The sequence below is a fragment of the Macaca fascicularis genome, chromosome 15 (genome assembly GCF_037993035.2).
Source record: "Macaca fascicularis isolate 582-1 chromosome 15, T2T-MFA8v1.1".
NCBI classification, from domain to species: Eukaryota; Metazoa; Chordata; class Mammalia; order Primates; family Cercopithecidae; genus Macaca; species Macaca fascicularis.
This window is the reverse complement of record NC_088389.1, coordinates 8845470-8989648: the sequence shown is the minus strand read 5'-3', so window position 1 is coordinate 8989648 and position 144179 is coordinate 8845470. Positions and strand designations below refer to the sequence as shown.

Here is a 144179-nt window from a genome sequence, read left to right as displayed (position 1 = left end):
ATATGACTTTGCTCTCTATGATGCAATGAAAGTACTCTAATGAAAACCTCTGCAGTTGGGTCAGCAGGCGATTGGCCAAAACAAATTCTGGTTTTTGGGTTTCTTTAACCAAACAAGGGAGTAGAGTGTAGGCCGAAGTGGCAAATTCATTTCAGAGCACGCCAGAGCCCTCAGTGATTGAGCAGCCTTCTCAGGTGAACGTGTAATGTGCCGTGAGTCTTGGCAAGCCTGGCTACTGATGTGTGCACGTGACATCACAGAGCCACACCTAGGAAGATGTGGTTTCTGTAACAAGCTTTGGAAAACCAAAGTTCAACTTAATTATCCAACTTTGTTATAGAAAAAGCTTAGATCAGATGGCCAAAGACCTGATTGTTTCATGGTTGAGACATGGTTATAAAATTGCCCTTACTTGGTGCCAATCGGTGTTGGTCCACAGTGATACTCCTCCAACCTCACTGAATAGTTTGGAGACTGATATGAGACTGTGAAAATCTCCTTAAGGTGAAAAGGGCTCTGGGGCACCCAGGAATATCCGCACACCTGTGGCCATTCCCCTATAAGGTGGAAAGGACGGCTGGGTCACGCGGGAGCATCCGCACACCCATGGCCGTCCTCTTTAAGGTGGAAAGGGCTGCTGGGGTGCCCCGCAATATCTGCTCACCCGCGGCCATTGTTCCTGTCCCCCTTTCTGCTCAATCAGCTCTGTGTTCCCGCATTCAGGCTTTGGGACAGCTCATCCCCTGGGCTGGTGAGGAAGGAGTGGGAGGTTGTTCTGAGGCTCTGTCACTGTCTGCCCTGTCATGAGCTGGGGAATGCAGTGGCAGTGACCCTGGAGGAGTCTGGTCAGTGAGGGCTCCGGCAGGAAATGCTGAGGCTTGAGGTGGCTCTGCCAGTTGTAACCAAATGTCTTCCCTCTTATTTCCATGATTCCTTCTAGTTCTGCACCTTGCACTGCAGAGTCTCTGTGTGTGTATAAATATACATGAGTTACGATACAGGTGTCTCTTTCCCCTCTGTCTGGGGCTGGGCCCAGGGAGTGAAGTGCAAGACCCCCTTACTGCTGGATGCCCACCAGCACGAGGCACTGCCTACCCTGCTAACGAATGCCTACAGCGAGTCCTGGAAGCCTCCTTCTGAGCACCTGGCCTGTTGACGGTGTATACGGGAGACAACTGAGCTCCCCTTGCCCCACCCTGAGCAGAGACTGGGGAGGCGGCGGTAGCACTGCCCCCATGGTGCATCCTTGGTGCATGGAGGAAAGTGTGTTCATGCTTAAAACACAGCTCATCCTCTCAAAAGCAGGGTGACAACCACATTTACTTCTGGAATCTTAAAAAAGGGCCCGTCTCTTTGAGAGAAGAACGTGGTATGTATATGTGTACCTCCATTGTTTTCTTTGAGACAGTTTCCCTCTGTCACCCAGGCTGGAGTGCGGTGGTGCGATCTCACTGCAAGCTCCGCCTCCCGGGTTCATGCAATTCTCCAACCTCAGCCTCCCAAGTAGCTGGGACTACAGGCACCCGCCACCACGCCTGGCTAATTGTTTGTATTTTTAGTAGAGACGGGGTTTCACCGTGTTAGCCAGGATGGTCTCGGTTTCCTGACCTCGTGATCTGCCCACCTCGGCCTCCCAAAGTGCTGGGATTATAGGTGTGAGCCACCGCGCCGGGCCGTATGTGTGTACCTATTTACAAGTCTTGCCCGACCTTTGCATTGAAAAATTATTGAAAAACTTAAGGATGTAACTGACAAGAACTTTATAGGTTTCTCCAAGGAAAAATTTGGAAAAGTTAAGTGATCCCATAGTGTGTTTTACTTCTATGAGTCCCATACTTGGATTTTTAAATGTGGGCAAAACATCTGTATGTTCTTCAGCCTGATTTCCGTGGAATCGTGCATGAAACGTGCTGAAGTTGCCGTGCGGATTTTGTTATGTGGCGGTGACAAGTGGGGCTGGTCATTAAACAACTGGAGGGATCCCTGTCCTTTCTGTGCTCCTGTTGGACACTAGGCACGTGCTTGGGTGTTTTCTGTGCGTGTGGACAAGATGAGGACAATTTCCAGATTCACATGGTGGTATCTTCTCCCTTTTCTGTTAAAACGTGTCTTCTGCTGCTTCTACATAGACCAAGTGTTTCTTTCTCTTGCCTGTCTATATAAACGCTGTTTAACAAAAACTGTATTGTAGACATGTGAAGCTGAATTCCACATGATACAGCAGATAGAGATGACTGAGTATACTGTTTTGTGGAAGGAAGGTTTAAAATGATTTTTAGCTTTTTTCCCTGAAATAGGGAATAATTTTAACTTTTTCCCTGAGATAGGGAATAATGAAATGGGAAAATAATTAAATTTTCCCATTTAATTGTTAGATTATATTTAATTATTAGATTATTCATGTATTGCAAGGGAAAAAGGAACTAGATCACCCCATGTACCCAAATGAAAATTTAAAGGGTATGGGCGAGTTCATTTGAACTCCTTTAATTTGTTTTAGTTTGTTTGTTTTTGAGAGTCTCACTCTGTTTCTCAGGCTGGGTGCAGTAGTGCAATGACAGCTCACTGCAACCCCAACCTTCTAGGCTGCAGGTTCAGGAGTGGTCAGAGGAGGCCAGAGGAGGCCCTTGTGATGCGAAGCTAAACGTTTAATGATGGCGCTGCTGAGTGCATGAGCCGCGTCAGCCCAAGAGTCTGGGTAGGAGGGAACGGCGGGGTGGAGAGAATACTGGACAGATAGGTGCTTTCCTCGGCCCCTGGGAGCACGGTCAGGTCCATGCTCAGACGTCCTGGTTTCTCCCACATTGCCATAAATAGCAAGGGAAGGACTCGGGGCACCCAGGGACCTCAGGGGTATAAGCTGTGTCCTCGCGTGGCCCCAGCTGTGGCCAGTGATGTTGTTCTCTTTAACCTCATGTTTATTTTCTATAAAAACACAAAGGGACAGAAGTAGTTCAAGGGCCTCTAAACACTTATGTAATTGTTAATTGGCCTACTTTTATGCTTTCTTATGTATTAAGAGCAAATCATGAAACAAACTCATTTCTGTTTGAAGAAATCTTTACGGTTCTCATTTTTGTGGCAAGCAACATTGATTCTTTGCTTAGTGAGCGTTAGTGCCCTCCTGCCCAGTGCGGTTGCCTGGCGTGTCCTCGCACACACCTCTGTCCATTGGTCTCCGTTCACCTTTCCGCCTAGAATTGTAGGAGGGGCACTGGGATCTTAGGGCTAGAAAGAAACTCTGAAGACCACTTTTAGGGGAGGCTTTTAGTCAGGGCTCTCCAGAGAGACAGCCAGCCCGGTGTGCGTGTGTCTCCAGGGGGAGGGCTGCTGCAGGGGCTACAGAGTCCAAGAAGCCCCAGGACCCACAGCCTGCAAGCTAGAGTCCTGGGAGGGTGTGGCTTGAAGACTTGAGAAGCGGAGGGTGCAGATCCCACCCGGGTCTGAGGAGCCTAGACCCAGTAGCACAGGCTGCAGAAGACAGATGTCACTGGCCTATCAGCCAGACAGGTGGAGTGAACCCAGTTTTCCCCACCTTGCTGTTTTACTCGGGCCCTGGGTGGACAGGGTGGTGTCCCCCACACCGGCGAGGATGGGTCTCCACTCAGTCCAGAGGCAGACATGCATCTCACCCAGAAATAATACAGAACCAGCCATCTGGGCACCCCGGGCACGCTCAGGTTGATGCACAAAACCAACGCCACGCGTGGCCCTGACGTCTGCGTGTTCACATCACTCCACGCACATTGCTCGGTCATCGTCTCGGTGAGTTTGTAAGCTCGTTGTGTGGTTCTGGGGCTCTTTGTCCCGGATGGTGGTGGTGGTGATGACAGGCTCCCCATTGCCCCAGCTCAGGTATGGAAGGTGATGGCACCAACGGCTCCTTGTTTCTCAGACACTGGAGCGGGTGCTCTGTGCAGCCAGTTCCATCTGCAGCAGCATCTGTTTCCTATGCCGATTCCATTCGGAGTGTGCGCCTCCCTTCTGTTGAGGGTGTAGACTTCTTTCAGGGAAGAACTGTGTCCTGTTCGCCTATATCTCCTGTGGTGTATCTCATGGCTGAATAAGTAGCTATAGTACACCTAGGTGGCTGAATGATAGGTTCATTGGAAGGAAAACTTGATACTTTTTTTTTTTCTTTTTGGGATGGAGTTTTACACTCAACGCCCAGGCTGAAGTGCAATGGCACGATCTTGGCTCATTGTAAACTCTCCCTCCCGGGTTCGTGATTCTCCTCCCTCAGCCTCCCAAGTAACTGGGGTTACAGGCGTCTGCCACCATGCCTGGCTAATTTTCATATTTTCGTTAGAGACGGGGTTTCACCATGTTGGCCAGGCTGGTCTTAAACTCTCGACCTCAGGGGATGCACCCACCTCGGCTCCCCAAAGTTCTGGGATTACGGCCATGAGCCACCACACCCAAGAACTTAATACCATTTTTTTTTAAATCATAATGGGCTTGTTAAATGCTTACGTTAATGTTTATTTATAAAAATGTTATCTGTGACCTTTCAGCTTTTCATAGCACTTCTCGTGTGAATATTTAAAAAAGGCCCTTTAGTCGTGGGGGAGAAGCGGTTATCCCTTTCAGCAGAGGGAGATGGAGGAACAGGCCCTGGTGGGTCTGAGCACAGGCAGTCACCCCAGCCTTGGTGCTTGCTTAGGTGTGTTCTCCGTTCACCGTAGCCGCATCCACTCTCATTGTCAGCTTAAAAATAAGCTTTTTCCTCTTTCTAATCAGAACAGTTAGTTTGTTAACCATCACATTAAGGTATCGAGAATGATGGCTTTCAGGCCTCAGATATGGCACAAGTAATAAATGCAGCTGACCCTGAACAATATAGGTTTTGAGCTTCGAAGGATCACTTGTGTTAATTATTTTCCAACCAAACCCTTACTGAAAAAACCTGGCTTTGTGGAGGGCTGACGTTTCCTACATGCGGTTCCATAGGGTGGCCGCGGAGTCCTGTGGATACGTAGATTTGGGTAAACTCGGGGGGTGTTCTGGAATCCATGTCCCTGTGTATACAGAGGGACAACTGCAGCTTTTTAAAAGTTTGTGTCCTGCCTTGTCCTAAAAAGGCTCCAAGGTGGATGCAAATTTATTTCATTTTTTTGGTTTTCTTGGTGGGATATTGATGTTTATTCTTCAGTGTCTAAAATCCTGAGTGAACAGAGTTGGTGCTTCAGGAACAAAGCCAGTCTGGAAACATATATTGAGATATCCACCTTTTCTTCATGGTTTCACAAAAGGCCATGATCATATTTTATTCAGTTGAACTGTTGGAAACTGCCAATATTTGCTGTTTTTGGCCTACAAAATGGCAAGTTCGTACAATATTAAAAACAAAGGCTCCCTGGATGGGGAAAATAGGAATCGGTAAGAACCTGAAGTTGTCTGTCATGGCCTCTGAGTCACAGGTAAATAAACATGCGTGAGGGGAAGTTGGCTGTACAGTATTTTCCTTCTGTTTTGAGACTGTCAGAAAAAGGTCAGTTTCATTGCGTTGGGTCCCTTTGCCTCACCTTTGCTGCATAGATGACTTGCCATTGTACCTCTTGTTTCCAGTGCCCAGGAGGCTGATGCCACATAGAAGACCTGCAGGTCAGTGGAGGTGAAACAGGCAACGGACACGCTGTGCACCTTGGGACGCATCTGAGAAGTGCGTGCTTGCAGCAGGTCTGAGGTGAGGGCGTGTTCCATCTCCTCTCCCTTCTCTGGCTTTGCAGGCCTTTGAAGTTGGTCCTGGAAAGTGAAATTAGTTAATGCTGATTTAAGCTCCAGGTCAAAGCCGGGGGTCTGAAGAGACCCGCCCTTCACTAGGGGTGTGAAGCATTGGGCCTTCCCATCAGGAGGCAGCAGGGACTCAAGAAAGCCCCACATGCCCTCCAGTTCCCTTATGTTGAAATTTTTTATACTCGGCCATGCCGGGTCATTTTGGGAGGTGAGTAGGCGGTTCACATGGGGATGTGCAGTATTCTTAGGTGTCAGGTGCGAGAGTTGAGTTTGTAGAAGCTGTGCAGATAGGAAAGGGCCTGGTAGGGAGTGCGGTTCACATGGAGCAGATTTAACGCAAGGTCTGTGCTCTGCCTGGGTCCGTGTCTGACCGGTGTCTTCCAGTCTGCAACAGGACGTTCACGTGACTTGGCGCCATCGTCCCACTCTGTGTAGATGTCTGAGGATCTGTGCGCGGATGCTCTGTGAGAGAGTTGTGATAATGAACTGAGAAACAGTGAACAAACCCTGAATTGGTTAGCACTGGTTCCACGGCCACTTCTGCCGTGGTTGGAGTCAGTCATAATAAAGTATGCTGGACTCCTATGCAGAGCTCTGAGTTTCAGAGGCTCTTTAACTTGGCAGCTAACCAGCCGCTTCCTTCAGAAGACATTTGAGTCCCCTTTACCTACCAGGGTGACCCTGGGAGTTTGAAGATGAGTGAGACAAGCCCTCCGTGTCTTGTGGATTTTACTGTCCAGAGGGGAGACAGATGTGGATGGTGAAGGAGGCCCTATCAGAGGTCAGCGCACGTCAGTTTTGTTTCTTCAGCACTTGCTGTGTTCAGGCGGTGCCCCGGGCCATGCGCAGAGCATCTGGGGACACTGCCCATGGCATCCCAGGCACAGCTAGCATCTGCGCCATCTTCATACTTGGCCTGAGTTTTGGGGAAGTACCGAGGATGGCTTCTGCCTTTGCTGGAGAGAGTTGGAAGTCAGGGCAGCCCCCCAGAAGGAGATGATCGCCAGCTGATTCCTCAAGAAAAAGAGGTGGTGCCCACATGGGCAGAGCAGGGCAGCATGCACAGACCTGGGTGTGGGGTCTGGGGCAAGTGCATCTGAGTGGGGTCTTCTGGGAGACAGCAAGGGTGAGGTGTGAAGGCAGTTGGAATTTACAGGATAAATGATCACTAAGGCGATGCTGGGAAAACATAAAATTGGGACTCTCTGGGGTAAATGTGGACTTAGGGTGACCCTGGGCGTGGGTGTTTTCAGGCTCTGAAGGCAGAGATTTAGGAAATTGGGGCAAAGCTGAGCCCCAGACAAGGATGAAGACCACCCTTGGGATGTTAAATGAGACAGGGGTGGAAACCCAGTGAATATCCTGGGGTCAGTCCAGCAGGAAGGCAGTAGAGGAGACCGGTGTCCTCAAAGGCCCCTTGGGCCTGCCTCTCAAAGTGCTGGGATTACAGGCATGAGCCACTGCTCCCTGCTGATACTTTTAAAATTTCTAAGCTACTCTCTCTCATACCCACTCCCGTATTTTTTTTTTAGACCAGGTTTATGGCTATATTTTTTCCAAGAGAATCAAAAACTTACCTGTTTGAAGTACAAATAACACCGAGTTTAAAAACCCAAAATGCCAATTTGCATAGAAGTTTCCAAATACCCAGTTGGTTTGAGCCTTGCATTGCAGTGTCACTACCTGCTCTTAAATTTCTACACGATGTATAGATAGTGAGGCAGGGACGGCTCGTACATCTTCAGGTTTCGATTCTACTAACTTGGGCTATATTTTCATTCATTTTGGCACACCTGTGGGTGTGGCAAGCAATGCCAGGGTATTTATTTTGAAGCTTGTCCAACAACAGTTGGGAAGATTTTCACATTTTTAGAATTTTCATAGTAATAGTTATAATTTACAAAGAATTTAAAATTGTGTAGTCATTATTTTGTTTTTTTTCTAGATGTGCCCCGAAACAGGGTTGTTAACTATCATTCTACATCACAGGATTCAGAACAGTACCCTTTTGGAGCAGATGCCTGTAATCGAGGAATTCCGCCTAGTCAGTTCACTTTAAACATGTTTAAAAGGTTTTCTTTATCCTAGTTGGCACCTGTGGCTATAGTTTGTTTTCACTGCTGAGGAATATTCCATGATGGAAAGCGTAATTCATCTGTTTTTCATATCGGTGGACATTTGGATTATTTTGGGAGGGTGTGTATGTCTATTCAGCCTTCGTTTTTTCAGGATTTTTTGTAGAAGAGAATGTAACACTGTAACATCCTCTGGTACGGAGCCAAAACGAACCCTGATTACAGCCACACAGACTCACAGACGCTCAGGCCTTGTTACCAATGCACAGAACCATTTTCTTAAGTTGAAACACAGTAGCAGAACCTGAAGCCATGTGAACGGGTCCTCCGATCTTACACTTGGAATTCACTTTTTATTACTGTGTCTGCTAATTAGGAAGCCTATCAATTATACAGAAAGCTGAGAATGTAAAATTATGTTTATAACAGAAAAAACCTTATTTAATACCCCAGAACACATGGCTATGTTTTTCCCTCAGGCCCCACCACTGTTTTCTTTGCTTGAAATGGGAAATGACACTTGAAGGCGGTTTTCTAGCGACTGTTAGACTGGCATAGTTCTTCAGAGACAGAGGATGTAAAGCACATGGAGAATTTCTGTTTGTGGAATGTGATTTCCCGGTCACCTCATTCAGTCTGCTTCCGCCTTCCCCTGTGGCCGCCTGCGCGTTGGGACATCTGAGGAGGTCCCTGTTTCATCCTCTGGAAATTCTGAAAAGGAAGGAGAGGAGGGTGTGCAGGGTGTGGTGCATTTGTGTTGGTCCTTTGAGGTTTTATTTGGAGTCTCGGCTGCCTTGGTGGTTCCTGTCTTTATGTCCCTAGCTGGTGCTTCCTCCTTGTGTCTAATTCACAGGCAGAGGGATGGAAAAAGAAGTTGTATTCAGCCAACAGCTTGATGTTTTTCTCAAGGCTCAAATCGACTGGGTAGTTGGAGACTTCTGTGCAAATTGGCATTTTTGGTTTTTAAATACGGTGTCTTATTTGTACTTGAAATGGGTAACTGGTTCTCTTGGAAAAAATATAGCCATAAAGCTGGTTCTTTAAAAAAAAAAAAAATGGGAGTGGGTGTGAGAGAGTGGCTTAGAAATTACACCAGTAATGGTTGGGCGTGATGGCTTATGCCTGTAATTCCAGTACTTTGAGAGGAGGAGGCAGGTGGATCCCCTGAGGTTAGGAGTTCCAGACCAGCCTGGTCAACATGGTGAAACCCCGTCTGTACTGAAAAGATGAAAATTAGCCAGTCATGGTGACAGGCACCTGTAATCCCAGCTACTTGGGAGGCTGAGGCAGGAGAATCACTTGTACCCGGGAGGCAGAGGTTGCAGTGAGCCGAGATTGCGCCACTGCACTCCACCCTGGACGACAGAGCAGAAACTCCATCTCAAAATAGAGAAAAAAAAAAAAAAAAAAAACACCCCGGTAATGGAAACCTGGTTGCGTCATTTGTGATGGAGATGGCGGATTATTTCATTTTTAGTGACAGGATGAATTGGATATGTTTGCAGTATTGATCTTGACAAGGGAAATGGTGAGAACCAAACGTGCCGCCCAGCTTGGGCCTTGCCGTTGGCAGAAGACCCTGGCGGGCAACAGACTGGAGACTCGGAGACCGAGGGGAGAATTCTCACGCCTTGACGCTGGTGCAGTGTGTGCTTCTGGACTCCTGCTGGAGGGAGCTGCCCCTTTGCCTTGCAGGCTTTGGTGCAGTGGAGATCTTAGGACCTGCCCCTCCTGGCACACCTGTGGGTGTGGCGAGCAGTGCCAGGGCTGAGGCACAGGTGCTGAGTCCGGAATGTGGGACGGGAGAGGCTGCACACGCCGGCAGACGTCTGCTCCAGCAGCCGGGGGTGTCCGCAAGGGGGCGGGGCGTTGGTTTTCCTCCTTGAATTTGGGTGGGGAGGGTGTGCTGGGGTGCTGTGTCTGCACTTGTGTTGCTCTGAGGTCAAGTTGTGGCCCCGAGTCCCTGTCCCTCTGCCAAAGTGAGGGTTTGCCCATTTTCAGGTCAGATTTCCCTTGGGTCCGGGTCTCTAGGAGTGGGGCGCATTCCAAGGGGACGTGAGCACGGTGGACACGCCTGGGCCTCTTCCTCTCCCCTCAGCTCCTGGGTTGTGTGTGAAGAGCTGCCCAGCGGAATCACCTTCCTGCCTGGTGTTTCATTCACCAGAAATCGTTCTCACTGTGGACTCTTGAGTCAAATGTAATCCAGGAATGGAACGTGCTGTTGCTGGATGCCACACACAGCATCAGGAGCTTAGTTGGGGATTATATGATCTGACCCCACACCTTAAAAGTAAAGACTATAGTTGTCAGGCCTCTGAGCCCAAGCCAAGCCATCGCATCCCCTGTGACTTGCACGTATATACGCCCAGATGACCTGAAGTAACTGAAGAATCACAAAAGTGCAAATGCCCTGCCTGGACTTAACTGATAACATTCTACGAGAAATAAGTGAAAATGGCCGGTCCTTGCCTTAAGCGATGATTTTTTTTTTTTTTTTTTTTTTTTTTTTTTTTGTGAAATTCCTTTTCTTGGCTCCTCCTGGCTCAAAAAGCTCCCCGACTGAGCACCTTGTGACCCCCACTTCTGCCTGCCAGAGAACAAGCCCCTTTTGACTGTAATTTTCCTTTACCTATCCAAATCCTATAAAATGGCCCCACACTTACCTCCCTTAGCTCACTCTTTTTGGACTCAGCCCGCCTGCACCCAGGAAATAAACAGACATGTTGCGCTCACAAAGCCTGTTTGGTGGTCTCTTCACACGGGCGTGCATGACAGTAGTTAAGGGGATACTGAAGTCTTTGGCAGCTCCAAGAGCTTTTTCAGTTTGTGTCAGGACATTTTAGGCAGAAGGAAAAGCTTGCTAAGAGAATCTTACAGAAATGTTTGGTGCAGTGCCATTAACTCGTGGAATAAATGTGTAACTTTCCGTGGAGGCCCTCTGGAAAGAGATGCACTTTGAGTGCACCCTGGTCTGCTCACTACAAGAATCGGCCGTGTCACCCCGCTTTCCGTGGGTCTGCAGGTGTGCGTGGTCCATTGCCCTGCACTGTGGCCATGGAAGGGAAGATGATCTGGAATGCTGGCGACAGTTATCGGTGTGTGTTGATGTGTACTGCTTTCTACAGGGGAGAACATTTCTGTTTAATAAACATCTCATCACGATGATGACTGCAAGATATTTGAGTCTCATTCAATAGTGTCTCTGGGTTCCTTCTGTTTTTAATCTGCTTTCTAGCACTAGGCAAGTGAAGACATGGAAAGTAAAAACTCATCGAACTTGTAGAGACATGGTGTTGTGTAGGAGCAGACTGTAGCCTCTGGCTCTGTTTAAAGATTGTAGTAAACCTCTTACCTGGCATGGTCAGGGTGTAAATTATCTTGTTTAATCGAAATGTGTATGAGTCAAAGCTGGCGCCTGCATTGTTGATGAAATACCAGATTTTAAGGGAATATGTCAATGTGCTGTAAGATACCAACAAAGTTCCTCACTGAGGTTCGGCGCGGGTTCGGAGGAGCTGGGCCTTAGGTCACCAAGATCATCTCCGGGAACAGATGCTCAGTGTGGGCATTGGTCACTTAGCCTTTCCAGAGCCGAGGAACAGCTCTCTGTGGTGGTTTTTGGAACCTGTATTTTGAGTCAGTTTGTCCCACTTGACTCGAAGTTGCCGCGCAGTTTCAGACCTTTGCCTCCACCGTGCGCTCGTTTTCTTGTCCCCTGATAACTGCCTCGGTTGCCCCGGCCTGACATTTGAGCCTCGTCGCTCATGGACACAGGCTCCGTGGTGGGGCAAAGGCCGCGACTCCGGCTTGCACAGTTCCGTGCCTCTCACCATGGTTTATCACATCACTCCCAGGATCTCCCGTTTAGAGGAAGAGTGTCCCTTTCCTGCAGGCCCTGTGTGGTGTGGAAACCACCCCTACCTACCTTTCTTCCGTTTGAACTGTACCGTGAAGCTATTTCTGTCCTAGCCAACCGTCAGAATTTAAGGAACAGTGATTTATGTAACTTACCACATGTTTCTCAGCAGTTCTTTATGAATTTCATTCTGTTGTGAAATTATTGCAGTTTTCATGGCTATGCTGGTCTCACGTTGTGGCCCTTGAAATGAATTCCCTTCCCCATTGTGTGTTAAGGTTGTGCCTGGGAGCTGTTGAGGCCTCACCTCTGCTTAGGGCAGTGGCTTTGCTCTCCTGACAAAAGGAAGAATCTTATTTAGAGCATTCCTAAAGTGGGTTTTGCTTCCAGACAGAATTACTTTTTTTCACAGAGACAGCCACTCAAGTCATAAATTATGCTCAGGATGGACACACGGGTCAGCTGACAGAGTGGAGTCCAGAACAGATCCAAAGAGGCAAAAGCAGTTCAGTGGAATTTGAGTCTTTTCCACAAATAGTGCTGGAATTATGGGACAGCCGTATGCAAAAGAGTGAAAACAGGGAGAAATTTCTGTATGAAAATTAAGGTGGACCATAGCCCTGAATGTAAAACACCAAACTACAAAACCTGTAGAAGAAAAGGAAATTGTTGAGACCTAGGGTGAGAGCTCTTAGCCATACCATGATCCATAATCAAGGAAGAAAACAGGTAAGACACATCAAAATTAAACTTCTAATATAAAAGACACCCTTAGGAAATTGAAGAGACACATTTTCGATAGATGGGGAGAAGATGTCTATGAACCATGCGTCCGGCAAAGGACTCATATCCAGAATGCACAGGACTCCCACGGCTCATGACAGAGTATAAACCACCTGTCTTAAAAGCGGAAGGGACCTGAACAGATGCTTCGCTGAGAAGGACGGGAGGATGGCCCGAAAGCAGGTGAAATGACCTTCCGCGTGACTGGTTGCACCGAGATGTGCACCGAAGCCGCAGTGAATTTGTTCACACCACTCCCGGAGCGCCTGACTAAGGTCTTCCAACAGCCCCAGGTGCTGGTGAGGACAGGCAGTCGGGACTCCTGTGCGATGCTGGGGTTCAGCATGGTGCAGACAGCTTCGCGGTTTCTTACAAAACTGAACTCACACAAACGTCGGGCCCGGTGATCCCAATCCTGGGTATTTACCCTAGAGAAACAGAATCTGATGTTTAAGAAAAACTGTGCCCAGATGTTAATAGCGCTGTCTATAGTTGCCCAAAACAGGTTACAATGTGCCACAGCCATACGTGGAATAATAAATACCCAGCAGCCCTGAGGCCTGGCTGTTGATCACAGGACACCCTGGGTGCACCTCCAAGCGCGATGCCCAGGAAATCGTGATTTTGCGAGTGTTTTGCGACAACACTCGCAAAAGACAGACCCCTGGGGTATGGGAGAACACAGAGAGGGTGGTTGCTGGGAATGGGAGGGTATGCTTATGAGGCCCCGTGAGTGTGTTTGGGGCTGTTGGACTGTTCTGTTTGTGTGATGATGATTATGGGAATATTTGTGCCGAAATTCACAGAACTGAACACTGTCCACTTTACAGTAATTTTTAAAAAGTGGTAATATGCTCATTTTCAGGACTGTTTTTAATGGAAGATGGAGTTTGCAGATGAGTTTTCAGGGCAAGCCTGTCTCAAGAGTTTGTAGACGATTCGTTAGGGGCCTGTCTCAGGGCCCTTGGGTTGGAAAAGCCTTCCCTGTTGCGGGCAGTAGTATGGGGCATGGAAAGGATATTGCCAAGGAAACACGTAGAATCCTTTGAGGAAACATGTATTTCTAACTTGCTGTAAGATAGAGTTGGAAATTATAATGGTTTTGTTTTCTAGAGTCTTGGTAGAATAGGGAAGACAGTGTAATAAAAGCTAATTTTGAAATGAATAATTTTAAAGATTTTCAACAGCAATAGCTCTAGGAAGTCACCCTGGAAATGTTTTTAAAGATGTTCAATAGCAATAGCTCTAGGAAGAGTCACCCTGGAGTTGCTTCTTGAGCATTGGTTTCCTGGCTGTATCTTCCAACATTCATTTTTAAGTTTTGCTGTGAGTTGGGGATGTGTGGGAATAGCCATCCCCAGGTGTTGGGTAGGAGTGGCCCTGCAGGGGGGTGCATGTGCCCCGAGGCCTGAGGCACTGTTTCAACCTAGCTTGGAACATGGGGACTCTTGTCAGTGGCTGGAGTAAGTGTACCAGCCTGGCCGGCTGGGGGAGCCCCGGAGTGGTCTGGGCACTGTCCTCCCTGCCTGCAGGAATGCAGCTGGAGGAGCTTGAAGGCTGCCTGCCTCGTGGCTGTCAGCGCAGCAGCCCCTCCTGGCCCTGGAGCAATCTTTGGGTCCATGAGTCTCTGCGCTGGGACTTGCCTCCTGGGACCTCCGCCACTGTCCTGTGGGCCCTGGTGCCACTTTCCCGGTGGGACCCAAGCCTCTGGCAGCTGCGACCACAGATTCGGTTGCTTTCCCTGCCGTCTCATTCCAGCACAAGTGCTCATCTCACTCAATGTAGAGCCTCAGGTTCCCTCAAGATCCCCAGAGATGGAATCTCCCAATTTAACAAGATAGTTGGTGACAAGATTTGAGCGGCACTGATTTACCCAGTTTCCAGAGTTTAAGTTCCCAAGACACAGTCCTGCTCCTTCCCTGGCCTCATCCTGTGTGGCTGGTGTGGATGCGGGGTTTCCAGAGGGTAGGGCTGAGGCAGGTCAGCAGCAGGGGAATGGCTCATTATTGATAGCTCAATGCCTTGAGGGTAACTAAGATTAATTACCTTTATATGGCTGTAGTTTTGGAGTATATATATGTGCGCGCGTGTGTGTGTGTGTGTATATATATATATATATACATATATTTAAACGAGGTGGACACGGTTATCGCTGCATTTTTCTGACATGAAACTTGGAGAGCCAGAGGGTTTAGGAAACTCCTGAAGCCACACTGTCAGCGGGACCCGGGCGGTCTGGCCTTAGAGCCTGCACTCTTTGCCCCTCGCCACGCTGTCAGCAGACCCGGGTGGTCTGGCCTTAGAACTCACGCTGGTCGCCCCTCCCTGCCACGTTGTGGGGTTTTTCCTGCTTCTGGGCAGCATTTGATAGCTTGTGAAACAAGAGCAAGACTTACTATGAGTGGATATGCCATTATCTGAGATCCAGAACGTTTCCTGGACCTGGCGTTGCCAATGTCACATAAGGAAAGGTAAAAACATTTTCACTGTGGTCACTGGGGCTCCTGAAATGGTATTTTTCCCAGTGAAAGTTTACTTATAGAAATCTTTCACAAGGCCTCTTTTATTTTGGGCTTGTCGGGTATATAATTCTTATTCCCTTTGGTTTTTTTGAGACAGGCAAAAAAAAAAAAAACAAAAACAAAAAAACAAAAAAAAAACACACACACACATTTTTGTGGCCCAGGCAGTGGTGTGAGCACGGCTTACTACAGCCTCAACCTCCCAGGCTCAAGCGATCCTCCTGCCTCAGTCTCCTGAGTAGCCAGGACCCACAGGCACATGTTCCACGTGTCCCTATGCCTGACTTGTTTTTGTATTTTTTTGTAGAGATGGAGTTTTGCAATGCTGCCCAGGCTGGACTCAAACTCCTGGACTTAAGCAGTCCAGCTGCCTCAACCTCAGAAAGTACTGAGATCACAGGCATGAGCCACCGTGCCTGGCCAAGTGTGTTTCTAATTTCAAAATTAAGAGGACCCAGAGTCAGTTAATGACGTCTCTACTTGAACATGCTGCTTATAGTACATTAGGAAAAATCATCCAGAACTTGGAAAATGCGCTGGACAGACACAGCCCTTCGAGGTTGTCTGATGAACCCCTGGGGTCTTGAACCATCTGGAGGGATGTACCATGTCAGACTCACTGTTGTCGACCGGCTGAAGCCCAGGTTTCATGAGGTTATGTGTCGGCTTGTAGTACTTTCTCTGGCAGAGATGCGAGTGACTTTGCTCAGTGAGAGGCCAATCTCAGGGACTTCAGGGCCTGAGGGACGGCAGCCTGTTTGAGCTGATCGAGCAATCTCGCGCTACCCTTATTTTCTGAAATGCCTATGAGTGACTTCTCACACGGTCTTTGAAGCGGCTTCATGCCCGCGCTCCTTGGTAATGATCGAATGCTTTTTTTTGACCCCTTGTCCCCTTTCTTTGGGGTGTTCCAGTCTCAGTTCTCATGTGTTCTGCTTCTGCAGGAATTTCTGAAGCTGCTGAGTGTAGAAAGCACTGAGGAGGCTGTGCTCCCACCCCTGTGAGTCTTCCAGACATCATCCTCTCCCCTTGGCGAGGCGGCGTCCATGGCACACCGAGGGGGCTGTGCTTCTGTCCCTCGTGAGCTTTCCAGGTGTCCTCGTCTCCCCTCCAGGGAGACAGGAGGAATCTTTCAAACCCTTCTTAAACTTGTTTTCATGTCTTTGTTTTAACAGATTTCTTTGCATCTTCTCCCTTATCCAGAAGTGAGTGTGAATGCTGAGTTATTCACGGGAGTCAAGAAACCACACGCAGCCCAAAGTGACGTTTGTTACCCTGAAATGATTTGTGTGTGTTGACCTTAAAATGCAACTCAGTAACACAGGTGTGTTTTGAGGAATGACTTTAAATTACCCAGGTAAATATGTGACAGTTAAATTTCATGGTCTGTGCGGGTGTCCACAACCCCCTTCTGTGATTGCGTGTGAGTTTGTGACTTGTGGTTATTTTTGAAGAAAGAAAATCTGTTGCTGAGGACTTCAGAGGGTGTGCAGGGATTGTGTAGGGTGGACGTCGGGGGCTTCAGTGTGTGGCTTCCTTGAAGAGGTTCAAATTAAGGCTGAGAGTCCCTACTCCAAAATGCTCCGAAACCTGAAACATTCCGAGCTTCCTCATGACACTCGAAGGAAATGCTCTTCGGAGCACTTTGGATTTCAGGCTGGGGATGCTCAACTGGAAAGTGAAATATTACAAGACCCTTCTGGCCCCAGGAGCTTGGATAAGGTCACGGAGGGGGCCTGTGCCGGGTGTCCCTGGAGTGTGAGGCAGCCTGGGCTGGCTGAACTGGTTTTTGTAGGAGCCACAGAAGGGAAAGAGGGTCAAAGTGGCCACGCCTGGCTCCTGAGAAGGCTGGACCAGAAGGAGGTGGGCGCAGAGGGCAGCAGTTGAGTCCCCAGCGTCCGGGGCTCCTGTCCCTGGTGGAGTTGAGAGCCTCCTCTAGTTGTAGCCTCTCCCCTGTCAGCAACCACTGAGGCCTGAAGGGAGAGGGGGCTGAGGAGAGGAGGAAGGATAGGCCTACTTCTGGAGAGGGCCAGCATCAGCCTGTGCTAGCCTCGTGTGTTACTCGTGCATCCAGGGTGCCCGGCCGTGCCTCGTGGTGTAGCGGTTCCCGGGATGCACAGCGCTTTTGCCTGCAGTAACGGCTTTGTCTCCGACCCTTGGAGGCCAGTTACATTTTCCCCAGTGAAAAGAGGTAGAAAATCTTACAGAAATGCATTTGTTCTAATGTCTATTTTCCGATAAGACATGGTCGCTTAGGCTAAATCTTTGGGAGGTCAAGGTAGGAGGATCACTTGAGGCCAAGGGGTTCAAGACCAGCCTGGACAACAGAGCAAGACCCCATCTGTATAACAGAAAAGTTAGCCGAGTATGGTGGTGCATGCCTGTGGTCCCTGCGACTCTGGAGGCTGAGGTGGGAAGATCACTTAAGGCTACAGTGAACTGCGATTGCTCCACTGTACTCGAATCTTGGCGACAGAACCAAGACCCACTCTCAGAAAGAAAAGTAAAAAAAAAAATCCATAAATGTCATTTTCTTTTTAAATTATCCCAAAAGAAAAATCGGTTTTTTCTAAGAATGTAAAGGGAAACTGATACGATTCTGTCCTTGCATTGTTTCTCCTTTTCAAATATTTACAGTAGCCCATCCACATCATCTCTCATCTCATTACAAAGCCGCAAGTGTCTTCGAGGTTAGTGGTGTTTCTCTGTGTCGCACCTTGGAGAACAGCCAGCATGAAACCTCTTACCACGATCGTGTGCATTGTTTGTAGTCCCAATTAAAATCCTCTCCAGAGACGCCTGTGCTGCTTATTATAGCAGAACTTTGGTTTCGCTGAAATGTGCATTCAGCTAATGGTTTTAAGTTCATATCTGAGATGATGCTGTATAATTCATGAAGCATATGGGATCAGTAATGATTGAAGATAATTCTGGCTGATGTCATTTAGAGGATATTTTTCACTTCAAGTTAAAGCTTCCTTCGCGATAGTCATTTTGGGATTCATTTAACTATGTGCTTTATTTCATAGCTCAATTTTTCATTAGTCATTTCATACCATAGGATTTTGAAAGCACGTTTGGCAAAATCTTTCTAACGAAATGTTTGCTTATGACGTCCCAAGGAACAGCACTCAGAATTGCTGGTAACTGTGGTACATTTTAAGGCTGATGATAGAAGTCACTTGAACGGTAAGGGCTGCTTTGTGAGGCAGATGGGGTTTGAACCCCGACCCTCCTGATACACCAGTCCTGACCCTGGCCTTGTCTCCTCTCCACTGGGAGATGAGAAGGGTGCCAGCATCCACCTCGCAGGCTGTCCTGAGAGCCTGGGACTAAGGGCTTGTGTTCCTCTTGCAGGTGGCGCAGATGTGGGGGCTTGACGATATACGCACTGCAGGCTGCCAGTGTCGGAGTAATCCAGTTTTATTCATAAAGGTGGGATTTGCTTTGCTCCCCTGCAGACCAGGTGCGGTGCTGCTGTTGTAGCAGGTGTGTGGATCCTCTTGGGTGGTCCTCAGGTGGACAAGGAGTCACCGATTCGGATTCCCAGTGTTAGATGTGAGGGGACCATGGACCTCATGTGTTCAGAGGGGAGGAGTAAAAAGTTTTGTTTGTAATTCCAGGACTGTCTATCCCAGGAATGCCAAACCACTGGCTTTCACCTGACGCTGTCGTAGGTGACACTGTATGGAAATGAGGACTCATGTTCCGCATATCTGAGCCCAGTACCCATCTCCTTCCAGGGCCGTGGCCGAGCCCTCTTGATTTCGCTGGGTTGCCAGCCTGGGGATCTGTAAGCCCAGTGACGTCTCCGGTCTCGGCCCCCACTCCCCGTGGGGACAGGAGGTGGCTTCAGGAGGCTGGTGATGAATGCCTGAATGAAGCCGAATTGTGACTGCAGTTCTGTCTAAGGGCCTCCCCGGGTGTTAGATGTCAGTAAATGACACCTATGTGTGGCTCTCATGTGATGAGAGAAACAGTGGGGGAAATCAAAGCTTGCGGAGTCTGCAGGTTCTGGACTTGGGGGCGTGTGTACCTGTGTACTTGGTGAGGGGTGTGATGTCTGGATGAGTGTACAGGTGTGTCACGTTTGTGTGTGTGTGTGGTGAGTGTATTTAGTAGGTGTGGCTGCAGTGAGCATGTTCATGTGTGTTGTCTGTATTTGAGTGTGTGTGTGGAGTGTGTACATGCATCATATTTGGTGAGTGTATTTGAGGGTGTGTATGGAGTGCATACATGCGTTTACGTGTATAGTATTGGGTGAAGGGGTGGCATGGGTGGAGTAAGCATGCACACGTGTATGCTGTGTGTGGGGTTTCTACGTGTTCCTCCCCTGAGCCTGCTCCTGGGCCCTGCTGTCCTGGCAGCTTTACAGTTTGGTGCGTCTTTGATTCCGGAAGATTCTGGAACCAAATTCTGAAGCTGTGATCGCAAACTTGCAGCCCTGGAGGACGCTGGCTCGTGGAGCCGGCATGAGAGTCTCTGTGCTGGCCTCTCCCTGGGCTGGGCACTGTCCACAGAAGAGCATGTCTGATGATTGAGCTGTGTGGGTCTGTGGCTCCCCAGCCCCAAGTCAGCCCTCGGTTCTGCCCCGCCTCTGTTTTTCTTGTTGAGGGGCTCCGGGAAGTGGTGCCTGGGATGGCGTTTTCACCCTGAGGTTGCTTCGCCAGCTGCCCAGGTGCTGGCTGTCTGAGGCCTGCTGCCGTCCTGGGTGGACGGGGCTGTCACGGAGCCATGCCTGAGCACCTGCGGGAAGGCAAGGTTAGGAAGTGCCAGAAGTGTGTGGCTTCATCCCACACTTGAATTTTTGGAAAGTTCTGGGTCTCCTATTTTTCCCTAAGGGAAGTTAGAAACTGAGTTTCTCTTTAGGGGAACGTCTTTGCAGCTTCTATTGTTTGAATGTTCTCCAGGTGTGGAATACTCGGGGCCGTGTGTGTTTGGGAACATCCGTGTCCTGAGCGAATTCAGTAGGGAATGGAGAGATGCGTCCTGTTGGCTTGGCCTCTGTTTCCAGCTTGTTGAGAGTTGACGGCTCCTGGTATTCCAGGGAGAGTAAAACACTGGGCGGTGTGGGACGGGAACGTTCCCTCTGACAAGGTCAGTGAGAAAGCATCTGAACAAACGTCGCTGTTCTCCAGGCTCCTAGGGGTCGAGCTTGTTTTGTGGTGGTGAGGGAAAGCTACCCTCGTTCCTGTTCCTCACCATTTGCAAGGTGTCCAGGGCTCGTTCCTCTGGAGAGGTGATGCGTGTGAGTGGGCGTCAGGTCGCAGGTTCCGAGGTTATTTGGAATCTGTCAACTGATTTCCTGAACACACAGGTGTTTGGTAAAGATGTTCCTGGTTAGCTAAAACATTTCAACAGGACGTGATAGCTGGTGGTTGTTTAAAGACTATCACAATTTTCCTGTTACTTTTTAAATGCCTGTTGAATAAGGGAGGATTCACATATTTTTCTTTTCCTGTCTGCGTACTTGATATATTTTTTCTGTTTTTTTAATGTGGGTGTGCAGTTAACAGGATTTAGAAGCAGTCTCAGCCCTGGGGAGACTTCAGGGCCGCCTCAGTCAGTGCTGAAGGGAGGCAGGGATTTGGGGGCTATCTCCTCCATAGGACAGACACCAAGGGCTAGAGGTCAGCAATCTCAGTGAGGTCACAAAGATGGGCACACCCAGCACCCTGGCCCATGTGTCTCTCCTTCACGTTTGTCTCTGCTCAAACTGCTCTCCTGGGTCATCACGGGTGATCTCTAGGTGCGTGCTTGCTTCTTGCAGAAGTGGTGTCTGGCTGTGGTCAGTGTGGGCCCTCAGGACTTCCATGTTTTTGGCTCACATCAATATTGGACAGTGGTGTATGTTTGTTTTGGAGTGGTAGATCGGGTGGATTTTGGCTTTACCAACTCATTTCATACCTGTTCTCCTAGATATAATACGTGTTCGTAAGCCGCATGTTTTCCTAGGTGCTGGGGTCCTATCATAAGCCGCGTGTTCTCCTAGGCGCTGGGACCCTATCGTAAACTGCATGTGAGGGATCTCAGAGGTGCTCCTTATGAGGATCCGATACGTGACCTGAGGTGGAACAGTTGCAATTCAAAAATCAGCCCCCAGAATAATTGTCTTGAACGAAACCCATCCCTGGTGCCAAAAAGGCTGGGGGACAGCTGGTCTAACGTGGGCTAAGATGTCAGTAGATTTTTGGACTCGGGCCTCAGTTGAAGAGGATTAGATTTTGAAAGGTGGGGTTTGAAGGCTTCTAAAGGGCAGGTTTTCATCTCCAGTGGGGCCTGGGCACAACTGGGTAGAACTGACCCAGAAGCTGACCACTAGTCAGGCTGGCTCACTGCCTGCGTCCTGTGTGTGCAGCCTTGCTGTTTATTCAATTGTCTGGTGGTGGTGTGGATTCCATCCACAGCCTCAGAGTAGTGGAACCCATTACTTCAAGGCTGATCTTATTTAACTTTATCAAAAAGACATGAAAATCATTTACAGCTATCTGGAAGACTTATACTATCCTTTCTTTTCCCAGAGGCTTTTAAGTATTGCAACTTAAAAATCTTCAAAAATAACTTTAAAGGAAAACCTCTAAGTACATTTTTGATGAGCACCCTTGACAGCTTTAGTATGTGAAGTAAATTCCCTTGACTTTTGTATTCCTAGAAACTCGTTCATGTTTGCAGAAGACTTTGCATTTTGTCAACAGTGGCCACTGTTCGGTGACCATCACACCTGCCGTGTCTCATTTAGAAAGTGGGATGTGGATGTATTAACTTTTCAGACACAAAAACACATGGGCTGTTTGTTTTTGCTTTTGATTTTTTGGTTTTTTTTCCCCCCAGCTGAATTCAAGAAAGGGAAACAAGCAGACAGAGTAAGTACCAGAAAGCGTCTAAGTGGTTGGGTCGGGGATCCTACTATGGTGTTGGACTGTGTTCTGCCAGACATCACTCCTCAAAAAGCTGACCCTGAAAGGGCTGGCATTGCCCTCACCCTGCGACATTCCTCTATCTCACCAGAAAATGAAGAATCTGCCAGAGTACTGTGAGTCAAATTCAGTCAGAACTCGATTAAATAAGAGGCTTTGTCTCAAAGGCCAAAACATGAGGACACATTTTTAATTTTTTTTTTTTTTTTGAGACGGAGTCTCGCTCTGTCACCCAGGCTGGAGTGCAGTGGTGTGATCTCGGCTCACTGCAAACTCTGCCTCCCAGCTTCACTCCTTTCTCCTGCCTCAGCCTCCCGAGTAGCTGGGACTACAGGTACCCGCTACCACGTCTGGTTAATTTTTTGTATTTTTGGTAGAGACGGGGGTTTAACCATGTTAGCCAGGATGGTCTCGATCGCCTGACCTTGTGATCCGCCTGCCTTCTCCTCCCAAAGTGCTGGGATTACAAGCGTGAGCCGCCGCACCCGGCCAAAAACATGTTTCTTTACTGCCTCAGTCCTCAGTTGGGTAGTCTGTTCTTTGTCTTGAAAGGCGCGGTCTGCGAGATGGGAATCTTCCGGCTGCTTATTTAGGGAATCCTGCCGGCTGTCATTGACTGGAGAGCGCAGTTTCCTGGCTGCCCTGGTCTTTCAGGGGAGGGAGACTGAGGGGTCATGTTCCTACCTGGACCAACGTGTTTATTAAACCTGGCTTGTGGATCATTTGGATCTTTTTATGAAGGAAAAGCCACATCTGTGACTTTCAGATGAGTGGAAGTCATGTTAAAAAAATATATATATATATTTTTGGCTACTATGGAGAAGTTTTGTCCTTGTGACCTGTGAATACAGTCACAGGAGAGCAGAATGTTCACGGTGTGGGTGCTTACAGTGTACATGCAGAGTCACATTCTTCACTAGTATAACGTTAAAAAGTGACAAATAAGAGAAAAATATTTTGCTCATTACAACGTCGGTAAGAAGCTGGCAGCACTCTTGTTTTTGGAGGGGTGTGAAGGGAATATTGAGAAAGTATCATCAACGTTAGACTCGCCCACTCTGCAAATTCTGGGGTGGCTCGCGTGAAGACCCCGTGATGGAAAGATGCACCCCTCTGCCCGGAAGGAGTTGAATCTTTGTAGCGCTCAGGACGCATGGTTCATCTCTATATAAAGGCAGAGTGTGAAACGCCGTGGAGGATGAGAGAAGCGATGTGGTTAGCAAGTATGAGTGAGACGTTTGGGGCTTGTTAGCACCTGGCGTGTGTGCAGCAAGCTTTGCTATCTGCACACGTGTGATCCTTAGAACGCTGGCGTGTGGAGCCTTGAGGCTGTCGAGGGCCCCAGCTCCCAGCAGGCTGAGGAGTTCCCTGTTACTACCAGGAGAACTGTGATTGAAGGCTGTCACTCAATCCCAAGTCCCAGAAGGGGCTCCTTTCAGAGAGGAAAACGCCCCTAGAGCCTTAGGCAGAATTCAGTGATTTTTCTTATAATGTTGCCTAGATTTCACAAACATGAAACCAAGAACATATTTCAGAATGCTTATGGTTCTTTTGTAACCATGGAAACAAAGTAATTTGCAGTCGATGGACAGTTTGCAGAAGCTGAACTACCTACAGCATGAGCACAGCGGTCTCCCTACCGCCCTGGGCCTTGCTCCAGTTTGCTGGGGGGGCTTTGCAGGGCCTCTTGGCTGGGATACCTCTCCCATGTCCCATGTTGCTACCCCTGGTCACAGCCATACCACTGGGCAGCTGTGCCATGAGGACACTGAGGGGACACGGAGCCGTGGGGCAGCAGTTGGTCATGAGGTGGCATCCACATGGTCCGAAACAGGTTTCTGTTCACTAAGAATGATCGTTGCAATAAAAACATAGAGTGAAAGAAAATCCTCTACTGACCTGAGAATGTGTCAGCTGAGTTGCATGGGGAAGTGCAGTGAGGAAGGTGAGGACTGAAAGGAAATGAGGGAGGGAGAGGAAAGGAGACAAGGGAAGTGAAAGGGGGAGAAAGGATGGGAATAAAGAGGGAGATAGCGGAGGAAGAAGAGAGGGCAGTGGGCAGGAGCCTGGGAAATGAGTCCCAGAGCCGGTTCCTGACCGTCGTGGGTGCGTCAGAGCTGATCTTCCAGGAGAGGTGGCCTGGGAGGGCTGACCCTTAGGAAGTGAGGGCCAGGGGGAGCTGATTTTTTGGCCCTCAGCGGGGCTGTTGCTGACCTGAGATGTAGTCGATGGTTATCCCGAAGAGGTCGTCTGCACAGCCACCGTTTGCTGCCAGGTTGGAAAGAGAAGTGCTCTCCATGGGTTCTTTCTATTTTGTGGATTTTTCCCAGTTTACCTGAGCAGCCTGTCAGTGGAAATGTTGGGGATTACTAACATGTCTCCATTCTACAGAACAGTCGGCTAGCTTCCGATCCTGTAGTTCTTGGGGGCACCACTCCCATCGTGTCAGTGCTGGCCCAGCAGGGAAGCCGCAGCCCGAGGCACTGGGAAACCTTCGTGGCTCTTGCTGCCGGGGTTCTGATGGGAGTCGTGTGCTGGAAGAAAGATGTCCTTTAGGCAGAGCCTGGTGAGGAGGGGGTGCTGCTGTTGCAGCAGTACATGGAATTTCAAATGACGAATGAAACAAGCTTTTAATTATGACCAGAGCTCTATGCCCTGCTTTTCTTCAAATGGAAATGTTGTGCTGAAATGAATTTGCTGTTAATCGGTTGCCTCATGCAAGACGGAATGCTGGGAGTAAAGTAGAATGTGGACTTCTCTACAAAGCTTCCTCCTCTCAGACTATAATCAGTTGGATGGTGCTACACAGGAATATGTGAGAATTCGTGTGAGAAAGGTGATGGGTGCAGACCTGTGTGACCGGCAGGTATAGGGGGAGGTTTGAGAGAAGCTTTTGGCTGAAGTGGTGTCAGGTGCAGGTGCTGAAGTGTGATGTCTGGCTGGATAGAAGAGCACACCCCTCTGGGCTGTGGGAAACAGATAAAGGAGGAGGTGGGCAGACGTGAGTCATGTCTTAGGAATGGTAGCAATTCAGACAGACCCAGGATCAGGTTCCCACGGGGGAGGAGTGGACATCAGGACCCAGGGAGCGTGGTGTGGGGGTCATGCCCAGGCCTCTGTGGAGCTTGCTGCTGTGTTAGCAGGGCCTTGTGCTTGCCCTCCTTAAAGCTTTCCCGATCCATAAAACGGGCACGACACAATCCACCTTGTGACACTGAAGCTTAAATGAGATGATATACATGATGTCTTCCTTCCCTTCCTGACACATCCTAGACTCACAGCTATGGTAGCAGTGACAGACTGGATGGAATGCTCGAGCCACTTTGCGCCTGGTGAAGCCACATGGATTTGTGCAGTGCTGGTGACTGTCTCTGAAAGCCTTTGATCATGGCAGTGGCAGCCTCGAGTGGCTCTTGGTGTACTTCAGTCTGTGGAGTGCAAGGTTGACTGGATCTCCAAGGCCATTGATACTATCCAGGGGTGAGCTGATGGGGCCCTAAAACCTGGGGGAAGGCCGAGAGGACTTGGCTGCCAGAAGCATTGTAGATTTCTGGCTTTGAGAACTTGCTGACATATGGACATAGGAAGGTAAACCCAGATGGCTCCAAAATTTTAAGTCCAGAAGAAAGGTGGGAGGGTACAATTGCTGAGTAGGTCATCGTTGCCCTTTCCCTTTCTTTCTGGCCATCGTTTCTGCTCCCTCCCCCTGCCTTTGTGGGCTGGAGGGCCTGAGCCTGCACAGTGGTCTATTTCATGGTGATGATAGCCGATTATTGCCCTGCAGTAAGAAGTCTCTCCACTTTATTTTGCAGCAGTAGTTAAATAAATTTAAGGAGTGATGGTTTAGTGGTATTTGTTTTGGTTTTCCTTTTTTTTTTTAAGTATCATTTAACTGAATGTTATTCCCAATTTCACTGATCATTTTGGGAGGCCAAAATACGCTTTGATTTGTTATTTTGTGTTTGAGCTAGTTTATTGTGTCACAGGAATGCCAATTATTCTGTTGTCACACATCATTAAGTATCTCAAATTGTGTTACTATAATACTTAGCTGAATTACCTCCCTTAGTTTGACTTTTAAAAAACAAAAATCTGTGTGAAACTCACAGGATGGTGCATCTCCATTGAGGGTTGTTCAGAAGTGTGACTTTTCCTGACATGCTTGAGAATCAGTGACATGATTTTATAGAAACACTTTGTAACTGTCACCAAAGCTAGAAGTTCCTGTAAAGGGCAGGGTAGGTAATGTGTTATGCTTTGTGGGTCACAGAAGTCTCTGCATATATTTCTTTTGTGAAAACTTCAAAGTGTAAAATTCACTTCTGGTTCCCTGGCCAAGGCTCAGTCGGGGATCATGGTTTGCAGACCCTTGACAGCAGCTGAGCTGAAAGCTGGTCTCCCATACGGTGAGCAGGAGCCCACCTCATTGCTTCAGCCAGGAAGATGCTGCCCTCATGCTGGAATTTACTTCAAACAAACTTGAAAGCTCTGGCACTGCTGCTCATTTCCATACTGTTGCAGGCTATCTAAAATACAGAGGATGCCTTGGCGTTTTGATTTTGTTACTCCTCTTGAAGGGCTCTGAGATGGCTCATCACGAGTTAGACATTTGCAGAAATGATCAAGCAGAGCTGCAGTCATCTGGCAGATCAAGTGAAGTTTTTTCTGAAAGCTTGTTACAGGCTTAAATTTCTCCCATCCAAGTACTAACCAGGCCCGACCATGCTTAGCTTCCGAGATCAGACGAGATTGGGCGCGTTCAGGGTGGTATGGCTGTAGACTACAGGCTTAAATTTCTAATCACTTTCCATCCACTGATCTTGTATGATTGGTTTCTTTTTGCACTCATTTGGGTCTGTGAAGCGTGTCCCCACCGTGGTAGAACTTTAACTCTGATTTCATGCATGAGTCGGTATCCTCACTCCTCTTCTGCGAGGAGAAAGTGCTGCAGGTCCTGCGCGGTTTCCGTCCCCTCCCTGCATGCGGATGGATTGGGAGGTATTTGTGGTGTGTGAACTTGATACCCCTAGAGGCTCCTTGCTCACTCCCCTGGACCGTACTCCTCCCTACTCCCATGGACTGCACTCCTCCCTCATGGTTCACTCCCCGGACAGCATTCCTCCCTCCTCCTTCCTGGCTCACTCCCCTGGACCACACTCCTCCCTCCTGGTTAACTCCCTGGACCACACTCCTCCCTCCTGGTTCACTCCTTGGACCACACTCCTCCCTCCTGGTTCACTCCCTGGACCACACTCCTCCCTCCTGGTTCACTCCCTTGCTCGAACTCCACCCTCCTCCCTCCTGTTTCATTCTCCTGTGTCCCCACGCCTCCCTCCTGGTTCACTGCTCTGGGCCCCCACACCTCCCTCCTGGTTCACTACCCTGGGCCCCCACGCCTCCCTCCTGGTTCAATACCCTGGGCCCCCACGCCTCCCTCCTTGTTCACTCCGATGGGCCCCCACTCCTCCCTCATAGTTCACTCCCCAGGGCCCCCACTCCTCTCTACTCTCCTGGGCCGCATTCCTCCCTCCTGGTTCACTCCCCTGGGGTCCCCACTCCTCCCTCTTGGGGGCTTGGTAGTTTCTGCTGTGCTTGTGCCAGCACGATAAGGCTGAGTGGCAGATCCAGGGCTGTGGCTGCTCACGCAGCTGTGGCATTAGTGCAGAAAACTGCGGGGATGCAGCTGCCCTTGCTGTGATGCTTCGAGTGTCATAGTCAATATGGGAAACTGGGTGGGATGTGGATGTCCCAGGAAGGGACAGGAACCTCCCATCAGCTTCTGTGAAACACTTCTCAGCCAGGCGTGGTGGCTCACGCCTGTAATCCCAGCGCTTTGGGAGGCTGGGGCAGGCCGATCTCCTGAGGTCAGGAGTTGGAGACCAGCTTGGCCAATGTGGTAATTTTTGACGGATTAAGGAATATGACTCACACTAGTTTTCCTTGCTTTTTAATTGATGATTTGTGTAGCCCAGTAGTGTGAACTTGTTAAGCAACCATTCTTACTGAAAGACTAATGTTTAAAAGTCTCTTCCTCTGGACACGTCTTTCGCTGCTGTAATCAAATGCAATGTAATCAGCATTGGTTAATGGCTTTCCTTGCTTGGCTAACAAGTGCTCCTCAGAAACGTTGGTATCTTGTTATTTTCATTTATAATTATGTTTTAAGCATTCTAATTTTTCTAGCTTTCCTGTGAGTTGGGAATAACTGTGATGGGTTCTTAGTTTGGGATGTTGACGTACACTGTATGCCCAGCTACTATGCCATTGTGTGAACACTGATTTGTCACTTTCTCATGAAGACTGATTTCACCTAGTTTGGTAAATTCTATTAATTTTAAGGAAGGGAGTGGAATGTAACAGCTGTTAGGAGGCTTTTTTAAGGATCAAGGAAATGTTGCCATGATTATTACCATTACAGAAGGAACATAAAACCACGTGCTGCCTTCAGTCATGATGAATATGTAAGTCCGCATCTGTGACTGCAGAAAACGGCAGCCCCAAATCTTAAAATCGTGTGGCTGCACCAAGCCCATGTGCAGGGCACTGTGGAGCAGACTGCATTAGCCGAAGTTGGCCCACAAGCCCTGAGGGATAGTGTCTGAGTTATGATAAGGCTCTGACTTGGGATTAAACAGGCCTCCAAATACTGTGATATTCTAAACAAAGACACGATACAGCCCAGGGAGCCCAGTGGGCACCTGTAGGCAGTGTAGGTGGGAAAAGGCTCCAAGGAAGATTCCTGCAGCTCAGCTAGGAGGATTCTGTAAGGCAGTAGACACATCAATGTTCACATAGGAGTGTTGAGCTATATTCATTCCTTTTAAGCAGCCAGGCTTGTGTGTGTTTTTAGGGGCACTCACATGGCGCCCCTTCCACCCTCACTGCTGGTTGTGCCTGTTTGATGTTCTGGATTTCTGTGTCAAGTGTGTCCACTATCCAAATGTATCTCTGTGTCTAGAATTTTTTAGAGTAGACCATTTATTTTTTAAACGCTTGTTTTTAGTGAGGAAGAAATCTTTAAAACGGGCCATACAGACCCTGCTATAAATGTTTAACAATGGAATGTGTACTGTTTAACACATAGTGTTTAAAGTCGAAGCCAGTTTAATTTAGAAATCCTGTTGGAATGCCAACTTAAATTACGACCATCCGTATGCATATGGAAAAGCATGAGAGTGAATGTGCAGAATTGGAATTTTGCCTATTTTGTAGAGATTCTGTAATGTATCAGGTACAAGCCTCACTTCATGATTTAAATGCATGAAGCTGAAATTACAAAACTTGACAAAAACATGCCTTTGAATAGTGAGCCTTTATCCTCCCTGAAATAGTGATTCATTCACTAAAACGTCCACCTGCAACTTTGTCAAACACGTTTGTTGCATTAGTTCTCAAGCGAGCTCAGTTTTCCAGACAGGCAGATTATTACTGTTTAAAATTTGTCCCGATGATGTTGGTGAACAGGGAAAATGCTTTGACGTGGATCCTCTGTGTGTGTTAAACATCAGACGCAGCCTGCCCAACCCTCTGCCTGTAACTGGGAACCTTGACTGTCGGGATCATTGTAGAGAACCTTGAGGAAAGCAAAACAAAAAGCCTCTGGAGTAGCAAAAGATGTAGCTGATTTCATGCAGTAAAACTCACACATGTTTCTTTAAAATACATCCTTCGGAACGTCAGCTTGCTGATTATCTTAGAATCACTGTAGTCTGCTGACAGCAGTCGTGGGAACAGGTGCATGGTCCGGCTGATGTAGGAGGGTCTCAGAGCGGAGCCACACTGCTGACACCGAAGCAGGGGCTGGAGCCTTCACGTTCGTGACTCATGCAGATGGCCTTGGCTGATGTCTAGAAGAGGAAACGTCAGTATCCAAGGAGGAAAAAGTGTATTAATTTCATGAGCGTTTGCCTTTGCAATGACTAAAACCCTGAGTTTGTGGCACCTGCTGTCTCTGGAATGAGAAGTCTTCCCTTCCTGGCAGACAAGCTCTAGATGGGAACAGGAGCTGTGATTGCTGGATTGAAGAGGTTTCCTTCTTGAGGAGGTGGCCTTCGAGCCTGACTCAAGGAAGCTGTGGCTGGCGGGAAAGGGCCTTGGAGACAGTGTATTTACCAGGAGGGTCAGTGACTGAGAACCATCCTGTTCCGAGTGTTGCCATTCTGGTTCTAGAGTAAACTTGGGGAGAAGCAACAGCCAAAAGCCTCGAGGAATCTTCTGTGATGTTGATGACATTTGGTAGATTTGTTGCTGAGACTCTGAAATAAGAAGCCCTGGAAGTGCAGGTCTATCAGGCCATGCGACGTGGGACAGCTGCTGCTTCAGGGGTTGGAGTCCCCGTGCCAGAGGTTCAGTCCTGCAGAGACTTTTGCACAGTGGCAACTGATGCCTCCGGTTGATTGTGAGTCCCTCAGATGAATACCCATGAAAGGTACCGTGTCAGTAAAGAGTCAAACTCCGTGAAGCATTTGGAGATTTATTCTGAGCCAAATGAGTTACCATGGCCCTTGATACTGCCCTCAGGAGATTCTAAGAATGTATTCCCAAGGTGGTCAGAGCACATCATGGCTTTATAGCTTTTAGGGAGACGTATTCAAATCAAATAAATGTAAGATGTACATTGGTTTGGTCTGGAAAGGTGGGACAACTAGAAGCAGGGGTGTCTAGGTCATAGGTAGATTGGAAAATTTCCTGATTGACAGTTGGTTGAGAGGGTTGTCAGATAAGGGGTTGTGGAGACCAAGTCTTTGTCATGTGGAAGGAGTACTCCAGGTAACTTCGGAGAGAATAGATTGTAAATGTTTCCCATCAGACTAAGAGTCTAAGTTCTGTCTAATTCCAGAAGGGAGGTGGGGTGATGGGGCAAGTCCGACCCCCCACAGATCATGGCCTGGACTAGTTTTTCAGATTAGCTTTGGAATGCCCTTGTCAAAAGCAGGGGCTGTTCAGATGGCCAAAGGGGCTTCGAATTCTAATGTTTTTACAACCAGAAAGTGATTGTGTTTCTTCTGTGGATGACAGCCAGTGTGGTAATTAATATTTTATTAGCAGATTAATTTGGAAGTCAATGTGTTTTCAAGTATGTTAATTATTAAGTCATCAACAAACAGAGAAGGGCTTGCTTTGAAACCAGCCTGAGACTCAAGAGGCTCATCAAAGAAAATGATGGACTTGGGAGAACTGATTCATGTGTTTACTGCCCCAAGTTTCAGGCATTATGAGAAGTCTGTGCTGATACATTGTGACTTGAGAACTTAAATCTTGACGGACTCTTAAGAGTGAGGCTTTTTTTTTTTTTCTTTTTAAACGATCAACTCCTGTGTTTTGTCTTCCAGCCGCTGAGCAGTTTAGCTTTGTGTTCACGTGGCCTTGTTCTCCGAACCATCCGCTTTGGGGGCTCCTCCGTCCTGCCCGCCTTCATCGCGTCTTCCTCGCCCCGTGAATTTTATCCCTAGGACTGTTCTCTGCTGTGTGGAGTGGAGGATCAGTGGACACTGGCTTTACCGACTCATTTTCTGTGTAGCTCCCAGTTTCTCAAAATCATAATTGTCTTGGATTCACTGTGAAACCTGGGAGTCAGGCCTTGGGCGCAGTCCTGGGTGGCCTTGGGCGCAGTACTGGGGCAGGAGGGAGAGATGAGAACAGGAAGGACGGGTTTGTCAGGGGAACGAATCCCTTGCCGAATTCCTGTGTCTGTTTTAGGTTAAAGACGAATGGCTGGGTGGTGGATGTCTCACCTGCTGTGACTGGACCTCCCTGTGCTGAACCCTGAGCAGGGGCCCCCCAGCAGCTGCCTCCTGCCAGGCCGGGGCCACAGGACTGGGCTTCTGCCTCTGGGAGGGCTCGTTCCAAGGTGCAAGGGTCTACAACACTGCTGTGTGACCTGAGGGGCATGGGGGAAGCTGGTCTGTGCTCCTTACCTGGGAGAAGCTGAGCTCACCTGGACCAGAGCCTCTGGGGAGGTAGGAAGGCAGAGGCCTGGAATTCCTTCTTTTCCCAGACAGCAAGAAAGCTCAGTGTTGCACCTTCTCTGAGATGCCCTCAGCAGCCATATATAGTTGATTTTAACATGAGGGAAGGTGCCACATAACCCGGCTCTGTGGGGAGCTTTGAGGAGTCCAGGCCCTGGGCCCCGGGCTTTTTAATATGTTCCTTCCTGAACAAAAAACAACAAAAGATCCCTGTGGCTGATGCCGACTGCGTGGGGTAGGACATGCCGAGCTTGCGTGGGGCTTGCCCCTGAGTTTTCTTGGTGCTCCTCCCAGCCCCCACAGACACCAGCCTTTGCAGGCCGAGGCTTGTCCTGTTTAGACCCTCATTGGTGGGGTCTGTGGTCCTGGATCGAGGGCCCAAGCACTGTTTTCATTGTTATAAATGATTCACCGGAGATGCACGGTTGCCCCCAAACATCTCGTGAGCATGAGATACAGCCAGTGTCGCCGCCCCAAGCTCATAATTCTAGTGGAAAGAGGAAATTTTAATTTTAATGTGCTCGTGTGACTCAGATGCAAATATTCAATTCCCGTTAAACTTTCAAGACCTTGAGAACCTCTGAGGTTCCTTGGAAGCCATTCCTTGGCCCCACGACTAACTCTCCTGTGGAAGGAGGCTGGGGTGGTCCACGGGGTCTGGGGTCCTGCTGCGTTCTCCAGGATTCCTTAGGTTTCATCATTAGTCCTAGCTCTTCAGCAGGTGGAGCTGATAGACTCTGACATTTCCATTATTTTGTTCTTATGTTGCCTCAGTTAACTTAGAATAATGAGTATTTACCAGAAATAATTGATGGCGAGATGGGAATTATTGGTGATTCCTTGACATAGGCAGCCTGTATAGATGAGCGTGTTACACGGTGTCTGATTTCTGAGATGTTGGTCCAAACCTTCTCAGCGAGACACTTTCAGGGGTACATTCCTGTGAAGGAGAAGCTGCTTTTCCCCGAGAAGCGGTGCCGGCCCCTGCACTGGCATGGTAGGGTGGCTGTGTGACTGGCCAGGGCTGGATGTGTTCCTTCCCACCCCTGCGCTGGGCGCCTGCCTCCGCCCCACATCTGTGTATGAGTTTGCACCCAGCTCGAACTCATAGAATTGTATAGCTTCCTTGACACATTCCTGCACAGAGATGATTAGATCTGGGGGCTGAATCTCAATCTGACATGCATGTAGGTAAATATTCATGTGAATGACTTGGGACCTCCACGTTCAGGGTCAGGAGGCGCGAGGTGGGTTTGGAGACAGCTGCCTCGCCTCAGGAAGTTTCTCTCAGAGTCTGTTTCTTTCTCTAGCAAAGTAAATGATGCCTACCTCACGGGGCTTGACACACGCTCAGTACTCACATGCTGTCTGGTCTTTATTATAGTTGTTATTTGGGGAACAGCGTGGCTGGTAAGAAAATGTGTTATCTTTACAATTTATAGAATGTCATACAAGGCAAGCATGAAACTAAGAATCTACCCTAATCTGAAGATGCTGGTGCTTACTCTTCTCCTTAAGCATTTTGTTGTCATGCTGGCGTGTGTCAGCCAAGTCATCTGATGGCACCATATGCGTGATGTCAGCTCGGTTACCTTGGAACGGGGAGCCTGAGGCTGCCAGGGAGCATCTCTCCTGCCTCCAGCCCTCGGCAGTTTGTCTCTCTCTATCCTTCCTTCCTTCCCTCCCTATCCCCTACTCCTCCTCACCACTCCTGCTCCCCTCCCTACCCCCCTCCCTACCCCCCTCACTTACTCTACAACAGAGGCCCAGACTTTGAAAAATCCCAGCTGGGCCTATTTATCGCTTGGCTGGGAAACCAGAGGGAAAGGGACCCAGTTACTACAAAAATAGAGAATTGAAATAGAATGTGAGCCACTTTTGCGTCTTGTTTTTTATTTTAGTCTGAATATAAAAGGCAAGTGTCAACACAAAATCGGTGCTAACTGAGCCACACAGCTCCAAGTCTGCCTTGTTGGGACTCCGTGGGTTCCCACGCCCTGGCCTTCTCCATGAGCGTCTGGACACGCCGTGGCTGCGAAAGGAGCATTCAGTTATGGTTCTTTGAATGTTCCAGAGTCATGTTTAATAAAAATCTTCACGTTTACCCACAGCCAAGTCTTGATTTAATAACAGGTACTGCAGGTTTCTGGTTGGGTCTGAGCCTCTGTTTTAGAAGCAGCCGCACCATCTGAGAGGCAGGTCCGTGTGGGCTGGCAGGCGGCTTGGTCCTTGGAGCACAGGGTGGACCTGACCCAGTCCTGGCAGTGTGGGGTCTTGCAGTTCTAGAATGTAGTGATGCAACCTGTGACATAAATAAAAAGCCTCATGTGCCCCTATGAGAAGCTGGGGCTTCCCCTCAGTACTGTGGTGTGCTGTGTTTGTGGTCCTGCAGGTGTAAAAGGGTGAAGGAGATACCTAAAACCAAGATAAAGACAGCCCTTCATGTCTGGTGTTTTCATGTGTGTATGAACACCTTTTTGACGCGTGTACACCTTCACGCGTGCACCTGTTTCATGCATGTACACCTGTTCGCGTGTGCATGCACCTGTTTCATGCGTGTGCCTGTTTCGCGTGTGTATGTGCCTGGGCATTCATCCTGTATTGCGTCATACGTTGTATTTTACAGATTGGTTTTTTTCAGTTTGTATCGTGAGCTTGTAACGACTTTGTGAAGAACAGAAGGGGCCCTGGCAGCCTTTGGCTCTGAGAAACATGATGTCACGGGGACAGATGAGACAGCCTGGGTGAGGCCGGCAGAGGCCATCGTGGCCTGGGAGTCCGTGCACATCCACTGTCTGTCACTGTGTGACAAGTGACCCCCAAACCTAGGGGCTTAAGTCAACATTCACGTACGACTGTACAGCTTCTTGAGGTTGCAAATTAGGGCAGCCCTGCTGAGCGGCTCTGGCCCAGTCCCCCGGGTCACCGTGAAGATGCTGTCCAGGGCTGCAGCCATCTGTAGGCTCAGCTGGGCTGGAGGTTCTGCTCCAGGATGCTGTGCTGACGTGTCTGCAGGCAGAGGCCTGGTCCTCCACACCTGGCCCCTCCCTGGGGCTGCCAAGTGCATTCCTGCCCAGGACCGCCCCTTTCCCCAGAGACGTAGCAGTGCTGGTCTTATGCCCAGCGTCAAGGTGGCCGGCTCAGGAGCAAAGACTTGTTTCCCCTACTCAGCGGCCACTCCTGCAGGGCTGGGCGACAGTGGAGGTCACGCAGGAAGGTGTTCGCTGAAGACCGTGTTCTGTGATTTGGCGGGTGTTCCTCCCAGGAGGGTGAAATGGAGACTGGACGCCGGGAGCAGCGTCCTGCCTGACCTCATGTGTAGTGGGCTCACAGCAGAGCTAAGTCCTTCCTTTACAGATACTTTTCAGAGTCTGCCCGCCTTTGGATTCTCTAACATGTCTGAGGAGGGTCACAGGAGTCTGCCACCTGCCAGGCCAAGGAGGTTCCCAGCATGTGGCTGTCCCCTCACACCCTGAGAAACGTGACTCGAGGGGATCACCCGAGTTTCCTAAATGAGTCACCTGCCTTCTTTTTGCTTTCATGCCTCCCCCAGGGTGGGTCAGTCCTGTCAGCCGCAGCGATACCTGCATGCTGGGGTTACAAGGAGATTGGGGGTGTGTGTGGTCCCCCAGGGAGATTCGGTGACTGAGGATGCTGTCATAGCAGCCAACATGTCCTTATAGTTTTCACTTTTAATGAAGTTCAGTTACTAGGTTTTCTGAGGCACAATGACGTCCTTGTGAAAAATTGGTGATCAGGGAAGCAAGCAAGTGTGGGAAAATGATCCGGCCCTTAAACCTAAAAAACGATGAAACAGGAAAGAGCCCTGAAGAGCCCATGAACCTCCTCATCGGGCAGTGAGGAGACACCTCAGTAATGGCTTAGAATAAAAGAGATAATATTGAAGAAAAGGTAAACTAAATTTTGGGTCTGCTATGGGTATAGAGATTGTGGTTTACATTTTGGAGGCATGCGTTTATATACTTATTTATTTTTCTTTGTTGGATTTAGAATTAGTTGAAATAATTGTGTTTTTTTAATTAAAAAAATTAGGCTATACGAAGTCTAATCCCATTGTGATATTTCTGTACTGTGAGACTCCACATACAAAAGTGAAGCCCAGACTGTCTATCTCTAATGAACCAAAGAGAAGTGGTCATCTCCTGCAGGTCGGTCTGGTCTCCAGGCATCTGTCCATCCTCCCAGTCTTGGGCACACCTGCATCACTGGTGCTTCCTGCCAGGCTGTGACTCTACCTAGGTTTCAGGAGCACCTGGAACAGTTTTCCTGGGGCCTCCTGCTTTGTCCTGGCTCCTGGAAGCACAGGCTATTGATGAAGGACTCTCCCCACTGCCAGGTAAATTGGTGATTGCCCCCCAGGCTATATTTCTTGCATGGGGTGCAGAGAGTCCGGGTGTGGTGTCCTGGCCCTGGAGCCAGCTCTAGGACTGCACGGCGGCCTTGCCTCTGCCCATCATCTGGGAACAGGGCGGTGGGGAGGAGAAGGGAAGAAGGGTGTTGCCCCTTCTGCGTCTTGAGAACACAGGAACACATTGTCCCATTGCCTCGTACCATTCACAGTCTAAGCTTGTCTGCAGTGTTATTTTATAACCTCCCCTGACAATGATGTATTTTATATAAGCAGCACAAAAAGTGGTAATTTAATACCCTATCGAGCAAGATTAAACAATAAGGAGCAGATATAGCTGTAGAAAAATTACTTTATCCAGGAAACATTTATCTACTGCAGTTGGAAATGAATCATGGCTTCCTCCTCAGCGGCTCCTGATGAGCCTTTGAAATTCTGTCCTGTTCGCCACTGTTAGTTATAAGCTACACCTTTCCTTCTATGATGTTAGTTAGAAGCTCTACCTTTCCTTCTATGATGTTTCTTTCTTGCCTGTTCACCGCTGTTACAGTTACAAGCTGTACCTTTCCTTCTGCGATGTGTATTTCTTGCCTCTTCACCACTGTTAGTTACAAGCTATACCTTTTCTTCTGTGATGTATATTTCTTGAAGGCATGGACTAAATTCTAATTCCACGGTATTGGATGCACATACTCAAGAGATACTTGTTTGAATGAATGGATTAATGGAAAATAGAAGTGGTGACTTCACTTTTAATTCATTATGTCAAACTTTGTTTACAAGGAAACTTTTATGGTCCTTTGGATAAACAGGGCCTCTGTGCAGAGTTGTTAGAGATTGTGAGAGTGCCGCAAATGGCTCTGTGGCTCTAGGCTCACAAAGGGCTTGAGGGACTTGGTGGCGGCACCTGTGTTGAAAATTGAGTTCTGCAAATCCATTCGAGTGACCTGCCAGCACACAAAGTCCTGCTTCCCAGTTGATTTCTGCACAGAAGCTTCTCCTGAATGCCCCAGGTAAACGTGGGTTTAGCCCGCACTGATGGGCTTCCACAGCAAGGATGAGAGAGAAGAGGGGCAGGATCAGGATCTTCCTGGGCCCCAGTGCCCGTGTGGGGATGCTGCCTGGCCTGGCTCTTCTGGGGGAGGTCACAGAAATGATGGCATGGAGGGACTGTTGGCACGAGCTGCTTGCTCAAACATAGATCCCAGTTCTGTGTGGGAGGCAAAATAGAAATTTATGTGGCTATCATCAGTAACATAGCAAATATGGGCTTCTTCCCTAGGGTGGCTGACCCTCTTGCACATCTGCTGAGCAAAGGCCAGGCCCGGCCTTCTCGGCCTCCAGAGTGAGCTTTTCCCAAGCTCTGTCCACTCCGTGGAGATGGCTGGAGCCAGGGCAGACATGGTGTGTTTGCTACTTTTTTTTTTTTTTTTTTTTCTTTTTCGAGACGGAGTCTTGCTCTGTTGCCCAGGCTGGAGTGCAGTGGTGTGATCTCGGCTCAGTGCAAGCTCCGCCTCCAGGTCATGCCATTCTCCTGCCTCAACCTCTCGAGTAGCTGGGACCACAGGTGTCCACCGTCACAACAGGCTAGTTTTTTGCATTTTTAGTTGAGACAGGGCTTCACCGTGTTAGCCAAGATGGTCTCCATCTCCTGACCTCGTGATCCACCCGCCTCGGCCTCCCAAAGTGCTGGGATTACAGGCGTGAGTCACCGCACCCGGCCAGGTATTTGCCAGTTTTTGAAAGCTACATTTAAAGAATGAAATGGATGGAACAGAATTACTTCCTTTTGAATATTTAATACTTAGTCTACCAGAACACTTAAATATAGTTAATGTATTCAAATAATAAGAAAGAACTTTCCCTCTGTTTCCAAAGCAAAAGTATAAACAACCTTTTACTTGGCAGGGATTTCACTGTGTTTCTGAAAAGCCAGGAAGCACTTTTCCTGAAATAGACCCGTCTCTTCCTCTGCATAGACCCTATGAACATTTTAGCTACATTTCTGCTGTATGTGGATGTGATAGATTATAGAAAATTCCTTGCTACTGGAACTTCACGATGCTTTCCTTTTAAACATCAAATAGAACGTATGGATAGTAAATCTCAGACTAGTTGCGATTATCAGTCTTGATAGAGCTCCCACCAAGAGCCTCTGTCAGTTACAACAGACTGTGTCTCCCCAGCAACCCGGCTTAGATTGCAGACCGAGCCAGGATCACCCAGGATTCAGTGCAACGTCTTCCAAAGCTGTAGCCACTGCTCTTGGAGGAGACTTGAGAAGACGTCCCTTTGATGCCTGTGCATGGCTGTTTTCAGATCACAGCAGCTGCAGCAGCATCTCGGAGGATGCCGGCAGGGGTGTCCTGGGTATTGACACCACGGCAGGGTCCTGCAGTGTCTGAATGAAATGGGCCGTGACACTGAGCAGCCTAGAGGAGTCCACAGCCACGTTTCAAAGGTGCAGTGGCCCGAGGTGAACCCCAGAGCACTGAGGAGCCTGGAGTAGACCTGTCACGATTCCATTGAGAGAGCTGGCTGAATTCTGTACCTGTGCGGGCAAAAGATGGCTATTTGAGCTTGGCCCCTTCGCAGGCCAGGGCTAGGGAGGTTGTCTGCATAGCTAGTGGGAGCTTAACTCTGTGCACACTCGGGTCCGAGTCCCGCTCCTTTCTGTGAGCCCAGGGAAGATAGACATGCCGAGCTGTCCTGGAAGAGGGCCCTGATGAGTCAAGCTGAGCTTCAAGCTGGTCGGCATTGTGGTGTGCCTGGCGGGATCGGCGTCGGTGCATGCTGAGTGGGGCCCCGGCTGCTGCTGTCGCTATTGGGCTCAGCAGACGCTGAGGGGGACGTGGCTCCTGTTGTACTTGGTGTTTTTCTCCTCACAGGAGTGGGTTTCCCTGCGGTGACGGTGTCGGTGCTGTGACAGGCAGCCTGGCAGGAGGAAGGCGCTCGTGGGGTTGTGCCCCGAGGTCCCCTTCCTCTTGAGGAGCAGGAAGGGGGTTTGGGATCCTGCTTCCGGCTGCGCTCCCTTGCTAGGTTCTTGGCCTCCGGGGCCGGGAGAAGCTGAGTGCAGGCCTGAAGCCTGGACCCCTTCCATAGCCTCCGTGGCGCTTGTGGTGCTATGCGGGACGTGGCCCTTGGAACTCCAAGCCCTACCCTGGCATGCCCGCCCATTGGGGCGTCTCGGGCACCTGCTGTGTGCTAGGCTCCGTGGTGGGGTGGGCGGTAGCAAGGGCTGTGGGGTAGAGGCGACACGGTACGCAGATGATGATGAGAAGCATCAGGGAGGCAGTGAGAGCAGAGCTGCGACCTCCAAGGAGGGGACTGGCTGTGGGTGTTGGGGCTCAGGGAGCAGCCTCTACCCAGAGCCACAGCGGCCATCGAGGGCAGAGCAGGGGACCGAGGCCCAGGGAAGCCGTGTGTATGGTTCGCATCAGGTGTGCAGGTCTGCTGGGCTGTGAGGCCCTTCTCAGTCCTGGCTGGGCCTGGGGTCCCAGAGGGAATGGAGGGTCCTCGCATCTCCCTCCTCTTGCTTCCCTGATGCTTCCTGGTCAAGGGATGTGCGTTCTCAGGCTGTACTCGGTGCTTAGGTGACAAGAACGTCTTAGAGCAACGGACTGTGTACTCCAAAGGACGCTGTGCATGAATTGAGACACAGTTTACTTGTGGGGTTTAAATTTCCTGGGTGTTGGAGGCAGTTACGGGGAGACAAGGTCTAAAAAAGCCCTTGGGGATGAGGAAGGCAATAATGAAAAAGATTACTTTATACACATTTAGCAGTTGATTTAATTTGTAGGTGAATTTCGCATTTTGGGAACTACTAAAGCTACTGTTTGTGGGGATTCCTTGATGAGCTTGTTTTCTGTCAAGTAGAAAGTAAAGTGGATTGGTTTTGCTTTTAATTCTGACTGACTAGAATCTACTTCCTTTTTCACCCCATTCACGTTAGGGTGGGGATTGGACTAGAAGAGCTGTAGGATCTCTTTATTTCTGATCTTAAATGAATTTTTTCTTTGCTCACTGTTTTTGTTGTTGTTGTTGTTGTTTTTGGTGAGCTACTGTTTTTTCCTTCAATACACTGTTCTACGGGTTGGGAAATGTGCTCAATTTGTACCGTGCTTTAAATGTACACAGTGGTTCTAAATTGCTACTTTTCTTTAAAGTTAGATATAACACCTTAATTAAAATGTCATCTATAAATCAGGCACAGTCTGAGGCCTGGAGACCCCTCTTGTCACTTCCTTCCCACCGTGTCTCCTTCCCTGGCCACGTTGCCCCTGGCCACATCTCCTCCCCACACCACGCCGTGTCATCCCCCCACCATGTCACCTCTGGTCACATCACCTCCCTCCCCCGCATCACCTGTGGCCTCACTGTCTGCTTCCCTCCCTCCTTGGTGGCCTCCATGGCTCCTGCTGTCTCCCCTCCTGAGAGTCTGTTCGAGGCTCCTTCCCCGTTTTCTGCTCCTAAGTGGGTCTTGGGGCCTGGATGTTTCACAGGATGCAAGTTTCTTCCCTTCCAGCCACGGGTCTCTGAGCGCCAAGTCCAGAGAGTGCACTAAACTCTCCTTACCCACCTGGGGGCCCCGAGCCCTGACCGCCGACCACCAGGGCTTTTCTGCAGGGTGTGGGGCAGACTCATGCGTGAATTGGACTCAAAAGGTGCTTCCAGGAATCCTTGTTTTAAGAGCACTGGGGCAGAGATGTGGAGAGGGGACCTCCGGGTTTGCTCAGAATTTGGCCCTGATCACAGCCAATGAGGCAACATAAGCTCCTCCTAAATGAAGCATTCCATAGACTGATTTTACACATGACAGTTGTGATGGCTGGGAAACCTTCCCACAATGAGTGAGTTTGAGCTGCATTGGAAGGAAGAACAGGTCTCTGCAGGTGGAAATGAAAGATAAGGGTGACCCAAGTCATCAGCTGTAGCGGGGGGTGGGGTGGTGCGGACTCCGAATGCATGGTGGGCATCGCTGTAATTCAGGAGAAGGCAGGGGTGCGAAGCAACAGCACAGAAGCATTAAAATTCCCCTGCAGAGAGGGGACTGAGATATTATCACATGCATACAACTGAGAGATGATTTGAGGATGATTTCTGGGAGCCTATGGGAAGATCACGTGCTCATCATCAGTTCTCGGGATCTCTTTATGAAGTGAAAACAGTCATGCCTCTGCCTATCTTGTGAGCTGTTAAGATCAAATCGGATAATCTTCAGCGAGCCTTGTAAATGCTAAAGGTTATGACAGACTGTTCTAGCTCCCTTGTCTCTACCCTCCTTTCCTCCTCGGTAACGTGAACCCTGCTGGGTACCTCACTATCTGCCTGGCTTCCTCCTCCATAACGTGAGCCCTGAGTACTTGCTGGGTACCTCGCTGCCTGCCGTACAGCTGGCTGTAGCCTTGTCAAACGCACTTGGCTGGCACATAAGCAGAAGTGTTCGCCGGGCCTTGGGAGGGCTTTCTGACATGTGGGTGCCTGCTTTTCCCTGTTAGCCTGGAGCTGCAGGAGCCCTCCTAGACCAGACAGAGGACCAAGGCTGTGGCCTCGGGGTGGGGGTTGGGGGAGCTCCCTGGGTTTATTGTGTGGGTGAGAGCAAACTTCAGTCCCGCTGCGGCATCGGGATTCAGGGTTCCTTCTGGAATGTTCTGAGTGAGAAACAGGAAGAGTGCACAGGTGCGTCTTTTGCGGATTTTACGGTTATCTTGAGAGAGCACTGGTGCCTCTGAGCTATGAACCTCCAGAACCACTTCTTCCACTAACGGCCGCCTTTATAGAATGAATGACTTACAAACGATGCCACTTCAGATGGAGGTATTTGCAGGTGTGGCCTGAAAAATGAACACAATGACTTTCATCTCAAGGAAAGTACCTTACATTATTCCCAAGGATAGACATTTGAGCTTTCCAATGAGTATTAAAATATAAAAATCTTGTGTCCACCACTTTCTCATGTGACCAATGGTGATATTGATGTGTTTTTGTTTGTTTGTTTTTTGATATAGAACGAAATGTGGAAGTTGCTCATAATTCTGAACCAGTGTTTTCTAACCAATGTGTGATTACAAAATCGTGTGCTGGTAAAAGTCATTCAAGTGCAGGACGGACCAGTTGACTCAGAAGGAATTGGGGCAGAAAGGCCCGTCGACCAGAGCGCAGACTCTGCGTTGCAGACAGCCTGTGCGGAAGTGCCACTTGTTACATTTGGCAGCAGAGAATACCTAAAATGATCTGAAAACACAATGAAAATACTGCTTCTTACTTGTATATCAGCATGGGGTCAGACTTCCTTCATAAACTTTAGCCACGGCTCTGCAGCCCACTGAATGCAGATGCAGGCATGAGAACCCTGCTGTCTGAGGTGCAGAGATGTTAGGTGTTTTCACAGCAGCACAAACTGTTGCCACGCTGCTACTTATTTGGGAAAATGGTTTCTTCTTGAAGACTGTGTTAAGATGTAATGACTTTATCGTTGTAAAATAAACTAAATTGTTACCTTTTTTTTTTTTTTGAGACAGATTCTTACTCTGCCACCCAGACTGGAGTGCAGTGGTGTGACCTCATCTCACTTCAACCTCTGCCTCCTGAGTTCAAGCGGTTCTCCTGCCTCAGCCTCCCTAGTAGCTGGTACTACAGGTGTTCAGCACCATGCCAGGCTAATTTTTGTATTTTAGTAGAGACGGGGTTTCACCATGTTGGCCAGGCCGGTCTCGAACTCCTGACCTCAAATGATCCGCCTGCCTCTGCCTCCCAAAGTGCTGGGATTACAGGCATGAGCAGCCTGGGATCAAGGTGCAGGCAGGGTTGGATCCTCTGGGGCCTTACTCCATGCTGTGTAGATGGCGTCCTCTCTGTGTCCTCACAGGTTTCTCTTATGTGCGTGCAGCACTGAGGACTGTGTCTAAATTCTCTCAAAAGAATACCAGTCATACTGGATCAGGGCCTACTCTTAAGATCTTAGGTGACCTAAATTTCCAAGTTAAAGGCCCTGTATCTAAATACAGTGACATTTTGAGTTTCCGGGGTTGTGACTTTAACATGGGAATCTTGAGAGGGGGGACAGTTCAGCCCATGACACCTTTAGGGAAGAATCGTGGTGAAACTGCTACGTTGGATCAGGCAATGTTTCCTTGGCTGAGACGTTTAAAGCTATAACAAGCAACTGAAGGGAAAAAGACGGTATCAAAATTAAAAATGTTCATTTCAGAGGATACTATTAAAGTAAAAAGACAACCCACAGAACAGGATAGATTATCACGATAAGTACCTGATATCATGAATATATTTAAAAGCTCTTAGTAAAAATCCAATTTAAAAATAGACAAAGGATTTGAATAGACATTCTTCAAAGAAAGACATATAAATGCGTTAAAAAGCACGTGAGATGTTTAGCAGAATTCATCATCTTAGAAATGGAAATCAAAACCACCGTGAAATACCACTTCCACAACCACCGGAATGGGTAAAACCCCAGTATTGGACAGTGACATGGTGGTGAATTTGGGAAAAGTGAAATCTTGATATATTGCTAGTGGGAGGGGAAGTAAAATGGTACAGTTGATTTGGAAAAGTCTGGCAGTTCCTCAGAAAAGTTGAGCATAAAATCACCGTACAACCCAGCAATTTCACTCCTAGGCATATGCCCAAAAAAATTGAAAATATTTTGCAAGAATCTTCATAGCAGCATTATTCGTAGTAGTAGAAACAGTCCAGGTATCTGTCAACAGGTCACTCACTGTGAGATTCCACTCACCTTGGACGTGAAAGATGTCAGCACCGAAGGTCACGCACTGTACGATTCTCCTCACAACAGGTGCCCAGAATGGGCAAATTCAGAGAAACGGAAGTCGGCTGGCGATTGCCAGGTGCTGGCGGAAGGAAGGAGCAGGTGCTGACTCTTAATGGGTTCAAGGTTTCTTTGGCCCGTGGTGAAAAAGTCCCAGAATTACATACTAGTGGTTGATGTACAGCTTTGAGAATATGCTAAAATGACTGAATTATATCCTTTAATATTGGGGCTTTTATGGTTTGTAAATTCCTTTCAATTTCAAAAGGAACTCAAGAACTTCTTTGGTGTTGATATTTGGATTGTGAAAGAGACAGTATCCAAAACAAGTTACTATGTAACTCACGTCCCCAGAGTTAAACTTCATTTTCTGAGGATCTTAAAGGAAGTGTTTGAGCCTAGGAGACACAACGATCCTATACTAGATGTTACACCCCATCTTACTGATTTCTATCTCACATAACCATATTCAGGGAAAACCGACATGTAAACGTGAGCTGAATGCTATGCAGAGGCACATTCCTCTTACCCGGATGATCTTTAGTGGTGAAGTAAGAGATGAGGTCATAGCAACGGTAGTTTAGCTAGTTTAATTTCCATGGCAACAGGAATTTGGCACATCTGATGAGTTAGATGTCCCTGCACAGCTCCTAACGAGGTTGCCCATTTCTGTGTGGTGTCTGTGTATATTCTTGCTGTGGAAAAAAGTGATAGCACCTGCACAAACACTTGTCCGGAAACGCGCACGAAGCTGGTGAAGGCAGAGGACAGGCGAGAGGGAAGCATGGCTCAGCCCTGGCAAAGAAGATCGTTATTCCGAACGCAGTCAGGTGGAGAGTCTTGCTGCTGGGGTCTGGGAAATGTGTTGTGTTTGCTTCTATCTGAACAGCTGGACCTGAGCGTGTCTGTGTTTCGATATTTAATCTGTACAGTATCCTCGGCAGGGTGTGTATCTCTGTGGCAGAGGACACCCCGGCCACAGTGGATGTCAGCGGCGGTGGCTGGACTCAGGGTCCGTGAATGTTGCGTGATCGAACGTGTTTGGTTCATTCTCAGCTCCTGCCCAGGTGCCTCCCGAGCTACGGGTGCTGTGGCTCCCCAAACCCTTCCCATCTGTGTGTAGCATGACCACCACCTTCCTACCATGTGTTTGTCCTACCACGGCTGCCGTGTCTAACGGACACTTTGCTTTCCAGCTACTTTACTATAATCAAAACCCTTGAACGACTTTGCCTGCGTTTCAGAGATGACAGGGTATTAGTTTTTCATGATTACTCTGAGGATTTCCAAAAGCAAATGAAACTTACGGGATGTAAGATATCAGAAGTGACAGTAATTATAGATGGCTTTTCTCAGTTGGTCTTTTGATTGTGGTAAAATTACATAGCACTCTATTTTTAAGTGTATGGTTTGGTGGCATTAAGTGTGTTCACACTGTCGTGCCGTGGTCACCGCCATCCATCTCCAGAACTTCCTGGTCTCCCCACGCTTGAAACTCGATCTACGAAACACTAGCTCTCTTTCCGCCGCAGCTCTGGTAAGCACTACAGATTGCGTACAAAATAGGCTTTTTCCGTAAGAGAAGGGGCAAGGAAAAGAGCTCTAAAGACTGTCCTGAGATTTGAGGAAGTGTTTTATTTTTTGCTGTCTGGTTCCCAGTGTAAAGGAACTATTGAAGACATGGGAAGGCGGAGGTCTGTGACCTCAGGAAGTGCTGGACTGGGCAGCTTTCCTGCTGTGACGGGGGCACTTGTCCTCAAACCTGCCTGAGATAATCGCATGAGGATGGTGCTGCCTTGTGACAGCTCTGAAATTGGTCTCCTTGAACGTTGTCAAGTACATAAGCTTCGGCGGTTACCGTCTAGTGTCTGCGGGAGACCTAGAATTTGAACATTGTTGACTTTAGAACACACTCATTTGTATAACACTCTACATGTTCTCATCAATGTGTTCTCTTTTTTTGCCTTAATATTCTGTGTTGCGGTGGCAGTAGTTGCAGCGGATGCTACTTCTGGTTCATGGTCATTGCCAAACGCAAGCTTCTGGAAACCATGTGGAAAATGAAGGGGAAAGTACTTTTCTGCAAAGGCCTTTTTTGAATATCTTGTTTTTTCTAGAATATCTGTTGTGGTGTAAAACGTTTTCATATTTAGGATTTTGTAACGTGTTTTATACTAGTTAGCTTTGAAACCTCATGTTTTTGCATGTCACGGGGCTGCTTTGTCCTGTTATTCTATGATATAGCTGGTTTGCAAAACTATTGGTTATTTCCCTTTAAAAACCAAAGCAGCTTACAGATTGAGTGTGATTCCTGTAAGAACCTACCTCTAAAATTGATTTGTGTTCAATAAGCTTACTGAAATGACTAGATCAGTGGACTAAAATATAAGAACATGTCAAGTCTCTGGGCCATGAAGGACTTCCAAATAATACACATGATGCACAGTAATTTCTTAACAAAAGATTAGATTTAGTACATAGCTATTTAAAACCTCCACATTTTCTATTATAGCCATTCCACAGTGCCCATGGGGGTGGGCTGCAGGACTGCCTATGGAATCCGAGGTCTGTGGGTGTTGACGTCCCTGCCCTAAAATGGCATGGTGTTTGCATATGACATACGCACATCCTCCTGCAGACAGTCATGTCAGGGTTGCTCGTAACAGCTATGCCATGGACATGCCATGCGAGTAGTTGTTTAATGAATAATAAATTCTGAATGCTTAGTACAAACACATTAAAAAATATTCTTGATCTATGATTGGTTGAATCCACAGGCCTGGAACCCCGGGAGAGAGTACAAACTCTAGAAGCAAAACGAACAAAGAACTTGAGGGTCAGCAGTGACGGGTGTGGGATCACACTGAATCTCATGTGTTTTGCTGTCTGTGTCACTGTGTCCCATGTAAACGGGAATCATTTGTAGCTTAAGGTAAAATAGGTAACAGGAAACATTACAGAATGGGCACGAAGGCGCACCCCTCATTACCCCGTGTTACAGCCAAGTGTCTGCCTCCTGGGAAACGATCTGTTCTGTGGGGAGACTAGACGTTAATGATTTCCGGATGTGTGAAGTGAAATGCCTTCCGAGAAGCGTGGCTTTGGCCGGAGCACGTCAGACGAGAGTTAGCGTGGCATGGAGTTTCCACAGTGCCCCTCAGGCCTGCTACTTCTCTCCTCTCCCCACCCCTGGCCCTGACTCTTACCAAGGGAGGAAAGTTCAGCTCCAGTTGAGCCCCGCGCAGGGCTGTGGATCTCTAGGGCAGGTGCCACCGTCGCCTGAATAGGCTGTGTCAGAGGAGGGTCTGGCCGTCCTTGAGCTGTGAGAGATGCTCTCAGAGATCCAGCATCCTGAAAACCCAGGTGCTGAAGGTTCCTCCTCCACCGTCCTGCGGGGAAGGGGGTCTTATCCTGCTTCCCCTCCGCCCGAGCTGACTTTTGTCTGTTCTGTACACCTAGTTTTTAAAACCAATTATTGTTAATCATCTAGCAGACAAACAGCATAAGGTGAGAGCCTGGGAGGGTAGATGGGGCTGTGGAAGATAGTTTCCTGAATAACAGTGTTCAGATTCCTGTTTTGCCGTCATTTGACCCAAGGACTCCAGATAATTAAAATATTGTCAGCAAAACACCCATTTTGTATCTGAGTTTTTTTTCATGTTTGTTTTTGTTTTTGTTTTGTTTTTAAGGAATGGGTGCAAACTTCTAACCAGGGACCTGACAAAAGAGAAGGATTTCTTTTCAAAGTGAAGGTCGGGGATGGTTGGCATTTGCAATCTCTGACTAGCAGGGAACCGAGGCTGCTTCCCTCCTGCCGCCCGACTCCTGCCCCTCCAGCTCCTGCCCCTCCAGCTCCTGCCCCTCCAGCTCCTGCCCCTGTTCCCACCAGCAGGAAGAGGAGCGGGAAGGTACTTCTTCCCCTTTAAGGGGATGGGGTGAGAGTTGCACCTGCCATTTCGCTAGTCCCTGGGGTGATTCTCCAGCATGGGTGGGAGTTGTGTTTGGAGGCCTGAGCCCCGTGAAGCTGGGATTGCTTTTCCCTGAGCAGTGGGAACCTAGACTCTGGGAAGTGGGGTCAGAGGGTAGCCTTTGCTGCATCTGCAGGAGGGGCCTCTCGTCCCAGTTGACATCTTCACTGCAAAAGGGGGTGTGGGCTTCATGGTCCATTGACAGAACGTTACTTGATTTTGTTTGTTTTTTAAGCACATTGAACCCTAATTCCTTTGGCCTTTAGTAAAGTGGCACTTTGTAATTCCACATGATTTCATCGTTATACTCGCAGGAGAGAATGCTTCCTGTAAACCAGAAGGATCTCTGAGACGGTTCTCGGCCCATAGAAAGTTCCTTTTCCCAAGGTTAAAGACACAGCCTCAGGAGGGGTTGAGGACACACTACGACAGCCTCAAGAGGTCCTGGACATGTGACCAAGGTGCTTGGGGCACAACTTGGTCTTACACATTTTAGGGAGATGTGAGACAACAATATACGTGAGATGTACGTTGGTTCAGTCCAGGAAGGGAGGGACGGCTCGAAGCGGGGAGGGGTTTCCAGGTCACAGGTAGATCAGACAAATGCGTTTCTAGTGAACCTTCCCAGAGGAAGCAGTCAGATCCACATTTATCTCCGTGTGCAGATGGTGACTTTGGGTTCTCTCCTCTGTCATGAGGAATTTCCTTGTGGATCGGTTGTGAGGGAGGTACATGGCTTGTTTTTTTCTCCCCCAGTATCTGTCTTTGTTCAGAAGAGCATGGGAGGTAGGTTTGCCCTAAGCTGTTCCTCACGTTGAGGTCCCTTTAGCTTAGTGATTTTGGGGTCCTGAGATGTATTTTCAACTTCATGTTTCTGAACACAGTGGCACTCTAAACAGTGTTGTAGGAGGCATCTAACTTACTTAGAAGAAGAATCTATTTGGAAGGACTTGAGCACCTTCATCCTTGAGAGAACCAAGCCTTTGTTTAGTTTGCTTTGCCCCGAGGCTGTTACTCTGCCCTGGGCTGTGCGGCCTTAGAAAGCTGTGCCCCTCTGAGCTCCTGCCTGTGGAATCTGGTGACTTTGAAGTTAATCCAGCAGCTACATGTTTGGGAAAGCAGATTGCCTCTGAAAGTGTTGGTGATTATGATTCTAACACTAGAATTTCAGTGTGTATTTTCCACCCTTCTTACTTTGTCTCCTCATACACTGAGATGCTGCTGCATTTGCCCTTAGGCTTCACTGAGGGAGGGTCAGTTCTGACCCTATCTTAGATATTGACCTTTGAACGGACAGAATCGGGATTCAGAAAAACCCTTGAGCTGTGAGAGTGTGCTGATATCTATGTAAGTGGGGTTCATGTGTCAAACTCAGGTTTAAGAAAAACCAATTCTAGGCTGGGCATAGTGGCTCACACCTGTCATCCCAGCACCTTGGGAGGCTGAGGTGGGCTGTTCACTTTTGAACCCAGGGATTCGAGACCAGCCTGGGCAACATAGCAAGACCCTGACTCTACAAAAAATTAAATAGGAGTGGTGATGTGCACCTGTGGTCCCAGGTGCTCGGGAAGCTGAGGCTGGAGGATCACCCAAGCCTGGCAGGTTGAGGCTGCAGTGAACCATGATAGGACCACCGTACTAATGGTGCACTGTGCCTGAGTGACAGAACAAGAACCACCACCCCCCCACCACACACAGAAAGTATCAATACATGTAGAGGCCAGTTCTGCTGGGACCACCTGTTAAGGCTACTCTGGGCCTCACGGTTTTAGAAGGGTCTGTTCCGGGGGCGAAAGGGAGTGGCTTGAGGGCCTAGAAGCCAGTTCTTGTGGTTCAGCGTGACTGCGGGATGTGGAGATGGGGGCAGGGCTCTCTAGGGCATGAGTGGGTAAACGGATGGGCTTCCAGGATGAGTCCCTGTGATTTTGCCTGGTTTACATCTGTCCAATAGAAATCCAGTTTCTTACTGTAGAAGCTTCTGCTGGGGCTGATGGACTGGCCTGGGGAGAGAGGGTACCCTCAGAGCCTCAGGGTGCCATCTGGTTTAGGCAGAGCACTTAGTCACCTAGATCTAGGATTTATGGCACTACAGGGGACTCATCACACTCGGAGCAGCAGCCATCTGCATTCTAGACTTGGTTCTAGGCGAAGTACTTTGGAGTCTGTTGGTACCCTGTGTTCTGTTTATCTGTAAAACAAGTTAGAGTTATAACTAGTGACAACCTATGATTAAAATTTTACTACAGAAAATGGCAGTTGTGGTGGAGCCTGGCCAGAGACCCCCACTTTCGTACGCTGCCGCGTGCTGGGGTTGCAGGCGTTGCCTGCATCAGCTGCCCCTCCTGGCGTGTCTGTGTTCTTGACACTGGTGTCCATCGAGGCTCGGCCTGTGGGACTCGTGCAGCCATTTGTCTCTGTGTTCCTCTGAGGTTTCGCAGACTTCACCGTCCCGTGGCAGAGCGTACAGTATCTGCTTGCATCCTGATGTCCCCAAACCCCAGGACAGGCCAAGAGTTCCTTACACACAACTGCAGAGGGCCCCGTGGTTTGGATTTGCGGGTGACACAACCTTTCCCCAGTTCGGCCTTCATCTCCAGAGTTGGCTTTAGGGTGATAGAAGCTTCCTTCAGACTGGGGGGCCCTGAAGCTTTGGTGGTAGGAATTCGGTGACCGGCACGGATGATACCTCGTTTCTCTGCATTTGTAGCAATAGTTATTAACATGACCACGAGATGTACAGAGGAAGGAAAAAGGAGGTTTTCTTTTCAGAGTAACACTCTGTGCTTTGGGAAATGTGGTCTCGGGGGAGCTGTAAACACACGCCCCTCAGGAGGGGAGGAGGCCGCGGCGTTACACGTTCCGGGGTTTATTGGCTGTGTGTGTTCATCGGGCTCATGGAATGTCGGAACGTTTACAGGGAAAGTGGGGTTTGTTCATCTGGTTCGTGCAATGTCTGAACACTTACAGGGAAAGTCTAGCACACATGCAGTGAGTTAACCTGTAACATCCATGTTCACCTTGGGGCAAGCGTAACATTTGAAATGAGGTTGACTGGGCGTGTCATGTACACAGGTGAGCTGTTGGGCGCAGACGTTTATGCACAGCCTCAGTCACAGCCAGGACTGGCTCAGGGTCTGCAGGTTGTGGCAGGAAAGGACATTCACGAGGCCATTCTGTCCAGTTGGGGCTGCCGGCAGGGTCCCAGGGTGGGGCTTCTTATTGTGGAGGAGACTTCATGCTGGTTAACAGACTGTATAGGAGTAGCGCCGTGGAGCTTTGGGGTCCACCTTCCCTATGATGCCGGTTACATTTCTCTCCGGACCTCATCGTAGCCACAGAGAGTGCACCTCGTCTGACAGCAGGGGTTGCCATGTTGCTATAGTAATTTATTGTATTAACCTTTTTATTACTATTTTAATAACTTTTTTTTCTTTTTAAAGAGATAGGATATTGCTGTGTTACTCAAGCCAGTCTTGAACTCGTGGCCTCAAGCAATCCTCCCACCTCAGCCTCCCAAAGTGCTGGGCTTATATACATGAGGCAGTGTACCCAGCCTACAGCCCTGTTTTTAAAACTCAGCACTTTAAAAATCCTACTCCTTTCACCCCCTCAAGCACGCTGGTTAGCCTTGTGCAAACTGGGGTGTCAAGATCTTGGCCCCCCTTTTATTTTACCCTTTGACCTCAAGTTCTGATGAGAACAGCAGTTACAAAATGGGCATTAGGTGATTCTTCCGTTACTAAACCCAGAATTCTCACCAGTTAGAGATGTTTGTCCCCAGGATCCCAGAAAGCTGTTTTAAATCAAGCTCGTAGCAAATAAGTAAGGAACTAAACTCTTGGTCCTCTGCTTAGTATCTGGGGATTGGGTTAGTTGCTGATACCCTTTGATCTGTACTCACATGCTGCATCTTGTCACGGGAAGCAGAGTTACCCTGTGGAATAAAGCCTAGCTCACGGTGGCACGTCAAGACGCTCTGGGCTGTCAGTCCCTTATACCTCACCTCCTCCACGTCCTCGTCCTCCATGCAGAGCGGGGGGCAGCGGGGCTGCCCACAAGCTGGCGGAGGTCATGGCCCAGACCGACATAGGTGAGCACGCTTCACAATGTCTTTCTGTGCCTGTTGTCTAAATGCCTTTGTGGGTGCAGGTTTTCCTCTGTTTTATCATGGCTGTGGAATCCCTTGGTGGAAAGAGTGCAGAGCCCCTCTGGCCCCTGGGGTGCTTTGGTTGGATTGTTTCTGGAAGCTCCTTTACTGCTTCTCATGCCCAGGTCCCTCCCACAGCTGGAATTGCAGGGGCCTTGCTACTGGGGAATCCTGCAGCCATATCCGCTCCCATCTTTTCTTCTCACTTATGCTCCTTTGTGAAACCTTAACAGTCCCAGTCAACAGGACAGGGTTTTAAAGTGTGCTCCTCCTGACCACGGGAGTCATTTATGGAAACGAGGGCTTTAACCACGGCTGCTTTACGCTGCTGTCTGCCACAGGTGTTCAGATTTCTTGGGCGTGGCGCACTGTTTTGTGTAGGTTCTATGACAAGGGAGATCCTCTGTGTTAGAAAAAGAACGAAGTTAGGATCACTGCCCTACAACGTTTGAAGATGCCGTGGAAAAGGAGTGAAGTGAGAATTACTAGAGGTAGAGCCGGCGCGTGGAGGAGCGGTGATGAGCCTTCTGTCGCTCTGCCTTTGAATGGTTCAGGACTACATGTTTTCCATCAAGTATGGGACTTGGGTTGACTAGGATTTGGTGTGTGTCTCCATTAAAGCAGTAATCGGAGACGACTGTGTACCATGTTGCCGATAATGGAGCACAAGACACAGGCTCAGACCCTCCCGGCATCAGCTACCACAGGAAAGCCTGATCTCCGCAAATCCCTCAGTGGGAAGCAGGTGGACGTCATGTGTGATCAGATAGCCCACAGACACCCCAGAACCCCAGAATGTTCACTTCTGGATCACTGACTCCTTGACACCCAGAGGCGTTTGGGATTGACTTGGGTCCCAGCCCCTTCGGTGCTCACTGACACTGAAAGCGTCAGCTGTTTTCTGTCTGGAACAGGAGTTTGCTGTCAGGAGAGCTGGGTCTGTCTCACTTTTCCCAATAACTGCTGCTGGGATCTGGAAGTCCCTTCTCCTGCTTTAGGCTTTCAGTGAGGGAAAAAAAATTGAAAAAAATAATTTTTCTCTCTCAACTGTTGTCAGTATAAAGGAGAAAACAGAAATACTCTTTAAAAGTTTGCAAAGTAGTACTCAAATGCAAAGCAGTATTACACTTCAGTTTGACACAGTTTCAGGAACATGTACACTCATTTATGTGAATTAATAACCTATACTTGAAATCACAGTAGGTTAAACATTGAACAGAAATGTGTGACTGTTACATATTTTTCCATAATAAAATTCCGTGTGTATATTGGATGCCAGGATAGTGGTCGAGGCTCTGCCAGACCTGAACGGGGAGGCCAGACACCACCTCTGCCACTTGGTGGAAGCATTTGTATCCTCGGATTGTATTCAATTTTAAGGAAGTGCACAGAATCTTACCCGGAAAACACATTTTGAACAAATGAAGCACTGCACTTGGGCCTCCCTTTGTGGGTTGACCCTTGCAATACTGGAGGAAGTTTTAGTACAAAGACTTAATTTATCCAAACTGTGAGGGGCTCCTAACTCATGTACATCAGGGCTCAGTGTGACCCAAATGTAACTCTCAGGTGATCACGTTCCAGTAATTTCTAATTGGGCACAAAGGTAATCCTCGTAGACTATCTGGACATTTTCTATAAGTTTGGTATTTTTTGGAAAAGCTGTGGCAAAATAATGAAACTTGAGGAGGAGAAATATTTTCTGTAGCAAAACAAGAGACGTAAAAAGTCAGATGTGCATGTGACCTTCTGAGATCATCAGAAGCCTGTGAACGAGAACTTAGCATGTGTGATCGTGTGTGCGCATGCGTGTGAGAGTTCTAAGGAGTCCAGGCACAACATAGTCACACTGGCCAACCCCTCCAAGGGATGGAAGGGGAGGCCACAGAGGCTGCTTTCGTCGGAGGGGAGATAAGCCCAGGGCTGCAGACTCCAGGTCACCCAGTCTCACAGAGCTGGCCGCGCTTCTACTTGTTGAAGCGAAATCTCAAGTGCTTTGTGGATTTTTTTCCACCAATTTATGCCAGCAGTTAAGTAGGAACATCTCATATGTATCTTCACAGTCAAGCCAGTTTGGCATAAGATAGGAAATCGCATTCTAGTTTTCTTTTTCTACTGCTTTACCTGCTGCCCATCTAGAAGCTGTCTGCAGCGCTTTCACACCTCAGAGCTGAGAGGAGGCCTCCGAGACGCTACCATCCAATCCGCTGAGCATTGAGGGTTGGTTCTGCAGGAAGTCGGGCGGCCTGCCTGCAGGTGGAAAGTCGTGGCACTGACGGACGGTGTGGCGGACCCTCCCCTTAGTGAGAGCCGATCATTCTCTTCTCAGTCACGGGTTCCAAGTGAGTGGCGTTGCCAAATCGACTTGTGACGCCAGACTGACACCCTCAGGAGGAGCTGACGCGGTGCCCAGGCGGCTCAGCACCCCCACCCCGCCCAGTTCTCGGATCCTAAAGGAGCATCGTTTCACGGCCTGTTTTGTGCCTCGATTTTCTGTGTGCTGTTTTTGTGCGTTCAGTTGATTTCGCCATCTAAATGGCCTCCGGGCGCGGTGCTGACATGGGCAGTGTCCGGTGAAGAAAGGCTTTTGAGGATGAGCACCACTTTCAGCAGCACAGAATATCACACTTCTGTGTCTTCTGTGGCTTCTGTTGCGTGGGATGGTGGTGGGTGATCATGAAAAGCTTCAGAATCCAGATCTGCACTGTGGTGCCCATCCTCAAGATTCTGGGTGTGACGGCCGTCCTCAGTGGGCTGCTTGGCACATCTTCCTCAACGTTTTATTCATTAACTAGCAAAGCATACTTTTCCCCATTTAGCCGCTTACGGCTTAACTTTCTCTCCACGGGGTGCTGTAAGAGAAAGAGCTCCATGCGCTCATTGGCCTTAGGCAGTCCTGAGTACACATTAGGGTGTAAAGGTGGTTTTTTGAATGACTAGTATTGTTTGTACTAAGACAAATAATAGTAGTTCTTTATGTCTCCCCCTTTTGTAAAGGAAATCCTATGAACTGTATATGTGTTAACTCATGTAATCCACCCAACTACCCTACATGGTCATAGCCATTACTGTTCCTATTTGATGAAGAAACTGAGGCACGGAGAGCTTAAGGGATATCCCCAAATCCCCAGAAGTTTCCAGAGCCGGGTTTCCATTTCCAGGCCCTGGGCTCCAAAGCTCCAGTAAAGCCCTGGGCTGTGTCGACGGTGGCCGACAGGAAACGGGACCCTTTCATGAACACACACACGGTTTCTGGTGCCCTGCCATCGCCGGTCTAACGTTATTCTAGTTAAAACGCCGCTGACGTGGCTTCTCTTAGGAAATTGAGGTTTCACCGAACTCTACTCCATTTTCGGCAACATGAGTTACGCTGGGGTCCCCCTTTGTGCCGGATGTTTGTGGCAGACATGGCTGAGATCGGCTTTGGCTTCTCACGGCACCCCCAGGGTGAGCGAACGCGCTCCAGTCTCTTCCTAAGTTATGGCTTGCTCAACCTGCAGAGCAAACGTCACAACCACCAGAAACACTCATGATGTGCTTCTTTACAGAAAATCATTCTGCACCTCCTGACGTAACCCCGTACACCTCAGAGCACTCGATACAGATGGAGCGACCACAGGGTTCCACGGGGTCCTGGACAGCATCCATGTATGGCGACACGGAGCTCAGGGAGACCGGCGATGGTACATCCCAAAGCAGAGATGCGGTTTTTTCTGGTAAACCGTTTGTGCTGATGTCCCGTTCTGTGCCCGTGACTGGGTGTGTTTCTTCCTGGGGTGCAATCTGCTGTCATTTTATCTGCTGAACAACTAACAGTGGTTCAGCAACTGAGAAATTCTTGTACAGGTGTTAAGAGCATAAACAGTCACTGAGAAGAGCAAGATGAAGTTAAATGTACAACAGAATTACTGTCAGATGGGCCGATATGTTGCTTTAGACTTCAGAGGAAAAAGGGTCTTTTTATTCATGTTGGACAGAGATGTCAGCGACTTGGTAAAAGGCTGTGGCAGGGGGCTTCTCCTTCCTTCCTTGTGGCCTGGTCTTGGTATGTTCTGATTACAGCGGCCATTTGTATCACCTAGCCCCTATTCTATGTAAGTCTCAGTCCTTCCTGGGGTCATAAAAGTGAGTGTAGAGCCTAGCAGTGAATGAAATACAATGCCCCTGTGTGAAGCCTCATGGAGCAGTTTTGGCATAGCATCATCTTGCAGTGCATGGGACTCACAGGTGGACAGGGAGGCCTATCCCAGCCCCAACAAGTAGACAGGGAGGACTATCGGAGTCCCAACACTCACAGTGGACAGGGAGGTCTATGCCCTGGGCTTAGATAATGGTGCGTCAGGGTAGCCTTCCACCCTTTAGCACAGAGCTTGGTGTTCCAAAGGCCACGAGGAGTTTCAGACCCTGGACCCCGGACATGTTCCAAGACTCTTACGTTATGTCAGATATGGAAGCCCTGCCTCAGCTTCTCCCAACACTCAGCTTCTCGGAACACTCAGCTTCTCCCAACACTCAACTTCTCTGCCAACATAGAAGCAGCATCTTGATTCTGCTTTTCTTTAAAAAAGCAATGTATTGCTGTACATACATATTTTACACTTAACTGCATATCTTAGAGTATAAACTTTGACATATAAAAATCTCCATAGTGGTTATCTGTGGGGCACAGGATTGGCGCAGAAACAGGCACTTTCCCTTTGAACTGTGATGTTTGCCTTGTTCATACTAAGAATGTGCTCGCGTTGGTTGTACTGTTTGCTTCTAAGTTTCTATAAAAAGAGAGCAGTAGACTGATGCACTCAGTGTCCTGGGAACAGAGACTGTGCTCTGGATCTGAGTGCTGCCAAGCCCCACCACTCCCTTGGGCGGTGAAGTCAACATTTCCGTGCCCGAGTCTTCTCATCTCAAATTGGGGAATAATAACCATAGGCTTGTGGTGAGTTTTGAGTCCCTATGCATGACTCAGAACCATCTGGCACATGGAGGGTACCACTAGGGCATTGGTTTGCCATCTGTAGGGGGAGGCATCAGCACCACCAGGTCAGAAGTTAAGGGGTGACCCTGGACACCACGTCTGTGGCGAGGTGGGGCTGTGAGGCTGCCTGTGTGTCAGGAGCAGCGCGCTTCTGTGCCCAGCTCTGTGTGCCGGGAGCACCGCGCTTCTGTGCCGGCCTGTGTGTGTGTTGGGAGCACCACGCTTCTGTGCCGGCCTGTGTGTGTGTTGGGAGCACCGCGCTTCTGTGCCGGCCTGTGTGTGTGTTGGGAGCACCACGCTTCTGTGCCTGGCTGTGTTGTGTGCCTGTGTTGTGTGCCTGCCTGTGTTCTGTGCCTGCCTGAACACCACGCTTCTGTGTGCGCCCTTGCACTCCAGCCTGGGCGACAGAGTGAAACCGTGTCTCAGATAGAAAGGGGGGGATTTTGTAATGGAGATAACAAAACATACGTGATCGGGCCCTAAGATGACTTTTCCTCCCAGCCTCTTGCCCGGCAGGCCAGTGTTCGGAATCTTGGCTAGCCCAGCGTTTGGCTTTCATGTGGCTTTTAAAAACAAAACTAAGTATACCTTAAATTTTTATCACTAAGATAGTGTATTCGGCCTCTTGTAACAAAGTACCACACAGTGGGTGATTTAAACAACAGACACTTGTCTCAGTTCTGGAGGGTGGAGTCGGAGACCCCGAGGTGTCATAGGGCTGGGCCTCTGGAGGTGCTGAGGGAACCTGTCCCAGGACTCAACCCGGCCTCGGGTGCTCAGCGATCCTGGATGGGGTACCTGTCACTCCAGTCCCTGCCTCCATCATCATGTGAGCTTCTCGCAGTGTCTGGGCCTCTCTCTCCTCTTTCAAGGACCGAGTCATTGGATTTAGGGTCCATTCTAACCCAGTTTGACCTCATCTTAACCTGGTCATAAGATGGCCCTGGCTTAAGGTGGTTCAACTTGCGATTTTCACCTTTACAATGGGTTTATCAGGTTGTAACCCCATTGTAAGTCCAGGGGTATCTGTCTCTGCACAGGCCCGGCTTCCAAATAAGGTCACAGATACGAGGGGTGATCTTTTGCACGGACACGATTCAACCCACAGCAGATACTGAAGCTCACAGTTCCTGACTCCCCACACCGATCTTTGTAGAGGACTGTTAGGGTGAGGGAATGGTGGCAGGACCACTGACAACACTGTGTTTTCATTTTGAAGTTTTAGTTTTTTTGAGGTCTCTGGGAAGTAAAGGCCAGGAGAATAATGTGTAAAGCCCAGTGATTTGAGCTCACGCCATCTAGGTGGTTCCTTGTGGGTTTTCTTATTTGGGCAGACTTTGCTTTTCTATCTGATTAGCTCTATCCTTTTTGATTCTTACATCTAGAATACTTCTGTTTCAGGAGTCTTTCATGCTTTTTTCAGTACACCAGTTAATTCATTCCAATGCGATCTCCTCTTGCAAATTTTAACTTTTATGTTACCTCATTTATGTCTTCGGCTTCATTATAAACCATAATATTTTAAAGTTAAACAGCAAGCTTAGGTCCAGCTTTTAAGTGTAAAGTGCATTAAAGGTTTACATATGGAAAATTACAGAAACAAATGTGATGTGTACCTAAATTGTGGTGACTCCCTTAGATAACCATTGAGGAATTGTTAGTTTTCAGGAATATAATCCATGATCTTAGATTTTAACTTATTTGTTCACAAATTCAGTCAGCAGATATCTATTGCTAGACATTTTCCAGGGCTGGGATGCAGCAGTGAGCAAAAGAAACTGGAGAGTTGGGTCTGAGGGAGGAGGTCGCAGAGGTAGTCAGAGATGTGTGCTATGGGGTGGACACGCTGGGTGGGGAGTGTTTTCTGAGGGGATGAGAAGTCTCAAATTTGAGCCAAACTCTGGAGACGCGGAGGGAGAGGGCCGTGCGGAGGTCTGCCGGAGGAACGTCCTGAGTAGCAGCGAGAACCAGCACAGAAGCCTCAAAGCGTGAGCAAGCTGGGGTGTCCGGCAGAGGAGGTGGGACGGACCCCAGAGTGGTGCCACAGTTCATTCTACAGCTTGCCTGCCACCCAAATAATTTTCCTGAGAACTTGGCAGCCAGAATGGCACAGCATCAATCTTATTTTAGATTCTTATATATAAAATTGGGCATACGCCCAGACAGCCTGTGTCTGAATTGAGGCTGAACAGTCAGGATTTCCATCATTTCTGTTCAGTGGTTTTGTCTGCATTCTTGGAGTGGATGCAACCCCTTCCAGACGTTTGGAAACTGGAAAAGCAGACCATGCAGTGACGGAGGAGCTGGGAGGACAGAGAGAGCCGGTCTGTGCAGGACCTGCATAGGGAGGTCAGGAGAGGAGCTGCCTTCGTAGTTTTCAGGTATTCTTGAGATTCCCTGAGAACGTAGAGGCGGAAGCAATAGACTCGCCAGCAGCCGTTCATAAACAGAGGGAGCACCCCCTAATGCGGCCACGTGGGTGGCCGGCACTGTTCCCAGGGGTGCCCAGCCTGCCGCGTGTGTGCTGACTGCATAGCTGTGGTTGTGATGGCTTCTCTGCCCCTGCATATTCAAGTTAAAAACTGTGGTTACAGGCCCACGGATGACAGTAACCAGCCCCCGGGCCGGGGCGTCCTCTCCACGCATGGGCTGACCTATGGAGTCATTCGTTTGGACTCGGAAGAGAAGCTCTCCGTGCTCACCATGTAGGATGTCGGCCTCGTGATGCCTGGAGGTGAGTGTGCGTTGCAAGCCGCACAGATTAACCGGTTATTACATGCTTTTCTAACACACATCACCAAAGCCAACATTCCCGTGTTCCCACGTTCCTGCGTTCCTGTGGACTACGCTCGCAGTCCTCTGGCTGCGAGCCTCACTCCCAGTCTTCTGAAACCCTTGTCAGGCTTCAGACATTTGAGGCAGCGTTCCCTCTCCTGGGAAGTGATCGAAAAGATGGGGAAGAGCAGCTTTGCACAGTGGGGCCTCAGGCTCCTCCTCCCTGGAAGGCTTCTGAGCCAGTGCAGTGTCCACACTGGTGCTTGGGCAGCTTCCCTTCTCTGCCCCAGAGGACGTGCCCGTCCATCACCTTAAGGCACAAGTCAGAGTGGGAACAGCCAAGCTTGGCTGCCCCCATGGCAGATACGTGTGAAAACCAAGGAGTGTGAGTCTGTGTGACCGTGAAGCCTGTTTTCAGCGGTAGAGCCCTTTTTCCAAGTCTCAGAAGCCTTTTCCACAGATGCGTGAGGAAGCACCCAGCTGCAGGGCCCACCGTGCCTCCCACCAGCCCCACAAGGAGTGCCCAGGGACCTCCCAGGAGCCACTTTACCAATCTCAGGGTGCACACACCTGGCGCTCAACTCATGGGGTCACAGGCAGCATCAGCCCCTTGCTCTCTGGCCCCTGAAAGGGAACCTGGCTCTTTTCTCAGCTGGGGACCCCAGAGCCTGTGTCTCCTGCTGAGCCCTCCAGGCATGGGGTGTGGGCTCAAGCCCAGCAGGGTAGCCATGCCTGTGCGAGCAGTGCTGCCACCATGAGCAGCGGGTGCAGAACGCCAGGTCAGGTGGGTCTCAGCAGGGTCCCCTTCCCCGTGGAGTCTCACACAGGCAGACCCCTCATGCCCCTTCATGGTGAGCTGCACTGGGGCCAGGCACTCCAGAAGCTCTTGCCTTTCTGTTCGCCCGGTTTGGCATAAAAGAAATGAAGGCAGCCCTGGGCTTCCCTCTGCCTCACTAACCCGATTCCCTGTGGACGCCCTGCAGCCCCTGTGTCCAGCCCACTCCCTGCCCCCTAGCTGTGGCCAGGCCCCCTGGGCTCCCTTTCTTTAATATTTAGTTTTCAAATAAATGGAACTTCATGGTAAAATCTTCAAAAAGTTCTGAAGGACACAATGGAAACGCTCCTTTGTGACTGTGTGAGCAACCGCGAGCTTCCCATGCTCCCTGTCAGAGGCACCTGGGGCTGTGGGACAGAAGCGTGCGCCCTCCCCCCTGTGTGTATTCTCTGCCTGGGTTTGGGGGTTTTCTCACATCATGATAGATGTGACAAACTGACAGAAACATGACAGATGTGATAGACTGCCTACACACGCATATTTTATATCTTGGTGTCCTTTGTCAGCACGTAACGAGCTCCGTGCTGTTCTCGAGGTGGCCCAGTGCTACGTTGTGGGAGCACTAGGGTTATTTGAGCCTGCCCTGTTTGGTGATTTTCCCTCTTTTGCTGCTGCGGTGAGTGACCCCTTCGTGGCAAATGGAAACAGTTCTCGAAGTGGGAGTTCTGTTTCAAAGAGAACAACCGATGTGGCTTTTACGAAGATTGTCTTTTTGAAGCCTGTGAGGCTATACACCCCGCTGAGCGGTAAACAGCAGCACTTCTTTCTCCATTCCCTTATCTGCCCTATTACCTGACTTTTATTTTTACCAATATGATGGGTGAAGAATCTTTCAGTGTAATTTTAATGTGAATTTTTCTTCCTGTAAGTTTAGCTTATGTTTCTGCTGTTGCACTATTTAGGCACCTGTACTCCAGCCCAGCGGGTGCCGGCTGTTTCAGGCTCTTTCTAAACAGTTCAACTGTCACTAATGCACACTCCACCCCTCTGAAGCGTGAGGCTCTTGGCTCGCTAATCAGATCTGTAGCTTGCAGTTGGAGGGGGATATAGGACGTTGTTGTTCAAAGCATCAAAGTGTTGGTGGCACAGATCATTGAGAACTGATCAGCACTGAACCATTTGCAAAGTGCTCCAGGGGTGTTCTTGGAAGGACTCACCTTTGCACGGGGCATGAAATCGAAGGTTCAGATTCCCCTAAGACATTAGCGGCTTGATTTGCAGAGTTCAAGTTGCACCACAGTGCTGATGTACATGTGGCAGGTGGCCCTGAAGTGGTGAGGGTTCTCCCCAAATCTAAATGGCAGATGTTACACCCCTAAGTACAACTTGCACATTAACGTTAAAGCAGTTGAAATATTTATTGATGTTTCAGCTATGAAATTGGACATAGTGCTGCACCAGGAAAAATCACAGTCAAGGTCTCAGTCCCATGAGACTGCCCCCGCTTCGCCAATGGCAAGTTTCAGGCCTCCCTTGCTTCTGACTGACCACCTAAAAATCGGGGTTGCCCTGTCCTTCTACTTAAGGTCAATAGCTTGCCAGACTGGCTCATGGCACCCAGGGCAACACCTTTATCTACTGTCACCAGTTCGTTATGAAGGACCTGTGAACAGCCAGATGAAGAGGTGCATTGCTCCAGGCCTGGTGGGCGGGGGCGGGTTGCAAGTGCTTCTGTCCCGGGAGAGTGGGAATGCTGCCCTCCCAGAATGTCAAGGTTTTCCCCAAGCTGCAAGCTCTCCAAACCCCACGCTCTCCAACCCCACCATTTAGGGTTTTCTAGAGGTGTCACTGTAGACATGGTTGATGACATCTTTGGCTATTGGGGATTGACTCATCTCCAGCCCTCTCCCTCCAGGTCAGAGGTTGGGTTGGAGACTGACAGCTCCAGCCCTCTAGTCCTGCCTTGGTCTTTCTGAACCCGAGAACCACCCTGAAACTCCCTAGGGGCCCCCAGCTCCCAGGCCTGTCCCGACTACACAAAGGCACTCTGACCACTCGAAAGATTCCAAGGGTCTTAGATGCTCTGTGCCCAGAACCAGCTGAAGACCAAATAGCTACGTCTCCTTGGATGGCACAATCACAAGCTCTCATCAGCTGACGGTCCGGGGCAGGTGTGCTGAGAGAGCTTTGCTATGGCCCTGTTGCTGGCAATCTGTTTTCAATCCTTGCTGGGCCAACAGGCGCTCTCTAGTTATTCCCCAAGCTGATTGAATTTCCAGTCTTTTCCGTTTGATTCCACTGTTCTGGCCCAGTTCTTCTGAAGCCTCTTTCAACATCGTTGCCTCACCTGGGCGCTGAGATCCTGTGACCCTCACCCAGCAGGAGATACGGATGCCAGGATCCGGCTACCTACCTACAGTTGGATTGTGACGAAGCCGGCCCTAAGCCTTCCCTTCCTGGGTCTCTGTAATGCCAGAAATGGGATGTTTTAGAGTTTATTATTTTAATTTCATTTTAGGTCGATACGAGCGACATACAAATTGGAGTTGGGCAGTTCACTGGCCAGGCACCTGACTCTTCTGGATAAGAAGAGTCTGGGTAAGTCTGGATAAGAAACAGGCCCACACTGCCAGGACACAGAAGGGCAGCCCCTGTCCCCACAAGGTCGTGACAGAAAACCCCAGCTCCCGCAACTGCAGGAATTCTACAGATTTTCACTTAGAAGAAAATGCCACCCAGGAGTACCCACCCCGATTTTCTCAAAAGTGGTTTTGCAGAGGCTCAGAAGAAAAGTCAGGACACAGGGCGCCAGCCAGCCCCATCTTCCCAAAGTCACTTGCCCCGGGGCCATCCACCTGCAATCAAACTGTTAGAGATGGCTTTTTATTTTCAGCTATTACCAGAGCAAATATTCCTGGAGAAGCATGCATTCGAGTAGGGTGCCTCTTTCCCGAGGTCCTGGAGAGGGAGGCTTCAGCAAGTCACTGGCCAGGGACCCCGGGAACTTCACGGTTCAGGGGCTGGAGGGTAGAGGGGGCAGAACCCTAATGGTGGGTGAGTTGAGAATGGAAGAGCGTTCTTCACCTCAGCGGCTCCTGGGGTCTTTCCCTTCAGGAACTGAAGAGGTGAGGAGGGCTGTGCAGTCTCAGACAGGTGCTACCTGGCTTCGAAAGCCGACTCATCTGTCCCCAGAGCTGGGCAGCCGCCAGCCCAACCCACCCTGTAATAACTGAAGTCCTTTGTCCCCACCTAGAGCCAGTCCGGGAGTCAGGTGCACACTGTAATTGACCAACCCATGCCATACAGGAAGTGCTGATGTCACTTTCCTACTTCAACTGCCCCCTCCCCAGAGTATACCTTCGGGACATTGGAAAAAAGACACCCCTTAATGTAGCCCCAAGGCCTCTGCTCTCCATGAACCTCCTGAGGGCGACTGCAGCATGGCGAGCAGGGAGCCATGGGCTTCTTGATAAAAGTGTAAAATGAAGCTCTGTCTGAAAGGACACCCATCTGTTAGATTGGAAAACCTCTAAAGGCCGTTTGCTTTTCACAATGAGTAGACTCTTAGGGATGTATTCTAAGGAAAGGCAGAAGATATGGAGAAACAAATTCAACAAGAATATTCTTTGGAGCAAAAGCACGGAAGGGAGGGATGGAGAGAGGAGAGAGGAAAAGGGGAACAGAACAACAGGGAGACGGGACAGACACAGACAAGAGAAAGAGTGACACAGACAGACAGAGGCAGAGAGAGCACCTAGCTCGTTTTCAACTTGACCTCCTGGCAGAATCTAGCAGGATCATAGAATCCTCAGCATACCCTTGTACTGTACTGGGGCAGCGAAGTTTCAAGCCAAAGTTTCCCAAACTACAAGGTAACAAATACTAAGACTGGAGAAGCTGTGCATTCTTTTCCAGCTCCTTTTTGCAGCATCAGCAGAATGGGGCAGGTTGTTGCGTTCATTCTAAAAATCAAAACTGCAAGAGGACTCAGCTGCGGAGATGGGGGTGGGAGGGCAGATGTTCTCTTGCTCACTGAGCTCACACCCCGAAGACGGCCAGCGCCTAATGCTGCCTCCACAGGTTCCATGGAGGACACGGGAGAGTCTACGGCCATGTGAAGAGCAGACTCACATTTCTGTGGCTCCCTCCCAGGGGAGCTAAGAGCTGTATCCCACGAGTCCTGCTCGCTCCCGTTGATCCCGATGCCCTAGCCTTCGGCATCTCTGCCAGTCGTCATGAAAGAGCCTGTTGCATCGCAGTCCAGCAGGGCCACAATATTCAAAATGAAAATTGTAATGATCACTCTTCTGACTGCAAAATCTCAAGTCAGAGAACTTCTCTCACTAAAGAAGCGGGGCGGGGGGAGCTGGACAGAAAAGCCGCCCTGGCTGTCGGGTGCTAAAACTGTGACACCCCTTGGCACCAGCGAGGAGGGCCTCACGCTGGACCCGAGGGAAGAACAAGAAGGGGCCACCGCGGGTCTCCCCCAAGCTTCCAGCTGTCGGGAAATCTTGTCCAATCACCCACCTCGCCATGCCACCTGCTCACCTGCATTCTGTAGAAGTAGTAACGCATCATTCACGTCTCAGCAGGCCAAGTGGGCAGGAAAATGGGGCCAAAAAGAAAACCATGACCGTAGAAGGCAACGGCACGTGACTGAGCTTTCTGGGTTGTGCGCCCTTGTGGTGATAAACACAGTCCTAACTGAGCTGAACACCAGAATGAAAACGAACCGTCCTCCGTGCTGAACTCGGAAGAGGTGTGCTCGGCTATCCGCAGTGGCTGCCTGTTTGGGCGGTGATTACTGCAGGTCACACGTGCTGTACAGGAGGAGGGCAGTGAACTCTGGAGCCAGGCTGGCCGGGTGTAAGTCCCAGCTCCATGGCCAGCTCTGTGTTCTGGGACAATTCACCTATGTCCTCTGCCTCTCGATTTCCTCCTCTGTAAAATGGGGGTAATAGTCGCATCTATCTGAAAGGGCTGAGAATTAAACGACCTTGTCAATGTAAGGGGCTGAGAACAGTATCTATTCTTGGTGAGCAGAAGGATGACCAGGTGGTGACCAGCAGAACACCCCTTTCAAAGCCTCAATACTCTTCCGTAGTGAGCAAAGACATAGCTCCTCTACGGACGAAGCCATTGATAGTCGATCCTGGCAGGCAGAGTGCAGATTCCTTCGAATCAGAAATTTGAACTCTGGCCAACGACTGCTGTACTGATTGAGTAAATGTTAGGATTTGTTGTTAATGGTAAAGTAGTCTACAAAAACAAACAGTCTGAAGGAGTTTGAGAGGGTGTGGGCTCAGCTGCAACCTCTCCTCCCAAGGCCGTTGGTCAACATCTCCAGCCTTGTGGCAAGACAGAAGCAGTGAAGAAAATGTCAAACATTTGGTGTGTTTGTACACTTCTCCCAGAAATCCTAAATGCTTTGCATGTTTCAGCTAATAATTCATGAAAATGGATTATGCTGACCATTTTATAACCTACTTCACTGCTCTCCTGTCTAAATCCATCCCTTTGTGACAAATTTTTACAGTTGGCTCATTTTTTCAATTGTGTTTGCTGTCTTACTCCCACGTAAAGGATAAACGTACATGTTAATGTTGATTTGACTGAGACAGCTAATGCTAAATCTGTCTCTGTTCCTTGAATGTTGACTTGTGATGGAGTATTTAAGTCTCTTCTTTTTCCCCTTGAGTCAGCAAAATATTCCATGTTACTTTGAGCAAAACTTGCTCGCTAGTGTTATGGAGGATATAAAAGCAAATGGAATAAGTTTCCTGCCTTCAGGAGGATTGAAATCTCAAAGTCGGTATGACAGCATGGATGGGAGTCAGCTCAGTTTGCAGCTTTTAAAACATGTTGGAATCTTTCCTCTGCAACTTTTGATGGTGAGACCCTGAGCAAATCATTTCCACAAGCATCAGGCTCTCCATCTATGACATGGAAGTAAAAAGAGTAATCTTGACAAAATTGTGATGACTACAGACGTGTACCTATCCTCTTATTTACCTCCTCCCGATAGAAGATATTGTAACTCATCCCATTTGAGAGCTGGTGGTGATCACCCCCATCTTGTGCGATTCAAATATAATTATCTGGAATCCCCCATCTTCGGATGATGAAGACCCAGCAGCCCTCACAGTGTTTTCTAGAAACTGGATTTTGTTTGAAGGGTGAACTGACTCCAAGTTTCTTCTATTTTCACCTATTGTCCTTCCTACGTGTCTCCTGGGGTTTTTCCCTTCCTTCCAATCTACATTAACCTGATGATAACAGCCAGCTATGTTTTTTACAATTCCCCTAAATTGACTCATGCCAAATACTGAATACAGTAGATTGGGAGGGTTCATTAAATCACGATAGAGCAACCTACAGAAGGAAAGTAGACACCTTTTTTCTTAAAGGGCCTTCAGCCATCCCACCCTGGAGAAGGTTGCTGATTGCCTCTTCTCCTCACGCAGTCTTTTTACTATGCATTTTTTTTTTTTTTTTGAGATGAAGTCTCACTGTCACTCAGGCTGGAGTGCAGTGTCATGATCTTGGCTCACTGCAAGCTCCATCTCCCAGGTTCAAGTGATTCTCCTGCCTCAGCCTCCTGAGTAGCTGGACTACAGGTCCGTGCCACCACACCCAGCTAATTTTTGTATTTTTGGTAGAGACAGAGTTTCACAATATTGGTCAGACTGGTCTTGAACTCTTGACCTCGTGATCCATCCACGTTGGCTTCCGAAAGTGCTGGGATTACAGGCGTGAATCACCGCATCCGGCCTGCATCACTTTTTATGCCTCGTCTTCATCCTTATAGCTTCTCCTTCCTAGTGGCCTCAACTCCCAACCCCGGAGTAAGGGTCACAACTGTCCATCTTCATGCAACACAGCTTAGTTCCCCTTCTTCTCCTCCCCCCCATGCCCTATGGGTTGCTTTTCTACAACCAGAATGGAGACCCAGAGAGATCTGCTAAACTAAGACAGTTCTCACCCCTGGGAGAAAAATCTACTTCCCAGTTCTCAGTCCCGCTAAACTATTGTTAAGATAAAGGACCATGATAAATCCTATTGGCTAAGAGAAGAACGTTCTCCAGGTTGCCATAGGATAAGAGAGGAGGTGACAGAATCTGCAGCCATTTGGTAGAATATGTGATATGTGAATCATTCTGAGGAATATGTTAAAATTCTGTAGTCACATCTTGGAAAATGGTATTTGCAGCAGAGGGAATAATGTAACAAAAAACCCAGGCAGAAAACAAATGAGTGTGTGTGGAGAACAACAATAATGTGATGTGAATGAAGGATTCGGTGTCATGAGTGAGAAATGGCTTACCGAAAGTAGGGAGATGCAGATTGGAAAATACCACGGGAAGACTGAACATCACATTAAGTGATTTAGGTGATTCTGCCTGCAGTGCAAATATTTTGGGCTCTGAAGTGAAGTCATCAAAAGGTTTACGTCTGTAATGGAGGATTGGTCTAGATAGCCTTTCAGATCCCACTCGGCTTTGAGATCCTTGATTCCGGGTCACACCTGCGGGTCTGGAGGGCAGTTCTTCAGGGTCATGAAGGAAGGATTCCAGGAGGCTGAAACACGAAGGACATTCAGGTGACCACATCAAGAAATCGAGTGGGGTAACAAGAACCTGAACTAAAAGGAATGCAGTGTAAGTATGAAGGAGAAAGAGGAAATGGGAAACTGATTAGAAACGATAAGTAGAGAAAAAGGGGAATATGTGATCCCAAGGTTTAGAACAGTATTTGTAAGTTATAGTCCCATAACTTCTTGCATAAACAGTACCTATGAGAGTCATTTTAAAAAGAAGAGGAAACTTCCAAGTTCCACTGAAAGACACCAGCATCTCTGTGGAGTGAATTGGGGAAAGAGAATGAAGAGGTCTGTTCAACTTTTAGACACGCAAAATGTGAATTGAATTGCATGAGTGACATCAACAATGTGAAGATATTTAGCAGGAGCTCTTTTTTCTCTTTTTGGCCTATGGTATTTAATCCTTCTATCATCATTATCGTCCTTTCTCTAATTTAGTGTCTTTGAACCTTTATTCAAAAATCCACTACGTATATGTAACATGTTTGTGAGATTATTACTAGACCCTCTAGGAGGTTTCATTAACCCAGTTTTCTCTTGTTATACCGATACCACACTATCTTGATAGTTCAGGTAAGTCTTCCACCTTTTTTTCCAAGTTGTCTTAGCTCTTTTGGGTTCTTTAAATTTCCAGACACATTTTGGAATCCGCTAGTTCATTTCTACTGAAAAATAAAATAAAGTAAAATAAAATCATGCTGGGATTTTGATTGGAATTGCATTAAACCTCTGATCCACAAGGGCAGAACTGACAACAATATTGAGCCTGCTGATCCATGAACTTAGTATATAATTTCATTTATTTAGTTATCTCTGCATCACTGCGGGCTGTTCAGTGTATAGATCTTACACATCTTTTGTCAGATTTAGTCTGAAGTATTTCATGTTTTGATGTGCTATAAATAATATTGCTTTGTTAATTTCCATTTCCAATTATTTCTTTGCCAGTGTATAAAGACATAAATATTGCTTGTGTGTTCAGCTTGTATCTTGCAAACTTTCCAAAGTCACTTATTAGTAAGTAACTTATTATTAGTTTTAGTGGCTTTTTGTGATTTCAGGAGATTTTCCACACAGGTGATCATGTCACCTGCAGATACAGATACTTTTACATCTTATTTTCTAATAAGAGTGCATTTTATATATTTCAGCTTACCTTATTGCACTGACTAGATTCCAGAACAATGCTGAAAAGCAGTGAGAAAAAAGTCATCAGGTGGGATGGTAAATACAGCCCTTGTTCTTCCATTTTGACCTGAAGCACCCAGTGTGATCATTTTCTCATTTGATTTTTGTGAGGACTTTTTGTTTCCATTTGTTTCCTTTATTTTTAAAAAATACACTATCTTTTAGGCAGTTTCACGTTCACAGAAAAATTGAGGGAAAGGTGCAGAGAGTCCTTCTATATGCCTTCCCTTCCCCCACGTGCACACCCTCCCCCACTAACAACTCTCCTGCCCAGAGGGAGCATTTGTAACAACTAAAGAACCTACGTTGACATATTGTCACCCAGAGTCCACAGTTTACATGAGGGCTCCGTCTTGGTGCTGGTTCTATGGGTTTGAACAAATGTGTCATGACATGTATCCACCATGATGGCATCGTACAGAGCAGTTGCACTAAAATCCTAAAAACCTCATCTCTCCCTCTTCCCAACACTTGGGAACCATGGATATTTTCACACCATAGTCGGGCCTTTTTCGAAATGTCCTTTAGTTGGAAGCTGACAGTATTTAGTCTTTTCTGATAGGCCTCTTTTGTGTAGCTGTGCATGTTTAAAGTTCCTACGTGTCTTTTCATGGCTTGATAGCTCACTTCTTTTCAGTGCTAAAGAATATTCCATTGTCTGGATATATCACAAGTTAGTTATCCACTCACCTAGTGAAGAACATTTTGGTTTCTTCGTTGCCTCCAAGTTTGAGCAATTACGAATAAAGCTTCTATAAATGTCCATGTGCAGGATTTTCTGTGAACACAAGTTTTCAACTCTTTTGGATAAATACTGGAGTGCAATTGCTGGATCACATGTTAAGAGGATATCTCATGCCCATCAATGATACAGTGGATACACAAAATGTGGCACGTATATACCACGGAATACTATGCAACCATAAAAAAGAATGGGTTCCTGTCCTTTGCAGGGACATGGATGAAGCTAGAAGCCATCATTCTCAGCAAACTAAAAGAGGAACAGAAAACCAAACACCGCATGTTCTCATTCATAAGTAGGAGTTGAACAATGAGATCACATGGACACAGGGAAGGGAACGACACACACGGGGGCCTGTTGGGGGGTGGGGACAAAAGGAGGGAGAGCATTAGGACAAATACTTCATGCAAGCAGGGCTTAAACCCTAGATGATGGGTTGACAGGTGCAGCAAACCACCATGGCACATGTATACCTATGTAACAGACCTGCACATGTATCCAAGAACTTAAAAATTTAAAAAAAAAAAGTAGAGTTGGGTAAGACAATGTGATAATTTTAAAAACACTAAACATGTCATACCCACTTCCCCACCTCCAAGTGCTTTCAACAGCATGCCATTGCTGTTATTAAGAGAATAAAGCATCTACCATCATCTCCCAGCCCCTGCCTGCCTGCCTTCATTCTTGTCTTGTGCCACTTTCTCCCGTGCTTCCTTGCACGTGCCTGTTTCCTGCTGCAAGAGGCATTCTGCATGCACCCCCATCTCTGTTTAGACCGTGGTGTTCCTACACTCCAACCCCCTCAACAATCAACCTCTACTTCTCTCCAGACTGCAAGGGGATCATACCTTCCAGAATGCATCGATTTTCTACCTCTTATCTCAAGATACACCAGGTTCTTTTACAGCATAAATTTAGAGAATCCCGCTTCCCTTTCTTTGGTGCGCTTTCCTCAATTCTTCATCAGAAACCCATTAGAGTGATTGTCATATTAGTGTCCATTCTCCCCATCAGGCCGCAGGTTCGTGAGAGCAGGGGCCACGGTCATGTTGGTGAACCATGGTATTCTCAGTGACTATCCATGTGCTTAGAAAGTATTTGCTGAATGAGTCAATGGGTCTGCAGTTCCAACCAAAGCTAGAAGCTTGACTTTGGAAGAATGAAAGTAGATGACATCGCCAAAGCAGACCCTATAGCATGAGAAAAGAAGGGAAGAACGGAGGCAAAGGAAAAGGATGAATATCGGCACAGGAGTAGGTGAGAGTTCCAGAAATGCTGGGTTTTCACGTGTTTTTATTTACTTCATATCTGTGTTTCCGTCCCTGTGTAGTGTGACCCTCATATCCCTCTCAATTACTACATTTCTTTACTGACAAGGACAGAGGTGGTGCATTGGACACACTACTAACCAGCATACTCTCTCGGACTTGCAAGAAAATGTAGGAAAACAATCTAGAAATGGTATCTCAGAAGAAAAAAAAAATCAAAAATATGAGAGTAAATGTGGGAAAAAAAATCAGTGTTTAAAGACAACTTCCCAACATATTTAGGAATCTCTGGGACCTAAAATTTCATCAGGACTCCCCACACTTCTTTTTACATTGCTGTGTCTGCGCGCGTGTGTGTGTGTTCAACAGAAATCTACAAAAAAAATGCTACTGCTAGAACAATGCTACTACAGGGGAGAAAAATGTAATCTTTTCTTCCACCCATCTTAGCTTCATTGGCTGGGGTTCCTATAACAAAACCATATGAACCCCATAAAAAGCAAACCGAGGCTTATTAGCATGTATATTTCATATATACATGGGAGATACACAGGGAATGAGGGAATCTCAAAGAGACGGCTCAGACCTTTCTTTTATATAACATCTTCAACAAGGATAATAAATGTTTATAGAAGTGCCAAGACAAAGTAAAAGGACTTTGGGTCATTGGGGGCAACAAATTGTGGGAAGGCCAATAAATGATAGATTTTTGTGTAAATTCCTCTGGTGCTGTTTCCCGAACGATAAGGGTCTGAAGTTGTCTGCAGAGATTGACCTGCGTCCTTTCTGGCAGAGAGGGGAGAAAGGGCACTTTTGTCTTTGTATAATATGATTATGTTGTGTGCTTTTCAGAAAATAGAGGGAAGGCCAGAGCGCTTCTTAATTGCCTTCAGCTCAAAATATTTTAGCATGGAGTGTTTTTTTCTCTGCACTATTCCTGCTGCAGATATCTTTAAAGGCGTCAGTCGCATCCTAAACACTACTTGTGGGGAAATATTGAGCAGAACTGGAATGAAATATATAATTCAGTCCCACAGAATCTGAGCTACAGGACACAGAGAACTGCCTGGGAGTCAAAGCAGACAGTGAGGAGCTGACATTCTAAGAGGCTCCTTCCAGTAGGTCGGCGCATAAACTCAAGTTCTTTTCACAGATTTGTCTGTGTTTCTTTCGTTCAAAATATATATATATCCCTGTAGCTAAAATGCCTACTTCATAGTGCAAGAAAAACAACATCTGGAGCCTTTGGCAGAAGCAGCAAAGACCCAAGCAGCCTGGTAGTGTCCGGCGGGGACAGCCCACGAGATCCATCAGCATGTGGCCCTGCGAGCCGCCACCAGTAACATGTTTACATGCTAATGAATGTCAGGCTCATTTAGAACAAATGTGCATCCATCAAAGTCAAACAGCGAGCAGAGCAGCACATTTTCCTGTGTGTCAGTGGCCCCTGAGATACCAGGGAGAACTTGAATTGCCTGACCCCTTCAACTTCCAAGCATCCCAGAGAGAAAAGACAGACCCCAGGAAAGGACTGTGCTGGAAACTATTTGTTCTTACAGATGTCTGGAGTAGTCTTGCGACTGACCCAAAGACTCCCCTCTGAGGGTGGGGGATACCTAGGGTAGGTGAAGTTGAATGTGCTGCCTTCTAAGACCTTCCTTCTAAGGGAGGGTGGGGGAGACCTAGGGTAGGTGGAGGTGAGCCGTGCGGGCAGGATCTTTCTTCTAAGGGAAGACGAAGTGTGCTTTGCTAGACTCTACCCTTGAGTCTCAGCTTGGCCGACCGAGATGGGAGCAAGTCACTTCTATCCTATGATTCTGGGTGTCCTCATCTGTCATGGAAGCTTTGGTTCGATGAGCTTAAAGTCACTCCAGTTGCAAAGCTGTGTGACTTGTAGATACATGACAGTGTGAATGACTCACTTCACTTTAACAAGTTGCACAGATAGCCAGGCTTCTCCCTTAGATCAGTCAGGAGGCCCCAGAAGACTTTGTCACAGACAAAGAGGTGATTAAAAGGAGTCACTGATGGGATTCTTTGGAGATCGGTGGGCAGGGCCCAAAGGGAAGTGAGAATAGCACTCCCCAGATCATGGGCAAGGGATGCCTGGGGAGGGGCTGCTAACGTGGACAGGCATGACTAAGAGAGGAGGGAGGACAGCTCCTCTCCCTCCTCCACCTTCTACCTGCTGCCAGCAATGAATCCAACCAGCAGCCCTAGGCCAGGCCAGGCCAGGCTCCCAGAGTCAGAGCCAGGAAGAAGCCAGGCACCCGGTGAAGCCACTAGTCCCCATCAACACCAAGGGTGCAGTAAGAATTTTGATGGAAATATTTAAAAACTCATTCAACAACTTCCTATCTCCCCAACCAGCCTCTACATATGATTCCACCTTTTCCAACTACTGAGCGGTCATCAGGGGTGTCACAGGGGTGGGGCTGCCTGCTCTGCCCAGGGCCCGGGGCCCGAGACCCTCCAACCTTTGGAGGTCTGGGGTCCCCTCTCCCCTCCCTGGCAGCAACTGTCTTCTCTGCTGTCAAATTATCACTTCTATCCTCCCACAAAACATGAGAATTTAAGACGGGATTTTGGTGGGGACACAGCTAAACCATATCAAAGGGGGGACCTGGGGCTCCCTCATGGGGCTCTGGCATGAGCTTGGGTGACACAAGTTTATAAGACCCCATCTGCTTCAGGTTTAATTACATACCCCAAGATTCCCAGGTTGTAGTCTTAACCCAGGACCTCAGAATGTGTCTGTATGTGGAGATAGGCCTTTTAAAGAGGTGATGAAGGTAACGAAGTCATTAAGACTGATGCCCTTGTAAGAAGAGATCAGGACACAGACATCTATAGAGTGACAACCGCACGAGGACACAAGAGAAAATGCCATCTGAAAGTCAAGGAGAGAGGCCTTAGGAGGAGCCAGCCCTGAACTCACCTTGACCTTAGACCTCCAGACTCCAGAACTGTGGGAAATACATCTCTGTTTTTTCACAAAACTGCCTGTGGCAGCCCAACCAGAGCCATGTGCCATCTTTGGTTCTCAGAAATTCCACTTGTTTTTATGCTCCTGGATTTTAGGAGGCCCCTGGATGACCAGTATGTGGCTAAAGTTAGAGAAGGAATTACTGGTGTAAGAGAGCCCCACACATCTCTGAGCGGACACCGTACAGCCCATGAGATATTGGGTGTAATATCACCTTCTCTTCCCTAGGAATATTAAGAACTATATCACAGGAGGGGCGTACAGCCGCAGCCCCTGCTTTACTGGGAGCAATAGCATCTTTTCCCCCTCTCAATATAAGGAACAATATCCCAGGGTGGGTGTACATCCCCTGTGATATTGGGCTTAATGTCATCGTCTCCCAATGCGGATATTGAGCCTAGTGTCACAGGGGGGTGTATACCTTCTTTGCTATCGGGAATAATATCCTCTCCCCTCAGGATTGTAGGCAAAATATCGAAGGGATTTTACAACTCGTGTGATATGGGCAGTAATATCATCTTCTCCCCACCTAGATGTTAGGAACTCTATCACAGGCCGCCATACACTTCTTGTGATATTGGGAGTCATATCATCCTCTCCCATCATTGATATTAAGAACAATATTACAAAGGAGGTGTACACTCCCTGCCATATTGAGAGTAATATGCTCTCCCCTTCGGAATATTAGGAACAATATCGCAAGAGGTGTGTACAACCCCTGCGATATTGGGAGTAATATCATCCTCTCCCCCTGCATATAGAAAACAATATTACAGGAGGATGTACACCCCCCTCCTGTACTGGGAGTCGTATCATCCTCTCCCACCCAGGATATAAGGAACAAGACGACCGAACGGATGTACACCCACTGCCATAGTTTCAATAATGACATCCTCTACCCCCTGGCTGTTAGGAATAACATCATAGAGGGGTGTACACTTTCTTTGATATCGGGAGTAATATCCTCTCCCCGCCGGATATCAGGAACAAGTCTATTAATTAATATTAATAAATATGAGAAAAATTAAGAGTAATCATCGATATTAATAATTACAATAAGGATAGTAAAATACTAAAAATGTTAACGATTAGCATTAATAATCAATAGTAACATCACTATTAATAAAATAATATCAGCAATTAATGTTACTTAAATCAATACTAAGTGATGCTGGTAATAAAATAACAATATTAACAATTAATTTTAAGCATGCATAATCATATATTTAAAATAATTATCCATAATAACAGTATCCTATTAATATCATTGATAATTGTTAATATCGATCATGGATGTTTAATAATTGATCATATTATTACTCCTAATACCACAGGGGGTGTACACCTACCTGTGATGTTGTTCCTAATATCCAGTGATAGAGAGCATGGGATGTTGTTCCTAATTATCAAAGCGGGGAGAGCGTAATATTACTCCCAATATGGCAGGGTGTGTACATTCCCCCCAAGGGATTGTTCTTGCCATTCAAAACGAGAGAGGATGACATGACTCCAGATATCGAAGAAAGTGCAAACCCACGTGTGATATTCTTTCTAATATGCAGAAAGGAAGAAGAGGATAGTAATCCTCATACGGCAGGAGGGGTACAATCACTCTGATATTTTTCCAAACATGCAAGGGGGAAAGAGGATAATTGCATTCCCAATATCGCACCAAGGGTTGCACACCCCATGTGAGATGGTCCTTCATAATGTTTCTAGGCGGGAGGGATGATATTACATATATGGCAGAAAGTATACACCCCCCAGGGATACTGTTCCCATGATCCTGGAGGGAAGGGGATGATATTACTTTAAATATTACAGAAGGTGTACACGCCCCCAGTGATATTGTTTCTAATTTTTATGTGGCAGAGGAGGATATGACACCCAATAATGCAAGGAGTAGAAGCAATCCTGGGATATTCTTCTTAACATTCAGGGAGGAAGAGGATGATATTACTCCCAATACAGACGGGTGTACACCCTCTGATAGTGTACACACTGAGGGTATACACCCATCTGTGAAAGAGTTCATAATTACCAGAGGGGGAGATGATATTACTCACAATATCATAAACTGGCTATGAGTCCACCATGGCCCCTAATAGCCAGCGGAAGGAGAAGGGGTGGCTATTAGTCCCCACCTTGTGGGGGGTGTCTCACTAGCTCCTCAACTCTGCCAAGCCTCCACCCGTCGAGTCTGGCCTGGATTCTCACACGCCTGCACAGCCTTCATCTGGTTCATAACTCAGCTCACAAAGGTCCCAGTACCGCGGCAAGGATGGCGGTGGTCACAACTGTGGCCATTTATCCTCTCTGCATCTAGCTCCTCTCCCTGAGGCAACAGCACCTCTGAAGTCACAGTCTGGCCTCCCAACTCTCCCCTCCCGGGCTTCTTGACGTGTTGCTCTGCTGCACACACCTCAGCAAATACTGCTGATTAGCCAGAATCACCCAGAAATCTCTTAACCTTGATTCTGACTGCTTTTGTAATTTGTAATATTTGTACTTCTGGTGTGATTTGAGGAACAACACATTTTAAAATTAGAGAAGATGTGGTTTTTATTCTCCTTTCTACTTGCAACCTTGAAAATTCAAGTAGCAGCAAGGGTTTGTTGAAAGTAACTTCCACCAAATAGAACCTATTACAAAGGTACTACAGAGTGTCAAATAACCACATAGATGTAAAATAGAGATGCAGACACAGATATAGAATCCAATGGTTAAACCAAATTGAGAAATGCTTGCCAGTTTGATAGGACTTCTAAAACTTGACATAAATGTTGGCTAAGGGATACAAGATGTTATGAGATGAGTGAGATGCTTGGCCTAGAACCACAGGCTCTCTTCTTTTACAGCAGAAAATCCATAAGGAAGTCAAATCTGAAAGAATCAGGTACCACTGAATGGCATAATCAGTCATCCTTCCCATCCGGGGGCCAGCTGCGGTGACTGGTGGGCCAGTCATTCACCAACATCCATCATCCATCCTCTGGGACATGGCTACACTTCACTCCCAGGCTCCCTGTCATTATGCAGATTAGGTAAATCATGGCCACTCTCACCTTAAGCCTCCCCCCGCCACCGTGGCAATCACCCAGTCCCAACCACAGCAAGGACAGCCGTGTTCTTGGGAACGCAGAGCAGGGGTCTGAAAGGAACTTGGATCCCTGAATACCTCATGGAGCAGTCACCAGCCTGGAACATCCTCCCTCATGAGTTTGCAAGAGAGAAAACCTCCTTAATTCCTCAAGCTACAATACTGCAGAGTCTCAGATCACAGCATCCTTACCTACCCTCGTCAGGAATCGTTCATGCTCATCAAGACATGAGAACAAAACTGCAGTGGCACAGTCACACTCACCCAGAACGCAGACCACCTGCTACTCACATTCATCGTATTAACACCAAAAAGCCGCCGTGGTGGATATCCTGGATGTGGACACTCAGCGGCTTTTTGCTGGAGATGCGCTTTGTGCATTTATCACACGACCATCTTGGCGTCAGAAGGGGCTGCACAGATGGCAGCTGTACACGTCTCAGGGAGTCTCACTCACTGGACTCTCAGCCAGCTCCCACTATCAGTGCCCGCAGAGTCCTCTCCTCCGGGAGCACGTGCTTGGACGCCACAGTGACCTGTGGATCCACACAACAGCACTGTGTGCCCCAGAAGCTTAGAAAGTACCACTGCATCAATGCCTCCACAGGTGAGGCCAGGAGCAGAAGCCAACCTCAAACAGTTACGGTCCTCCGTGGGGCTGGTGTCCAGGCAGGAAGGTGGCTCAGTGGCTCTCCTCTCACTGTGGAACTTCCTAGGTCCCCACATGGACAGAACCGAAATAACACGCAACAAACAACAGGAACGAGAACACGACCAGCAGCTTCTGAGATGAGCAAGCTGGGCTGATCATGAGACACCTGATAGGGACGGTGCCAGAGCCCCTCCCAGTGCCCTGTGAGGACAGCGCTGCCAGCATCTCCCTAAAACCAGCCCAAGTCGAGTTAGACTTGAGGCTTCCTAGGAGTGGGCAGATCCATTCAATCTCACAGTCTGAACCTTCTAGACCGTGTGTTATGGCCCTCATCTCACATATGGGAACGCGGACACTGCACCATAGACCCGGCCCCAAGCCCTGGTTTCTTCTTCGACACCACACACCAGTACAGTGAGCACTTAGGATCTGGGCATTCACAGAAAATACTGCTTAACTAAAACTTCTGATTTAGAACATGTTTAATTCCTACTCACAGAGCTGAAAGAGTTCTGTCCTAGGAGGCGGCAGTTATAATTAAGCATGAGAGAAGAAGGGACCAGAGTGGTGCCAAATATTAAATATGCCTCTAAATCTATTTACCAGGTCGCCATGCTATTGTCACCTGCTTCGTTTTCTGTCCTTAAAAGACTTAATAGTTACTTTTCAAAATAGACAACCTGTTTTACTGATGCTTAGCTATAAAGTAGCGAGCTACGTATCCAAAAGGGAGATATGGGAAAACAGAAAATGTCCACAAGCAATCGGGTGGGAGGGCAGCTGCAGCAGCACCTGGCTCTGTTGCGTTGTGAGCCAGCCACATGGGCTGGACAGCTCACTTAGCCACTGAAATTATATCATCTAAGATTTTGTTGCAGTTACTTTGATAAATTCTCCTTCCTGCTATGAAGAGTAAGGTTTGGGTTTTTTTTTTTTTTTTTTTTTTTTTTTTTTTTTTTTTTTGAGTCGGAGTCTCCTGCGTCACCCAGGCCGGAGTGCAGTATTACAATCACGGCTCATTGCAGCCTTGACCTTCTGGCTCAAGCAATCCTCCCACCTCAGCCTTCCAAGCAGCTGGTACCCACAGGCGAGTTTGATTTCTTTGCTAACGAATTCCTAATTCACTTCGCAGCGGGCCTGTCAGCGCCATATGCTTAGATGTCCACCTTGCCGACCGGCCTTGTGGTCTCTAAGGTGGATGCACTCCGGTTGCCCGGGCTCTGCACGCGATGTTGAGTCTCCAAGTCTGCCGTTGTATAAGGGACTGACAGCCCAGAGTGTCTCGACGTGCCACCGTGAGCTGGGCTTTATTCCACAGGGCGATTCTGCTTCCCGTGACGAGATGTAGCATGTGAGCACAGATCAAAGGGTATCAGCAACTAACCCATTCCCCAGGTACCAAGCAGAGGACCAAGAGTTTAGTTCCTTACTTATTTGCTGCGGGCTTGATTCAAAAGAGCTTTCTGGGATCCTAGGGACAAACATCTCTAACTGGTAAGAATTCTGGCTTTAGTAATGGAAGAACCACCTAAGGCCCATTTTGTAACTGCTGTTCTAATCAGAACTTGAGGCCAAAGAGAAAAATAAAAGGAGTGCCAAGATCGTGACACCCCAGTTTGCACAAGGCCAACCAGACTGCTTGAGGGGCTGAAAGGAGTAGGATTTTTAAACTGCTGAGTTTTGAAAACATGGCTGTAGGCTGGGCACACTGGCTCACGTCTATAAGCCCAGCACTTTGGGAACCCGAGGTGGGAGGATTGCTTGAGACTAGGAGTTCAAGACTGGCTTGAGTAACACAGCAATAACCTATCTCTTTAAAAAGAAAAAAAAAAAGGTTATTAAAATAGTAACAAAAAGGTTAATACAATAAATTACTATATCAACATGCCACCCCCCTGCTGTCAGACGAGGTACAATCTCTATGTCTACGATGAGGTCCGGAGAGAAATGTAACCGGCATCATAGGGAAGGTCGACCCCAAAGCCCCACAGCACTACTCCTGTACAGTTTGTTAACCAGCATGAAGTCTCCTCCACAATCAGAAGCCTACTTTAGAGGAAAGCTGCCCACGGGACCTGGGTGGACTCCAGACGCCGGCCGAACAGAGAGCCCCAACCTGGCGCCCTGCCGGCAGCCTCGACTGGACAGAATGGCCTCATGAGTGTCCTTTCCCACCACAAGCTGCAGACCCTGAGCTAGTCCTGGCTGTGACTGAGGCTGCGCATAAACGTCTGCGCCCAACAGCTCACCTTTGTACATGACACGCCCAGTCCACCTCATTTCAAATGTTACGCTCGCCCCAAGGCGAACATGGATGTTATAGGTTAACTCACTGCATGTGTGCTAGACTTGCCCTGTAAGTGTTCAGACATTGCACGAACCGGATGAACAAACCCCACTTTCCCTGTAAACTTTCAGACATTCCATGAGCCCGATGAACACACACAGCCAACAAACCCCGGAATGTGTAGTGCCGCGGCCTCCTCCCCTCCTGAGGGGCACATGCTTACAGCTCCCCCGAGACCACATTTCCCAAAGCACAGAGTGTTACTCTGAAAATAAAACCTCCTTTTCCCTTCCTTTGTACATCTCATGGTCATGTTAACAACTATTGCTACAAATGCAGAGAAACGGGGTATCATCCGTGCTGGTCACTGAATTCCTAGCACCAAAGTTTCAGGGCCCCCCAGTCTGAAGGAAGCTTCTATCGACCTAAAGCCAACTCTGGAGACAAAGGCCGAGCTGGGGAAAGGCTGTGTCACCCGCAAATCCACACCACGGGGCCCTCTGCAGTTGTGTGTAAGGAACTCTTGGCCTGTCCTGGGGTTTGGGGAGATCAGGATGCAAGCAGATATCGTACGCTCTGCCACAGGACCGTGAAGTCTGCGGAACCTCAGAGGAACACGGAGACAAATGGCTGCACGAGTCCCACAGGCCGAGCCTCGATGGGCACCCGTGTCCAGAACACAGACACGCCAGGAGGGACAGCCGATGCAGGCAACGCCTGCAACCCCAGCACGCGGCAAGTGTGGGGGTCTCTGGCCAGGCTCCACCGCAACTGCCATATTCTGTGGCAAAATTTAAAAAATAGGTTGTAACTAGTTATAACTCTAACTTGTTTTACACATAAACAGAACACAGGGTACCAACAGGCTCCAAAATGCTTCGCCTAGAACCAAGTCTAGAATGCAGATGGGTGTCGCTCCGAGTCTGACGAGTCCCCTTGTAGTGTCATAAATCCTAGATCTAGGTGACTAAGTGCTCTTCCTAAACCAGATGGCACCCTGAGGCTCTGAGGGTACCCTCTCTCCCCAGGCCAGTCCATCAGCCCCAGCAGAAGCTTCTAGAGTAAGAGCCTCTGGATTTGTATTGGACGGATGTAAACCAGGCAAAGTCACAGGGGCTCATCCTGGAAGCCCATCCGTTTACCCACTCATGCCCTGGAGAGCCCTGCCCCCAGCTCCACATCCGCAGTCACGCTGAACCACAAGAACTGGCTTCTAGGCCCTCAAGCCACTCCCTCTCACCCCTGGACAGAAACTTCTCAAACTGTGAAGCCCAGAGTAGCCTTAACAGGTGGTCCCAGCAGAACTGGCCTCTGCATGAATTGATTTTTTGTGTGTGGGGTGGTGGTTCTTGTTCTGTCACTCAGGCACAGTGCACCATAAACACAGTGGTGCTATCATGGTTCACTGCAGCCTCAACCTGCCAGGCTTGGGTGATCCTCTAGCCTCAGCTTCCCAAGTAGCTGGGACCACAGGTGCACATCACCACTCCTATTCAATTTTTTGTAGAGTCAGGGTGTTGCTATGTTGCCCAGGCTGGTCTCGAATTCCTGGGCTCAAAAGTGAACTGCCCACCTCAGCCTCCCAAGGTGCTGGGATGACAGGTGTGAGCCACTATGCCCAGCCTAAAATTGGTTTTTCTTAAACCTGAGTTTGACACATGAACCCCACTCACATAGATATCAGCAACTCTCACAGCTCGAGGGTTTTTCTGAAACCCGATTCTGTCCGTTCCAGGTCAGTATCTAAGAAAGGGTCAGAACTGACCCTCCCTCAGTGAAGCCTAAGGGCAAATGCAGCAGCATCTGGTAATGAGGGGCGCGCCTTCGTGCCCATTCTGTAGTGTTTCCTGTTAGCTATTTTACCTTAAGCTAAAAATGGTTCCCCTTTACCCGGGACACGGTGACACAGACAGCAAAACACATGAGTGTGATCCCACGCCCATCACTGCTGACCTCAAATTCTTTATTTTTTCGTTTTGCTTCTAGAGTTTGTACTCTCTCCCGGGGTTCCAGGCCTGTGGATTCAACCAACCATAGATTAAGAACGTTTTTAATGTGTTTGTACTAAACATTCAGATTTTATTATTCATTAAACAACTACTCGCATGGCATGTCCATGGTATAGCTGTTACGAGCAACCCTGACATGACTGTCTGCAGGAGGACGTGCATATGCCATATGCAAATACCATGCCATTTTATAGCAGGGATCTGAGTGCCCACAGACCTTGGATTCCATAGGCAGTCCTGCTGCCCACCCCCATGGGCACTGTGGAATGGCTATAATAGAAAATATGGAGGTTTAAACAGTTATGTACTAAATCTAATCTTTTGTTAAGAAATTACTGTGTATCACTTGTATTATTTGGAAGTCCTTCCTGGCCCAGAGACTTGACATGTTCTTATCTTTTTGTCCACTGATCTAGTCATTCCAGTAAGTTTATTGAACACAAATCAATTTTACAATTAAATTCTTACAGGAATCACGCTCAATCTGTAAGCTGCTTTGGTTTTTAAAGTGAAATAACCAATAGTTTTGCAAACCAGCTATATCATAGAATAACAGGAAAATGCAGCCCCATGACATGCAAAAACATGGGGTTTCAAAGCTAACCAGTATAAAACATGTTACAAACCTCTAAATATGAAAACGTTTTACACCACAACAGATATTCCAGAAGAAAACAAGATGTTCAAAAAAGGCCTTTGCAGAAAAGCACTTTCCCCTTCATTTTTCACATGATTTCCAGAAGCTTGTGTTTGGCGATGACCATGAACCAGAAGTAGCATCTGCTGCAACTACTGCCATCGCAACACAGAATATTAAGGCAAAAAAAAAAAAAAAAAGACACAGCATATTTCCTATTGATGAGAACAGGTAAAGTGTTATAAGATGAGTGTGTTCTAAAGTCAACAATGTTCAAATTCTAGGTCTCCTGCAGACACTAGACGGTAACCTCCAAAGCTTATGTACTTGGTAACGTTCAAGGAGACCAAGTTCAGAGCTGTCACAATGTAGCAGTATCCTCACGCGATTATCTCAGGCGGGTTTGAGGGCAAGTGCCCCCGTCACAGTGGGAAAGCTGCCCAGTCCAGCACTTCCTGAGATCACAGACCTCCGCCCTCCCATGTCTTCAATAGTTCCTTTACACTGGGAACCAGACAGCAAAACCTAAAACACTTCCTCAAATCTCAGGACAGTCTTTAGAGCTCTTTTCCTTGCCCCTTCTCTTACTGAAAAAGCCTATTTTGTACACAATCTGTAGTGCTTCCCAGAGCTGGGGCGGAAAGAGAGCTAGTGTTTGGTAGATCGAGTTTCAAGCGTGGGGAGACCAGGAAGTTCTGGAAATGGGTGGTCGTGATCGCGGCACGACAGTGTGAACGCACTTAATGCCACCAAACCACACAATTAAAAATAGAGTGCTATGTAATTTTACCACAATCAAAAGACTAACTGAGAAAACTCATCTATAATTACTGTCATTTCCAACATCTTGCATCCTGTAAGTTGCATTTGCTTTTGGAAATCTTCCGAGCAATCATGAAAGACTAATACCATGTCATCTCTGAAACTCAAAGTCGTTCAAGGGTTTTGATGATAGGAAAGTAGCTGGAAAGCAAAGCATCCATTAGACACGGCAGCCGTGGTAGGACAAACACATGGTAGGAAGGTGGTGGTCATGTTACACACAGATGGGAAGGCTGTGGGGAGCCACAACACCTGATGCTCGGGAGGCACCTGGGCAGGAGCTGAGAATATACCAAACATGTTCGATCACGCAACATTCACGGACCCTGAGTTCAGCCACCGCCGCTGACATCCACTGTGGCCGGGGTGTCCTCTGCCAGAGATATACACCCTGCCGAGGACAGTGTACAGACTAGATGTCAAAGCACAGATATGCTCAGGTCCAGCTGTTCAGATAGAAGCAAACACATTTCCCAGACCCCAGCAGCATCACTCTCCACCTGACTGCACCCCGGTCCCATTTATTCTCGAACCCATCTCTCCCGGACCCGACAGCATGACTCTCCACCTCACTGCACCCCGTCCCTTTTATTCTCGAACCCGTGTCTCCCGGACCCCACAGCTTGACTCTTCACCTGACTACACCCCGTCCCGTGCATCCCCGCACCTGTGTCTCGGCCCTCACTCACTCCCTCACTTCCTCATTGGGTCAGGAACCAACAATCCACTGTGTGCCTGGTGCACTGAGCCTTGTCAGGGGCCTCTGGGACGAATGCCGGGACACGCAACTGGGAACTCCCAGTGTACACGTTGCTCTCCTGCAAGACGCTTGGCTCTTATCTGCGGGAGCCGACACCCACCCCTACAACTGACTGCACGCTTAGAAAAGTCACAGAAGGCCCCTCACCAACCCAGCAGCACCGAAGCCACATCCCACTTGCCTGCTGGCTCCTGAGCCTCCCACTCTGTGATTACTTGCTCCTTCGGTTCCCTGCCTTGAATCCACTGGTTCCTCTCCACACAGGCCTCTTTCCTGTCACCTTCCTGTGAGCAAGCACATTTCCTGTCATTTTCCTGTCAGCAAGCACATGCGTCCAGCCTGATCTTGCTGATGTGCTCCAGCTGGCCCTGGACTTGAACCGCGCTGCTGCGGCTTTCCATCAGTGTGGCATCTGCGAGTTACCTCCTGGGAAATGCCAGGTGATGGTAACATCAACTAGGAGGCACCGCTGAGAAGCAGAACGCATGGTGCGGTGCCCAGAACGTCACGTCCTTGAACAGATGCTCCATGTCCTCTCCTGGCAGAGCTTCGCTGTAGGAAGGCGGCCATTCCTCCAGTGCTGCTACTTCCAACACCGGGGAAAGCAAGCTTCAGAAACGAACGATGTCAAAGAGGCAGAACCCACCAGCAGGGCTGCCGGCAGCCGGATGACCACAGCCCCAGCGTTCCCCAGCGTTCCCCAGCCACCATGGCTGACAGCCCAGGCTCCAGAAACGCACGGCTTCAACCTTTGGAATAAAAACCCTCCCCAAGCCAACTATTATATTCAACAATGGGATTGGGGAGTGGGGTGTTCTTACCCTGCCTCTCTCGACAGCACAGATCATCAGATCCCAGTTCTTATAGGATTGGGGAGTGGGTGGGGGGATTCTAACCCTGCCCCCCCTTCATAGAAAATAACTGGGGTCTGATGATCTGTGCTAGGTCAGCACTTTGCTTCCGCCACGTGCAGTCCTCATCAGCACCAGGAAAAGTCAGAAGCGTTGAGTGATGACACCAACACCAACACGTGCGGTTCTGACAGCTCCGGTAACTGGCTGCACAGATACAACCCGACAGTGGTGAGATCCACGGACATCACCAGTTTTCCCAAGGATTGTGTTCCTGAATCTTCTGCGTTCGGAATAACGGTCTTGTTTGCCAGGGCTGAGCCATGCTTCCCTCTCACCTGTCCTCTGCCTTCACCAGCTTCGTGGGCGTTTCCAGGCAAGTGTTTGTGCAGGTGCTATCACTTATTTCCAGAGCGAGAATATACACAGACACCATACAGAAATGGGCAACCCCGTTAGGAGCTGTGCAGGGACATCTAACTCATCAGATGAGCCAAATTCCTGTTGCCATGGAAATTTAACTAAACTAACGTTGCTATGACCTCATCTCTTACTGCACCACTTAAGATCATCCGGGTAAGAGGAATGTGCCTCTGCATAGCATTCAGCTCAAGTTTACATGTCGGTTTTTCCTGAATATGGTTATGTGAGATAGAAAACAGTAAGATGGGGTGTAACATCTAGTATAGGATCATTGTGTCACCTAGGCTCAAACACTTCAAGATCCTCAGAAAATGAAGTTTAACTCTGGGGACGTGAGTTACATAGTAACTTGTTTTGGATACTGTCTCTTTCGCCATCTAAATGTCAACACCAAAGAAGTTCTTGAGTTCCTTTTGAAATTGAAAGGAATTTACAAACCATAAAAGCCCCAATATTAAAGGATACAATTCAGTCTGTTTAGCGTATCCTCAAAGCTGCACATCAACCACTAGTATGTAATTCTGGGACTTTTTCACCACGGACCAAAGAAACCTTGAACCCATTAAGAGTCAGCACCTGCTCCTTCCTTCCGCCAGCACCTGGCAATCGCCAGCCAACTTCCATTTCTCTGGATTTGCCCATTCTGGACACCTGTTGTGAGGAGAATCGTACAGCGTGTGACCTTTGGCGTGACCTTCAGTGCTGGCATCTTTCACGTCCAAGGTGAGTGGAATTCTCACAATGAGTGACCTGTTGACACCTGGACTGTTTCTACTACTTCGAATGCTGATGCTATGAAGATTCTTGCATAAGATTTTTTTTGTAAACGTGTTTTCAGTTTTCTTGGGCATATGCCTAGGAGTGAAATTGCTGGGTCGTCCGGTGATTTCATATTTAACTTTTCTGAGGAACTGCCAGACTTTTCCACATCAACTGTACCATTTTACTTCCCCTCCCACTAGCAATATGTCAAGACTTCAGTTTTCCCAAATTCACCACGTCACTGTCCAATACTGGGGTTTTACCCCTCCCGGTGGTTGTGAAGTGGTATCTCAAAGTGGTTTTGATTTCCATTTCTAAGATGAATTCTGCTAACCATCTCATGTGCTTTTTAAGGCATTTATATGTCTTTCTTTGGAGAATGTCTATTCAAATCCTTTGTCCATTTTTAAATTGGATTGTTATTAAAAGTTTTTAAATATATTCTTGATATCAGGCCCTCATTGTGAAAATGTATCCTGTTCTGTGGGTTGTCTTTTAACTTTAATAGTATCCTCTAGAAATGAACATTTTAATTTTGATACTGTCTTTTTTCCTTCAGTTGCTTGTTACAGCTTTAGACGTCTCAGCCAAGGAAACATTGCCTAATCCAACGTAACCGTTTCTCCAGAATTCTCCTCTAAAGGTGTCATGGGCTGAACTGTCCCCCGCCCCCCCTCCAAGATTCCCATGTTAAAGTCACAAGCCCAGAAACTCAAAATGTCACTGTATTTAGATACAGGGCCTTTAACTTGGCAATTTAGGTCCCATGAGATCTTAAGAGTGGGCCCTGATCCAGTATGACTGGTGTTCTTTTAAGAGTATTTAGACACGGTCCTCAGTGCTGCACGCACATAAGAGAAACCTGTGAAGACACAGAGAAGACGCCGTCTACACAGCATGGAGTGAGGCCCCAGAGAATCCAACCCTCCCCGCACCTTGATCCCAGGCTTCCAGTCTCCAGGAAAAAGGAAACAAGATGCTATTGTCTAAGTCGCATGGTCTGTGGTGTCCGTTATGGTACCCAGCAGACTGACAGAATGGGTCTCACAGTCGGCTCCTTACATTGGATCCATGTTGAGCTTTGCCTGTAGGGTGAGGAAGGGTCCAGTCCATCCTTTTCCATGTGGATACCCCAGTTGTCCCAGCACCATTGAGTTGTGAAAGGAAAAAAGAAAAGCAACCCTTACCGTCCTTTCTCCAACAACAGATTAGAAGATACACTGAAGAATCGTGGACAATTTTGTCGGTTTAAGCCAGTGGTTTTCAAACTTTTAAGTCTCAGGAACGCTTGGCACTTTATTAAAGAGCACAGAAAAGCTTTCTCATCAGGCCGGGAGTGGTGGCTGCTCATGCCTGTAATCCCAGCACTTTGGGAGGCAGAGGCAGGTGGATCACTTGAGGTCAGGATTTCGAGACCAGCCTGGCCAACATGGCGAAACCCCATCTCTACTAAAATACAAAAATTAGCCTGGCATGGTGCCGAACACCTGTAGTACCAGCTACTAGGAAGGCTGAGGCACAAGAATCACTTGAACTCAGGAGGCAGAGGTTGAAGTGAGCTGAGGTCACACCACTGCACTCCAGCCTGGGTGGCAGAGCAAGACTCTGTCTCAAAAAAAAAAAGTTAACAATTTAGTTTATTTTACAACGATAAAGTCATTACATCTTAACACAGTCTTAAAGAAGAAACCATTTTCCAAAATAAGCAGCAGCGTGGCAACAGTTTGTGCTGCTGTGAAAACACCTAACATCTCTGCACCTCAGACAGCAGGGTTCTCATGCCTGCATCTGTGCTCAGTGGGCTGCAGAGCCGTGGCTGAAGTTAATGAAGAAAGTCCGACCCCATGCTGATATACAATTAGGAAGCAGTATTTTCATGTGTTTTCAGATCATTTTAGGTATTCTCTGCTGCCAAATGTAACAAGTGGCACTTCTGTACAGGCTGTCTGCAACGCAGAAACTGCGCTCTGGTCGACAGGTCTTTCTGCCCCAATTCCTTCTAAGTCCGTCCTTTTACAAGCACACGATTTTGTAATCACACATTGGTTAGATAACACTGGTTCAGAGTTACGAGCAGCTTCCACATTTCGTTATATGTCCAAAAAAAAAAAAAAAAAAAACACATCAATATCGTCACTGATCACATGAGAAAGTGGTGGACACGAGATTTTTATATTTTAATATTCCCTGGAAAGCTCAAATGTCTATCGTTGGGAATAATGTAAGGTACTTTCCTTGAGATGAAAGTCATTTTGTTCATTTTTCAGGCCACACCTGCAAATACCTCCATCTGAAGTGGCATCTTTTGTAAGTCATTCTTTCTATAAAGGCGGCCGTTAGTGGAAGAAGGGGTTCTGTAGGTTCATAGCTCAGAGGCACCAGTGCTGTCCCAAGAGATAACCATAAAATCTGCATAAGACACACCTGTGCACACTTCCTGTTTCTCACTCAGAACATTCCAGAAGGAACCCTGAATCCCGATGCCGCAGCGGGACTGAAGTTTGCTCTCACCCACACAATAAACCCAGGGAGCTCCTGCAATCCCCACCCCGAGACCACAGCCTTGGTCCTCTGTCTGATCTAGGAGGGCTCCTGCAGCTGCAGCCTAACAGGGAAAAGCAGGCACCCACATGTCAGAAAGCCCTCCCAAGGCTCGGCGAGCACTTCTACTTATGTGCCAGCCAAGTGCGTTTGACAAGTCTACAGCCAGCTGTACGGCAGGCAGCGAAGTACCCAGCAAATACTCAGGGCCCACATTACTGAGGAAGGAAGGGAGGTGGACAGCGAGGTACCCAGCAAGTACTCAGAGCTCACGTTATGGAGGAGGAAGCCAGGCAGATATTGAGGTACCAAGCAGGGTTCACGTTACTGAGGAGGGAAGGAGGGTGAAGACAAGGGGGCTGGAACAGTCTGTCATAACCTTTAGCATTTACAAGGCTCGCTGAAGATTATCCGATTTGATCTTAACAGCTCACAAGATAGGCAGAGGCATGACTGTTTTCACTTCATAAAGAGATCCTGAGAACTGATGATGAGCACGTGATCTTCCCACAGGCTCCCAGAAATCATCCTCGAATCATCTCTCAGTTGTATACATGTGATAATATCTCAGTCACGTCCCCTCTCTGCAGGGGAATTTTAATGCCGCTCTGCTGTTGCTTCGCACCCCTGCCCTCTCCGGCATTTCAGCCACGCCCACCATCCATGGGGAGTCCGCACCACCCCACCCCCCGCTGCAGCTGATGACTTGAGTCACCCTTATCTTTCATTTCCACCTGCAGGGACCTGTTCTTCCTTCAAATGAAGCTCAAACTTACTCATTGTGTGAAGCCTTTTCCAGCGATCACAACTGTCATGTGTAAAATCAGTCTACGGAACGCTTCATTTAGGAGGAGCTTATGTTGCCTCATTGGCTGTGATCAGGGCCAAATTCTGAGCAAACCCATAGGTTCCCTCTCCACATCTCTGCTCCAGTGCACTTAAAACAAGGATTCCTGGAAGCACCTTTTGAGTCCAATTCACGCATGAGTCTGCCCCACACCCTGCAGAAAAGCCCTGGTGGTCGGCGGTCAGGGCTCGGGGCCCCCAGGTGGGTAAGGAGAGTTTAGTGCACTCTCTGGATTTGACATTCAGAGACCCGCGGCTGGAAGGGAAGCAACTTGCATCCTGTGAAACATCCAGACCCCGAGACCCACTTAGGAGCAGAAAACGGGGAAGGAGCCTCGAACAGACTCTCAGGAGGGCAGACAGCAGGAGCCATGGAGGCCACCAAGGAGGGAGGGAGGCAGGCAGTGAGGCCACAGGTGATGTGGCCGGGAGGGAGGTGATGTGACCAGAGGTGACGTGGTGGGGGGATGACACGATGTGGTGTGGGGAGGAGATGTGGCCAGGGGCAACGTGGCCAGGGAAGGAGACGCGGCGGGAAGGAAGTGACAAGAGGGGTCTCCAGGCCTCAGACTGTGCCTGATTTATAGATGACATTTTAATTAAGATGTTATACCTAACTTTAATGAAAAGTGGCAATTTAGAACCACTGTCTACATTTAAAGCACGGTACAAATTGAGCACATTTCCCAAACCAAGAACAGTGTATTGAAGGAAAAAACAGCAGCTCACCAAACAAAACAAAACAAAACAAAACAAAAGAAAACTAACAAAAAAAACAGTGACCAAAGAAAAAATTCATTTAAGATCAGAAACAAAGAGATCCTACAGCTCTTCTAGTCCAATCCCCACCCTAACGTGAATGGGGGGAAAAAGGAAGTAGATTCTAGTCAGTCAGAATTAAAGACAAAACCGATCCACTTTACTTTCTACTTGATATAAAACAAGAAGCTCATCAAGGAATCCCTACAAACAGTAGCTTTAGCAGTTCCCAAAATGCAAAATTCACCTACAAATTAAATCAACTGCTAAGTGTGTATAAAGTAATTTTTTTCATTATTGCCTTCCTCATCCCCAAGGGCTTTTTTAGACCTTGTTTCCCCTAATTGCCTCCAACACTCAGGAAATTTAAACCCCACAAGTAAACTGTGTCTCAATTCATGCACAGCGTCCTTTGGAGTACACAGCCCGTTGCTCTAAGACGTTCTTGTCACCTAAGCACCGAGTACAGCCTGAGAATGCACAACACGCACTCACATGAACTCGGACAGACAATAGGTGAGATACAGCACATGAGGAGGAAGACAAGATAAATGAGCTTCACTGACACCCCAGATCCCAGAAGAAGTAACACACGCAACCTGCTGGGGTGCAGGTGACTCCTGGAAAACAGCCAAGGCAGCATTTGGAGAAGCAGCACCGCAGGCCAGGAGGCTCTGGGGGCCTTAGAAGGGAGGGGCGCCCCGACCAGGTACTGGGGGATTCAGAAGGGAGGGGTGCCCCGACCAGGTGCTGGGGCTTCAGAGGGGAGTGGTGCCCCATTCACTTGCTGGGGGCTTCAGAGGGGAGGGGTACCCTGACCACGTGCCCCGAGACGAGAAGGTGCCCCGACAGGGTCGTGGGGGCAGCAGGACAAGCCCAGGGTTCCATCGTCACTTTTCACTCCCTTCTCCCGAATCTCGCCCTGAAGTTGCAGCCAGTCCAGGTATTCATTTACCCATAAAATTAGGTATCTGTGAGTAACACAAGTCACTAATCCACACAGATCTGAGTCCACAGATACCTCCCAGAGACGCCACCATCCCTTCTGGTAGAAGAGCAGCCCAGGGGCGTACGCTGCTAGGAAGGGAGACGGTCTCCAGCCTGATGCTGCAGAGTCCTCAACACAAAGTCTACCTTCTGGAAACGCCATCTCCTACAGAAGCAACTAGGGGCATGTAGGGTTTTTTAAAATCTTTTTTTTTTCTTAAGACAGAGTCTCCCTCTGTCACCCAGGCTGGAGTGCAGTGGCTCGATCTCGGCTTGCTGCAACCTCTGCCTCTCGAGTTCAAGTGATTCTTCTGCTTCGGCCTCCCGAGTAGCTGGGATTACAGGCGCCTGTCACCATGCCAGACTCATTTTTTTATACTTTTAAGTACAGATAGGATTTCACATTGTTGGCCAGGCTGGTCTTGAACACCTGACCTCACGTGATCCACCCGCCTCGACCTCCCAAACTGCTGGGAATACACGCATGAGGCACGGTGCCCGGCCCATATAGCTATTTAAATTTGACTAAAATTAAAGAAAATTAGAAGTTCAGTTTCTCATTTACACTTCAAGCATTCAGTTACCCACAGGCGGCCACTGACCAGAGGCTGGTAGAGATGTCACACTCCACATTGCAGAAGGATCTGAGGACAAAATGGCTCTAAGATCATCTCGACATCTTTATGTTGAAGCTACTGAAGTTTTACTCTGATTATTATAGACATCAGCATTCTGCCACTTAAAAATGTCAGTGCTATCGTAATGATCAGATCTTTGACTTCCCATCAGCTCTTCTCTTCCTGGACAGATAACTGCAGAGCATCTGCACTCTGCCTCCACACTAAGGGATAGGAGAAGCCTCCCTGTAAAATCAGGGGAAAAAAAAAAAAAAATGAATCCCTAGTCCGCCTCTCCCACTACGATTTTGGGAAACTCCTCTTAATATGCAGAATAACCGCCAGAGTTACAATAAAGAAGCATCCCTTGACCAGGAAGCAACAGGGAAACAAGAGGAGTGAGATGCGAGGACCCTCCGTTCCCTCTGGGACCCCAGGCCCAGCCAGGACTGAGAAGGGCCGCACAGCCCGGCAGACCTGCACACCTGATGCGAACCATACACACGGCTTCCCTGGTCCTCAGTCCCCTGCTCAGCCCTCGCTGGCCGCTGTGGCTCTGGGTAGAGGCAGCTCCCTGAGCCCCAACACCCACAGCCAGTCCCCTCCTTGCAGGTCTCAGCTGTGCTCTCACTGCCTCCCTGATGCTTCTCATCATCATCCGCGTACCGTGTCGCCTCTACCCCACAGCCCTTGCTACCGCCCACCCCACCACGGAGCCTAGCACACAGCAGGTGCCCGAGACGCCCCAATGGGTGGGCATGCCAGGGTAGGGCTTGGAGTTCCAAGGGCCACGTCCCACATAGCACCACAAGCGCCACAGAGGCTATGGAAGGGGTCCAGGCTTCAGGCCTGCACTCAGCTTCTCCCGGCCCCCGAGGCCAAGAACCTAGCAAGGGAGCGCAGCCGGAAGCAGGATCCCAAGCCCCCTTCCTGCTCAAGACACCTTCACCGCAGGGAAACCCACTCCTGTGAGGAGAAAACCAATAAGTACCACAGGGGCCACTTCCCCCGCAGCATCTGCTGAGACCAACAGCGACAGCAGCAGCCTGGCCCCCACTCAGCACGCACCGACTCCGAACCCGCCACGCACACCACAATGCCGACCATCTTGAAGCTCAGCGTCGACTCATCAGGGCCCTCTTCCAGGAGATCTCGGCATGTCTATCTTCCCTGGGCTCACAGAAAGGAATGGGACTCGTCCCCGAGTGTGCACAGAGTTAAGCTCCCAGTAGCTGTGCAGACAATCTCCCTAGCCCTGGCCTGGGAAGGGGCCAAGAGCAAACAGCCATCTTTTGCCCGCACAGGTACAGAACTCAGCCAGCTCTCTCAATGGAGAGCCAAGCCTGGCTGCTTAAAAGGGATGAATATAGCTCAACACTCCTATGTGAACATTGATGTGTCTACTGCCTTACAGAATCCTCCTAGCTGAGCTGCAGGAATCTTCCTTGGAGCCTTTTCTCACCTACACTGCCTACAGGTGCCCACTGGGCTCCCTGGGCAGTATCGTGTCTTTGTTTAGAATATCACAGTATTTGGAGGCCTGTTTAATCCCAAGTCAGAGCCTTATCATAACTCAGACACCATCCCTCAGGGCTTGTGGGCCAACTTCGGCTAATGCAGGCTGCTCCACAGTGCCCTGCACATGGGTTTGGTGCAGCCACACGATTTTAAGATTTAGGGCTGCCGTTTTCTGCAGTCACAGATGCGGACTTACATATTCATCATGACTGAAGGCAGCACGTGTTTTTATGTTCCTTCTGTAATGGTAATAATCATGGCAACATTTCTTCAATCCTTAAAAAAGCCTCCTAACAGCAGTTGCATTCCACCCCCTTCCTTAAAATTAATAGAATTTACCAAACTAGGTGAAATCAGTCTTCATGAGAAAGTGATAAATCAGTGTTCACACAATGGCATAGTAGCTGGGAGTAGAGTGTACGTCAACATCCCAAACTAAGCTCCCATCACAGTTATTCCCAACTCGCAGGAAAGCTAGAAAAATTAGAAGGCTTAAAACATAATTATAAATGAAAATAACAAGAAACCAAAGTTTCTGAGGAGCATTTGTCAGCCCAGCAAGGAAAGCCATTAACCAGTGCCGATTACATTGCATTTGATTACAGCAGCCGAAGACGTGTCCAGAGGAAGAGACTTTTAAAGATTAGTCTTTCAGTAAGAATGGTTGCTTAACAAGTTCAGACTACTGGGCTACACCAATCATCAATTAAAAAGGAAGACAAACTAGTGGAAGTCATTTTCCTTAATGTGTCAAAAATTACCACATTGGCCAAGCTGGTCTCCAACTCCTGACCTCAGATGATCCGCCCACCCCGGCCTCCCAAAGCGCTGGGATTACAGGCGTGAGCCACCACGCCTGGCTGAGAAGTGTTTGACAGAGGCTGAGGGGAGGCTCCTGTCCCTTCCTGGGACATCCACATCCCACCCAGTTTCCCATATCGACTATGACACTCGAAGCATCACAGCAAGGGCAGCTGCATCTCCGCAGTTTTCTGCACTAATGCCACAGCTGCGAGAGCAGCCACAGCCTTGGAGCTGCCACTCAGCCTTATCGTGCTGGCACAAGCACAGCAGAAACTACCACGCCCCCAAGAGGGAGGAGTGGGGACCCAGGGAGTGAACCAGGAAGGAGGAATGCGGCCCAGGAGAGTAGGGAGGAGTGGGGGCCCTGGGGAGTGAACTATGAGGGAAGAGTGGGGGCCCAGGGCAGTGAACCAGGAGGGAGGCGTGGGGTCCCAGGGCAGTGAACCAGGAGGGAGGCATGGGGGCCCAGGGCAGTGAACCAGGAGGGAGGAGTGGGCACACAGGAGAGTGAAACAGGAGGGAGGAGGGTGGAGTTCGGCCCAGGGACTGAACCAGGAGGGAGGAGTATGGTCCAGGGAGTGAACCAGGAGGGAGGTGTGTGGTCCAGGGGAGTGAGCCAGGAAGGAGGAGGGAGGAATGCGGTCCGGGGAATGAACCATGAGGGAGGAGTGCAGTCCAAGGGAGTAGGGAGGAGTACAATCCAGGGGAGTGAGCAAAGAGCCTCTAGGGGTAGCAAGTTCACACACCACAAATACCTCCCAATCCATCTGCGTGCAGGGAGGGGACGGAAACCACGCAGGACCTGCAGCGCTTTCTCCTCGAAGAAGAGGAGTGAGGATACCGACTCATGCATGAAATCAGAGCTAAAGTTCTACCACGGTGGGGGAGAGGCTTCACAGACCCAAATGCGTGCAAAAAGAAACCAATCATACAAGATCAGTGGATGGAAAGGGATCAGAAATTTAAGCCTGTAACAAGCTTTCAGAAAAAACTTCACTTGATCTGCAAGATGACTGCAGCTCTGCTTGATCGTTTCTGCAAATGTCTAACTCGTGATGAGCCATCTCAGAGCCGTTCAACAGGAGTAACAAAATCAAAACGCCAAGGCATGCTCCGTATTTTAGATAGCCTGCAACAGTATGGAAATGAGCAGCGGTGCCAGAGCTTTCAAGTTTGTTTGAAGTAAATTCCAGCATGAGGGCAGCATCTTCCTGGCTGAAGCAATGAGGTGGGCTCCTGCTCACCGCATGGGAGACCAGCTTTCAGCTAAGATGATGTCAAGGGTCTGCAAACCATGATCCCCGACCGAGCCTTGGCCAGGGAACCAGAAGTGATTTTTATACTTTGAAGTTTTAACAAAAGAAATATATGCAGAGACGTCTGTGGCCCTCAAAGCATAACACGTTGCCTACCCTGCCCTTTACAGGAGCTTCTAGCTTTGGTGTCAGTTATAAAGTGTTTCTATAAATAATGTCACTGATTCTCAAGCATGTCAGGAAAAGTCACACTTCTGAACAACCCTCAATGGACATGCACCATCCAGTGTTTCACAAAGATTTTAGTTTTTTAAAAGCCAAACTAAGGGAGGTAATTGAGCTAAGTATTATAGTAACACAATTTGAGATACTTAATGATGTGTGACAAAAGAATAATTGGCATTCCTGTGACACAGTAAACTAGCTCAAACACAAAATAACAAATCAAAACATGTTTTGGTCTCTCAAAGTGATCAGTGAAATTGGAAATAACATTCAGTTAAATGACACTTAAAAAAAAAAAAGCAAAACCAAAACAAATACCACTAAACCATCACTCCTTAAATTTATTTAACTACTGCTGCAAAATAAAGTGGAGAGACTTCTTACAGCAGGCTAATAATCAGCCATCGTCACCATGAAATAGACCGCTGGGCAGGCTCAGGCCCTCCAGCCCACAAAGGCAGGGGGAGGGAGGAGAAACGATGGCCAGAAAGAAAGGGACAGGGCAACCATGACCTACTCAGCAATCGTACCCTCCCACCTTTCTTCTGGACTTACAATTTTGGAGCCATCTGGGTTTACCTTCCTATGTCCATAAGTCAGCAAGTTCTCGAAGCCAGAAATCTACAATGCTTCTGGCAGCCAAGTCCTCTCGGCCTTCCCCCAGGTTTTAGGGCCTCATCAGCTCACCCCTGGATAGTATCAATGGCTCAAACCTCCAGTCAACCTTGCACTCCACAGACTGACGTATGCCAAGAGCCACTCGAGGCTGCCACTGCCATGACCAAAGGCTTTCAGAGACAGTCGCCCGGTACTGCACAAATCCATGTGGCTTCACCAGGTGCAAAGCGGCTCCAGCATTCCATCCAGTCTGTCGCTGCTACCATAGCTGTGAGTCTATGATGTGTCAGGAAGAGAAGGAAGGCACCATGTACATCATCTCATTTAAGCTTCAGTGTCACAAGGTGCATTTTGTCGTGCCCGTTTTATGGATCTGGAAAGCTTTAAGGAGGGCAAGCACAGGGCCCTGCTGACACAGCAGCAAGCTCCGCAGAGGCCTGGGCATGACCCCCGCCCCGTGCTTCCTGGGTCCTGATGTCCACTCCTCCCCTGTGGAAGCCTGATCCTGGGTCGGTCTGAATAACTACCATTCCTAAGACACGACTCACGTCTGCCCACCTCCTCCTTTATCTGTTTCCTGCAGCCCAGAGGCGTGTGCTCTTCCATCCAGACAGACATCACACTTCAGCACCTGCACCTGACACCACTTCAGCCAAAAGCTTCTCTCAAACCTCCCCCTACACCTGCCGGTCACACAGGTCTGCACCCATCGGCTTTCTCACACGAATTCTCACGTATTCCTGTGTAGCACCATCCAACTGATTATAGTCTGCTGAGAGGAGGAAGCTCTGTGGATAAGTCCACATTCTACTTTGCTCCCAGCCCTCCGTCTTGCGTCTTGCATGAGGCAACCGATTAACAGCAAATTCATTTCAGCACAACATTTACATTTGAAGAAAAGCAGAGAGCATAGGGCTCTGGTCATAATTAAAAGCTTGTTTCATTCGTCATTTGAAATTCCATGTACTGCTGCAACAGCAGCACCCCCTCCTCGCCAGGCTCTGCCCTAAGGACATCTTTCTTCCAGCGCACGACTCCCATCAGAACCCCGGCAGCGAGAGCCCGGCAGGTTTCCCAGTGCCTCGGGCTGCGGCTTCCACGCTGGGCCGGCACTGACTCGATGGGAATGGTGCCCCCAACAACTACAGGATCGGAAACTGGTCGACTGCTCTGTAGAATGGAGACATGTTAGTAATCCCCGACATTTCCACTGACAGGCTGCTCAGCTAAACTGGGAAAAATCCACAAAATAGAAAGAACCCATGGGGAGGAGCACTTCTCTCTCCAACCTGGCAGCAAACGGTGGCTGTGCAGACGACCTCTTCGGGATAACCATCGACTACATCTCAGGTCAGCAACAGCCCCGCTGAGGGCCAAAAAATCAGCTCCCCCAGCCCTCACTTCTTAAGGGTCAGCCCTCCCAGGCCACCTCTCCTGGAAGATCAGCTCTGACGCACCCACGACGGTCAGGAACCGGCTCTGGGACTCATTTCCTAGGGTCCTGCCCACCGCCCTCTCTCTTCTTCCTCCTCCATCTCCCTCTTCACTCCCATCCTCCCTCCCCCTTTCACTTCCCTTGTCTCCTTTCCTCTCCCTCCCTCATTTCCTTTCAGTCCTCACCTTCCTCACTGCACTTCCCCATGCAACTCAGCTGACGCATTCTCAGGTCAGTAGAGTTTTCTTTCACTCTACGTTTTTATTGCAATGATCATTCTTAATGAACAGAAACCTGTTTCAGACCATGTGGATGCCACCTCATGACCAACTGCTGCCCCGCGGCACCGTGTCCACTCAGTGTCCTCACGGCACAGGTGCCCAGTAGTATGGCTGTGACCAGGGGTAGCAACATGGGACATGGGAGAGGTATCCCAGCCAAGAGGCCCTGCAAAGCCTCCCCAGCAAACCGGAGCAAGGCCCAGGGCGGTAGGGAGAGCGCCATGCTCATGCTGTAGGCAGTTCAGCTTCCGCAAACTGTCCGTCGACTGCAAATTACTTTGTTTCCATGGTTACAAAAGAACCATAAGCATTCTGAAATATGTTCTTGGTTTCATGTTTGCGAAATCTAGGCAACATTATATGAAAAATCACTGAATTCTGCCCAAGGCTCTAGGGGTGTTTTCCTCTCTGAAAGGAGCCCCTTCCGAGATTTGGGATTGAGTGACAGCCTTCAAAATCACGGTTATCCTGGTCGTAACAGGGAACTCCTCAGCCCACCGGGAGCTAGGGCCCTCGACAGCCCCACGGCTCCACACGCCAGTGTTCTGAGGATCACACGTGTGCAGATAGCCAAGCTTGCTGCACACACGCCAGGTGCTAACAAGCCCCAAACGTCTCACTCATACTTGCTAACCACATGTCTTCTTTCAGCCTCCACGGCGTTTCACACTCTGCCTTTATATAGAGATGAACCGTACATTCTGAGCGCCGCAAAGATTCAACTCCTTCCGGGCAGAGGGGTGCATCTTTCCATCACGGGGTCCTCACTCCAGCCAGCACAGGATTTGCAGAGTGGGCGAGTCTAATGTTGATGACACTTTCTCAATATTCCCTTCACACCCCTCCAAAAACAAGAGTACTGCCAGCTTCTTACCGAGGTTGTAAAGAGGAAAATATTTCTCTCTTATTTGTCACTTTTTAACGTAATACTTGTGAAGAATGTGACTCTACATGTACACTATAAGCACCCACACCGTGAACATTCTGCTCTCCCGTGACTGTATTCACAGGTCACAAGGACAAAAGTTCTCCATAGTAACCAAAATATATATATATATATATATATATATATATATATATATATATATATATGACATGACTTCCACTCATCTGAAAGTCACAGATGTGGCTTTTCCTTCATAAAAAGATCCAAACGATACACAAACCAGGTTTAATAAACACGTTGGTCCAGGTGGGAAAATAACCCCTCAGTCTCCCTCCCCTCAAAGACCAGGGCAGCCAGGAAACTGCGCTCTCCAGTCAATGACAGCCGGCAGGATTCCCTAAATAAGCAGCCGGAAGATTCCCATCTCGCACAGCGCGCCTTTCAAGACTCAAGATGTCCCCGCTCCCTGAATGTCCTACAAAGAACAGACTACCCAACTGAGGACCGAGGCAGTAAAGAAACATGTTTTCGGCCGGGTGCGGCGGCTCACGCTTGTAATCTCAGCACTTTGGGAGGATGAGGCAGGCGGATCACAAGGTCAGGCGATGGAGACCATCCTGGCTAACACGGTGAAACCCCCGTCTCTACCAAAAATAGAAAAATTAGCCAGGTGTGGTAGCGGGCACCTGTAGTCCCCAGCTACTCAGGAGGCTGAGGCAGTAGAATGGCGTGAAGCTGGGATGCAGAGTTTGCAGTGAGCCGAGATCGTGCCGCTGCGTTCCAGCCTGGGCGACAGAGCAAGACTCCGTCTCAAACAATTAAAATAAATAAAATTTAAAATGTTTTCAGCAAATAGCATCATCGACCCCCAAATGAGAGGTACCGTTTTCATTCTAGGAGGGAAACACTACAAAGCACCTACATTTTAGCCCCGTAAGTGAATTCTTTGGACGTTCCTGTGTCCGCTATCAAATGCAGCACATCACCTCAAAAGGCAAAGTTCTATAAGTCACATCCAAGGAGGGGAAAAATCATTCTAAGTTTTAGTAATCCAGTAAGAACCTGATCCAGAGAAGCCTACTTGTTCCAGACTCGAAGCAGCAATATATTGCTACAATGTAATGAAAACAAAGGGATGATTAAGAAAATTTCAATGCTAATAAAAGACAAAAACGTAATTGGATTTATTCTACTCTAGACAGAGCAGCCCGGCAGTTCACCCATACGTTATTATCGTTGGTGTTTTTCAGGCAGGGTCCAAACTCTTTCAACAAGGCTTGACAGGAAAGGCGTGATCTCCACTCACTGCAAGGTCCGCCTCCCAGGCTCAAGCTATTCTCTTCAGCCTCTGGAGTAGCCGGGACAACAGGTGTACAGTCATCATGCCCCGCTAATTTGTGTGTTTTCAGTAGAGGTGGGATTTCACCAGGTTGCCCAGGCTGGTTCCCTGGGTCTCAAGCTCCCAGGCTCAAGCAATCCACCCACCTCGGCCTCCCAAAGCGCTGGGATTACAGGCATGAGCCATCACGCCTAGCCCTTTTCTTTTCTTTTCTTTTTAAGTGATTAATGTGCTTCAGAGTCTTGTCAGAATTTTTTTTTTTTTTTTTAAGAAGTAGTAAATTCTGTAAGGGAAAGAAACCATTAACACGTTTTACACTTCTCAAAATTCAAAACTGAAATGCTAAGAATAAATGTATTTTATTCACAGAAGTAGCATTTTTAAAGTCCTGTAAAAGTGATACCATGGACACCACCACATCACAGACGAGTGTCGCAGGACTGCTCAGATTCAGAACGCATTCTGAACAGTCCTCCTGCCCCTTTCCTCAATGGGAACACTTTATTCTTTTATTCAAATTAAGTATGTTGCAGGGGAGTTGAAGAAAACTGCATAGCAGATTTTAAAACTTCAATGCTTTTCTCAATGTTCGCCACATTCTGATGCATTTTACCGACTACACGGCCAATAAGTCTAAAGCTTTTTGCATCGATAAAGACAATGCTCCTTGTAGCAATAGGCTTTTTCTTTTCTATACAAAGATCTATAATTTCAGCTAGTAAAATGGGCATTTCACAAAGATTTTGCACAATTCCTAGCACAGATTTTAGCTAAATAAAACCGTTATCTTTCTGCAATTAAATAACCAAGCATAGGAAACTGCACAGTTAAAATAACCATTCCATTATTTTATAGAAACACAAATGAGAAAGTAGAGTATGCTTTGGAAAACAGGATTTCCACATGCCAACGATGAAGCAGAAGACAGTTCCTCAGCCTCATATGACATTTGACAACCAAAGTACTCTGGCCCAAGCCCAGCCTGGTTAAGCGGAAATGAAGTAAACATGTGAGTGACCGTGATTGGGAACTCTGATAGTCACAGTCCAGGAAAGAACAGCTAACATGTTTCTTCTTCATGGGAAAACCGAAACATACTTGAGAGACCTTGATTCTTTAAAACACAGTCTGCCCCAGTCCTAACCTTAAGCTCCCATTGATCAAGATTGCTATAACCACAGAGGTGTTTTTCCAGGCCCTGGAAAATCACAAACATGGTACATAGACAACGTTTTCAAACACTCAATGCAGCCAATTTGTTAAATGTACTGTGATACCAGAGGTCTTTTTGCAGGACCAGAAGCGTCGTAGCCTCATTACCTGTCCTGGTGTTCAATGCTTTGTATGTGCAAAACCTGCTGTTACAATTTCCTGGGCTTAATGTGATTCAGTTCGTCACAGAAGAGAGCTATGACATTTACTTAATTCCACGCACAGATTCTCAGGTTCACCTTCCACGAGTGACTGCTCTGTCCACGAGACGAGACAGCGGAGGGAAGACCCAGCAAAGGCCTGGGAGATGCCCGGTGCTCACAAACTGGTATCAGTCTGCTGGTTTTGGCTTAAAGGAAAACAGACATAGAAGAAACTAAAAGGGCTCACTACACCTAATATCACAATGTTCTCAACTTTACCTCAGCCAAAAATAAAAGCGGAAAAGCAAAACTACTCCAGGGCATGATTCCAGGGCTAATCTGAAACATGGAATATTTAGAAGACAAAGCTTATTGTGAGTGCAATTAATATACACATAAACCCACTGGTTTCACAAAACCCAGTCTTTGCGATTGCTTTTATAAAAAGTAAAATTCTCATGAAGATCGCATACATTAACTGATTTTCAAATGAAGGGACTGGTAAACTTCAGGGCATATGATTTCTGCCACACACGAGGGGAGCAGTGAGAGAGAAGAGCTAGGATCAAGTGTGCTGAAGCTGTCCTAGGACTGAAATTCAGTTTCTGCCAAAACAAAAACAGGAGTCTGTCAACTTCGATAGCAAACTCTGCTTGAGAACGTCAAGATGTTAAAGTTGCAAAGGGGCTTCTCCCTGTATGGGCACATGTGATCCTTGCAAAAACATTGCTCAGCATCATCAAAAACCAGGAAAGAACACAAGCCTTCCACACATGAAATCCAAGGGCAGAAGGGAGCAGAGTTCAAGCTTGCTGGGCGGAACTGTTCCCAGAGAACAGCACAGAGGACGTCACAGGGAGGGCAGAGCAAGCAACAGCAGCTTCCCTCTCACCGCAAGCAGAGCCTGAGCCAGGGGCGCAGTCTCCTCCAACCTGACAACGAGGCGCGAGGAGCCACAGAGAAGTCAATTCAGGGTCCTTTTCAGAAAGGGGCAACAATGAGAAAATCTGGTCTTACCCAACCCCAACCCCACCCCCCACGGTAATAGCTGAAATCGCACGTGCGTCTGTCACGTTCCCCAACCCCTCTTGCAGATGCTCTTCCTGTACCCGGGTGTCTGTCTCCGTGCTGCTCCTGAGGACACACCTGTTGCCATCCAGTAGTGACCAGGAATTCACCTTTGTCCGGGAGAAGCAAATGCAGAGTTCACACACTCCTGTACAGGTTTGCTGGACGAGAATCTAACTGCACTGTCCGATTCCAGATGTGCTGGTACCAAGGAGAACGTTCGATGTCCGGCATTTATAAACGGTATCAGTGGGTTCTCCTGGGAATCCCAGGCAGCCACACGAGGGAGGGAGCTGTTGCCCTGTTGCCCCCAGCCAAAGCAAGGCTGAGAGGCAAACACCACAGGCCACATCACACTTGAGCACCGACTGTTGACAGTTGCTCGTTCGTATGTTAAGAAGAGTTCGGGGTACAGGAGTCAGACAGGCCTGATCTCAGCCATGGGACAGCAGTGACTGCCCACAAGTCTCGTATCTAAGCCCCTACTTGCCCATCCGGCCTTCCTTCAGGAACAATGCCCGCCTCACAGTGCTGCCATCAACGCTAAGTCAGCAAGTACATACACAACCAGATTCATTTCAATTGTGCTTTCTACCCCAAGTTAATACAACCAGGCCCTATCATTGAGACTGAATAACGAATATTAGAACAGAAGATCAGGCCAGGGATGGTGGCTCAGACCTGTAATCCCAGCACTTTGAGAAGCTGAGGTGGGTGGATCACTTGAGGTTAGGAGTTGGAGACCAGCTTGGCCAACATGGCAAAACCCCATCTCTACTAAAAATAAATTATCCGGACATGGTGGCACACACCCTGTAACCCCACTACTAGGGAGGCTGAGGCATAAGAATCGCTTGAACCTGGGAAGTAGAGGTTGCAGTGAACGGACATCGTACTACTGTGCTCCACCCTTCCAGCCTGGGTGACAGACCAAGATTCTAGTAAAAAAATAAAAGGTCAAGATGAAAACTGATTGCCAAGGTCCATGTTCCATATACTTCAAACATAAAGTTCATTAGCTGGTACTTGATCAAGTTGTTGTTTTCTTCATTACAATCTTGTATATCCTTCTAACATGGCTCAAACTGTTTACATTTGAGCACACCTCGAGTATAACAAAAAATAAAGTGCCTATATTTCATAAATGAGCAAGCTCCAGTAAGGCTGCATCCTACTCTAGTTAATCCTTTGACAACCTAAAACTGAGCCATCCTGACATAGCACTGACACATGGTACAAGAAGAATGACCTCCAATTAAATCGCTAGATTTAGAGAACACATAAACATAGTTTATCACTAATTCACCAGCGATTAGCAAGATTTTAAAGGAAGAAAAAGTATAGGGACTGTAACTAGGAATAAAGGCAAAAATAAACACGAGAAATTAGTCACATTTAAATCAATACCCTTTCTGTGGGGCCGTAATAAAGTATACACGAGAGGTGTGCAAGCTCATGCTAAACTGTCACCAAGCTCTCTATGAAGGTGGTAAGAGCGTCCCAAGTCACAGAGCCTCGTATTACTATTTAAACCCTAAACAGCCAACACCACACTCAGCACGCAGTGAGAACTCTGAAAGCTCAGAGGAACGCATGATGGGATGAAGGGCCCCAACCCTGCCATCACCCTGCTGCTTATTAAAAATATAAAACAAAAATATAAAACAAGGCCCTGCCTGCAAGGTGCTCAGATCTAACTAGTACAAGGTTTTGCTTTTAACAAGTTAACTACGAATGATGAAGACTCTCAACAGCTGTGCGAAATGTAAGGCAACCTAGTAAGAGGAACTTGGCCAAGACTAAACCCAGAGATGGTTTTTTAACCACAGAAGAGGAAAGAACTGAAGAACCTTACAGAAAGTTGAGAGCAATTTCTATTTCTCTATGGTAGAACCTGGAATTTACCTTTGAGACAGACTGTCCTTCTGTTCTGAAAAATCAGATTATTCTTGCAATCCTCCATCAGATGTGGAATTCCCAAAGGCATGGAAAACCAAGTACTAATTTTAAACCCCCCCCCCCAAAAAAAACTACCTATGATCTTAGATGTGAGATTTAGTATTCTCAAATTCCAAATTTGGAAATATTTTGCACAAAGTCCTTATTTTCCCTGTTTACTTGAAAGCTCTCTATTCTTTTGTCCTAAATATCTTCTTTCTCATCCTTCCAAACAGTATCTGAAGATGAACTTACATATCATTTTCAATGTTAACAAAGAAGATACTACATTTGTCATGAACTGTTTAGATTCACAACACTAGGAGGGATTTTGCTACATCGTGAGGAATAACACGAGGCAGTAAATACGCCACGAATAAGGAACAGTAGAAAGCCGACACATTTCCTGATGAGTGCCGATTTCTCGTTGAGCTGCTGATAAAGTTATCATATGGAAAGCTAGACAGCTACTATGTTAGTTCTACTTCACTTAAGTGACCGAGTCATTGTTGTTTCAGTTCCCTCTCTCGTCTGGGGATGAGACACACCTCACAAAGCTGTTTATGATTTTAGGAACACACACATCAATGAAGTGACTGTTCCTAAATCGTTGCAGAGGATACAGTAACCTTCCAAATTTCAACTAGGTTGCAACATACAACTGTTTTCATCCTACACTCTCCGGTGCCAGCGAGATGGTGCATTCTTGCATCCCTGCGGGAGCCCTATTCCTGGTGCCACAGAGCACACATACATTTACATCCACATAGTGTACATATATGGTACACTGTAACATGTGTACCTGCATAGAGCGTACACACATCCAAATACGTATACATAAGTACATAAGTGCACTACATGCGTAGAGTGCACACACATCCAGATCCATGTATTGTACATGCATAGAGTGTACACATATCCAAATATATAGTGTACAAACAAGTTCACTACGTGTGTACATAGAGCACACATACATCCATAGAGCAAATGTACATAGGTACACTAACATGTATGCACATACATAGCATGTACACTCATCTATATGCATACAGTGTACACAGGTATACTATAACCTATATGTACATGCATATGGCATACACATGCACATTCGTATGTACACAGGTATGCTATTTGCTATATGTATACACATGCATATAGCATACATTCTTATCCAATACATGTAGGTGCACTACAGCTTGCATACAAATGCGCAGTGTACACATATGCACATGTATACAATGTACATCAGTACACTAACATAAAGCGTATACACATATGCAATAGTGTACATACATACGCAGCATGTATATGTATTAGTGTGTACATATCCAAAAGTTTATTCAGTGTGCATAGTGTACATGCATGCTTGTATGCACATATGTATATATACATCTGCAGAAATAATGTGCACATACGTGGTGTACACACACAGGTATGCATATGGCATTAAATGCATGCATGCATGTACACATGCAGAACAGATAGGTGTCCAAGTAGTGTGCATATAACCATAGCGCCCTTATGCCCATACACACATATACACGTGTACATGCATGCCTACAGCATGCATGTGTGTAAGACACACATGTAGTGTACATACCTATACATTGTACATACATGCACAGTGGAAATACACGTAGTATGGGTACACCACAAACATTTACATTTATACAGTACACATATACCGAGACCCAGAACGTGTCATGAGTATTAACACTGTGGAAACGCTTCCAGTTCTACCTAAGTGAATTTTTTTTCAAACTATAATAGAACTCATACAAAAAGGGTTTTAAGGAAATGAATAAAGCTAGTGACAAAAACAGTGGGAAGGGCACAACCACTTTCCCTCAGAGTTCTGGGCCGGACCGTGGAAGTTCAGAGGTTTCCTAATGCAATACACATCAGAACTGACTCACGACGAAGGGCTCCTTAAAATTTAAAAATGTGTCCTCATGTTTTGGCCTTTGAGACAAAGCCTCTTAGTTAATGGAGTTCTGACTGAATTTGACTCACAGTACTCTGGCAGATTCTTCATTTTCTGGTGAGACAGACGAATGTCCCAGGGTGAGGGCAATTCCAGCCCTTTCAGGGTCAGCTTTTCGAGGAGCAATGTCTGGCAGAACATAATCCAACACCATAGTAGTATCCCCCACCCAGGCACTTCGACGCTTTCGGGTACTTACTCTGTTTGTTTCCCTTTCTGGAATTCAGCTGGTGGGGGGGGGGGGAACAATAACAAACAGCCCATGTATTTGTGTGTCTGAAAAGTTAATACATCCACATCCAACTTTCTAAATGAGACACGGCAGGTATGATGGTCACCGAACAGTGGCCACTGTTGACAAAATATAAAGTCTTCTGCAAACAGGAATACAAAAGTCAAGGGAATGTACTTCACATATTAAAGCTGTCAAGGGTGCTCATCAAAAATGTACTTAGAGGTTTTCCTTAAAGTTGTTTTAGAAGATTTTTAAGTTGCAATACTTAAAAGCCTCTGGGAAAACAAAGGATACAGGTATCTGGAAGATTTATACTAAATGATTTTCATGTCTTTTTGATAAAGTTAAATAAGGTCAGCCTTGAAGTAATGGGTTCCACTACTCTGAGGCTGTGGATGGAATCCACACCACCACCAGACAATTGAATAAACAGCAATGCTGCACACACAGGACGCAGGCAGTGAGCCAGCCTGACTAGTTGTCAGCTTCTGGGTCAGTTCTGCCCAGTTCTGGCCAGGCCCCACTGGAGATGAAAACCTGCCCTTTAGAAGCCTTCAATCCCCACCTTTCAAAATCTAATCCTCTTCAACTGAGGCCCGAGTCCAAAAATCTACTGACATCTTAGCACCTGTTAGGCCAGCTGTCCCTCAGCCTTTTTGGCACCAGCGATGGGTTTCATGGAGGACAATTTTTCGGGGGGCTGGTTTTGAATTGCAACTGTTCCACCTCAGGTCAGGCGTCGGATCCTCATAAGGAGCACCTCCGACATCCCTCACATGCAGTTTATGATAGGGTCCCAGCGCCTAGGAGAACACGCGGCTTATGATAGGGCCCCCGCACCTAGGAAAACATGTGGCTTATGAGAGGGTTCCAGCACCTAGGAGAAACACGTGGCTTATGATAGGGCCCCAGCACCTAGGAAAACATGCGGCTTACGAGAGGGTCCCAGCGCCTAGGAGAACAGGTATTAAATGAGTTGGCAAAGCCAAAATCCACGCGATCTACCACTCCAAAACAAACATACACCACTGCCCAATATTAATGTGAGCCAAAAACATGGAAGTCCTGAAGGCCCACACTGACCACAGCCAGACACCACTTCTGCAAGAACCAAGCATGCGCCTAGAGATCACCCGTGATGACTCAGGAGAGCAGCTTTGAGCAGAGACAAACGTGAAGGAGAGACACATGGGCCAGGGTGCTGGGTGTGCCCGTCTTTGTGACCTCACTGAGATTGCTGACCTCTGACCCTTGGTGTCCGTCCTATGGAGGAATAAATGGAGCCCCAAAATCCCTGCCTCCCTTCAGCACTGACTGAGGCAGTCCTGAAGTCTCCCCAGGGCTGAGACTGCTTCTAAATCCTGTGAACTGCACACCCACATAAATAAACAAAAAAAATATCAAATATGCAGACAGGAAAAGAGAAATATGTGAATCCTTCCTTATTCAACAAGCATTTAAAAAGTAACAGGAAAATTGTGATAGTCTTGAAACAACCACCAGCTATCACGTCCTCTTGAAATGTTTTAGCTAATCAGGAACATCTTTACCAAGCACCTGTGCGTTCAGGAAATCAGTTGACAGATCCCAAATAACCTCGGAGCCTCCGACCTGACCCCCACTCACGCACATCACCTCTCCAGAAGAACGAGCCCTGGACACCTTTCAAATGGTGAGGAACAGAAGCGAGGGTAGCTTTCCCTCAACACCACAAAACAAACTCGACCCCGAGGAGCCCAGAGAACAGCGACGTTTGTTTAGATGCTTTCCCATTGACCTTGTCAGAGCGAACGTTCCCATCCCACAACACCCAGTGTTTTACTCTCCCTGGGATACCAGCAGCCGTCAACCCTCAACAAGCTGGAAACACAGGCCAAGCTGACAGGAGGCCTCTCTCCATTCCCTACTGAATTCGCTCAGGACACGGATGTTCCCAAACACACACGGCCCCGCGTATTCCACACCTGGAGAACATTCAAAGAGACGCTGCAAAGACGTTGCCCTAAAGAGAAACTCAGTTTCTAACTCTCCTTAGGGAAAAATAAGACACCCAGAACTTTCCAGAAAATCAAGTGTGGGAGGAAGACACTCACCTCTGGCACTTCCTAAACTTGCCTTCCCGTGCAGGGATGTCACCGCGACAGCTCCCTCCACCCAGGACGGCAGCAGGGCTCAGGCAGCCAGCACCTGGGCAGCTGGTGAAGCAACCCCAGGGTGAAAACGCCATCCCAGGCACCACTTCCCGGAGCCCCTCAGCAAGAAAAACAGAGGCGGGACAGAACCGAGGGCTGACTGGAGGCTGGGGAGCCACAGACCCGCACAGCTCAATCATAGGACATGCTCTTCTGTGGACAGAGCCCAGGGAGAGGCCAGCACAGAGACCCTCGTGCCGGCTCCATGAACCAGCGTCCTCCAGGGCTGCAAGTTTGTGATCACAGCTTCAGAATTTGGTTCCAGAATCTTCGGGAATCAAAGACACACCAAACTTTAAAGCTGCCAGGACAGCAGGGCCCAGGAGCAGGCTCAGGGGAGGACCACGTAGAAACCCCACACACAGCATACACGTGTGCATGCTTACTCCACACACGCCACCCCTTCACCCAATACTATACATGCAAAGGCATGTATGCACTCCATACACACCCTCAAATACACTCACCAAATATGATGCGTGTACACACTCCACACACACCCTCAAATACATACGACACACATGAACATGCTCACTCCACCCACACCTGCTAAATACACTCACCACACACGCACAAACATGACACACGTGCACACTCATTCCAGGCATCACACCCCTCACCAAGTACACAGGTGCACACACCCCCAAGTCCAGAACCTGCAGACTCCACAAGCTTTGGTTTCCCCCACTGTTTCTCTCATCACATGAGATCCACACACAGGTGTCATTTACTGACATCTAACACCCGGGGAAGCCCTTAGACAGAACTGCAGTCAAAAGTCGGCTTCATTCAGGCATTCATCACCAGCCTCCTGAAGCCACCTCCTGTCCCCATGGGGAGCGGGGGCCGAGACCAGAGACGTCACTGGGCTTACAGATCCCCAGGCTGGCAACCCAGCGAAATCAGGAGGGCTCGGCCACGGCCCTGGAGAGAGACGGGTACTGGCTCAGGTATGCGGAACATGAGTCCTCATTTCCATACAGTGTCACCTACGACAGCGTCAGGTGAAAGCCACTGGTTTGGCAATCCTGGGATAGACAGTCCTGGAATTACAAGGGAAGGTTTTTACTCCTCCCCTCTGAGCACATGAGGTCCATGGTCCCCTCACATCTAACACTGGGAATCTGAATCGGTGACTCGTTTTCCACCTGAGGACCACCCAAGAGGATCCACACACCTGCTACAACAGCAGCACCACACCTGGTCTGCAGGGGAGCGAAGCAAATCCCACCTTTATGACTAAAACTGGATTACCCCGACACTGGCAGCCTGCAGTGTGTATATCGTCAAGCCCCCACATCTGCGCCACCTGCAAGAGGAACACAAGCCCTTAGTCGCGGGTTCTCAGGATGGCCTGTGAGGTGGATGCTGGCACCCTTCTCATCTCCCAGTGGAGAGGAGAGAAGGTCAGGGTCAGGGCTGGTGTATCAGGAGGGTCGGGGTTCAAACCCCATCTGCCTCACAAAGCACCCCTTCCGGTTCAAGTGACTTCTATCATCAGCCTTAAAATGTACCACAGTTACCAGCAATTCTGAGTGCTGTTCCTTGGGATGTCATAAGCAAACATTTTGTTACAAAGATTTTGCCAAATCTGCTTTCAAAATCCTGTGTTATGTAATGACTAACGAAAATTTGAGCTATGAAATAAAGCACATAGTTAAATGAATCCCAAAATGACTATCGCGAAGGAAGTTTTAATTTGAAGTGAAAAATATCCTCTAAATGACATCAGCCAGAATTCTCCTCAATCATTACTGATCCCATATGCTTCATGAATTATACAGCATCATCTCAGATATGAACTTAAAACCATTAGCTGAATGCACATTTCAGCACAACCAAAGTTCTGCTATAGTAAACAGCACAGACGTCTCTGGAGAGGATTTTAATTGGGACTACAAACAATGCACACGATCGTGGTAAAAGGTTTCATGCTGGCTGTTCTCCAAAGTGTGACACAGAGAAACACCACTAACCTCAAAGAAACCTGCTGCTCTGTAATGAGATGAGAGATGAGAGATGATGTGGATGGACTACTGTAAATATTTGAAAAGGAGAAACAATCGTATCACTTTCCTTTTACATTCTTAGAAAAAACCGATTTTTCTTTTGTGATGATTTAAAAAGAAAATGACATTTCTGGATTTTTTTTTTTTTAACTTTTCTGAGACTGAGTCTTGGCTCTGCCGCCAAGATTGGAGTACAGTGGAGCAATCGCAGCTCACTGTAGCCTTAAGTGATCTTCCCATCTCAGCCTCCAGAGTAGCAGGGACCACAGGCACGCACCACCACACTCAGCTAATTTTTCTGTTATACAGATGGGGTCTTGCTATGTTGTCCAGGCTGGTCTTCAACCCCTTGGCCTCAAGTGATCCTCCTGCCTTGACCTCCCAAAGATTTAGCCTAAGCGACCATGTCTTATCAGAAAATAGACATTAGAACCAATGCATTTCTGTAAGATTTTTTTCCTCTTTTCACTGGGGAAAAAGGTAACTTGCCTCCAAGGGTCGGAGACAAAGCCGTTACTGCAGACAAGAGTACTGTGCATCCCGGGAACCACTACACCACGAGGCATGGCCGTGCACCCTGGACGCAGGAGTAACACAGGAGGCTAGCACAGGTCGATGCTGGCCCTCTCCAGAAGCAGGCCTATCCTTTCCCTCCTCTTCTTAGCCCTCTCTCCCTTCAGGCCTCAGTGGCTGCTAACAGGGGAGAGGCCACAACTAGAAGAGGCTCTCAACTCCACCAGGGACAGGAGCCCCGGACGCTGGGGACTCAACTGCTGCCTTCCGTGCCCACCTCCTTCTGGTCCAGACTTCTCAGGAGTCAGGCGTGGCCACTTTAACCCCCTTTCCCTTCTGTGGCTCCTACAAAAACCAGTCCGGCGAGCCCAGGCTGCCTCACACTCCAGGGACACCCGGCACAGGCCCCCTCCATGTCCTTATCCAAGCTCCTGGGGCCAGAAGGGTCTTGTAATATTTGAATTTCCAGTTGAGCATCCCCCGCCTCAAATCCAAAGTGCTCCGAAAAGCATTTCCTTCGAGTGTCATAGAGGAAGCTCGGAATGTTTCAGGTTTCGGAGCATTTTGGAGTAGGGAGTCTCAGCCTTAATTTGAACCTCTTCAAGGAAGCCACACACTGAAGCCCCCGATGTCCACCCTACACAATCCCAGCACACCCTCTGAAGTCCTCAGCAACAGATTTTCTTTCTTCAAAAATGACCACAAGTCACAAACTCACACGCAATCACAGAAGGGGGTTGTGGACACCCGCAGAGACGATGAAATTTAACTGTCACATTTTGACCTGGGTAATTTAAAGTCATTCCTCAAAACACACCTGTTTTACTGAGTTGCATTTTAAGGTGAACACACACAAATCCTTTCAGGGAAACAAACGTCACTTTGGGCTGCGTGTGGTTTCTTGACTCCCGTGAATAACTCAGCGTTCACCCTCACTTCTGGATAAGGGAGAAGATGCAAAGAAATCTGTTAAAACAAAGACATGAAAACAAGTTTAAGAAGGGTTTGAAAGGTTCCTTCTGTCCCCCTGGAGGGGAGATGAGGACTCCTGGAAAGCTCACGGGGGACAGGAGCACAGCCTCCTCGGTGTGCCATGGACGCCGCCTCACCAAGGGGAGAGGATGATGCCTGGAAGGCTCACAGGGGTGGGAGCACAGCCTCCTCAGTGCTTTCTACACTCAGCAGCTTCAGAAATTCCCATAGAAGCAGAACACATGAGAACTGAGACTGGAACACCCCAAAGAAAGGGGACGAGGGGTCAAAAAAAGCATTCGATCATTACCAAGGAGCGCGAGCATGAAGCCGCTTCAAAGACCATGTGGGAAATCACTCATAGGTGTTTCAGAAAATAAGGGTAGCGCGAGATTGCTCGATCAGCTAAACAGGCTGCCGTCCCTCAGGCCATGAAGTCCCTGAGATGAGCCTCTCAGTGAGCAAAAGTCACTCGCACCTCTGCCAGAGAAAGTACTACAAGCCGACACATAACCTCATGAAACCTCGGCTTCAGCCGGTCGACAACAGTGAGTCTGACATGGTCCATCCCTCCAGATGGTTAAAAACCCCAGGGGTTCATCGGACAACCTCAAAGGGCTGTGTCTGTCCAGCCCATTTTCCACGTTCTGGATGATTTTTCCTAATGTACTATAAGCAGCATGTTCCAGTAGAGACGTCATTAACTGACTCTGGGTCCTCTTAACTTTGAAATTAGAAACACACTTGGCCAGGCACGGTGGCTCATGCCTGTGATCTCAGTACTTTGGGAGGCTGAGGCAGCTGGACTGCTTAAGTCCAGGAGTTCGAGTCCAGCCTGGGCAACATTGCAAAACTCCATCTCTACAAAAAATACAAAAACAAGTCAGGCATGGGGACACGTGGAACATGTGCCTGTGGGTCCTGGCTACTCAGGAGACTGAGGCAGGAGGATCACTTGAGCCTGGGAGGTTGAGGCTGTAATAAGTCGTGCTCACACCACTGCCTGGGCAACAAAAAGAGTTTTTTTTGCCTGTCTCAAAAAAACCAAACAGAAAAAGAATTATATACCTGAATAACCCAAAATAAAAGAAGCCTTGTTGGACGACCTGAAACACAGCTGCGAATTCTGGCAGGGCCTCCCCTGGCTTGATTTGTGGTGAGTGTAGGACCACTCTGAAGGATAGGACCCCAGGCATCTTCCGAGACTAGACCTTACAGTACAACTTCCCTTCTCTGGACGAACACTGGCCTTGGAGCCTGGGATACCCTGGGGCAGTGCCACCATCCCGAGGCCGCCATGGCACAAGGAGGCCCTACCATCATGAACCCTGGGACGTCCATCAGAGCAGTGCCACGCACCTGAGGCCTCCATGCCAGGGGAGCCTGGACATCATGAAGCCTGGGACATCCTGGGGCAGTGCCAGCAACCCGAGGCCGCTGTGACACAAGGGGACCCTGGTGCCACTGAGAGGCTGCACAGCAGGTCCAAGCCCAGGCCAGGAGTGAAGAGGCTCCACATCCTTTGTATCCCTCCAGCTGCGTCCACACACGTCTTGGAGCAGAAATGCATCACCCTCAATGTCCACGGGTAAGTTTTTGGCCACAGAATCTGGAAGCATAAAAGATGGTTCTGGGCTGGTCGGTTACCGGCTCGGATCTGTCCTCTTTCCACACAAAACCTGGCTCACACCAAGCAGCGTCTAAGTCCTGGAAGACCTGCTAAACACAAGTGCAGTTACAAAGCGGAGAAACTAGAGGGGGCCGGGCTGTGTTCCAGTGGCACCAGCGTTTCTCAGGAAGACCCCGGGCATTACAGGGTCCAGGGCAAGGACTTCCTGGCATCCAGGACATGGAACAAGAACCCATTCCCCGGTCCTGTTGAATATGAATCGGCTAAGGGCTGATTCCCTCCCTCGGAGGACTGAGCACCGCCCCACAACACCTTGGTATGGGTATGTTATTACATACGTTGGTATGGGTATGTGATTACATACATTGGTATGGGTATGTCATTACATACGTTGGTATGGGTATGTGATTACATACGTTGGTATGGATAGGTTATTACATACGTTGGTATGGGTATGTTATTACATACGTTGGTATGGGTATGTAATTACATACGTTGGTATGGTTTGTTATTACATACGTTGGTATGGGTATGTTATTACCCATACCAAGGTAATAACAAGCCCGTTACCAGCAGGAGGCTGGTGATGAAGACATGAGGACCAGATGAGCACGAGGGATCCTGAAAGATCATCCCTGGCTCTGAGCAAGAGAGGGACAGTACCCCCTGTTTCTGACGCATCAGCCGTGGCACTGAGCGAGGGATGGCAGCACGGCCTGTGCCCCTGCAGATGCAGAGGGATGTGAGGGGGGCGCAGGCTGGGCTTGGAGGCTAACTCAACTACCTGCGCTTGCTCTTCCATTCCTCATGGCAGGGAGGTGAGGCACAGACAGCATTAGGGCTAACCTTGCCCCCGGGCTGCACTTTTTTCTGCTTGAGTCGTGCTCGCTTTACATGGACAGGCATAGCTATAATAATGATTCCCTGATTATTTCACTGTCTACATAAAGGGCTTTCAGAATTCACTTCCATCCTTAGGAAACAGGGCCAACACCAGGCTGTCTCCCTTAAGATGCCATGTCTCATATGGGGAAAAAAAATCCAGAGAAATCAAATAAAGGCCATAAAATACATCAGTTTCAACTCTAAAATTTAACAGTACGCTTTAAATTGAAGATGAGTTAAGTCACATTTCCAAACCTCTGAAAGCACGGTTACTTGGAGGAAGTGGTTTGCAACACATAAAGGCAGCTCTGTAGAAGGGCCCAGGCTGGATGAAGGCTCAAACGTCAGTGCAAGGAGAAATTCTGAACAAACTCTCTCCTGCCCTGCTGCTGTCCTCTTCCAAAACACACTGGTTATCTGTCAGTTTAGAACAAGGTCTAGGGAGGTGGGAGGCAGGCCTGGGAGGGTCACCTAGCAACCAAGCTCCTCACCCACAGAACCGCACCAGGCTGAGCTGAGCAGCACAAACACGACTGATTCTCCCCAAAAAGAAGACAGAAGGTAGCACACTGCCACGCCAGGCGCCCTGCAGGCGAGAAGACTGAGGAGAGCTAGAGGTACCTTTAATCTTGCTTGCATGGTGGAGGGAGAGGAATAATGCCACTCACTTGGGTGTTGCACAATTCTTTCTAGCACTGAGTGGCACAAAACGAAAGTTATAGATGCTTCCTCAGATAAATGTTTCTGAAGAACTGAACATAAGTTATGTTCAGGAAATAGTATTATGAATGCCTCAAGTTCTTCTGTTTTCAATCATCTCAGAGTAATTCTATAAACCCGGGAATGTCTCACCCAACTCCAGGATCACAGCCCAGGTGACGTGGGCACACACATCCTGAAGCTCCAATGCTCAACTAAAGTGGGGCGAGTGAAAATGATCCTGGGTATAATTTACACGGACACAGGAAGGTGGCTGAGCCCTAAACCCCTAAACCAGGAAGACCAGCATCCTTCAGGGGCCTCACCTCTGTCCTTTCCCAGCCTCTGGGAACCACCACCACTGTTCTCTACTGACACAAACGACCCTCCAAGGTACAACCAGGAAGACCATCATTCAAAACTGAGGGACGTGGCAGAACAAAGCTGTCAGGAGATTTTAATCACCAACACCACTAATTACATGACCCAAAGATGATTAAAATCCCAGGCCCTTCAAGACTGAATGTTATCTATACTTAAATGCATTTCATCACCATATTGGGGGGTTATTCCTCTGTTTTGCTGCAAATATATCCAACTGCTGTAAAAGGAAAAGGAAACTTGTTAGCGAAGCTTCTTGGAGTGTCTCAACAGCCATCGGGGTAGGATAAAAGGCAGGACCTCCTGGCAGAAACGCTCGGCTCTGAGGTCAGGTGGAGTTCTTGAGCACCAACAAAAGCAAAATAAGGTCGAAGACCACACCACACTTTCCTCAATCACATCTTCATTCCATGTTTCCTTCTATTTCTCGCGACTTCACTGGGAGAGAGAAATTGTGCTGAAAGAAAATGGAAACACACACATACATAGGAGACCCTACACATGCTGAGAGTGGCTGTAGCCGTCACAGTCCAAATGTCCTTTCAGGTCCATCTGACCTGGCTGGGATCCAAGTATCCAAGTGCAGGATTGTAGGTCAGACCGGGATTACAGCCAGGATTACAGCCACTGAACGGCAGTTTTCCATCCCACGGCAATCGGCCTTGCTAGGGGCTTCCTCGGGGACCACCGACTTCACGCCAGCACCCCTCAACTACTTCAACTAACCTACATCATGGCAGAGGCCTCTCCAGGCAGACCAGCCCTACCCGAGTCCTGCTTCATGGCAAACCCTCCAGGCAAACGTCCTTGGCCTCCTCTGGGAGGCTGTGCTCGGAAGGTGCCCTCATTTACTTCTGTGGCTCTGAGACATTTAGCTACAGCCCAATACACTTCTTCCTGTTCACATAGTGTTGAGTTAACAGATTTTTATGAGTCAATTTTCACTGGGAAAAACACCATTTCAGGAGCCCCAGTGACCACAATGAAAATGTTTTTACCTCCCATTACATGACATCGGCAACGCCAGGTCCAGGAAACGTTCTGGATCTCAGATAACGGCATATCCACTCATAGTAAGTCTTGATCTTGTTTCGCAAGCTATCAAATGCTGCCCAGAGACAGGAAAAACCCCATAACGTTGCAGGGAGGGGCAACCAGCATGAGTTCTAAGGCCAGACCACCCGGGTCTGCTGACAGCGTGGCGAGGGGCAAACAGTGCAGGGCCTAAGGCCAGACCGCCCGGGTCCCACTGACAGTGTGGCTTCAGGAGTTTCCTAAACCCTCTGCTCTCCAAGTTTCATGTCAGAAAAATGCAGTGATAACTGTGTCCACCTCGTTTAAATATATACACACACCCACACACCCACACACACACACCCCAAACCTAGAGCCCTATAAAGGTCATTAATCCTAGTTATCCTCAAGGCATGGAGCGACCAATAATGAGCCATCCGCCTGCTGCTGACCTGCCTTACCCCACCCTCCGGAAACCCCACATCCACACCAGCCACACAGGATGACGCCAGGGAAGGAGCAGGACTGTGTCTTGGGAACTTAAACTCTGGAAGCTGAGTTAAATCAGTGCCACTCAAATCTTGTCGCCAACTATCTTGTTAAATTGGGAGATTCCATCTCTGGGGATCTTGAAGGAACCTGAGGCTCTACATTGAGTGAGGTGAGCACTTGTGCTGGAATGAGACGGCAGAGAAAGCAACCGAATCTGGGGTCGCAGCTCCGTGAGGCTTGGGTCCCACCGGGAAAGTGGCACCAGGGCCCTCAGGACAGTGGCGGAGGTCCCAGGAGGCAAGTCCCGGCGCAGAGACTCATGGACCCAAAGATTGCTCCAGGGCCAGGAGGAGTTGCTGCGCTGACAGCCACGAGGCAGGCAGCCTTCGAGCTCCTCCAGCTGCCATCCTGCAGGCAGGGAGGACAGTGCCCAGACCACCCCGGGGCTCCCCCAGCCTGCCAGGCTGGTACTCTTACTCCAGCCACTGACAAGAGTCCCCATGTTCCAAGCTAGGGTGAAACAGTGCCTCAGGCCTCGGGGCACATGCACCCCCCTGCAGGGCCTCCTACCCAACACCTGGGGATGGCTATTCCCACACATCCCCAACTCACAGCAAAACTCAAAAATGAAAGTCGTAAGATACAGCCAGGAAACCAATGCTCAAGAAGCAACTCCAGGGTGACTCTTCCCAGAGCTATTGCTACCGAACATCTTTAAAAACATTTCCAGGGTGACTTCCTAGAGCTATTGCTGTTGAAAATCTTTCAAATTCTTCATTTCAAAATTAGCTTTTATTACACTGTCTTCCCTATTCTACCAAGACTCTAGGAAACAAAACCATCAAAATTTCCAATTCTATCTTATAGCAAGTTAGAAATACACGTTTCCTCAAAGGATTCTATGTGTTTCTTTGCTGATATCCTTTCTATGCCCCATGCTCCTTCCCGCAACAGGGAAGGCTTTTCCAACCCAACCCATCCCATCCCATCCCATCCCATCTCATCCCAACCCAACCCAATCCAACCCAACCCAAGGGCCCTGAGACAGGCCCCTAAGGAATCATCTACCGACTCTTGAGACAGGTTTGCCCTAACAAATCATCTGCAAACTCCATCTTCCATTAAAAACAGTCCTGAAAATGAGCATATTACCACTTTTTAAAAATTACTGTAAAGTGGACAGTGTTCAGTTCTGTGAATTTCGGCACAAATATTCCCATAATCATCATCACACAAGCAGAACAGTCCAACAGCCCCAAACCCACTCACGGGGCCTCATAAGCATACCCTCCCATTCCCAGCAACCACCGTCTCTGTGTTCTCCCATCCCCTGGGTCTGTCTTTAGCGAGTGTTGTGGCAAAACCCTCGCAAAATCATGATTTCCTGGGCATCCTGCTTGGAGGTGCACCCAGGGTGTCCTGTGATCAACAGCCAGGCCTCGGGGCTGCTGGGTGTTTATTATTCCACGTATGGCTGTCGCACATTGTAACCCGTGTTGGGCAACTATAGACAGCGCTATTAACATCTGGGCACAGTTTTTCTTAAACATCAGCTTCTGTTTCTCTAGGGTAAATACCCAGGAGTGCGGTCACCGGGCCCCACGTTTGTGTGAGTTCAGTTTTGTAAGAAACCGCCAAGCTGTCTGCACCGTGCTGAACCCAGCATCGCACAGGAGTCCCGACTGCCTGTCCTCACCAGCACCTGGGGCTGTCGGAAGACCTTAGTCAGGCGCTCCAGCAGGGGTGTGAACAAATTCACTGCGGCTTCGGTGCACATCTCGGTGCAACCAGTCACGCGGAAGGTCATTTCAGATGCTTTCGGGCCATCCTCCCGTCCTTCTCAGCGAAGCATCTGTTCAGGTCTCTTCCGCTTTTAAGTCAGGTGGTTTGTTCTCTGTCATGAGCCGTGGGAGTCCTGTGCATTCTGGATACAAGTCATTTGCCGGCTGCATGGTTCATAGACATCTTCTCCCCATCTATTGAAAATGTGTCTCTTCAATTCCCTAGGGGTGTCTTTTATATTAGAAGTTTAATTTTGATGAGTCTTACCCACTTGTTTTCTTCCTTGATTATGGATCATGGTATGGCTAAGAGCTCTCACCCTAGGTCTCGACAATTTCCTTTTCTTCTATAGGTTTTGTAGTTTGGTATTTTACATTCAGGGCTACGGTCCACCTTAATTTTCATACAGAAATTTCTCCCTGTTTTCACTCTTTTGCATACGGGTGTCCCGTAATTCCAGCACCATTTGTTGAAAAGACTCAAATTCCACTGAACTGCTTTTGCGCCTTTGGATCTGTTCTGGACTCCACTCTGTCAGCTGACCCATGTGTCCGTCCTGAGCATAATTTATGACTTTAGTGGCTGTCTCTGTGAAAAAAGTAATTCTGTCTGGAAGCAAAAGCCACATTAGGAATGCTCTAAATAAGATTCTTCCTCTTGTCAGGAGAGCAAAGCCACTGCCCTAAGCAGAGGTGAGGCCTCAACAGCTCCCAGGTACAACCTTACCACACAATGGGGAAGGCAATTCCTTTCAAGGGCCACAACGTGAGACCAGCATAGCCATGAAAACTGCAATAATTTCACAACAGAATGAAATTCATAAAGAACTGCTGAGAAGCATGTGATAAGTTACATAAATCACTGTTCCTTAAATTCTGACGGTTGACTAGAACAGAAATAGCTTCACGGTACAGTTCAAACAGGAGAAAGGTAGGTAGGGGTGGTTTCCACACCACACAGGGCCTGCAGGAAAGGGACACTCGTCCTCTAAACGGGAGATCCCGGGAGTGATGTGATAAGCCATGGTGAGAGGCACGGAACTGTGCAAGCCGGAGGCGCGGCCTTTGCCCCACCACGGAACCTCTGTCCATGAACGACGAGGCTCAAATGTCAGGCCGGGGCAACCGAGGCAGTTATCAGGGGACAAGAAAACGAGCGCACGGTGGAGGCAAAAGTCTGAAATTGCGCGGCAACTTCGAGTCAAGTGGGACAAACTGACTCAAAATACAGGTTCCAGAAACCATCACAGAGAGCTGTTCCTCGGCTCTGGAAAGGCTAAGCGACTAATGCCCACGCTGAGCATCTGCTCCCAGAGACGACCCTGGTGACCTAAGGCCCAGCTCCTCCGAACCCGCGCCGAACCTCAGTGAGGAACTTTGTTGGTATCTTACGGCACATTGACATGTTCCCTTAAAATCTGGTATTTCATCAACAATGCAGGCGCCAGCTTTGACTCATACACATTTCGATTAAACAAGATAATTTACACCCTGACCATGCCAGGTAAGAGGTTCACCATAATCTTTAAACACAGCCAGAGGCTACAGTCTGCTCCTACACAACACCATGTCTCTACAAGTTCGATGGGTTTTTACTTTCCATGTCTTCACTTGCCTAGTGCTAGAAAGCAGATTAAAAACAGAAGGAACCCAGAAACACTATTGAATGAGACTCAAATATCTTACAGTCATCACCGTGATGAGATGTTTATTAAACAGAAATGTTCTCCCCTGTAGAAAGCAGCACACATCAACACACACCGATAACTGTCGCCAACATTCCAGATCATCTTCCCTTCCATGGCCACAGTGCAGGGCAATGGACCACGCACACCTGCAGACCCACGGAAAGCGGGGTGACACGGCCGATTCTTGTAGCGAGCAGACCAGGGTGCACTCAAAGTGCATCTTTTTCCAGAGGGCCGCCACGGAAAGTTACACATTTATTCCACGAGTTAATGGCACTGCACCAAACATTTCTGTAAGATTCTCTAAGCAAGCTTTTCCTTCTGCCTAAAATGTCCTGACACAAACTGAAAAAGCTCTTGGAGCTGCCAAAGACTTCAGTATCCCCTTAACTATTGTCATGCACGCCCGTGTGAAGAGACCACCAAACAGGCTTTGTGAGCGCAACATGGCTGTTTATTTCACCTGGGTGCAGGCGGGCTGAGTCCGAAAAGAGTCAGCGAAGGGAGGTAAGTGTGGGGCCGTGTTATAGGATTTGGATAGGTAAAGGAAAATTACAGTCAAACAGGGGTTGTTCTCTGGTGGGCAGGAGTGGGGGTCACAAGGTGCTCAGCGGGGGAGCTTTTTGAGCCAGGATGAGCCAGGAAAAGGAATTTCACCAAAAAAAAAAAAAAAAAAAATCATCGCTTCAGGCAAGGACCGGCCATTTTCACTTATTTCTGGTAGAATGTTATCAGTCAAGTCCAGGCAGGGCATTTGCACTTTTGTGATTCTTCAGTTACTTCAGGCCATCTGGGCGTATATACGTGCAAGTCACAGGGGACGCGATGGCTTGGCTTGGGCTCAGAGGCCTGACAACTACAGTCTTTACTTTTAAGGTGTGGGGTAAGATCATATAATCCCCAACTAAGCTCCTGATGCTGTGTGTGGCATCCAGCAACAGCACGTTCCATTCCTGGATTACATTTGACTCAAGAGTCCACAGTAAGAACGATTTCTGGTGAATGAAACACCAGGCAGGAGAGGGATTCCACTGGGCAGCTCTTCACACACAACCCAGGAGCTGAGGGGAGAGGAAGAGGCCCACGCGCGTCCACCGTGTTCACGCCCCCTTCGAATGTGCCCCACTCCTAGAGACCCGAACCCAAGGGAAATCTGACCTGAAAATGGGCAAACTCTCACTTTGGCAGAGGGACAGGGACTCGAGGCCACAACTTGACCTCAGAGCAACACAAGTGCAGACACAGCACCCCAGGACACCCTCCCCACCCAAATTCAAGGAGGAAAACCAACGCCCCGCCCCCTTGGGTAAACCCCCGGCTGCTGTAGCAGACGCCTGCCGGCATGTGCAGCCTCTCCCGTCCCACATTCTGGGCTCAGCACCTGTGCCTCAGCCCTGGCACTGCTCGCCACACCCACAGGTGTGCCAGGAGGGGCAGGTCCTAAGGTATCCACTGCACCAAAGCCTGCAAGGCAAAGGGGCCGCTCCCTCCAGCAGGAGTCCAGAAGCACAGACTGCACCACTATCAAGGCGTGAGAATTCTCCCCTCGGTCTCCGAGTCTCCAGTCTGTTGCCCGCCAGGGTCTTCTGCCAACGGCAAGGCCCAAGCTGGGTGGCACATTTGGTTCTCACCATTTCCCTTGTCAAGATCAATACTGCAAACATATCCAATTCATCCTGTCACTAAAAATGAAATAATCCGCCATCTCCATCACAGATGACGCAATCAGGTTTCCATTACCGGGGTGTTTTTTTTTTTCTTCCTATTTTGAGATGGAGTTTCTGCTCTGTCGCCCAGGGTGGCGTGCAGTGGTGTGATCTCGGCTCACTGCAACCTCTGCCTCCCGGGTACAAGTGATTCTCCTGCCTCAGCCTCCCAAGTACCTGGGATTACAGGTACCTGTAATCATGACTGGCTAATTTTCATATTTTCAATACAGACGTGGTTTCACTATGTTGACCAGGCTGGTCTGGAACTCCTAACGTCAGGGGATCCACCTGCCTCCTCCTCTCAAAGTGCTGGAATTACAGGCCTAAGCCACCACGCCCAACCATTACTGGTGTAATTTCTAAGCCACTCTCTCACACCCACTCCCATTTTTTTTTTTTTTTTAAAGAACCATCTTTATGGCTATATTTTTTCCAAGAGAACCAGTTACCCATTTGAAGTACAAATAAGACACCGTGTTTAAAAACCAAAAATGCCCATTTGCACAGAAGTCTCCAAATAACCAGTCGATTTGAGCCTTGAGAATAAGATCAAGCTGTTGGCTGAATACAATTTCCCTTTCCATCTGTCTGCCTGTGAATTAGACACAAGGACGAAGCCACGAGCTAGGGACATAAAGGCAGGAACCACCAAAGCAGCCGAGACTCCAAATAAAACCTCGAAGGACCAACACAAATGCACCACACCCTGCACGCCCTCCTCTCCTTCCTTTTCAGAATGTCCAGAGGATGAAACAGGGACCTCCTCAGCTGTCCCAAGGTGCAGGCGGCCACAGGGGAAGGCGGCGGCAGCCTGAATGAGGTGACCGGGAAATCACATTCCACAAACAGAAATTCTCCATGTGCTTTACATCCTCTGTCTCTGAAGAACTATGCCAGTCTAACAGTCGCTAGAAAACCGCCTTCAAGTGTCATTTCCCATTTCAAGCAAAGAAAACAGTGGTGGGGCATGAGGGAAAAACATAGCCATGTGTTCTGGGGTATTAAAGAAGTTTTTTTCTGTTATAAACATATAACTTTACATTCTCAGTTTTCTGTATAATTGATATGCTTCCTAATTAGCAGACATAGTAATAAAAAGTGAATTCCAAGTGTAAGATCGGAGGACCCGTTCACATGGCTTCAGGTTCTGCTACTGTGTTTCAACTTAAGAAAATGGTTCTGTGCGTTGGTAACAAGGCCTGAGAGTCTGTGTGAGAGTCTGTGTGGCTGTCATCAGGGTTCGTGTTGGCTCCGTAGCAGAGGATGTTACACTGTTACTTTACCTTCTACAAAAAATCCTGGAAAAATGAAGGCTGAATAGACATACACACCCTCCCAAAATAATCCAAATGTCCACCGATATGAAAAACAGATGAGTTACAGTTTCCATCATGGAATATTCCTCAGCAGTGAAAACAAACCATAGCCACAGGTGCCAACCAGGATGAAGAAAAACTTTTAAACACGTTTAAAGTGAACCGACTAGGCAGAATTCCTCGATTACAGGCATCTGCTCCAAAAAGGGTACTGTTCTGAATCCTGTGATGTAGAATGATAGTTAGGAACCCTGTTTCGGGGCACATCTAGAAGAAAGCAAAATAATGACTACACAATTTTAAATTCTTTGTAAATTATAACTATTACTATGAAAATTCTAAAAATGTGAAAATCTTCCCAACTGTTAATGGACAAGCTTCAAAATAAATACCCTGGCATTGCTTGCCACACCCACAGGTGTGCCAAAATAAATGAAAATATAGCCCAAGTTAGTAGAATCGAAACCTGAAGATGTACGAGCTGTCCCTGCCTCACTATCTATACATGGTGTAGAAATCTAAGAGCAGGTAGTGACACTGCAATGCAAGGCTCAAACCAACTGGGTATTTGGAAACTTCTATGCAAATTGGCATTTTGGGTTTTTAAACACGGTGTTATTTGTACTTCAAACGGGTAACTGTTTGATTTCCTTGGAAAAAATATAGCCATAAACCTAGTCTAAAAAAAAAAAATACGGGAGTGGGTATGAGAGAGAGTAGCTTAGAAATTTTAAAAGTATCGGCAAGGAGCAATGGCTCATGCCTGTAATCCCAGCACTTTGAGAGGTAGGCCCCACGAGGCCTTTGAGGACAGCAGTCTCCTCTGCTGCCTTCCTGCTGGACTGACCCTAGGACATTCACTGGGTTTCCACCCCTGTCTCATTCAACATCCTAAGGGTGGTCTTCATCCTCGTCTGGGGCTCAGCTCTGCCCCAATTTCTGCCATCAGAGCCTGAAAACACCCACACCCAGGGTCACCCTAAGTCCACGTTTACCCCAGAGAGTCCCAATTTTATGTTTTGCCAGCATCGCCTTAGCGATCATTTATCCTGTCAATTCCAACTGCCTTCACACCTCACCCCTGCTGTCTCCCAGCAGACCCCACTCAGATGCACATGCCCCAGACCCCACACCCAGGTCTGTGCATGCTGCCCTGCTCTGCCCATGTGGGGACCACCTCTCTTTCTTGAGGAATCAGCTGGCGATCATCTCCTTGTGGAGGGCTGCCCTGACTTCCAACTCTCTCCAGCAAAGGCAGAAGCCATCCTCAGTACTTCCCCAAAACTCAGGCCAAGTATGAAGATGGCGCAGATGCTAGCTGTGCCTGGGATGCCAAGGGCAGGGTCCACAGATGCTCTGCACATGGCCCGGGGCACCGCCTGAACACAGCAAGTGCTGAAAAAATAAAACTGACATGCGCTGACCTCTGATAGGGCCTCCTTCACCATCCACATCTGTCTCCCCTCTGGACAGTAAAATCCACAAGACACGGAGGGCTTGTCTCACTCATCTTCAAACTCCCAGGGTCACCCTGGTAGGTAAAGGGGACTCAAATATCTTCTGAAGGAAGCGACTGGTTAGCTGCCGAGTTAAAGGGCCTCTGAAATGCAGAGCTCTGCATAGGAGTCCAGCACACTTTATTATGAATGACCCCAACCACGGCAGAAGTGGCCGTGGAACCAGTGCTAACCAATTCAGGGTTTGTTCACTGTTTCTCAGTTCATTATCACAACTCATTCTCACAGAGCAGCCGCGCACAGATCCTCAGATGTCTACACAGAGTGGGACGATGGCGCCAAGTCACGTGAACGTCCTTTTGCAGACTGGGAGACACCGGTCAGACACGGAGCCAGGCAGAGCACAGACCTCGCGTTAAATCGGCTCCTTGTAAACAGCACTCCCTGCCAGGCCTTTTCCTATCTGACAGCTTCTACAAATTCAACTCTCGCACCTTACACCTAAAAATACTGTACACCCCCATGTGAACCCCCCATTTACCTCCCAAAATGACCCGGCATGGCCAAGTACAAAAAATTTCAACATAAGGGAACTGGAGGGCATGTGGGGCTTTCTCAAGTCCCTGCTGCCTCCTGATGGGAAGACCCAATGTTTCACACCCCTAGTGAAGGGCGGGTCTCTTCGGCCCCCCAGCTTTGACCTGGAGCTTAATTCAGCATTAACTAAATTTCACTTTCCAGGACCAACTTCAAAGGCCTGCAAAGCCAGAGAAGGGAGAGGAGATGGAACACGCCCTCACCTCAGACCTGCTGCAAGCACGCACTTCTCAGATGCGTCCCAAGGTGCACAGCGTGTCCATTGTCTGTTTCACATCCACCGACCTGCAGGTCTTCTATGTGACATCAGCCTCCTGGGCGCTGGAAACAAGAGGAATAATGGCAAGTCCCCTCTGCAGCAAAGGTGAGGAAAAGGGACCCAACGCAATGGAACTTACCTTTTTCTGACAGTCTCAAAACAGAAGGAAAATACTGTACAGCCAACTTCCCCTCACGCAGGTTTATTTACCTGTGACTCAGAGGCCATGACAGACAACTTCAGGTTCTCACCGATTCCTATTTTCCCCATCCAGGGAGCCTTTGTTTTTAGTATCGTACGAACTTGCCATTTTGTAGGCCAAAAACAGCAAATATTGTCAGTTTCCTACAGTTCAACCGAATAAAATAGGATCATGGCCTTTTGTGAAACCATGAAGAAAAGGTGGATATCTCAATATGTGTTTCCAGACTGGCTTTGTTCCTGAAGCACTAACTCTGTTCACTCAGGATTTTAGACACTGAAGAATAAACATCAATATCCCACCAAGAAAACCAAAAGAATGAAATAATTTTGCATCCACCTTGGAGCCTTTTTAGGACAAGGCAGGACACAAACTTTTAAAAAGCTGCAGTTGTCCCTCTGTATACACAGGGACATGGATTTCAGAACACCCCCCCAAGTTTACCCAAATCTACGTATCCACAGGACTCCGCGGCCACCCTATGGAACCGCATGTAGGAAACGTCAGCCCTCCACAAAGCCAGGTTTTTTCAGTAAGGGTTTGGTTGGAAAATAATTAACATAAGTGATCCTTCGAAGCTCAAAACCCATGTTGTTCAGGGTCAGCTGCATTTACTACTTGTGTCATATCTGAGGCCTGAAAGCCATCATTCTCGATACCTTAACGTGATGGTTAACAAACTAACTGTTCTGATTAGAAAGAGGAAAAAGCTTATTTTTAAGCTGACAATGAGAGTGGATGCGCTACGGTGAACGGAGAACAGACCTAAGCAATCACCAAGGTTGGGGTGACTGCCTGTGCTCAGACCCACGAGGGCCTGTTCCTCCATCTCCCTCTGCTGAAAGGGATAACCGCTTCTCCCCCACAAGTAAAGGGCCTTTTTAAAATATTCACACGAGAAGTGCTATGAAAAGCTGAAAGGTCACAGATAACATTTTTAAAAATAAACATTAACGTAAGCGTTTAACAAGCCCATTATGATTTTTTAAAAAAAATGGTATTAAGTTCTTGGGTGTGGTGGCTCATGGCCGTAATCCCAGATCTTTGGATAGCCGAGGTGGGTGCATCCCCTGAGGTCGAGAGTTTAAGACCAGCCTGGCCAACATGGTGAAACCCCGTCTCTAACGAAAATACGAAAATTAGCCAGGCATGGTGGCAGACGCCTGTAACCCCAGTTACTTGGGAGGCTGAGGGAGGAGAATCACGAACCCAGGAGGGAGAGTTTGCAATGAGCCAAGATCATGCCATTGCACTTCAGCCTGGGCGTTGAGTGTAAAACTCCATCCCAAAAAGAAAAAAAAAAAAAGTATCAAGTTTTCCTTCCAATGAACCTATCATTCAGCCACCGAGGTATACTACTATAGCTACTTATTCAGCCATGAGATACACCACAGGAGATATAGGCGAACAGGACACAGTTCTTCCCTGAAAGAAGTCTACACCCTCAACAGAAGGGAGGCGCACACTCCGAATGGAATCGGCATAGGAAACAGATGCTGCTGCAGGTGGAACTGGCTGCACAGAGCACCCGCTCCAGTGTCTGAGAAACAAGGAGCCGTTGGTGCCATCACCTTCCATACCTGAGCTGGGGCAGTGGGGAGCCTGTCATCACCACCACCACCACCCGGGACAAAGAGCCCCAGAACCACACAACGACCTTACAAACTCACCGAGACGATGACCGAGCAATGTGCGTGGAGTGATGCGAACACGCAGACGTCAGGGCCACGCGTGGCGTTGGTTTTCTGCATCAACCTGAGCATGCCTGGGGTGCCCAGATGGCTGGTTCTGTATTATTTCTGGGTGAGATGCATGTTTGCCTCTGGACTGAGTGGAGACCCATCCTCGCCGGTGTGGGGGACACCACCCTGTCCACCCAGGGCCCGAGTAAAATAGCAAGGTGGGGAAAACTGGGTTCACTCCACCTGTCTGGCTGATAGGCCAGTGACATCTGTCTTCTGCAGCCTGTGCTACTGGGTCTCAGCTCCTCAGACCCAGGTGGGATCTGCACCCTCCGCTTCTCAAGTCTTCAAGCCACACCCTCCCAGGACTCTAGCTTGCAGGCTGTGGGTCCTGGGGCTTCTTGGACTCTGTAGCCCCTGCAGCAGCCCTCCCCCTGGAGACACACGCACACCCGGCTGGCTGTCTCTCTGGAGAGCCCTGACTAAAAGCCGCCCCTAAAAGTGGTCTTCAGAGTTTCTTTCTAGCCCTAAGATCCCAGCGCCCCTCCTACAATTCTAGGCGGAAAGGTGAACGGAGACCAATGGACAGAGGTGTGTGCGAGGACACGCCAGGCAACCGCACTGGGCAGGAGGGCACTAACGCTCACTAAGCAAAGAATCAATGTTGCTTGCCACAAAAATGAGAACCGTAAAGATTTCTTCAAACAGAAATGAGTTTGTTTCATGATTTGCTCTTAATACATAAGAAAGCATAAAAGTAGGCCTATTAACAATTACGTAAGTGTTTAGAGGTCCTTGAACTACTTCTGTCCCTTTGTGTTTTTATACAAAATAAGCCTGAGGTTAAAGAGAACAACATCACTGGCCACAGCTGGGGCCACGCGAGGACACAGCTTATACCCCTGAGGTCCCTGGGTGCCCCGAGTCCTTCCCTTGCTCTTTATGGCAATGTGGGAGAAACCAGGACGTCTGAGCATGGACCTGACCGTGCTCCCAGGGGCCGAGGAAAGCACCTATCTGTCCAGTCTTCTCTCCACCCCGCCGTTCCCTCCTACCCAGACTCTTGGGCTGACGCGGCTCATGCACTCAGCAGCGCCATCATTAAACGTTTAGCTTCGCATCACAAGGGCCTCCTCTGGCCTCCTCTGACCACTCCTGAACCTGCAGCCTAGAAGGTTGGGGTTGCAGTGAGCTGTCATTGCACTACTGCACCCAGCCTGAGAAACAGAGTGAGACTCTCAAAAACAAACAAACTAAAACAAATTAAAGGAGTTCAAATGAACTCGCCCATACCCTTTAAATTTTCATTTGGGTACATGGGGTGATCTAGTTCCTTTTTCCCTTGCAATACATGAATAATCTAATAATTAAATATAATCTAACAATTAAATGGGAAAATTTAATTATTTTCCCATTTCATTATTCCCTATCTCAGGGAAAAAGTTAAAATTATTCCCTATTTCAGGGAAAAAGGTAAAAATCATTTTAAACCTTCCTTCCACAAAACAGTATACAGTCATCTCTATCTGCTGTATCATGTGGAATTCAGCTTCACATGTCTACAATACAGTTTTTGTTAAACAGTGTTTATATAGACAGGCAAGAGAAAGAAACACTTGGTCTATGTAGAAGCAGCAGAAGACACGTTTTAACAGAAAAGGGAGAAGATACCACCATGTGAATCTGGAAATTGTCCTCATCTTGTCCACACGCACAGAAAACACCCAAGCACGTGCCTAGTGTCCAACAGGAGCACAGAAAGGACAGGGATGCCTCCAGTTGTTTAATGACCAGCCCCACTTGTCACCGCCACATAACAAAATCCGCATGGCAACTTCAGCACGTTTCATTCACGATTCCACGGAAATCAGGCTGAAGAACATACAGATGTTTTGCCCACTTTTAAAAATCCAAGTATGGGACTCATAGAAGTAAAACACACTATGGGTTCACTTAACTTTTCCAAATTTTTCCTTGGAGAAACCTATAAAGTTCTTGTCAGTTACATCCTTAAGTTTTTCAATAATTTTTAAATGCAAAGGTCGGGCAAGACTTGTAAATAGGTACACACATACGGCCCGGCGCGGTGGCTCACACCTATAATCCCAGCACTTTGGGAGGCCGAGGTGGGCAGATCACGAGGTCAGGAAACCGAGACCATCCTGGCTAACACGGTGAAACCCCGTCTCTACTAAAATACAAACAATTAGCCAGGGGTGGTGGCGGGTGCCTGTAGTCCCAGCTACTCGGGAGGCTGAGGTTGGAGAATTGCATGAACCCGGGAGGCGGAGCTTGCAGTGAGATCGCACCACCGCACTCCAGCCTGGGTGACAGAGGGAAACTGTCTCAAAGAAAACAATGGAGGTACACACATACATACCACGTTCTTCTCTCAAAGAGACGGGCCCTTTTTTAAGATTCCAGAAGTAAATGTGGTTGTCACCTGCTTTTGAGAGGATGGGCTGTGTTTTAAGCATGAACACACTTTCCTCCATGCACCAAGGATGCACCATGGGGGCAGTGCTACCGCCGCCTCCCCAGTCTTTGCTCAGGGTGGGGCAAGGGGAGCTCAGTTGTCTCCCGTATACACCGTCAACAGGCCAAGTGCTCAGAAGGAGGCTTCCAGGACTCGCTGTAGGCATTCGTTAGCAGGGTAGGCAGTGCCTCGTGCTGGTGGGCATCCAGCAGTAAGGGGGTCTTGCACTTCACTCCCTGGGCCCAGCCCCAGACAGAGGGGAAAGAGACACCTGTATCGTAACTCATGTATATTTATAGACACACAGAGACTCTGCAGTGCAAGGTGCAGAACTAGAAGGAATCATGGAAATAAGAGGGAAGACATTTGGTTACAACTGGCAGAGCCACCTCAAGCCTCAGCATTTCCTGCCGGAGCCCTCACTGACCAGACTCCTCCAGGGTCACTGCCACTGCGTTCCCCAGCTCATGACAGGGCAGACAGTGACAGAGCCTCAGAACAACCTCCCACTCCTTCCTCACCAGCCCAGAGGACGAGCTGTCCCAAAGCCTGAATGCGGGAACACAGAGGTGATTGAGCAGAAAGGGGGACAGGAACAATGGCCGCGGGTGAGCAGATATTGCGGGGCACACCAGCAGCCCTTTCCACCTTAAAGAGGACGGCCATGGGTGTGCGGATGCTCCCGCGTGACCCAGCCGTCCTTTCCACCTTATAGGGGAATGGCCACAGGTGTGCGGATATTCCCGGGTGCCCCTGAGCCCTTTTCACCTTAAGGAGATTTTCACAGTCTCATATCAGTCTCCAAACTCTTCAGTGAGGTTGGAGGAGTATCACTGTGGACCAACACCGATTGGCACCAAGTAAGGGCAATTTTATAACCATGTCTCAACCATGAAACAATCAGGTCTTTGGCCATCTGATCTAAACTTTTTCTATAACAAAGTTGGATAATTAAGTTGAACTTTGGTTTTCCAAAGCTTGTTACAGAAACCACATCTTCCTAGGTGTGGCTCTGTGATGTCACGTGCACACATCAGTAGCCAGGCTTGCCAAGACTCACGGCACATTACACGTTCACCTGAGAAGGCTGCTCAATCACTGAGGGCTCTGGCGTGTTCTGAAATGAATTTGCCACTTCGGCCTACACTCTACTCCCTTGTTTGGTTAAAGAAACCCAAAAAGCAGAATTTGTTTTGGCCAATGGCCTGCTGACCCAACTGCAGAGGTTTTCATTATAAGTACTTTCATTGCATCATAGAAAGCAAAGTCATATAGATCAATTCATGATTACCACTCCAAAGGATTAGTAAATCTCCAAATAATCAGGCAAACATTTTAAGAAGCTACATTAAGGTTTACAATACTCAAAATTTAAAACTACATCCATACTTCAAAAAACCACCATTCCCATTTTAGATGGCCAAATGCATATGAGAAAGAAAAAAACGTGCTGAGCACATTTTTTGGGTAATCTTATGGAGAAACTGCCACTTTAAAAATGGCTCTAGTTCCTGGCTCCAGATGGGTGTGGCGGGTTGTCTCACTCAATTTCAACTCCACCTGAAGCTGGGACACTAGAAATCCATTCCCAGACTCCAGGGCACAAGAATTCCCACTTCTGGAAACAGCCTGGAATGCAGACGTGTAGCAGAGAATTCTTTCCTGCCCACCCTAACCGTCCTCTGTGGAAGGCAACAGTCAAAGACAAGTCCACCCCCCTAGGCACAACTGCACCACGAAGAACCATTTCAAGGTGGGAGGTGATTGATCAGTGGGAACAGGCAGTTTAGCTAATCACTTATAAGGCAGAGATGGGGGGTTTGAAGGCCTGTGTCTGGCCTTGTCCTCGGTAAATGATCATCCGCCAGTCAGCCTAAGCCACATGGGAAGGGGCTTCTTGCAGTAAAAGTGGGGGCCTAGTTGTGGGGAGGGGGAATGTCTTAACCACCACTGTTTTACAGGATCACAGGGCTCAGGAAATGTTCAGTATTATCACACACCAAGGTTTTTACAGTCTGAAGAAAAGTACAGTCCTAAGGTGTCAGTTCTCAAAGCCTTAAGTTCCTCCTGCTAAGATTCCTAAAGGGTCTCAACTTCTTGCACTGAACCCCAACATGCACAGGCACCTGCGTCTTCCTCCTGCAGCAAATGCACATGAGAAGGCTGTGGCTCTGCTGCAGTAATGATGCCATGCAGCCCTAACACCGTGGCAGAGCAATGGCTTTCGCCTGAATGTCCCCAAAACCTCATGCTGAAACCATCTCCGATGGGATACATTAAGAGGTGGGACCTTTGGGAGGTCCTGCTCTCAGGACTGGGGTTGGTGTCCTTGTTGGGAGATGGAGGAGCCCTCCTGCTCCTCCACCATATGAGTCCCGATGAGACGCCTGCTGCCACGCAAGACCCGGTGAGATGCTGCCGTCTGTAAGCCACAGGCCCTGGAACACCAGATGTGCAGGTGCCTTGACTTTGGACTGCCTTGACCTTGGACTTTTCAGCCTCCAGAGCTGTGAGCAATAAATGTCTCTTTACAAATCACCCAATCGACAGCAGCCGGACAGAGACAGTAATGTTACAACATGAGTCACTTTCTCAGTGGGCCAGAGGCCTCCCCATGAGCCACCACCGTAAAGCAAGAACTCCCTGGAGGATGCAAAGGGGTTCACAAGGAATTCTACCCAGCACCAGGGTGTCTGTCCTTTCTCGTAGGAAGATAGCTGAGCCATGGCAGGAAACTACGGGGTGGGTGGGGCTGGACAGTAATGTGTCACCTGCTCACCTAAGCCTCAGTCTCCTGCCTCTCATCATGACAGCGGGGGTAACCCCCTCACCTGAGCTGTTGGGGGAGGTAAGAGTGTTGGGTGATTAACAATTGTTAGCTCCACAGAAATTAGGCAAAGAATCCGCCCCTACGTCTTATAAAACCAAACCAGCCCAGGAATTCCACATCACTACTAATTTGCATGGGAAAATGCTGGATTCTCATAAGTTCTGGCATGTCATTTGTATTGATAAAGTTTGCAGAGTTGTCATATACTAAGTATATAAAACAGAAAAAAAAATCATGCAATTTGGAGGTTGAAGCTGGAGAATCACTTGAGTACAGGCGGCAGAGGTTGCAGTGAGCCGAGGCCGAGCCACTGTACTCCAGTCTGGGTGACAGAACGAGACTCGATCTCAAAAAAAAAAAAAAAAAAAAAAAAAATTTGCTGCTTCATGCTAGTAAAGTGGGCAGATTCTACATGCCAACTCTTATTCAAAGGTCGCCTAACACTGACTCAGGAACTCTGGCCCTGATGTGCTTGAAGTTTTAATGCTAACAGTGTTAAAGACCACTCCCCCAGGAGCTCTGAACAAGTACTCCAGGTATACACTGAACAAGACCACACACTCTCTGACCGAAATCTAACCTCACAGACCCAAACTACAGAACCACAGAAGACACTGCTTCTGTCCAACTTTGTGTTCTGTCATCGTTTGTGTCCGTTATTTCCTACAAACCATCTCATTAGAATTTAGGGCACACAAAAGGCCGATACAACAGGGTTACTTTTCAAAGGTTTGGAGGTGAAGAACAGATACAATGCATTAACTTCCTATTGCTGCTGCAACAAATTACCACAAACGCAAACCTCCTCTCAGCCCTGGAAGTCAGGAGTCCCAGGGCTGAAGTCAAGGGGTCAGTAGGTTGTGCTCCTGCCTGGAGTCTCCCAATTCATAGAGGCCACCATGCAGCTTGGTTCACAGCCCCACACCCCTCTGACCACTGCCCCGGCCTCAGCCCTGCACCCCTCCAGCCCCTGCCCCACCCTTGGCCCATGCCCCTCCGGCCCCTACCCCACCCCCGCCCTCAGCCCCACAGCCCTCTGGCCTCTATCTCATCCTCAGGTCTCCTCCTCTGAGGCAGACTCTCGTACTCCCTCCCATCAATGCACATATGAGGACGCTAGACCCCACCTGGACAACCCAGGGTCCTCCCCCATCCCACTGTCCGTTACAGTCACATCTGCAAAGCCTCTTTTGCCATGTAAACTTCATTATACTAACAGTCATTTAACAAGTCCATTATAATGATGTAAAAATTGGCATTGTTTTCCTCCTAATGAACAGATCAGTCACCCATGTAACCTATAAATATTTAACTATTAAATATACAATACTGTAGGGGACAAAGATGAGGAAGACGGTTCTTTCCTGAAAGATGACTGGACCCTAGATGGAGGGATGAACATTCTGAACAGAATCAACCTAACTCAACATTTGAGTCCGAGAGGCCAAGCAGTAAGACTTTCAAAAAAGCAACCAGAAAGTCTATACCGTGCCTGTAGTTCACAGCTGAGCCTGGCGTCATGAGCACGAGCGTGCGGACATGCATACCAGGCCCAAGTTTAAGATAAAATATAAAGAGCTTTCAACTGTAGTATTTAACTAGATCTTATTACACAATAGCTTCTTGATTACAGTTTTTGTCCAAAAAGTTCTCTGTAATTAAAGAAATTAATTTTCCCCTAAAAAACACTTCTCCATCTATCGTCCCATACAAACTAAATGGGTATATTAAAGAAAAAAGACAAATGTTTGACTTCGGGGGTTTGCCTATGACTTGGATAAGCATGATTTTCTTCTGGCCAAGCAGGGAGCAGCTGGACCAGACTGGAGGGAAGGAAAAACAAATTTCCACTCTGACCTCGTTTGGGCACCAGAGTCTTCGCTGTCAGAATGTGGGTGTGGTGCTTCCCACACACCAGCCTCTGACAAAACTCAGCCCAAGGGGGTGGGAAAAGGCCGTCTACTTCTGAAAAATCTATAAAGTACAGACACATCAAAAGCTTCAGAAGACTGTACAGTGCCAAGGAGACCACTGCACCCTTGAAGTTTACAGAAAATGGTCAGCATCACACGTGCCTGAGGTCCAGGTTCAGCTCCCAGCTGCCGCGACACCGTGAGCGCAGTCCTGGCTTCCCCTCTGATGCAGAGAGCTGGAAACTCCGCTGGCAGCACTCAGAGCTCAGAACATTCTAGATGAAAGCAACGTGTTCCTTTTAAAATGGGGAACCGGGGCAGCACAACTGAAGCTCTACGACTGTCTCAACTACTGGGTTTCGGGGTAGCATTAGGAAATCGTGACAATCTAAATCTCAATTTCATACAGATTCCAAACTCACTCCAGGTTCCAGAATTTCCTGAAGCATTCTTCCACTTTATCACTCAGGATTCCCTTGCCAAAGCTAATAAACTCTAAATTCCTTACGGAAAAGCCACCATAAGCACCACCACAAATAAGATCAACTGACGCCCGCCCTTTGCACCAAACCTATAAACTCTTACTCACACAAGACTGTGCTGGAGGCAGCTCTCAGCTGAAGCCGAATCCGTGAGACTTCATTATCCCCATTTTGGATCGAGTGCGAAGACTGTCAGCAAACCAGGGCCCCAGTGTGAAGCAGAGAACAGATTCTCTGACACCTGCCTGAACATTTTCTTCCCACCTGTCTTGGATATTGAGCACCCTCAGAGCTACTGAGTCACCAACATTTGCAGGTCATTTATCCAGCCACCAGGATAACATAATTATGCGATAAAAATGCCTTCTCAGGGCTTTGTCATACTCAACAAGGCAGCTCAGAAGGCTTGGTAAGCCCAAGAAAGGGGGAAGCGTCCTCCAAATAGACAGAGACCAAGGAAAACCGTGCAGAGACTCTCTCAAGAAAGCAGAAACAGAGCCCGCTGTAGCCTTTCAGGCCCTGCTGGCCACAGCCCTGCTTTAGGTGGCACCATTTCCACAGATGCAGCCTGCTGGGCCCATTTGAAAGGTCCTGCTTGCCACACTCACCCCCACTTCCAGTTTCTGCAAGACCCGCTGCAGCCCCACTCCACCCCGGGGGCCAACTGTTCAAGTTTTCCCGGCGAGACCCCTCAGAGCCTGCACAGCGTCTGAGACTGGGAAGCACCAAGGATCCAGAAACGCACAAACCCGTTCTCCTCATGTTGCTTTCTAGGTTCCAAGTTGTCTTAAGAAGGAGTCTTGCATAAACCCCGGACTGGGGAGCCAGTCACAGCCCAGCAGCACCCAGCTCATGTGCTCCACCCACCCCACAGAGGACCACGGAGGCCCCAGCACACTCTGTCCCGGGCAAGACACCAGAAACAGCCACAGTTCAGGGTTCTGCCACCCACCCCGCTGCCGTAATTACCTGCTGTGATCTGAATTCTCATTGGTTGGGTAGGTGATCCCACAGCTCCGCTGCCCTAATTACCTGCTGTGATCTGAAATTGCATTGGTTGGGAAGGGGATCTCACTGCTCAAGCACTCCCTGCTGCCTCCTTGCAAACAACATAAAAAATCCAAAACCCCTCGTAAAGAACGTTTACTATAACCTCAAAACAAGACACATCACGAGACCAGGGAAGAGACATACGCACATCTGACAGCTGGTGGGCGTCAGTGACCGACGCCACGGCTTCCCTGTGGCGTGTGAAGCGGGAGGCCTGTCACGGTGACTCAGGCTGGGGTCTGAATAGGGGTCTTCCAAGCAACTAGGCAACCAGGACGCACACCCCAAAACCCAAGTCCCCGCACTCATGTACCTGGCAGAAATGCTGCGTGGCCATTGACACCAGTTGTGAACCAAGACCGATCTGCGTCCTGTGGCCCTCACAACGTCCGTACACGTCTGGGCCCAGCACAGGCACGCATGGCACCCTGCTCACCTCCAGTGGAGCTCTCTCCTGCCAAGGGGGATGGCCCTGAAGTCCGTTGAGATTTCCAAAGCTCTACAAAGTCGTCCTTCCTCCTGCTTGTTCAGAAGACCTAAAGCCCTGAAGACACCAGTGAGAATTGACCTAGCCTCTTAAGGCAGCTCAAACACCTAAACACAGGAACGCTGGACCTCTCTGCCCTCGGGAGCAGCCAATAACCCACTGGGCTAAGCAGAAGGCACAGATGTCACATCCAGAAGCCAGTGGCGCTCACGTTTGCATTCCAGGATCCGCCCATGTGAGTCCCTCCAAGGCTTCCAAGTCCCACTTGATTGTTTTCATCGTATCTCTATAACATCAGAGACATTATATCTCATGGTATCTATGAGATTCTCTCTACTTTTATGAGCATATATGCTCCCTGACTTACCGTGGGATGAAACTGTTCCAATAAACCCAGCGTAAGCTGAAAATATCCTAAATAGAAAGTGCATTTGACATCATAGTTTCAACTTACAATGGGTTCATCCAGAGGCAGCCCATCTTGGGCCGAACAATGCACTGAGTGTGACTAGTTCACACCATCACAAGGTTGAAAAAAAAAAATCACAAATGTAACCATTGTGAGCCAGGGACCATCTGTATTGTGGCTCCTGTCTTCAGAGACAACAGAAACCTCTTCTTAGACAAGAATCACAATTTATAATCCTCAAAATGTTAAACTTAGTTTAACAATCTACAGATTCAAACAAAGCCAAAGTAGGCCCACAAGACCGTTTGTGCCATTCGCTAAGACACGCAACTCTGGAATAACCCTCATCACAGCCCCTCAGGGTGAGTCCCAGAGGCGGCTGTGGCTTGTAGCTACAGACACTAACAAAACCAAAATCAGAGTACGCAGGTGCAGTCAAGTCATCTGACTTCTCCACTAGCATATGCACAAATGTTTATCAGCAAATCTGATCTTTGCTTTACTTCCCTCCCATGACCTAAAAAGGAGTCCACCACACACACATACCACACTTCAAAAACATAATTCGTACTTGCTTCCAATTCTGGGCATTTAGAATAAACCTAATGGGTGATTAAACCTCTCCTCCAACCCATTGCTTAGTCTTCTTAGAGGATGAAGGATTTTACGTAACACAAGTCAGCATATAAAAGATCTTGTATAGAAACAAACTTTCAAGTTGTCCTCATTATAGTGATTCAACTAATATACAAAGGACCCAACACACAGCACAATGTCTATTAGAAGAATGATTAATTTGTTCCCCTCAAAATCCTAATATCTACACAGAAAAAATACCCGATACACATTTTATCATTCTTTACCAGTATAGTCATACAAAGGAGTATCACAAAAGCAAAAGAACAGATTTGGTTTCACTAGCAGTTCTAAATTTAATATAAAATTGCTAAAACCACCAAGACAAACATGACTATGAAATATTTAACGATCTTCACCTAAATTCAAGTCACTATTCAATCACCAATACCTCTGCTCTCCTTACAGGAACTTTCCAAAAGTAAATTCTGGAATTAACAGGACAAATTTTTCTAGTGATAGAAAGTAGGAAGAAATTGGTTGAAGGTGGTTCCTTGGCTGTCAAACTTTTTCTCCATAATAGTTTGTAAAATAAAAACATCAAACACATCTTTACATTAACTTACAATCTATCAAGCAATACTGGAGCAAGCTTTAAATATTAGCCACATTCTGTCAGGGCTGACTCACATTAAATCAGCATCAGTCTCATGTCTTGCAGCATCCACAGCTCATCTTCTCAAAACCGCTTAAGATTTCATAATTAACTCAATTAAACAATGTAAGTCATCTCCTTGATCTTTGACATGAAGGGGTAATTTTCCCCCAAAATAGTACCTCTTTCCTTGACATGATTTAATCTGTAGTTAGAGTATTTAACAGGATTTCTTTCCTTCTTAGAAAATAAAATATACACCTTTCCAATAAGAAAAACACTAACTGATAATACTATACCTTAACCAGGTCAAAAGGTTTTTTTTTGTTGTTGTTGTTTTTTTTTAAGTTAAAAAAAGAACCTAACTGCGTCTTTGGACCTTATGTGAGGTAGTGTCCAGGGTCACTGGGACCCCCACTTGGTCAGTGCAGCTGGGTACCAATTAAAGACAGAAACCCAAGGGTTCACTTGAAGCCCCTTCCCAGCTCTTCATCCTAGTGGAAACCATGGGCACAAAGGAAAGCGGCATTCCGCGGAGGACTTTGGGGAATGGCTGCTTGAGAACATCAAAGTGGCTCACGTCCCCCGAGTATAAAGCCAGTGACTGCTCTCAGCTTCAATGCAGCACCATCCACAGCAGCCAAGATCTGGAATCACCTGAGTCCCCGTCAACAGGGGATGAAGGGAATGTGGCCCGAACATTCACAGGAGCAATACTCCACCATACAGCTGAGATCTCTGTCATCCGAGACAGGATGGATGGAGCTGGAGGACATTACGTTAAGCAAACGAGCCAAGCAAAGAAACGGAGCATGTTCTCACTCATAAGCAGGAGCTGAGAGCAGATCTCATGGAGGCCAAGAGTAGGTGGTCAACAGGGCCCAGCAGAGTCCACTCATAAGCAGGATAGGCAGAGGCTCATAACGGGCACAAACACACAGCCTAATGGGAGCACAAGACCTACTATTGATAAATCAGCAGGGGGATGGCAGTGGGTCATCTACTGTGTATTTCAAAACAGCTAGGAGAGAATAACTTGAACATTATCAGCATAAGGAAAAGAAAATATTTAAAGTGAAAGACATCCCAAGTACACAGATTTCATCAATATAGGGATCTATTACAGTTACAATCAAGAATATCCCAGGCCAAGTGTGGTGGCTCATGCCTGTAATCCCAGCACTTTGGGAGGCCAAGGTGAGCAAATCAAATGAGGTCAGGAGTTCAAGACCAGCCTGGCAAACATGTTGAAACCCCATCTCTACTAATACAAAAATGAACCAGCCATGGTGGCAGGCACTTATAATCCCAGCTACTCAGGAGTCTGAGGCAGGAGAATGGCGTGAACCAGGAGGTGAGGCTGCAGTGAGCCAAGATCGCACCACTGCATTCCAGCCTGGGCAACACAGCAAGACTATCTCAAAAAAATAAAAATACACCAATACGCCCAGTTAGTTCTTCACCAATGTCAGATACATCAGTTTAAAGAAAAATAATATGAATGCATGTTTTTAAATTTGTGTTGAATTTAACCATATCTTTTAAGAAGATATGAAGATAGAAGTTCCCCAAGGATCGGGGGAGAAAAAAGCAGTTAAGAAAATGTTAAAACCTCAGGAGAAAAACAAGGATGGGGTAAGACCTCCAGGCAAAACTTTTTCTTTGCACTTTGATTTCAAAAGAACAGAGATGCCCAAAATATGAACTCTCCCATCTGCATTTTATATTCCTCTATGTCCTTTGAAAGACTGGAGATGGGATCCCAGGTTCCAAAGTGCCCGGCCAGGGCTCACATCAGGCCGGTTCCTCTACGTCCTTTGAAAGGCTGGAGATGGGATCCCAGGTTCCAAACTGCCTGGTCACGGCTCACATCAGGCGACTTCTTTCACAGCCGTTTACTCCCCTGACTGTGCCTAGAGAGCTCTGTGGCCCAATTTACACAAAAGGGTCCTAATTTACACATGTTCATCACTTTGAGCAGAGTCTCAACAAATGAGACAAATATTGACACTCCACAGAAGCAAGTATTCTCTTCCAAAAAATTAAGTGTCAGGTTCCCATAAGCCAGGCAGCTTGGTTACAGAAAGCACTGGCTGACTTGCTGGTTTAATGTTAAATGCATTTAAAATGTTAAGTGATCTGGCCCCCCTCCCAGTGGGTGTGTACGTTGAGCTGGTTGCAGTAGTGATGCACAGACCACGTGGTTTTGCTTCAAGCAGAGCACCCCACACCCAGGAAGAGGCCAAAGGACGGCATCGAGGTCTAGGACAGTTCTAAGGAGAGCTGCAGTCTGAATGCCTCGTCTGCAAATAGTCTCTCATTTCAGAGGAAGTCACTGAACAGAGTTCGTAACACATGAATTTTAAAAATTCCTATTTCTAATTTCATCCCATTAGAACTTTTGAAGAACAGATGTGCATCTGCTCCAAGTCAATGAGAGGACACTCAAGACAGTCCCTCACAGGTCCTCGGCCTCCGCCTCTCACCTAGAGAACGTCAGCTCAAGCCAATCACAGCACAGTGCGATTTTCTATAATATGCACGCCTGCATCTGACCTGAGATGTCAATGTCTGGAATGTGCCTGCCAGGCCCAGGAAGAACTGCAGCAGCTGTGGGGACATAAGCCGCTAAGGAATCCGATTTGGAGGGAACTCGAGGCAACTAAAACTAGTTCCACTGGTTTTTCTTAGCAAGGTTTGACCTGGCAAACTGTTATCACTGTTGCTAATTCATGGTAATTGGGATGGGGACTTAACAGTAAGTAATTAGAGCAATTCTAGAATTTGCTACTCAGTTACAAATGGCACAGATTCCTGAGAATGGAAGAACTGTTGCCCAGGAATAGAGCTCAACAGGTCCTCCCCATGCCCCAGGAAACATGACATTTCCATGCACCCCTGCTTTGTTCCCCGGCCACCTGATCTCAGCCGTCTGATGGCATCACTCCCCAGAGCTGGAAACACCTGACCTCTTGTCACCCTCCCATCTGCCCTGCTTTCCTCCAGCCCGGGATATTCAGGGATGCCCACATACAGGACCAGGAAACCAGGGTTATCCTAAACCAGTGCCTGCATTCAAAGTCCTCCATGGCAGGACAATCACCAATGGCCAATACTCCCAGAACCTTCCACCTCAAAACGGGAGCACATCTGGATTCAAGCTGACAACGCTGCATTCTCTTTGCCATGTACACATGGAGGCATGTCAGGTTCCACCTAAAGGTATCAGGTTTCACTCTGGTCAGGAGCCCAAGCCTAGTCACTCTGCATGATCTCAATTCACCATCCACAGAGAAGCCTACAGTTTTCCTCTGGTGCACGGTGTGGATGGTGGATGCATTTCCCCTGAAGACTCGGAGATGGGCTCCTGGCCAAGGAGGCCAGTCACCCCAGCCCCTGCAAGACCCAGATATGCCCCTCTGCTGTCTGCACACAGTACCCAAGTCTAGCAGTGCTGACTCTGTGGCGGGATAGCTCTGGGCCTGCAGAGGACAGAGGACACAGGACACAGGAACTGTGCAGCCTGGCTGTAGCCAGAGGCCTAAGGGATCCCCACGAGGCTCTCCAGCCAAGGTGCCCTCACCACAGGCAGAACCATTCAAGAGAACTGCCTGCTGAACCGGAAACGTCCCAATCTGCTGAGCCAACACAGAAAGACAACAGCCACCTACAGCTGCTGAACCCAGAAACGTGGCCACTGGGACTGAAGGGCTGAATCCGGAATTTAATCTGTGAAGTTCTTTTCAAACGTGTTTAGCTATGTTATCAAATCTTTATTCTAACTAAATTTAAAGGAGCCTCTGGCTATGGGCTCCCTTGTCCGGCATCACAGCTCCAGGGAGTAAGAATGGGAAGGAAAGGCCCAGAGCCTCTCTGCATTCTCCACCCTAATTCAACACGTCATCATAAGGAAAGGCACTCCAGCAGGAGAGGTGTGCATGGGAAGAACTGGGTTGGCCGTGACACAAGCATGACCCCCATGGCATCACAGCTGCCTCAGCCAACAGGCAAAAGACAATGATGCCCACCTGGACAGGTCACCGGATGTGATGATGCACCCCAAGCCCTAGTCCCACAGAAGCCAGAGACCACCCGCTGTTCGTCCCGGGTGAAACAGGCAGAGCTGCCCGAGCCTTCAAAAGCAGAAAGAATTAAGGAGGCAATTCCCACGATACCCACGACACACATGACACTCCTTGGAGACAGACACAGGCTTCACTGGGAAAGTGCAGAGGACGGTGCCGTCCCTAGGCGGGCTGCTTCTTCCAACTATCAGGGAAGAAACCAGATCCGTTTCCTTGTAGGAGAATCATTTGTACCGTGATTAGACAGAAGACAGAAGGTGGCTGATGTTATCAAATCATCAAGCACCGCAAGGCTGTGTCTCCA

The 144179-nt window shown here is 48.2% G+C and overlaps 1 long non-coding RNA gene across 6 annotated transcripts; it reads right to left on the bottom strand.

Annotated features, from left to right (window-relative positions):
- Positions 1-68016: 68016 nt before the first annotated feature.
- Positions 68017-115143, bottom strand: LOC135967342 (uncharacterized). 6 transcript variants are annotated; one of them, XR_010581364.1, is made up of 6 exons: positions 114480-115143; positions 112966-113114; positions 70134-70221; positions 69412-69442; positions 68842-68920; positions 68017-68233 (listed from the first exon to the last, which is right to left on the bottom strand). It is a non-coding gene; the product is annotated as an uncharacterized lncRNA (long non-coding RNA). The 6 variants fall into 6 exon arrangements; XR_010581365.1 differs by having other exon boundaries at positions 68842-68917; XR_012424192.1 differs by having other exon boundaries at positions 70134-70192.
- Between the last annotated feature and the right edge of the window lie 29036 nt (positions 115144-144179).